This window comes from Pungitius pungitius, chromosome 2 (genome assembly GCF_949316345.1).
Source record: "Pungitius pungitius chromosome 2, fPunPun2.1, whole genome shotgun sequence".
Classification (NCBI taxonomy): Eukaryota; Metazoa; Chordata; class Actinopteri; order Perciformes; family Gasterosteidae; genus Pungitius; species Pungitius pungitius.
The window spans coordinates 6,527,254-6,669,308 of NC_084901.1; the positions used below are offsets into that span (position 1 = coordinate 6,527,254).

General features: G+C 44.1%; 9 protein-coding genes across 11 annotated transcripts in view; 4 read left to right on the forward strand and 5 right to left on the reverse strand.

Moving 5' to 3' along the window:
- Nucleotides 1–298: 298 nt before the first annotated feature.
- Nucleotides 299–6,444, reverse strand: sypl1 (synaptophysin-like 1). The gene is made up of 5 exons (XM_037460636.2): nt 6,108–6,444; nt 3,201–3,319; nt 2,903–3,107; nt 2,616–2,807; nt 299–2,439 (listed from the first exon to the last, which is right to left on the reverse strand). Exons 1-5 carry the CDS (start codon nt 6,177–6,179, stop codon nt 2,302–2,304), a joined length of 726 nt encoding a protein of 241 aa, XP_037316533.2. The 5' UTR covers nt 6,180–6,444; the 3' UTR covers nt 299–2,301.
- A 591-nt stretch (nt 6,445–7,035) lies between these two features.
- Nucleotides 7,036–19,887, reverse strand: nampt1 (nicotinamide phosphoribosyltransferase 1). Its single transcript, XM_037460635.2, has 11 exons — nt 19,763–19,887; nt 15,729–15,885; nt 14,254–14,357; nt 13,746–13,874; nt 11,498–11,656; nt 11,275–11,411; nt 9,953–10,178; nt 9,726–9,845; nt 9,483–9,623; nt 9,163–9,297; nt 7,036–8,990 (listed from the first exon to the last, which is right to left on the reverse strand). The coding sequence occupies exons 1-11, from the start codon at nt 19,814–19,816 to the stop codon at nt 8,892–8,894; spliced, it is 1,461 nt and encodes a 486-aa protein (XP_037316532.1). The 5' UTR covers nt 19,817–19,887; the 3' UTR covers nt 7,036–8,891.
- A 423-nt stretch (nt 19,888–20,310) lies between these two features.
- On the forward strand, nt 20,311–42,041 carry gsap (gamma-secretase activating protein). Of its 2 annotated transcripts, none has more exons than XM_037462315.2 (32): nt 20,311–21,269; nt 22,431–22,501; nt 23,297–23,353; nt 23,443–23,512; nt 23,723–23,770; nt 23,864–23,952; nt 24,383–24,452; nt 24,638–24,687; nt 24,982–25,125; nt 25,237–25,293; nt 25,408–25,454; nt 25,690–25,775; nt 26,487–26,564; nt 26,694–26,780; nt 27,029–27,121; nt 27,334–27,502; nt 27,710–27,800; nt 29,224–29,293; nt 30,960–31,039; nt 31,242–31,322; nt 31,660–31,782; nt 31,895–31,950; nt 32,784–32,815; nt 33,927–33,988; nt 35,257–35,352; nt 37,789–37,859; nt 38,155–38,249; nt 38,767–38,886; nt 39,816–39,877; nt 40,751–40,852; nt 41,454–41,550; nt 41,720–42,041. In XM_037462315.2, the coding sequence occupies exons 1-32, from the start codon at nt 21,182–21,184 to the stop codon at nt 41,818–41,820; spliced, it is 2,643 nt and encodes an 880-aa protein (XP_037318212.2). In that variant the 5' UTR covers nt 20,311–21,181; the 3' UTR covers nt 41,821–42,041. The 2 variants fall into 2 exon arrangements, with proteins under 2 accessions (XP_037318212.2, XP_037318215.2); XM_037462318.2 differs by having other exon boundaries at nt 20,312–21,269; nt 24,982–25,107.
- Nucleotides 42,042–43,837: 1,796 nt separating this feature from the next.
- Nucleotides 43,838–91,008, reverse strand: ccdc146 (coiled-coil domain containing 146). Its single transcript, XM_037460795.2, has 23 exons — nt 90,881–91,008; nt 90,194–90,369; nt 75,588–75,670; nt 74,804–75,019; nt 72,347–72,404; nt 70,697–70,779; nt 70,395–70,488; nt 70,211–70,278; nt 69,301–69,528; nt 69,079–69,168; nt 68,805–68,901; nt 67,491–67,583; nt 66,984–67,151; nt 66,308–66,396; nt 65,354–65,518; nt 64,969–65,044; nt 64,248–64,396; nt 63,898–64,126; nt 57,457–57,567; nt 57,147–57,284; nt 56,523–56,648; nt 46,276–46,398; nt 43,838–44,935 (listed from the first exon to the last, which is right to left on the reverse strand). Coding segments are annotated over exons 1-23 (2,862 nt in total). The 5' UTR covers nt 90,882–91,008; the 3' UTR covers nt 43,838–44,734.
- fgl2a (fibrinogen-like 2a) lies at nt 79,956–89,997 on the forward strand. 2 transcript variants are annotated; one of them, XM_037460796.2, is made up of 5 exons: nt 79,956–80,871; nt 81,660–81,864; nt 85,953–86,175; nt 87,733–87,903; nt 88,021–89,997. In XM_037460796.2, exons 1-5 carry the CDS (start codon nt 80,257–80,259, stop codon nt 88,334–88,336), a joined length of 1,530 nt encoding a protein of 509 aa, XP_037316693.2. In that variant the 5' UTR covers nt 79,956–80,256; the 3' UTR covers nt 88,337–89,997. The 2 variants fall into 2 exon arrangements, with proteins under 2 accessions (XP_037316693.2, XP_037316694.2); XM_037460797.2 differs by having other exon boundaries at nt 85,956–86,175.
- A 16,168-nt stretch (nt 91,009–107,176) lies between the features above and the next one.
- Nucleotides 107,177–125,189, forward strand: lrrc17 (leucine rich repeat containing 17). The gene is made up of 5 exons (XM_037462070.2): nt 107,177–107,473; nt 115,052–115,457; nt 116,146–116,629; nt 121,867–122,022; nt 124,659–125,189. The coding sequence occupies exons 2-5, from the start codon at nt 115,185–115,187 to the stop codon at nt 125,099–125,101; spliced, it is 1,356 nt and encodes a 451-aa protein (XP_037317967.2). The 5' UTR covers nt 107,177–107,473; nt 115,052–115,184; the 3' UTR covers nt 125,102–125,189.
- Nucleotides 125,190–125,774: 585 nt separating this feature from the next.
- On the reverse strand, nt 125,775–130,962 carry LOC119211282 (ras-related protein Rab-19-like). The gene is made up of 4 exons (XM_037462071.2): nt 130,089–130,962; nt 128,103–128,286; nt 127,372–127,475; nt 125,775–127,289 (listed from the first exon to the last, which is right to left on the reverse strand). The coding sequence occupies exons 1-4, from the start codon at nt 130,281–130,283 to the stop codon at nt 127,101–127,103; spliced, it is 672 nt and encodes a 223-aa protein (XP_037317968.2). The 5' UTR covers nt 130,284–130,962; the 3' UTR covers nt 125,775–127,100.
- Nucleotides 130,963–131,809: 847 nt separating this feature from the next.
- Nucleotides 131,810–136,941, forward strand: LOC119210801 (tetraspanin-8-like). Its single transcript, XM_037461170.2, has 9 exons — nt 131,810–132,089; nt 132,814–132,879; nt 133,292–133,405; nt 133,492–133,566; nt 133,684–133,782; nt 134,473–134,559; nt 134,974–135,033; nt 135,186–135,269; nt 135,524–136,941. Exons 1-9 carry the CDS (start codon nt 132,009–132,011, stop codon nt 135,626–135,628), a joined length of 771 nt encoding a protein of 256 aa, XP_037317067.1. The 5' UTR covers nt 131,810–132,008; the 3' UTR covers nt 135,629–136,941.
- Nucleotides 136,942–137,626: 685 nt separating this feature from the next.
- LOC119210800 (tetraspanin-8-like) overlaps nt 137,627–142,055 on the reverse strand; it is a 4,875-nt gene continuing 446 nt past the window's right edge. The window contains exons 2-9 of the mRNA XM_037461168.2: nt 141,563–141,628; nt 141,000–141,116; nt 140,795–140,869; nt 140,434–140,520; nt 140,234–140,326; nt 139,777–139,848; nt 139,156–139,239; nt 137,627–138,404 (exon numbers count right to left, since the gene is read on the reverse strand). Of these exons, the coding sequence (XP_037317065.2) occupies nt 138,270–138,404; nt 139,156–139,239; nt 139,777–139,848; nt 140,234–140,326; nt 140,434–140,520; nt 140,795–140,869; nt 141,000–141,116; nt 141,563–141,628 (729 nt within the window). The 3' untranslated portion in view covers nt 137,627–138,269. The remainder of the gene's footprint in view (nt 138,405–139,155; nt 139,240–139,776; nt 139,849–140,233; nt 140,327–140,433; nt 140,521–140,794; nt 140,870–140,999; nt 141,117–141,562; nt 141,629–142,055) is intronic.

A 142,055-nucleotide genomic window follows, 5' to 3' on the forward strand; every position in this document is an offset into this window, starting at 1 on the left:
TTTGCCCGCACAAAGTGATCCTTGAGGTCAGAGGACAAATCAGGAAACACAGAGCCTGGGATCTGATCTCTTATCAACTCAAACAAATGCACATGTTATTTTGCAAGATCTTTTAACCTGTACCTGTCAAATATCACACATGGGAGGAAAGGCAAAATGAAACTAATGTTTTTTTTTTGTCATCCATATGGAGGCGTGGTAGGAAAGTGACAAACACACCCACAGGCAAATGCATGTTTTGCATTGAACACACACACACACACACACACACAAACATGGAAAGAGATTCATGAAAGAAATCATTCATTTTTATTGAAAAAACAAGGTGTGCATATGACAGAGAACAAATGTCTCTCTTTGAAAACACGGTTGGCAGGTTAAAGTCATTGCAAACATTGACAAAGATACAGCGAGTTGGATGATGATTACAAGAGTGCAGAGGTGTCACCAGTACACCACACACATTCATTTCACTTGGTCTTTTGGCAGAGTCACGTAAATGAATCATCATCCCACTTTACATTTTTACTACATAAAAAAAGAAAATGAGAATTCCTTCAAATAATAATTAACGTGTACAGAAAATGAAAAGAAAGATTTAGAAAAAGTTGAATGGAGCTTTTTTAAACACAACACCAGCTCACAGCTAGGCGTCTCAATAATGATTTTAAAACTACACAGTTAAAAAAAATGTTTTTCTACAACAACAAAATAATTGATTGGAAAACGCATGAAGATACGGAATAAGATAAAACACGAGATCTTTGGCAGAGCCGTTTCAGTTTAACAGCGATGCAGAAAAAGGGAGTGTTTAAACAAGACGCCTCGAACATTGAAAGTATTTTTCTTTTAAAATATCAAGTAAAGGGTTTTAACCTTCATCTGGTACCAGAGATGCTACTAAATAAAATAAAAATCTTCAGACACACAGGAATTTAAGGATCACACACTCACGCTGCAACATTTTCCTCATCTAAATGAAGTGGGCAACACTCCCATGGTACCGCATAGCACCGCAGTAAACACTGTGCACGTTGTGATAAGAACACCGTCTCCTGGTGTTTAGGGTGGAGGGGCCACTTCACACCGTTTGTAAGGTTTAACATGTCTCACCTGTCTCCTTGTACGCATGGACTTAGTTTTCTAAAGGAAATCAGTGACTGGTGATGACATTAACGTGGAATCCCCTCATCAATGGGCCTCACAAAGTACTTTCATTTGTAAAATTCCTAAGTGTACGTTTGTCCAGACATTTCCATTCCTGCTAGCAACCACTGGAGGGCAAATGGCTGACTGGAAAGAATGAATGAATGAATGAATGAATGAATATTTGAGCGAAACATTTTGCAGATACTCAAGGCGCTTTAAATAATAATAAGAAAGGATATATGCATGAACAAAATAGGAAAGACGTCAACTCATTAAACACAGATGCAAATGTTTTCCCCAAATGCAATTTGCTGTGTGCCAATAAATGACAACGAATGCTGATGTGGTAATAGGAGATATTATGCTTCATATCGCACCACAGACCCGAACACGTTGGCATTATACTGTCTGCGAAAGATGTACAAGACATTTTTTATCACTACATTCTCATCACTAAACACTAGCAAACCGTAGCACTAACAAATGATAGCACTTAAATTGTACTCATAATGGCACTTTTCTATAACATGTTTTGAAACTGCTTATTTGATGAAAAATGTACTTTCTTGTTATTTGTTCTTCTGAGTTTGTATCTCTAAAATGCACTTATTGTACGTCGCTTTGGATAAAAGCGTCAGCTAAATGACATGTAATGTAATGTAAACCATAATGAATGAAGTCGTTGTCCAGCCGCCACACGCATCTTCCCGAATAGTTTGGTCATTGTTTGTGCAGGTATCTGCTTACTGAAGCGTGAGAAACCATCAAGCAGTTAGATTTCACCATTACATTGGTGTGATGGTATGTGAAACAGGTAAGAAATAACAAGTGAGCAAGGCTAATCTACTCATGAAAACTTAGCAGGAACATTGTCCCCAGCCTCCCACGTCTGCAGAGGAAATCCTTTTCTTTGCTTTCAGAACTGTTCAAGTAAAGCCAAGATTATGCAAGAAATTACCTTGGCATTTTGGGCTAAGAAAACGCACATATGATTAATTTTTATCAATTTCTATCAGTTTTTCAACCGGCCATCTATCAAAACATCCTTCATTTAGTCTCCCTCTTCGTCCCCTGTTTAAAGATGTATTTTTTGTGCATGTGTGATACCGTCTGCACACTACACACACTTGTGCATGTGCTCTACGCGGTGTGTTACATGGCTGCAGGGACCTGTTGCCTTCCAGCTGCGGCAGGCTGAGAGGAGGAGATCTTCTGGGAGTGCCAACGGGTTTCCTTATAAATGAACCAGCCGTTGCTCGCCCACACTAGCATGTTGAGGTAGCCGAACACCTAGAACAATGCAAGACAGAAAGAACAACGGCTATAGGTTAACATTATTGGACACATATGAGATACAGGTTCCTCATGAATAATCTGTGACTGTGGGAAATGATGTGTGATAGCACAAACCAAGTGGGAGCAAATACATATGAGATTTTCTATAGATTCGATACGTTCGCTCTCACCACGGAGATGTTGAGGGTCCTCATGCTGGCGAACTCCGTCACCTCGCAGGTGACGTTGCCCCCCTTGCAGAGGGCCAACGTGTTGCTGATGCCAAGGGTGTCCGTGGCGTCCTTCACGTTCTGCAGGCCCTTGGCCCAGGCCGACGAACACACCAGCCACAGGAAAACCAGGATCGCCGTGATCACAAAGTCCTGGAGACGGGGAACAGGTATCTCCGGCTTAAGAGTCGTTTTTTATGGGGGGGGGGTCGGAGTTTATGGGCAAAAGAAAGGGGGTCAATACTCACGAAAATGGGTCCAAAGTCGGAGTCCTTGTAGACGTGCATGTAGCCTAAATACACCAACACAGCAACCAAGCTGTACAGAAAGCAGACGACGGCGACGCCCACAAAGAACTCCACCGAGGAGGCGGAGTCTCCCACCAGGTGCGTCGTGGTGACGAGGTGGTTACAAACAGTGGCGTTGGTCTCGATGAGCGGGACCTGGCTTAACCTGGGCGAGACACGAGACCGAGGGGTAGAATCGGTCCTGGGCCTTTTATTTGATTGACCCTTTTTTTTTTTTTTTATGTGCGGTGGAACTCACCTAAATGGGTAGTGAAAGTTGGCATCGAGAGTCTCATTCGTGCCGTCGCCGCAGCCGAGAGATATGATGTTCTTCCCCGAGTATCCACCACAACTTCCGAAAGCAAATATGGCCGTGAGCTGTTTGGACGAGGGATGTTGGGGGGGGGGGGGGAAGAGATGTCAAAACTAGTAACTCATATTGACACATTGACTGGAAAATGAAAAACATAACCAATCATAATGTGATTGTGATCCTCCTGGCATGTATGTGGCAAAGCTGTTTGAAAGACAGAAAAATGCAACTTAAAACCTCATCAGCAGTAAAGAGCCAGGGGGAACGACAGATGGAATCCAACAAATAGATGAAGATAAAAAAAAACTTGCTACTAAACCATTTGTACAAGCTCCTTTCTCTCAGGTCATTTTGTTCTGGAATGAGTTTTTCTCTCGTGGAAATAGCTAAGCTGAACCATAAACCTGACCCTCACAAATTAAATAAAATGTGATTTACATGGCCGCACTAATGCTCCCATTCAGCTCTTGAATTCCTTCCTGAAGGGGCAGAAAGCATCCGATTCAGCGTGTAGCCCATGTGACACTAATGCTCTCCACACCAACACGTACTAAATTCTTTTAGTCAGGCTCCTTAGCTTAACCCTCAAACCGCAGCAGAAAGGATCACATTATTTAAGGGGGGGGGGGGGGGGGGTTGCGCCGCCGCCTCAGACTCTCGCTGACATCACTTCACTCAAGACGCCGTGGTCCTCAATTGTTGTGCTCAAAGTGATGTTCACGTTTTTCCTTTTTGCGCAAACAGCTGTGCAACCGGTACCGACATTAAATCAAAGAATGGGAAACCCTTAGACAAGACCTCAGTGTCCTCACAAACCTACAATTGTTTATACAGGCATTCATTTGAAAAGTGTAAGGCATTTTCTTTTGGTCACGCGGCAAACAGGAAGTGGATGATCATCCATTTGCATCTGGACATTGGGGGGCGTCGACCTGCATCCGTCTGCTCCTCCACCAGGACATGAATAAATCTCCCTTTTTAACTGAACTGAATTATGTGTCATCACACACGTGCACCGACAATAAAATGACCACAACGGACCACGTGAACCTTTGGCCGTTACCGTCACGCCGCGACGCCCACATGCACACCCACATGATCCACACACAGACCAAGACGCTCCTCGAGGCCCCCTATCCAGATGTTTCATCCAGATGTCGCCGTCGGGCCACTTCCTGTTTTTTGGGCTGCACACCACCATAAAAAAAAAAGCTCCTTCTCTTACATTCTTGTTTTCACAGAGTCTTCCCCTTATAAGTGGTGATGGAGCCTCAATGGTGAATGCACCATATCAACTATGAATGCAAAGAGTTCAGTCACAGGTCACTGCAACCGAGGAAAAGAAGACACATAGGAAAAGGAAAGAGTTTTTTTGTGGGAGGGACCCTTCAGCGGCAAAGAGAATAATATCCTCCCAAATCGGAAGTAGCTTGTTAAAAATAATCAGCAATGCTCTTCTTACGCAAAAGGTCATCAGCAGGTCAGTCTGAACAACAAAGAAAAAAAGCCTCTGAAGCGTGGGGGTTTCCTTTAGAAGCCAAAGTCGGGCAGAGAGATGTGACATATTCATCCTGGTTATTCAACATGTTGAGTGAACGGGGAAGTCTTGTTGCATCCGTGTCTCCAAAGCCTCCTTCCTGTTTGCTACGGCTCGGAAGATAACATCGAAGGAGGTACGGGTGTTTATGCCAAACCACTCTGGTGCCAAGTGAACTATTTCAAAAAGAAATCAGTATACACAAAGAGGATGACGGGGTGAATGGAAACAACCCTGTTTGATTGAAAGCAGCAGTGACGATGAACCCATCGGTCAGAGCTTTTTTTTAGTGTCTGTGTTTAATGTATATCCAAAATCCGCTTCCCTTGCACTGTTCTAGTGGTCATGGTATTTATTAATGAGAATTTGGTCGAGCAGGCGTCCCAGCCCTAAATGACAGAGATTTGAGTAGAGGTATAGAAGAAGATAAAATAGTTAGATGTTCCAAAATGACTGCACGGTTGGTTTCTCCATTATTTATTTATTATTTGAAGAACGTCAGAAAAGTAGATTTACAATTCCTGTGTTTTTTTTTTTTCTTCTCATGTTTTCAAACTCCTGCACCTTCTTAAAATGACGTGTGACTGCAGCGGGTGGGCTGGGACGCGCGCCGAACCGTCCCACCATTTAAAGGCGGGAAACATCTGTCCTCCTGACAGTTTACTACCCCCCCCCCCAAAAAAATACATGCTGGGCTCGGAGAAGGGTGGCATAAGGCTGATTACACAAAAACCACGCGGGGCAGATGGGTGTTCAAGACAAACAAAGACCAGCTGACCGTCACCACCACCCAGCACCGGGTTCCTCTGGAGACCACGAGGCGACGTTCACGTAGCGAACTGTTGCGCGTCTCTCCCAATGTGAGCGTCGGTGCACGAGCAGCCAACCGTGTGCACCGTGTCACTCTGTGGTCAATTATTGCTGAGATATACGCATGAATCCGTAAACCCACACCCACGCGCAACCAGCAGAACTATGGACATGAGCGCAACTCCCTTTGGCCCAGCTTCCTTCTACGAACCCACACGTTCTTTCTGTGAATCGTAACAGATCTTTTGTAAGATATGAAGTCATTCTTAAGGAAAGAGTATAAGGACGATATAGACATTAGCATGTGTATTCTAAGTTTGACTTAATCAAATTAAATCAAAGATAAATAACCGATCCGCCACCATTAATAAAAAAAAAACTGTTGCTTCATGGATTTTTCTCGCCGGGAAAAAAATCCCAAGACCTCCCTGTCTTCTGGGTCCGATCCACGCACACACCAACATGCGCGCGCGCACACCCGCATTCAGCAGATGCGTGAAACTTACCCACTCCACCAGTTTGATGAAGCCCAGGGGCTCCTTCAACGGCGACAAGTTCAGTCGAAATCCGGTCACCATGATTTGCGTCTCTGATCCAAAAAGCTGGTTTGCAAGTCGCCTCAAAACTGTGGACGTCGGTCCAACTGGGAGGGAAAAGGGGGAGTCGTTGGGTGGAATGACGTGGTTTTTACTGCCGACGCTGCAAAAGGAGGACCGGCCCAAGTTGTTTTGCGAAAGCGCTCAGCGAACGAATCACATTCTGCCAGTTGGGCGAGAGCAGCCTATCCAATAACGAAATAAAAGTTGCACACGTTTCTAGGGACTTTTAACAAAATTTTACAAGAAAAAAAAACAATGGTTTAGCTTTTTTTTAGAGGGGGGGGGCTTTGCCTAGGCTTCACTTAGTGATGCGAAAAAAACGCAGACAACGCAGCGCGTAAAGTGCGTAAAAGGTGCCACATTGTGCTCGGCTTTAGGGAGAAACCGTCGTGTATTTAGTCAAATCTCAAACTACCAATCAATCATTTCATGACCTTAGATACGCGCAGTGATACGTAAGATATGAAATACTGGGAAAGTAAAACTTAAGCTACAAGCCGAGTACCACACGACATCAGTGGAAGTGTCCCGCTGAGTTTTCATTGGATACATCCACCAGAATCTCCAGGTCGCCTCCTCCTCCTCCTCCTCCTCCTCCTCCTCGCTGAGTTTGCAGTTATGGGAACGGCCTATTTGGTGCTGACTAGGTCATATGACCCCCTTAGTAAAGCCACACACTCCCAAAATTCACTAACCAAGGAAAAAGGAAAACCAGCTTTATCCAAGGACAAAGAAACGCTAACATAAAAAACAGACATAAAGTGTTGTAGAGGCTTAATAATTCATTTATAATTACATTCCCAGAAAACTCATAATAAATCAACAGTTCCAAATGGACGAGGAGGCATCTTCTTTAATCAATGTATTGTTGACAATATAGCAAGTTATATTTGTTAAAATAGCAGTTGTGTTGAGAGAGAATTTGGGAAAACCAACATATACATACGTGTAAAACTACAACAACAGAAAGAACAGAAAAAATTATTCACAGTTTTTCATCCGTAACTAACGCGCGCACACATGCGCGCACACACACACACACAATAATATTATTAACTACTGTGGTCATCTTCCTAATGTGCCTCTCTGCTTCCATTCAAAGTAGTTCTTGTATGTACACGTGAGAAGGCAGTATGGCCACATTGTTGGTGAATAAAGATATTTACTGCAATGTTTCTGGCATTTTTCTCTCCTTTGTCATACAAAATAATATTACTCTGAGGAAAGAAGTATCAAAACAGCGAAATTAAGAGTTGTACTAGAATGCACCCACAAGTGGAAAAGGAAAGCATGGTGGTGCACACGTGCTGCTGATGAGCGGTTAGCTACTGGCCACTAAACACACACACCGACGCCTGTTGGTGATTTTGTCAATTTTTCGCAGGTGCGAGGTTAGGCGTGAAGGACACTTCACACAAAAATAATTTAGTTTCCAGCCTTAAACAGATTTGTTTCTCTGTGATGTCACCAGCTCTGCAACAGAAACATCTCTTAACTCCCGCTAAGAGGAGGAGGAGAACCCCCCCCCCGCACTCCGGCTGCTTTTTCATCACAACCTCCGTGTCTCCTTTCAGAATAATAGTCCCGAAATGTCAAAGGAAGTGTTCTTTATTCCCCCTATCAACAAGTAGATTTGCATAAAGGAAATGATCCTTTAAAAAAGGACAAAAATCTCAGCACACACACACACACACACACACACACACACACACACACACACACACACACACACACACACACACACACACACACACACACACACACACACACACACACACACACACACACAGACACAGACAGACAGACACACACACACACACTGATCCAAGCACCCATACAGCATGACCAACACGTAACACACATTTCAGGAACCACGCAAACTTTCGTAAACACGGTTAGATCATCATCATCCTCATTCCAGTGACAACAACGTTAAGCAATGTATTTCTTTTTCTTCTGTTTTACATCAACTCTTGGCCTTAAACATCAAAGACTGGTTTCCAGAGCATTCGCCACCGTGAAGACCAAACCAAAACTAGTGACCTCAGCTCTGGAAAGGTTAAAAATTAGCTATTCCCCCCCCCCCTTTTTCCTCATTCATTATGATAGATGTGAAATTTTGAGCACTTTGGCTGAATCCTGAATCATGTGAGCTGCCTTTGTGGTGCGATCGGACCTTCACGCCGTGAATGCTCCGTGTAGATGATCATTAATAGAACTTCAGAGATGCACCCATAATATTATATTTGGTGGGTACAAACGGTACAAAATATTCAGGGAGAACTTGATAGCGGCTTTGACCTCTAATTAAAAGCCAGAACATTGGGGGCTTGAGGGATTTGAATTTGGTCGCCCTCCGTAATTACAGTCCAAGTGGAAGTGAATGTTATCGGTGCATCGCTGCATACCATGCTATCATTTTCCTCCTTCACATAAGAGACAAAGCTAAGTAGATTCAGAAATGTAGGGCATTTTCCCTCTTTTTTCAAACATTTCTGTACACAAGTCACAGGGATTCTCATTTAATTTCAGGATCGTTTTTGGGAGAGGGAGGGGGGCGTTAAAATTGAGGATCTATTAGCAGTGCGAGCCACCCCCATTTTTGTGAGGTGTGCGACAGAAGCCAAAGGTGAAGGGGTTGACGGGAGCAGGGCCTGTTTTGGGGTGTGGGGCTTTGGGGGGTTTTTGCTTTCAGTAGTCGCTCTCTGTGAGCTGAGCATTGTCTCTGACTTCGTCAAATGTGTACGTCTTCACAATCTTCCCATTCTGAAAGACGGTGTGCAGCAGGTCCTGGAGGGGGGGGGGGGGGGGGGGGTAAAAGAAGGATTAGAAAAGGAAAGATGACAAGAGAAAGAAACAAAAGGCCAAACAAAAGAAGGAGGGGGGGGCAGAAAATGTAAATGTGTATTTATTTATTTTTAGTCAAGAATGGCCTGTGCGCTACTGCAGGCCTTGAACTCACCACGCCGTACTCCTCCAAGTCGCCTTTGCCCTCCTCCAGGGTGACAAAGTCTCCACTCGGCGTCCGGTGCAGGGACAGGCGACCTTTCTTTGACCTCTTGTTAGGGTCCGCCACTGGGTCCTTGAACACATTCACCTTTACCAGCCAAAAGAGAAACAAAATGGTTCAAAAAACATTCAAGGGACAACGACACTGAAACCACACACACGTGTATGTCACAAAGACACGCAACGTACGATCCTTTAAAAAACAAGAGGCAAAACCTTTCCATGAAAGTCAATGAAACACAATAACTACTTTTCCCACGCATCAGCACTCACCCCCAGGCCGTTTGTGACCACATAGCTACATTTGAAGGAGCAGTTGAGCAGGTCCCTGGTCAGCTTCTGCAGGAGAGCCCCTCCGGACCCAAAAGCAATGTTCTCAATGGACCACCTGTGCTGCTTCATGCCCTCCACGATCTGTGGGGACGCACACAATGTCATCAAGCAAGGAACGCAACTCCCCCCCCCCCCCCCCCCCCCCACGACCCCTTGGCATTAACAAGTAGAGCGTGCCCCTACCTCTTGCAGCGTGTTGATGTCGACTCCGTCTCCTTGTATGACCCGGATGTAAGGAGGCAGAACCTTATAGCCTTTGGAGTTCTCCAGCGGAGGGAACTTCTTACCCAGGATCTCCAAAACCTGATGGAAGTGACATAAGAGAGGAAGGAGACGTTAGCGCCCCGGCTTGTTTGCTTTGAGATTACGGTCGCAAAAAAAAAAAAAAAAAAAAAAGCCCATCTACGCACCTTCAGTACTGTATCCAGCGGGTTCCCCGAGTCGGGTCGGACGACCAGCGGGGCGTCTGCACTGCGCGACTCGATCAGAGACCGGAGGTCTTCTCCCCAGATCTTCTCGCAGGCGTTGTAGATGTCGTAGCTGTCACTGACGATGGACACTGGCACGTTGGGGAACTGCTTGATGATGTGCTCAAAGGCGTCTTTTTCATGGTCCTTCCCCCACGCCGTGATAGTGCTGCAGAGAGGAGAGGCGGGTTGAACCGTTTTCGTTGCCTAAGGTCGTTCCTCCAAAGGTAAAAATGCTCTTATAAAGCAGGGAGAATTAAGGACACACCAAGCTTTCTTCAGGGGCCAATACAGCAGACGCTCCACTAGAGGGCAGTTAAAAACTGTCCTTCGTTGCTACTTTAGATATTCATATAAAAAACACACTTTTCTTGTTTCTAAGTAGCTCTTAGGTTCTCTGAAAAGTTTTATTTCCTTAAAGTGCAGATCTCAACTATCTCTGAAACAAATATCTTTTTCTATTTGAAATGTACATTTCCATGCACATATTTGAAAAAAAACATATTTCTCTTCACAGTGTGCTCCTATTAAATGAAAAGGTCAACTAACAATTGAGTATAATCAGTTAAAATCCAATGGATTTAAACAAAACTTAAAGGTGACACACTTCTGCTCTCAAACACCGGGCATCAAAACACATCAAGTGAAATTTCACTCCTCCATCTGAGGTGAAACCTCCCCCCCCCCCAAACCAACTTTAGGAGGGAGGGGGGCATTACATAATGGTTACCACGTCAACCTTCACCACCATCCCAAAACGCACTGGTGCGAGGAAGAAGGGTTCGCCGGAGCGGCATTAACTACCCCGGTGGCAAGGAGGAGCGGAGTGTGTGCATGGCAGCGAAAGAGAGGATGTGTGTGCAGGATAAATGGATCACAGCCATAAAAAATAAAAACATCAAAGAGGCGAGCAGCATGTGTGTCAGGACAACGGCCAATCACAACCATCTCCTCCAGCCAATCACGGCCCCGTTGACAAAGCGAGATAGACGGAGCACATAATTAGTGTGAGTTGTATCAGGAGGCAGATCGGTACCAGTTTTAGAGACAACACACGGCGGCTCAAAAGTTTTCTAAATTGAAATTTAAATCATCTAGCGGGTGAAAAGGTTTGCTCTGAGACCCGGCTCTTAGCCATGTGAAAAAAAACAGGTGCGACTTTTACATTTTTTCATAGAGACTACACCTAGATAGGGGGGGAGTGGTGGTTAGGGGGGCGGAGCTTTAACAAGTGAACATGTATCGGTAGGCGCGCACGCATATACCTGTGCTCCGCGGCGGGCACCGAGAAGCCCGGCACGGGGTCCTTTGTGCCGTAGTACTTCTTGATGACTCCGATGCCGGCAACCGTGTCCGTGCCCTTGAAGTTGACCAGGTGGGCAGACGCCCCGATGCCCGCAGTCTGCAAACAGGAGGGCCAATGGGGGATGTTGTAGGACAAAAGGAGCAGCGATTTCATTGGCATTCCCATGGGACGCACGGGCATACCTCTTGTGAGGAGACGCCCCTGTAGCCGAAGTCGTGAAGCTTATATGATAGTCCCTCCAGGTTTCCGGCGGTCTCCATGAGGTACTTGGCGAGGATCTTCTTCTGCTCCCTGGAGTTGGTCGCCACAGTGATGGGGTACCAGATCTGAACGAGAATGGTCTGGTGGAGGGAAGAGGAGGAATTTGAGTCCCAAGATTGTCCCAGGTCACTTCCCATGGGCGCCCCCTTTTCAAATGCTTGCCCCAACAAGAATTTTAACGTGAACATTGAGCTGGAGTCAAACAAAAAAAGCAAAAGCCCCCGTCAAACTTCCCAGTTCTAAACCGCTATTCCTGCTTTCCTAGTGTTGACTTGGTATTAAAACCCCAAACCAAACGGTCTCAGATCAAAATGGCGGCTCATTCACACAAGAAAAATACGTTCCTCAATTACCAGCGTAAACACATTTTGATTTAAAAACAAGTGGCTTGTCTGGACTCCCCACCGCTTGCTAGTTGGGAGGTTTCATGAATACACACTTTCTACCACCATCAGAGTATAATGAGTGTGTGTGTGTGTGTGTGTGTGTGTGTGTGTGAGAGAAGGTGCCTAAGAGAGCGGAGCAGTGACACAATCAGGGTAGATTATGTCAAGTCAGCCCCGCCCTTCCTTAAAATAAAAAAAACGAAAGTATTGAGCTAATACTATTATGCAATTACATACAGCGACTTGCATAGATCTATGACTTTCTATGGAACGGTGTATGACATAAATGACACGTGTCAAATCGCAGAGCTAGCATGACAAACATTCACAGCGCCTGGAGGTAACTCTGTCTTTGTCTCCAGCTCCCTCACTCAGCTTCGACTGTTGATGATTTATTGTATGCAATGTTTGTCTTGTTATTTTTTTTATACTTGTAGCAACCTCATGTGACCTCAGACTAATCAGAAACTAAACCACATACATGGACTCGTGTGACCTCCTGAGCAACACGCACGGCTACGCCCACGTTCCTTTCCTTATATGCAGGATGACCGTCACATGAGGAATCTGTATACATTTAACATGATTTATTATACTAATAATTGAGCTATTATTGTATTTTGAGATGTTTTATAGGAACAAAGACGATTGCAACATTTCCATAAAACATCATGTGATCACAGGGCCTCTCTCACGGTAAAATGGTGCAGCAGTACAGTAAACACAACACTCCAGAGGAATGTCTGCACAAAACCAACACAAACATGTGCCAACATAACCTCTCAGTCAATGTCCCAAAACAAAATAGAGGGAGATAAGGAAGGAAAGACAGGACAGTGTGTGTGTGTGTGTGACCTTTGTACCTGTACTGCTGCCCATTCATCAGCTTATCTGTCGTTATAGCTATGGGCGTACATCAAGTTATAAAGCCAGAGGTTCATGGTCATTCTTAAAACATCCCTTTGAGCACTACGCCAAGAGCGTTTTCTATTCCAATCAATGGCTCCAAACAAAACAGAAGAGCGTTTCAGGTGGAGACGGCGGCTTGTGGGGGCGAGAGACAGACCGGAAGACATTGGTCACGGTAAATGAATTGGGTTCTGCCGAGTGACCGAGGACAGTCTGATAATGCAGCGCTAAGTGCAGGAGCTCTCCCTCACACGGCGCATTAGCTCAACGCAATAAACGCCGTGCGACGCCAGACTGCCTGCACGCCTCGAATCACGGTACTTTGTCCTCAGAAAATAACACACTGTTACGTGTGTGTGTGTGTTAAACATGACCTGATATGACACAGGTGTTCTGGGGCATCCCAGGTCATGATCAAGATCTAGGATCTTTCTAGACTCGGTGCTCTTGTCCTGCTCAGCTAACCTGCCGTGAACAGCACAACCCTGCGTAGCGATAAAGCAATACGCTGTGACAGAACCGTAACTTGGGGGGATTTAAAGAGTGATAAGAGGCGTCATTCAGAGTGCCGCCAAGATTGATAATTACTTTTGTAAAAGTAATCAAATAAAGCCAGCCAAAAAAAATCGTACAGATGTTCCCAACAGAGTTATTTTTAAAATTGAAATCCCACTAGCACATTCAAATCTAAAGCTTCACATGAGGGCAAATGGGTGAAACTTGAAACTCCTTAAAATCCGGAGCTGAGAATGACGTGAAATTTGAGTCCCTGTGATGAGCACCGGATGAATAAAACAGTTGTGTTGTGTGGGGAACCACAGGAATACACCTGCCCTCCAGCCTGAGCCCATGAGGATGAACAAAACAAACCTACCTCCACCCAGTTGGTGAGCCAGTAGCACTCAGGGTCCGTGCTCTCCACTGTGAACAGAACATTGCCTCGAGGAATCACACTCCCTTCCGGCACTGCCTTGATTTCAATGGGCAGGTGTCCATTGTATTTCTGGAAAAGCAAAAACACACACAGACACACACACTTAGAAATTTGACCTACAAAGGGCAGCGAGAATTTGCTAAAGGTTCATGGTTCAAATACAGAACACCTGGAGAGTGAGATCACCAGCATTAAATGGTGAACGATTTCCACTTGAGGAAACCCTCCCGTCAGTGGAGAGCGCTGTGCTCTCTCCAAGGTGCTGAACGACCACAACTTGTCATCGCTCAGATTCCAGGAATCCGGATCATGACAGCCATTGGTTTGTAGTTGCTGAATCTATTTTGATAAGTTTTTACGAGTTGACGCCGTTGTCTCCTCACGGGGGAAAACCCTTCAACCGAACAGCTATGCATGGAGGGGATAACATTTTTTTTCTCCAAAATACCTCCAAAATGTACGTCCAGCCCTTCTCGTTGAAGACATCATCCTGGAAGTGTTCTCTGTATACCTCCTTTGCCTCCTGGATCTTCTCTGGGGTCACCACCTTCCCTGGAGAGGAGAAAGGGAAAAAAAAACAATGTCACTAGTTCTTGTCAAAAAAGGTCAAATGCATGACCTCCTGTAAAGTCCTTACAGTTGTGGTGTGCTGATTATAGTCTTTGTGCCAAGCTAAGTTAAACTAGCTGGCTGCTGACTCCATCTTCAGATTCGAAGGTCAGATGTGAGAGCGATATCAATTTTCACATTTAACTTTTTCGCTCGCAAGCTAAATTAGCAAAATACAAAAATCTGGTCCGTTGGGTTTCCGCTGAAAACCTTTAATCCACTTCAGGGGGACGACCCAAACAGCGCTTACCTCTCCCGATAGTGAAGTTGAGTTGATTTTTATTACACTTATTATGGTAACTTCTTGCTTTCTCTAGGACCCTTCCATCATCCCAATAACAACTTACTATCTTGGTTTTTTTCCCCCATCGCACCTCTCGGAAAAAGATTTAAGCGCTCGCTGTGCGACCTATGGCGGTAACCCATGGTTTCATAAACTGGATGATCAGTGATGCGGCACTAATGGCCCGGGCTAATCATCGAGCGCTGACGGTCGGACAGCTGGTCTTTCTCCCTCGCACGGTGAGAGAGCAGCTGTGCTTTTGTCTTCTCGCTCCCTCTCTTTTTTTTTTGTCTTCCCTGCCACCCCCCCCTGAACCTGACCATGAAATCCTCTTAAGAAGACAGCAGGGAGATGCATAAATATGTCTTTTCCTCGCTTGCTTTTGAATTGTCCCTCTCTTCTTGACCTGCTGTTTTTGGTTTTATTTTTCTGCACAAGTCCAGTAAATGTGAAGCACACTGCAACCCTTTTCCCCCTCTTTTTTTTTCTGCCGCTGGACACAATAAAGAAAAGCACCTGCTCTACAGTGCAGTGAATCTCGAGCACTCTCCGGGCGTGCAGTTCAGCAGCTGACTCCTCCTCCCCCACACTACTCTGACCTTGTCCCGGAGTGGGGGGGGGGGGGGGGGGGGGGGGAGAAAAAAAACCCAGAAAAATGCTCCAACGTTGGGTTCAAAAATGCATCACAAAAAGCTTTCGGTATGTGCCCCGATGGCAAATTGGACAACAGTGGAGTTGTGCAGTGGGAAGCTCCCACAGATGCTGGTGAAAGCAGTTTGTGCACAGTCAACATCGATAAATGAAAGCGCCGGGTCGTGTGACCTTTATTAGATCAGTGAAATTGACAGGAAAACACATCTATATACAGGAAACAAACACAACGAATGGCGGCCTAATGGGGTGAAACCTGGAGTCTCTTACTGGTTTGTGTGTGGGGGCTCATACTGAAAAGGGGGAACGTTTTATTCCACTGTGCACACAATAAAAATAAGGGGCCTGGAGCAGCACCTTTAAAAAAAAAAAAAACTTACCCTTCAGGTATTTGTTGAGGATGTACTGGAGGCCGTAGAAGACTGTCTTGTCATATTTGACTTTTCTGCTCTTGGAGGGATCGGTCCTCCTCTCGCGGCACTCAAAGTACGAGTACACTTTACTCGTGTTGGGGGGGTATTGTTTGTAGTGCGTCACCTGCAGGGACAGAGCAAACACCAGATGGCCTTATATTTAAATAAATAAAAATCGGATTTAGAACAATATTGAGAACACAACAAATACACACACAGTATGTGAGATTTATCATGACCCTCTTGAAGAGGTCTACGGACTAAAAGTTGTAGCAGGAGGCCAATGCTTTCCTAAAACCCTGAAAACACACACCATGAACCAACTGGGTAACCAAAGAAAGCTGAGCATTTCCTAACAGCGCTTTGGAAGTTTCACAATGTAAAGCGTCAAATACCGGATGTGCACGAATCGAACCTTTTAAATAAACGCTAAAAGCAGATTGCCGAGCCTTGTTCCAAAATAGCTAGATAACGCAGAGTTTTATTGCACGCAGTTTTTATGGGAATCCAGAATGACACCCAGGGTCACAACGCAAAGATCACATGGCACTGCCAATGTGGCGATTATCTGTGATTAGAGCAAACATTCCAGTCCAACAAAAGACCCATCAGTCAATCCATTGTGTTGGACTAAGTAATACAGTGCTAGCATGTCACAATCGGGGCGAGAGTTTTTCGCCACACATACACGCTCTCCATTATTCCTTACTATGGAGAAAGTAACACTTTCTTTCAGCTTCTTATCCAGTGCGAGAGGCGTCTGGCCGTGTTTCTGACACACAATAAAGAAACGCAAGCATGCACAAAAAAAAAATACGCCAGAAACAAAAGGAGAGGTCAGCCGTCTTTCCCCAGAGCTTTTGAGGAGCAACTTCCACATATGACCAATGAAAAGCGGACGGGGCAAAGGCAAAGGCTAGCGCTCTCGCTGCCATTTTGTGATCCGATTTTGCTTTCAGAGATCTGCTTTCAACATGTTTCAAAACGTCTACTGCGCTTACAGGGACATATTGTTATGTAATAAGCCGCGTCTCACTGATGTCAATGGGAGGAACTAAGCGGTGCTTTCAGGGCATACAGTTGTCCTCCTTTTGACGACAACTTTGGGAAAGCCAAGTTTACTTTGGCGGCACGGAAAAAAAACCTGTAAGTAGAAGAGGCGTTATTTTCCCAGCTTGTGAAGAGGAGAACACACACAAACGCAGATGACCTACTCAGTTTCTTTGACCCGTCTGTGTCCTTTCCTCTGGGCTTTCAAGGACTCAAAATAGAGTCAAGACACACAACATGACACTGGGCCTGGTCACGTGTTTGTGTGTGTACACACACATTTACTGTTCCGCATGCCAACGTATACGCAGAACCGATTTTTACAGCCCCAACACATGTAGCGGTGTACACGCCAGCCAGAGTTATTTGTGTATCATGTAATGCTACTATTCACTTATTATGCAGTATTGTAGTATAATGACATGTGACACAAAGGAAACCTGCGGATTATTAATCATAGACTGTGTGGCCTCTGCGACTCTGGAGTTTTAATTAAGGAGATCTGGCTCATTTCAATGGGATGGTTTTGCAAACGGCCATTAAAGCTGCACAAATGGATGTCAATTATTAAATACATTTCTAAACGAGCTATGTGCAAACTGAGTTGTTCAGTGACAAAAACCTGTTAGGGTTCATGACCTAGCTCTGCAGCTCGATGCGTAGAGCCTCTCTGGTCATTTCCAGAGAAGAATGCTCTTTAAATTGGAAACACCTGCATCTGCTACGTAAGAGCTGCACCAATACGTTGACCGGTGTGAAAATAGAATCCTTGTTAGGGTATATTTTAAAGTCCAGCTGGAGTCAGTCCTATTGCACAACAATTATACTGAAACAAGCAAATTATTCCTCTTTTGCCCCTTCTGGATTCACTGCGGTGTCTTGAACATGAGAAGAATGAGACGTTTGGTAAAAAAACATCCCAATCAGACCACGAGAAAAGACGCTTCTCGGCTGAAGTGACGCCAACGAGCACAACATCCTGAAGCATGCAGCAGATGGTAGTGTGGAATTAAACCTAAAAGGGACCGTCCAGGCTCTTAAATGTCACAGGTCTAACCGTCACTGTAACCACCGAGCTCTATGAAACCCCCCCCCCCCCTTCCCTGAAGTGTGTTCATATCTTTGCAATGTGTGTGTGTGTTCGCTGCCAAACAACAGGGCAGCTTTCTCTTTTCAACGGACGAGAGACAAAAAGGCCGTTGAGGTGCAACTCGTTCTTGTGAACAAAGCGCGTGCCTCTGCAGAGACACTCGGCTTTGCTTTGCTGCCGATAGCTTTTTGTCCCTTGTGCACAAACAACGTACCTACGGTCAGCCTCGGGTACTCTGGGAGACTTTGGGTACTCTGGGAAAGCTGGCCCCCGAAGGGACTGACCGGGCTAGCATGTTTAGTTTGACTTCAGCCAGGTATAGAACACACAGGGAATTTGATCTGATTATTGAAGCTTTTGAAACGTTGTCCTTTTAAATTGCTTTTTAGATTGTGTCTGTGACACCTGTTAGTTGTTAAGTGCTTTTTTTTTGCCCTAAAGGCACGGCAACTTCTCTAGACTAATCAGCAACCTTGAAAATCTTTATTCAATGGAGATAAGCTTAGAATAAATTTTAGTAGTCATGAAAGTGAAACCAAAACAGGACATTTCCGAGAAATAATAAAAGGTGACAGTGTAAAATCATAAAATCAAGTCTAGGATACAATAAATACCACCCTGGGTAAAACCATTCTCCTACACTAAATCATTCATTGAATAAAGATTTAACATATCCTAATTGTTCTTAGAATAAAGCAAAAACTGTTTTCTAAGCGTTAGAACAAAGTAATCAAAAACCCATCTTTAAAGCATCTAACTGCGCAGACACCAGTAGTGATAAATGTGCAAAACATGATCGCGACGGACTATGACTTTTGTGTCTACCGATTACACCTTTTACTGTAATCGCTGGCTCATAAATGACAATGGCTTTGAAATAATAACGATCAACTTCGTGTACGTAGTGCACGGCGGCTCATCAGCTGCTCGCATTTCGTTACATCAGACTAGCAGCTCGATTCAAAAGTGCGTGCTTCCCTCACGCAGTTGATATTCAACCCGTCGGTTTCCACGTGCGTTTGTATTTCGGCCTCCTCTCACTGCCCTTTCGTGCCCGTCCTCTCTGCCCTTCTGTCCCATCAACACCGCCCCGGTGTCCGGCTCGCTTCGTCAGTTAGCGACAGGACTTTTGTACTTTTCACGCCACTCGCTGTTCTATTTTCCTCACAGTGCTTTAAAATAAAAACGTCTTAACAAACGCTGAGTTTCAACTAGCTAACGTTATCTCTCAGAAGGCGAATACGCGCTTTATTTAGATTAACGGTAGCGGTTAACGTTAGCTAGACTTTCGGGTTGGATTTACCAAATTTCTGGCATTGCCAGTTATGTGGCTATCAAAAAAACCAACAACACACAAGCTGGCTAAGGTTCCGCCCAGCGGGGCTCTTGACTGAGACATTGCCCACGGGCAGTTCACCCACCCCAGGACTCGCTAGCCAGTCGCTAACATTAGCGCTTTTTAATATATATATATATATATTTATATTAGCGCTCCTACTGAGCTAGCAAGCTAGCTTACTCGGCTAGCTTAATGTCGCGGTGAGCAGCGAAGCCCGCTAACTGTGCCCACAACACACCAGCGGGTATTCAATGTTAGATGTACCCCAGCTAAAGTTAGCTCAAACGGGAGGATGCGAGCGTTTTGAATTTGGTACCCTAACTCCGCTGAGCCGGCCCTCTCCTCCGGTTTCCTTCAGCCCATTCGGCCTGTTGGGGTCCGACGGACGGCCGCCCGGCCACAGAGAGCAGTGGGATGGCCTTGGGAGTGATGAAACCACCTTGACTTTATTCTTTTTTTTTTTTTCATCCGTCAGCCGCGGCTCTCCGCCACCGGCCTCCCTGCGAGTAAGGCCAACGTTACCTTGTACGAATCGGTCGCTAACAATATGTTGAAGTCGGCGTCTCTGTGCTCCATCTTTTCCCCCTCGGTCGGTCGTCAGTCGCAGCTGTCAATGGGTTGCGTGCGGTGCTGCCGGGGACTGTCGCTGTGATGGGGGCGGGGTGACTGGGGGGCGGGGGAGCAGGACTCATAGAAAGTGAAGGACGAGCTGAGGGAACCGGGCGGGGGAAGGGGCGGGCGTTTGTGTCGTCACAAAATATTCGGCATCCCTCGGTTTTATTCGGTTAAACTCGGTCAGCACTGCTAGTCCAGTTTAAACCAAAGGCGAAGGGAGACAGCCAAGAGTAAATATGATGTGTATTTTTATATCATCGTAAAAAAACGTACTCTTGAATAAACAAATCAGCCTTCAATATATGGTTATTATCCGAAAAATCATTCTTTTAAATGCCACAATTCCAACCAATAAGAGTATACATGTATGCATTTAGAAACATTATTTATTTCAACTTTCAAAGTGTGTACCACCAGATACGATTTTGTGGGAAAACGGAGAGCAGATAATGAGCCAAGAATCTAATAAATAAAGTAAACGCAGTTTGTGGCCTGCTAGGTCACATTTGGATATAAAGGACTTCTCCGGTAGCAGGTGTAAAGCATATTCAGTCTGTTTCGAGCACTGTGAGAAAGTAAAGCGAGAATTTGAGTGTTTCCTTCAATTTCCAGTCAGAAGTGTCGCATGAGCCTTTCTGATGTGCAGTTTTCAAACTCAACAGAAGAGAGCAGTGTTGGTCATCATTTACTGTGCAGTATCAGAGTTTAAATGTAATTGTCGAGGTAAAAATACACTACTTTGTATATATTTACTAAGATATAAATCGACACATCATTGGATAGAATTGCTGGCTGGACGAGCTTTTCACTCCTCTCACTTCCCGTACTTTTATTGCAAAGTTAGAACTGCAGGGCCTCCAGTGAATGACACCTAGCAGAAGCTATAACACCCGCATGCCTGATACCAACCACCGTGACACCGAGTCCGTCACTTATTTAGCGGGGCGGTGAGAGATGCCGCCCCGCTGGACCGACGGCCACTCTCCCGACCGTCTAGTTCTCGTAGAAAGGAGGGACTAACTGCGGAAACAACGTAACATTTCCGCATGTCGACTTACAACAGAGAGGGGGAAAAGCGAGTAACTCACGCCAGTGCGCGGCTCGTGCGCTGCGCTTCGCTCGGTTGCGCATGTGCCCCAAAACATGTAGTTTCGGTCACATGATGCCCGATCGGACGCCGTGTGCCAGCTGCGCCCGGTGCCCGCCTCTTCGCGAGGAAACAAACTCGGTCGCTCCGGAGAGTGTTTTTTATTTATTTTTTTAAATGTTTTACTAAAGCAGGGATTTTGAGCTGAAGGCTCAAGGAGCAGACGGGAGGTTGAAAACATGTTGAAACTAAAGCCAACGTTTGACCTGCAAAGGGACGTGGTGTCGGACATCTTCAGGAAGGAGGCGTCGGTGTGCAGGGTGCAAGGTGAGGCGTTCAGGTGTCCACGGTCAGCCGGCTGCTCTCTCACTGTCACACTGTGGTCTAATTATTGGAATGGTTGGGATGCTTTGACCCATGGGTGTCAGGGTGTCAGGGTTATACTTTTGTGTAAATAGTGTGACATTGCACCAAGTGCCATCCAATGTAAATATCTCGGTAACATATAGGTAATGTCACATAGCCTCAACAGTAAAAAAAACAAATCACTGTCACTAAGTAGTTAAATGTTATTACGTATATAACTATAACCAGTAGATGGCGCTGTTTACTTTCTGAATGTTTTGTATAGAAATCAAATAAATTCAGTTTAAGAGGTTCCATGATTCCATCACCTGATATCCTGTATGTAATTGGAGAAAGTTTAATATGAACATAATGGAATACAAATGTATTTATTTCCAGTGTATATCATTTCAGTTCCAGTTACTGGTTGACATGAATAAGAGATACATAAATAATTTGAAATACCTCACTGGTACTAATTCAATTTTACTGTAGGATTTATAAGAATTAATAGCCATACATGTATGACACTGTTACACAGCTACGCAGTTTGTACACACACAGCAAGTTATGCACACGACAGCGATGGTTATGCACCGTCACATCATATAAGCGTCACGTTATCACAACATTAATCAGAATCTGAATCTGAAGCCACTCATCGCCACGTATGTCACACATACAGAAATTTGTTCTGGTGATTGATGCAGTTTTACGAGACAAATAGAATAAAAATAAAATATGATGAAATAAAATATGATACAAATATACAAGCAAAAAAGAAAGAACAATATTAACAGATAAAAGAAGATAAGTACGTTGAAACAAATGATAAGTTAGACTACTGGGGGTGTAGTGTCCGGATCAGTGGGGGACTTGGTTTATGAGACCAACTGGTGAGGTGAAGAAGCTGTCTCTATGGCGTCAGGTCTTGGTCTTGATGGACCGCAGCCTCCTGCCATAGGGAAGGGGCACTTAATGTGTCTAATAATAAGTTATTATGCCGTGGATACACACTAAATAAGCCTTTAGCATAACGCAGGATGTTCACCATGAGAAGTGGCAGAGGTACTACAAGCTTGTTCGACCACACTACGACAGCATGAGACGTATGGGTTCATAATAATAATGCTGTGTTTGCAGAATATTCTGGAGCAGTGGACACTTGTATCCTAAACATTGAGAGAGATGGGGGCATCCTTTACTCGTGGAAGGTAGGTCCAGAGTCCAAGAGTTGGCACTGCATATAAATCCTTTTCCTATATTGAAAGTATTTGTCAAGTGAGAGTAAATCCTTATCAACTTTGCCTATGGACTTTTTTCTTTTCTCTTCTTTTCACTATAACTATACGTTTTATTTGTTTGGTGACATGTAAAACTACAAGTAGCTCATTGTATGGTTGGTATAACATCACATGCATGCTACAATTACTCTGCGTCTGCCCTCGCAGTCCTCTATTTAAGTCAAACTGAGTGAAATATTTAAATCCCAGGGGCTATTTTCTCCACCATTTACCATCAAATCAACACAACCAAATTAAAAGAATAAAACTATTCTTTTTTGCCGATCGCTCTGTAATTGTGTGTGTCATTTTGCCATAATTTAAAAAAACTTCTCTTTGCTGAATCATGTTTCCCTGCACAACATACATTTTTAATGGTAGACTACCCAATGACTATTAGGTTGAAGACAGCATGCAGCCTGCAAATAGCAAATAATCTTGTTTTTTTGGTGCAAGCTTCGTAACTGGGGTTTCAGAATAGACTTCTTCCTTTTAGATTTAACTTAATACTCTAAACCCCAAAAAGTGGTGCATCGCTGGTTTGAAGTGAAACATTTAGTGAAATTAGCAAGGTCAATCAAAGAAATGCTGAGGTCAAGCATGTCGCTCCACACAAATTAATGCGTAGAAGACACCATCGTGCAAAGTTCATCCGGTAGGGAAGGATTGGGATCATCCATCTCTGAGTTTGATATATTTAATGAGCTAACCGCTCTACTTTGATAGGGAGCGGCAGGTACCACCAGGATTGGGAGATATGACCGCAAGACCAAACAGAACAAGGTACGGCGTGTGTGTCCCACATTGCGCCTGCTTTAGTGCTTCACTGTGTGTATGTGCATTCCCACGTGGTTGTGTGTTCTCTCCAACAGCTCCTGTACACATTCGACAAGCAGGTGTGTGTCAGCAGCTGTTCCCTGAACAAGGAGGAGACGCTGTTAGGTAAAGCCTCTCTAATGAATTACCGGCATTATAAAACACATCCGTCTTCTTGACCCCAAATTATGGAATGAAGTGAGCGAACAAATTCTGGCCTAATTATCGGTTTCTTAAGAGCGGTTCTGTGTCTTTATAACATTAACATGATGTAAATTGAGAATATAGTTAAATGAAATCACAAGACGACTTGCTTGTGCTTCCTTCCCCATTCAGCGGTCAGCTTGGCACAAAACACCAGCGGAGATGAGCGCCTCCAACCAAGTAACATCCTTTTCTCTCTGGTTCAGACACACACAGTGACACCACCCACTCAGGTTGCCTTTGTAATCGTTCTTCAAATCGTTTCTGTCCTAGTGTCCAAGTGTCTGACTCTCCTGATTGAGATTCATCCCATCAACAACACTCAAGTCCTGAAGGCAGTAGACTGCAGGGTCAAAGTGCAGGTAGAGTTTGTTTTTCCTGTGTGTGTGTGTGTCTGTGTTTGTGTGATACAGTTTTTTTTTACGGCAGCCACGCGCTGATGTTGCAGTTTTGGGGCGTCTGCACTAACGGTGCACGAGTGCCACATTTCAACATTTTATTTTGCAAGCTTGCAGAAAGTCCACTGACCTGTGGTTTCCATTCTCTCCCCTTACTTTATCTCAGTTTAACTATGCTTTTTATTTTCATCAACAATGTAACATCACATGTGTATTGATCACCCGCAGCCGCAGACGTTACTGTGGGCCGCTCGTCGTATTGCTGCGCCACAAATGGTGCCGAAAAATGTTTTAGGAGCTGCGTGAAAATATGAAAATCAGCAAATAGACTTCTCCATCTGGTAACTGTTAACCACAAGATGCTGACTCATGTTTTCTGGGCCCGTCCCTATAGTTCCTCAGTTCAGAAATGGACGGGAGATCAGTGCTGGAGAGCCACCTGCTGCTGCTGACTGAGGACGGATGTGAGTCTGAGGGCCATTGTGCCAGTCTGCCAGTGTGTGTTATGATTCTTTAATCCTTTCGGGAACAGATCGGCAAATTCAGAGATGTGAACATAATTTGGCTTTTTACATTTGGCCGCGTTCCCCCGGTGAAAACACAACATTGGATATATTCGTGTTGATGCATTTGCTCTTGTGCTTTTCAGATGTGGATCTCTATCACGTTCTTCTGACTAAACAGGAGGGGTATAGAGTGGTATGTTGGATTCTACATTCTACCACATTGCTCTTTGCTTTTTTTTAATTTAACAGTTTAACTGTAAATTGCATTGAGTTTTTTTGTTTGTTTTTCTAGTTTAAATTCTGCACATATCTCATAATTGAAAAGGAAAAAGGTCAGAATGTATTTACATAAGCATTATAGTATATATATGTGGTCTTGACCTAATTCTCTAAAACTACACTGTGTCACGTGGCTGCCTGGGGGAGCTTTGCATCAAGAATTCAGTGGGCCCATAAAGCTGAATATCAATGCATCCGTGTGCACCAGGTGATGGCAAATCCAGAGCGGTTGTCCAAGACGACGGAGAGGATAGTGGAGGACTTCTGCTGGGCCCAGTGGGACGGACACACACAGAGGCTCTACTACGTCGCTCGTCATTTGACACACACACAGGCATGCGCAACTGCACTTGTGAGGACAGCGCGTTGAATTCATCTATGACGAGACCGTTACCCATAGCGCACAACCGATGGACTTTAGTCACTTGACTAACACGAGATCGGCATGATGTGTGTTTCACAGGACAAGTTCCTGATGCGATGTGTTCAGTTCTACCCCAACCATAACTGTGAAACTGTGGTACGTCCCCTCTATTTCTATTGATTTGATTGATTACTAGGCTTGCACACACGTTTTAACCATACGTTACCATCGTTACATACATTTGTCTTGCGTTTTCTTAAACTCCTACAGTTGGAACTCCCATTAGAGCTGCCTGCAACTTTTTTTCCTACAGTCAAGTAAGGCTACAACTACGAGTATACCGCACAGTATACATACAGTACAACTCCATCCTTTATTGTGTATTCCTTTGAATGGTATTGACATGTGCCTGCAGTCATAGACAGTAAAATGTATTCCTGTTCACATCATGTGTGGTTTGCTGTACACATTCTTAATTTGAGGTTGAAAAACACCCGAAATATTCAGATTCAGCTTACTAATTATGTGTGTGTGTACATGTGTGTCCAACAGGTTTGTAAATTTGGGTTTTGACCATTATCACACGGAGAGACCAGAGCAGAGGCCAGTTAGTATGAAAGTGTTTACAAACCGAATAGGTAATGCATCCACACACACACACACACACACACACACACACACACACACACACACACACACACACACACACACACACACACACACACACACACACACACACACACACACCCATACATCCCTTCATGAAGTGTGTGTCCTCACTCATTACTTCCTTGCTCTCAACAGTACATCAACTGTAGTTGCGTGACTAATTCTGTGTGCCTGTGTGTGTCTTTGTGAAAAGAAGAAAGTAAGTCTCCTTCCCCAACTCAGCCACTATTCTAAAATCTGCATCAAATAAATCACAATATAAGTGATGATACCCTGATCAAACAGTTGTTGGAAAGGTTTTGTTGCAAATTGAGATGCTGATCAATGACAATCAGGTTAATTTTTGTAGTTTGTTCAATTATTGCATCATAAGATATTATTATGTAGGATATTATTTAATAAATAAATAAATCAGATTTATATCTATTTATTCATCATATGTTTGATTGAATATTTCATGTTGGTATCAATCCCACATCCCTGTTCCTGTCCTCTTACTAATTGATATGCCTTTAAAAAATATCTATTAATATTAGGTATTGACATGTGAATCCATTTAACATCCAAATGTACCACAACTGATTGAATGCCTCCTTGATTAGCACAAATAATGACGTGGACCTCGTACATGATCCATTATTGACTGTGTGAACCACTGTGACCCTGCTGTTTGTTTCCAGGAAGTATGTGTGTGTGCTACTGCCAACCTCTGAAAGACAAACAGGAACTGATCTACACTGTGGTTTTAGTCCACAAAGGTCGGTATGTCGTCTAATGCCATCCGGGCACAGAATGTATAATACCTAATCCCTTATTACCGCCACCTCTCCTATGTTGTCGCTTTTGTCTCGAGCGCAACGGTGACGGGTTTTTCTCACTTCCTGCAGACTGCAGCAAGACGTTCAGAGTGTCTCTGGGGGGCGGCCAGCCGTCACACCGAGCCGCACAGCTCCATCCGCTCTTCATCCCGATAGGTCATTGCACACACACACACATACACACACAGATGTCAAACATTCCTCAGAACCGTTGTAAATCCCACTCGAGTGTGAGACCGTCGGAGGTTGACTGCCAAACACGCACTCCTTACCCTTTTGCATTCGAAAACCCCCCAAAAAAGAAATGAAATGTGTGTACCCTCGTGCACGTTAATGAAAGCTCTGTCGTGCGTGCAGGTGACCAATGCAACATAGTAGTGATGCTGCATTATTTATGTATGTAGGTTACCACATCCTGGTGTATCTGCAGGGCCATTTCCTCCATTGCATCAACACCAGGCAGCAGGAGATGCTCTGCCACTCCCTTTTCCTCTCAGGTAAAACAAATCCTGTCCTAGCTGAGTGATGGCTGTGCAGCAGTTTGTTTACCTCCTGTCTCGGCGACAGTACACGCTCCTATTTTGTCCCGAAATGTATTTTCTTTTATTTTTTTCTTCCTTTCAATAGAGCCTGTACAAACAGAGCTGTGATTGCTGTTTGTTCACAGAAATTGTCTTATTCTCCATCCGTCCCTTTCAACAACCTCAAGGTGTCGACGTGGATATGGGTCTGCAGTGTCAGTCAGCCAACATCACGGTGTTGCACGCGGAGGAGGAGTCCAGCGGCAGTCTGCTGGACTCGGGCAACGGGAGGATCTACGCTGCTGAGCTAAGCCCTTCCTTCCTGCTGCGGATGCTGCGGTCAGACACTCCCTCCAGGTGAGCACGATTGACATTTTATGGAAATTAAGGATTTAGGTATAGGTCTCCCCTTATATCTATATATTAACTCAACCTTTAAACAGCACATACGTCACAGTGCGGCTCCCGACTATCGGTCTGCGCCTCTGCCTCTGTGCCTCTGTGTTCGTATATGCTTATGTTGTATAAAAAATAAAATTTGCTGTATGTCACCCCCGTCCCAAGTTGCCCCAGCAGTAAGGCTGACCCTCAGCGCCTGGCCGCCCTCCACTGCCTGCTGGTTTACATGGGAAATGACCCAAGCCTGGAGCTGAAGGTACTACCAACGCGCCACAAATCTATTGACATTTGAAGCAAAGTTACAGAGTTTGTGTCAAAGTTAGCGTCACCGCACCAAATGAAGACGCAACACATCATCTGGACCCAAGGAACTCGATGGACTTTCATCCCGAATTGCATTGTTATACACCAAACACATAATGGATTTATCAGTAGAACGTAAAGTCATGTTTAATTAGCCACAAGCTCAATAATAACTCCTCGTTGAAGGGGAGGAGCAAATGCAAGAAAAGGGACAAAAAGAAAGGGTCAAAAATGTAATTCACCCTTTTACAATCTAAATGCTTATGTCACTAAAAGGTGCCTTCCATCGAGGAAAAGCAACAGCTGATCAAAAATGGAAAGATAAAGGTGTGCTTCTGTGTACATTCAATAGGTGTCAATCTTGAGTTGAAGGTAAACCGATGGAGGGAAGATGGCACAAGAAAGAGAAGACAGGAGGCTGTAACAACATACCATGTGTTAGGAGAGACAAGTGGACAGAGATCAGATACAGAAAGGGGCAGATTCGCGACTCAGACTTCATTAGTACGCCTAAATTAAGATTTTTCCAGCTTCTGTGAGTAAGTAAGTAGTAATACTTCTTTAAGAATACATTGGAATTGGACACCGCACATCATTTTTTGTATTCTCGGTTGACTTTGTTGATGAGGACAGAAGCACAAATGAAGGTGGAGACTTCTGTGGAAATGATGCTCTTCTGCTTCTACCCCCTTTGCTCCTTCTTTTCCTCTTCACCCAATTGTTATAGGGTATTGTTTTTCTGGAATCACACCGACTTTGGAAAATAGATTTCTTTTTTTCAAGCAGAGAAATGGGCAACATAAAATGAGTTTTTCACTCTGATGCACTATGGCTTATTTTCAGGGACATCATTCATTTTTAATGTGTTTTTCTTCTCTTATTTTGGGCATTTTCGCATTTATTTGATGGATGGAAGTGTAGGAATAGGGAGGGGGATATGGGGACATGGCATATGATCCATTTTCTGTTTTCATGTTCTGTAATGTAAACATCAGAATAGCCCTAATCCTAAAAATGAACTCTAACCATTAAGAGTCTACAGCGCTACTATCTGTTAACATAATCATGCTAACAATGACGATACAAACCTGCATTTAGAACTCTGAACCTTCAAAAGTGACTTTATAAAACGCAATATGCTTTTCTCATACTCTTTATATTACGACAGACGGTGTGAGATGGGTTTTTCTCACATTAAAGCATGTAAACACGTTCTATTTGAACCCCAAACTGCAATTATGAAACGTATCACGAGCCCCTTTAAAGCGAAGAGAACAAACTAAGAATTTTGAAAAGGTGAGCATGCTGTGCAGCTGTCGTGCTGCGCTCCCAACACATTGATACCTGTCTCCTTTGTGTTTGTATCCTGCCTCCAGATCATCGAATGGCTGTGCGACAACATGAGCGCCTTCGAATCCTTTGATCAGATCCAGGAGTTCATTCTAGGTCAGCTCCCCAGCTTCACTTCTTCATTTTGGAATCTTATCTGCTCTTTGGCCTTTTTACGTCTCCTTCGGCCCCCGTGGTGACTTCACTGCTTACATCCTGTCCACACAAAACAGAAATCTTTCATCAACGGGTTTTTGCCTCTTTAAACTCTTTTCTGGGCCTTTTTGCCAGGCGTCGAACTCTGGTCTGGAGTCTAAATGACTGTAGAGACCTGCAGCTCGCACAGACCGGTTTGAAAAAAGAATACGATCAAGTCCTGGAGACACAGCAAACACATATGAATGCCCCACGATGTCTGTCTTAAGTACACGCCAGTAATGTCGTAGTCAGGAAAAACAGTGATGAGCCAGAGAGTCGACATTCCCATTATCTGCCGCTCACATTCACATATTGCTTACTGAATCAGAAACAGAGGTCACCAGTTGATCATTTTATCCTTGTATTATGTTATGATATTCCTTCAGTACTATTCTGTAGTGTCTCTATCGGTACTTAGAAGATAATTGCTCACAGTGAGCTGAGAATACAGTACCAGTTAAAGTACCATCATACTATTAGGAGTCATTTCTAATAGCACCGGATGATTTCGCTCCATTGTTGTTATCTCCCAACAGTATAATTTCTTATCTCATCCATATCATATGAAAAAAAAGGTTCTAAATACATAGTTTGGTATTTTTTTAACATGATATCAGTGCAATAGTGTATGACAGTGGCTGCATGTCCCAGTGTTGCTGGTTTCTATGGAGTTTAGAAACAAAAAGGTCATGGGCAGTAATACGTACAATAATCCAGCAAAAGACAACATCATCAATATCTCTTGAGTGCAAAGGAGAGCAGACGCCACAGATCCAAATTCATCAATAAACAAGATTTAACTGTGTAAACAGAAATACCATCCTCACTGTCAACAATGTGACTGCAGTGTGAACAACATCAGCAGTATTGCCGGCTTATCCCATGCGCTAAAATTAGGTGAGCGGTTAACACAGCCATAAACTACCTCAATGACTCCGGCACCTCTGTTTAAACAAAGAAACACGGAAGATATATTTAGATTTTTACTCGGCCCTGTGTGCGTTGGTCAAAGATGCCGGGGTCAACAGAAAGCCAGAATAACGCACACCCCTTCTCTGAACCGAAGCGTAATCCATGCCGTTGCATGGTTTACAGTTTTAACTTTCTTTACAACTTTTACAGGTTTTACTCTGCATTTAATGTCAAACTAGATTCACTACAAAATTAAGCATAATTGAAGGTCAGTGGGCCTCTTCGAAGGGGTACTAGACACGAAACACTGCAAAAGTACAGGAGAGCGGCAAATGCAAAGCTCACTTCATGATCTTACCTCGCGTAGCGTGCAGCCGGAACTCCCATAATGCCCCCTGATGGGGGGGGGGACACCGGTGCCCGGTTTGCCTTGTTGTTATTTAAAGAATATCTTAGCGATATCAATAATCCAAAGCTTGTCAGCGTTTGAGCATTGAAGCGCTTCACTGCAGCGCGCTGCTGTTTAATACTTGGTGGATTAAATGCAGCGATCAAATTGAATACATTTCTGTTTATGTATGTCTATTGAAATAAAGTTTAGGATAAGAACTCATAGCATAACTGTGATGAATAGAATAAAAGTCTGACTGCGCTATCTCTCTCACACGAACAGCCTCTTTGTACAGAATAAGCTATGAGAAATCCCTCAGCCTGGACAAAGTCCTGCCTTACTCCTCCGTCCTTGACAAGAAGGTACCACAAACACACACCCACACTAATATGCTCGCATTTATCAATACAATTCAGCGTGCATAAAGAAAATAAACCACATATTGCACACATATGTGGATAGGAACGCCAAATCAGGACACAATAGCTAGTTCTATTTCTTTTTACTTTGAGTGGTACATGCACACACCATCTACCACTTAAAATCGTTCTTTTTGTGTTCCAGGAGATACCTGCGTGTCTGTTGGAGGTCCCTGGTGTGTTGTGCACCACTGAGCTGCATATTGAACCTGTGTTCAAAGGCAAGGTAACAACGTACATTTTTAAATAACACGTATTACATTCAAGTTTTTATTGAGCTTTCGAGAACCAGTTATTTAAAACGTGCCCTGTAGGTTGGGGGATTAAATGAAGATTACGTGTGTTTGCTACCAAAGATGTTATGCGCACATGGGTTGCACGTATGATGCAATGTTTGGAAAGGACTGCAGCTCACTACATTCAGACTTTTATATGTAAAACAGTGTCATTATACTGCAAGTTGTTCTCAATTGCTTTGCAGCAATGTCCTTGCTGTGTCACTGTGGTGTGTTTGATTGTGTGTGTGTCTGTGTGTGTGTGTGTGTGTGTGTGTATGTCTCCAGGCCAGAAGTCTCCAGGGTTTCTGGTCAGAGCTGCAGTGGAACACTGAGAGAACAAAATATCTGGATGCCGTTCCCAACCCCAGATACCGAACCTCAACCATACAAGCTGACTGGGAGAGACTGGTGAGCGTCAACAAAAGCCTCTCAAATGCATATCAATGAAAACAAATGAAAAGCACCATAGTGGAAGTCAAATTGATTGATGGTACACAGAATGCATACCTGCTTGTTTCAGAAGTCCGAGAGGAGACCCTCCAGTCTCAGGAATAACATGGAAGAGAACACAAAGAAGTAGGTCTGCCTTGCCGCCTTGTTCACTCTCACCAAAAATAGGCTTCATTTATTTAGTTGCCTCTCGAAGGAGTTCAGCTCAGAAGCATATTCAATCAGTTGCAGAATAAAACATAATACATTAAAAATGGGAAATAAGTTCGAAAGCACCTTTGGGTCGTTACTCTTAAATACATTAGTAAAACGCCTAAAAAATGATCGGATTTCTTTGATGTATTCTGTCTGCAGCCCTGATATCTTTTTATCTAAATCTTTGCAGCGCAGAGTGAATATAAATGTGCAGGTAGCATAATCCCAGTCGGTGTAAGAACAGCGTTCTGCGTCTGCCCATCATGTAAATGTCACAGCGTAATCACGTGAGCTCTCTGCTCTCTGCTCTCTGCTCTCTTTGAAAATGGACCACCCATAGATGTGTTTTATTTACGACCGACTCCTAAAACTTTAAGCATACGCGAAACCCTGTCCTCTGCCATATTTTAACAGGTTTCTCTCTGATAGTGAACAATATCCTTTCGTTTTGAACACTGTAGAAATAAGAATGGTCCCTTGGACAGCTTATGACCAAGGGACCAGATGATGGGCGTGTACCTGTATGCACCACTCAGGGAATATCACTCGGCCTTGTTTGTACCAGGGATCAAACCAAAAGCCTTTTTGGTTCATAATGAGCTTCTCTCCCTCGAAGCCAAGTGTCACCACCTGCACGAAACTGTGTCGTTTTTATATAAATTATGTTGCAGCAACAAAGCATTTCAGTGCCTCAGTAAGACTCTTATAATAACGCTAGCTTGAGGGATTCTTCTCACACAAGGCTTCTCTTTCTTATTTTGTAGAGTTCTATCAATGGTGGACACCTGGTGTCTTGGTAAGACGGCATGAGCACACACACATACACTCACAAAGAAATCTTTAGAAGAAAAAACAGGCACACAGACACACAGACACACACACACACACACACACACACTGCCGTGAGTAAGAATGGCATAAATAACAGTAAAGCCTTGGCTTATAGTGGAGCTTAAAACTGTTTGTTTGGGTTTGTGTGTTCTTCTGAGGTTGCATTCTTTGAGCCCACTGGAGAATTCAACTTAACAGAAGTGCCAGACTAATTTATTTTGGTGGGGGGGGGGGGGGGTGTTGATAAAAAAAAGGGAAGGTTGAGGGTAAGAAAGGGAGAAGTGGGAGAATTGAAGAATTGCTATAAATATTTAACAGTCTTTTCCTCCTTCACCTTCTCCCTTACAGACTGTCTGTCTGTCTCTGTCCCCTCGAGACTCAAGTGCAAATGTTTTGTGTCAGCCACAACACGCGGGACCCTCCCTCACCTCGGTGAACTCACGCACACGACGAGATGCACCAAATTTCTCAGCAATCTCATCCAGCGGCTGCCTGAGATTTCGTAGAGCCATGCTGCTGGCACCCAAAGGCCCAAAGGGACACTTCAATTGGCTATGATTTGTTCGAACACATTGACAAGAATATAAAAATGTAGTCGCTGGAACCAGCATATAGTTTAGCATTTTACTAGATAGATGACAACGATTATCCTTATCGTTCTCTTTTTTTTAACCTACCAATTCATTATTCAGCAATGCTTCACGTTTGATTAATGAGACCGCCTTGTAACGGGGGGGGGGGGGGGGGGGGGGGTCAGTTGGCCGATGAGTGTGGGTGTGTGTCCACTTGCGTGAATGTCACTCAGCTGCGCCCCGCAAGTGCCTTTTCTATTCGTGGGATGGTACTCTGAAAGTACCGAGACCCGAGCACCCCCCCCCTCCCCCCGTGTCTTTGGAGGCCGGTATAGAACCAAACGTAAAACCATCCAAAAGAATCCCATTAATGACCTCTTTCTTTATTAAGGCCGTTTCCGCACCCCGTTTCCTCAGTCGTGCGCGCATGCAGCATCAGAGGTTTCTTCAAACGTCTCTTTTATGTGCTCGCTCCCCGACTTTCGCCTCGTCTCTCTTCTCCAGATAGGAAGCTGGTGCCACTTTTCCAGGAGGAGGACCATCAACAGAGGGCGCTCATAGGCCTGGTGAGGGACAGAGGAGCCAAACACACACACACACAAACACACACACACACACACACACACTGCCTAAAGTATTTTTCAAGGGTTATGATGGGAAGGCTGAACAGTGAAGTCATTCACAGAGACAGGTGGATAACGGAATGTATTTCTTTGGGTTTGAGTTTAGTGAGGAGAGCTTCACTGGCCTGCACTGACCTCGGCCCGGTCCAAATCTTTGATTTGTGTGGGACACCGGCTGTGAGCGTTGCTCGGGATACCAAGAATCACTTTTGCAATGCCGCCTGGCAAATGTCATTGAGTGAAAGGACCCGTTATTGTATCAGTCACGACAAAAGAAGCAGATATTTAAAAACCAGAAAATCCATAACTCTTCTGAAGATAGACGACATCCTACCACTCAAAATCAAAAAGTACCAGCTGAATAGAAATTAATGAAACACCCATTGTTGCTTTGGAGATACCAAAAAAGTTGAATATTGGGCTGTGACTTTTTCCTCTCCGCTGACACTCACTGTAGTAGATGAAGCAAATGGGTGTGAAAAGTGCTTTGTTGTTAAATTCCTCCATAGATAAAACCCGTAAACCCGTATGTTGACATACAACAGTTCTCTAGCCCCTGGTGGTGAATTCTTCCTCTAACATGAGTTGATATACAGACCACTAAAGATCCATCGTAAAATGCTGACAGCCGATCCTTTCCCCCCATGCGCATCTTTTAAGGTGAAGCTCAGATAAACACTTAAAAAAAATTGCATCTTAAGGTCCCTCTCCTACGTTTTCTTTTTTCACTGTACACTGTGGACATTTTCATATTCTCCAGTTTTCCCTGTGCACAGCACAGATTTTAAAGAGCAGATAGCTCCAATTTAATGGAGTTCAGGCAAGACGCTGGCAGTCTCACAGCTATTCTTGGAATGACCCGGTCCTCCTGCCTTTCTCTCACAATTCCCTCCATCATCTTCCCCTTGCTGTGCCTCTTTCCTTCTCTTCCCTCTCTCCTTCTGTCTCTGCCTCCATGAAGGATGTCAAGTGTGTCGACTGTCTTTACAATCATCTCCACCTCTCACATCCACAGGTATCCTCTCCTCCCAGCTTCCCTCTTCTCTCTGTGGTTAAATCCATTTCTGGGCACTGTAGTTGAGGGGAAGAGTCAAGCTGAACTACATTTGACCTTTTTAAAAAAAAAAAACACACAAATGCAACATTTGCTTCAGGCTAAATACACACAATGAAAATAATCCCTGTGTTTTTTTTTTTAAACTTCACTGCAGATGGTTGACAAGCTCCGAGAGCATCTCAACAGACACCTGCCTCGCATCGGGAAGAAGAAGATCGACGAGCTGGTTGTCAACTATGTTGCCAAACTGGTCGGTACAACACATCTGTGCGTGCACGCACACACACACACACACACGCGCGCGTGTTTCAGGAGCCGCGCATACTCCCGTGAACCCTTTTTAAAAAAATATATATATTTAGCGGCACGCCGTTCTCCGACTTATGTTTATTTAATGTTCGCCCTTACTTTTCCAAGGCAAGGTTAAGTGCCACTCACATCGCAGAGCATCGCTCAGTGGGAAAGGCAGCGAGAGCGCTCTCCTTAAACGGTTTGACAGATGGACGTGTGCTCTCCGGATCACGGAGGGGTCGCCGGGAAGCCGTCGCGTCGCCGCTTTGGTCCCCTAAAATGAAACGGCCCTCTGCTCAAGACATGCACAGTTGTGCTCCCTCCATCCACACACACACACACACACACACACACACACACACACACACACACACACACACACTGCCCCTGAGCGGTTTACGTGTAACATCTCTACATATAAATATCACCACGGCCTTTGCGCGTGGCACGTGGGATCCGCGTAACCGGGTGGAAAGACATCGGCGCTCTCCGTCTCGGTACCCCGGTGGAGTTACTTGGTTCTGTAAAGTCAGTCTTTAGTATTCCTGGGAGGTAAATCCCTTCACAGCCAGCCGCCCGCCGAAAGCAGACATCGAGCATATATCAACACAACCGTATTAAATCAGGACAAGGGTAAGGCTGGAATTGAATCGAAAGCAGGAAGAATCACGTTTCCGGGACTTTGTGGAATTGCAAATGACAGAGAAGCAGAGACAAAACAAATCCCGCCTGCTCTCGGGCTGAATGGGGTCGGCGGTTCAGCTCCGCGCGACAGGCTTATGAGTTTTTACTCCAAATGAAAGGGATAGAAAAAGGCCCGTCTGTCACCCTCCCTGCGCCTTGCATCCTGGCAAACGGGGTTATTATTGAATTTATTCAGGGGAGCGAGAATGAAAGAAGTTCCTCGTCCAGGGAGCGGGGGTTTATTAAAACACACACAAAAAGACCCAGAAGAGACATCTCTCAGGGACGCTTTTGGTCGCCGGAGAGTCGGTGATGTGCTCACACGTCAGGCTGACTCATGCTTTAAAAACTCAGGGAGGCACACTTTTCAAGGAGGGCTGACCTCCCCTCCACAAATAAAGAACATCTACCCCACTTGTCGGGCCTGATGGAGACTAATGGCTGCGTTGACACAGGGGAGAAGTTGGGGGTGAAATAGATTACAGCTTTTAAGAGCAAGGGAACTCCTGCTATGATAGATTACTGCTCCGCAGCACATTATCGTCACAGTTATTTATTTCTTATCCCCGTTGCTATGGACAGCCGAGGTACATTCCTTTTCATAACATGGCCAACGTCAGTGCAAAGAACAACTCGCTAATAGCTGAATATGAATTGCTAATTAGGAATATATACATTTTTTTAAAAGGAATGAATTGCAATCCGCTGCAGTTTCACAATTATGCAGAAAAATAGTTACTATACCCAAGGTTATTCAACTTTTTTCATGAAGGGGAGCCACACTAAGTAAAGGCCGGGCCGCAGTTCATTAAGATAAATAGCTGATTCCAGATTTTATTCGTGGCTTTAAATCTCTTTTGTTTTCAACACAAAAACATCTCTGCTTCATATTTGTATCCCTTTTAATAATCTTCAGGGGCCTGGATTGCATTAGCAACGAGCACACAAGATGTTTGTTGGAGAAGAAAGAAATCACAGTTTTAAAAAGTGATATAAAGTGATTTAAAAGTGACTTTCTTCATCCCTGTTGGTAGGGACATCTCTAAATTCTAATTCTTAATCTGCAAAATTGATATTCCCAAGCGTGTGTGCAGATCATATGCAGAAGAATGAAGGATCTGTAAAAAAAGAAGATAAACAATACATTAAATCTGTGTAGGAGAAGTTAAAAAAAAGACAACAACAAGATCATTATGTTGGTCTTTCCATGTTGGCCATGTTGGGTACAGAGAGGTCACAAGAGGTCAGTGGAGGACATCGGGGGAAGGTTGCCCACCGGTGGCGAGGATGTGAGCGAGGCGGCTCGTCTTCCTGTTATTCTACAGGAGACAAGAGAAGGGTCGTGCGTGGATCAGAGGCGTGTGCGTTATGCGTGCGTAATGTGTGCGTGCGGCGGTGGGCGCTTTCCAAATAATTCGCGTGCATTTCAGATGATCCTCTGCACGCGGAAAGACGTGTTGCGAAACCCTGTGGGCGCGTGTTTGACGTCTGTTCACATCCCACTGCTCATTCTTTCAGTGGAAATCAATATGGGAAGTGGGAGAAAAGAGAAAAGGGAAGCGCGGAAACTGATCATCGAACGAAGTGTGCGTTTTCACATCAACAACAAAAAAGTGGCGTCAGAGCGGAAAAATGTCTTCAATCCAACCGAGCATCGCCTCCCTGGAGCACTAACATGTGTGTGTCTCTCTGTGTGTCTGTGTGTGCTTAGCTGGAGCTCATCAGACACATGCTGGAGTCAGTCTGGCTGAAGCACAAACTCGGCCCTCGTGTTTTGTGCCTGTGAGTAGCCCTCCTTCTTCAGAGTGTCTCTCCTTTAAAATGTGAGATTAATGTAAAGTATAAAGCACTGTGCGTGTATGTGTGTGTGTGTGTGTGTATTCACCTTCACGCATGTGTACTCCAGACTTTCCATCACTCCCCGCCATGTGTGTGTGTGTGTGTGTGTGTCCACGTGAGCCAACTGTCTGTTACTCCTCTTCACTTGTGCACGCACATTAAATAACCTTCTTGCCCAAATCTTTCCGTGTGTGTGCGTGTGTGTGTGTGTGTGCGCGTGTGTGTGCGCGGGTCCCAGCAAGCAGCGGGGCAGTCCAGCCGAGTGGTCGGTGCTTCACTTCATGTTTCGGATCCTGGAAGCCACGAGGGGTCTCTGCCTACCCCTCCCTCCAGGTACCATCCGCACGCGCGCGCACACACACACACACACACACACACACACACTTTTAGTAATCCAGTCCGTCTCTTCCTCCGGAATAACAAAGTGTGTTTGCACTGAGGAGAGAGAGACCCGCTCTCAGCGGCACTAATGTATCCAAAAATATGTTAAATCAGCACATGTGCAGAGCAGAGTGTGAATACAGCTTCAATAATTAGGGTTAACTTTTCTGTGTTTGCCGTACAAATCCACCCCCAATTACACACTTCTTTCTAGTTGCTCTCGAGGAGATGTCTGCAGGTTGGAATCTTTCAATAGAGAAAGAGGTCGTGAAGTGGTTACTTTTAGGGTTTCATCTGTAAACGTGTGTAAATTGGGTCTGAAGCCCATCTGAGTCCCTTATGGAGAAGAGAAAAAAAGCTGACGACAGCGCGGCCGAAGACTCGCTTTACTCTTTCACTTTGACTCCCAGAGTTTCCGCCTCCTTTCTCTTCCTCTGTCCCCCGCCATTGTCCCCGTGTGTCTCCCCAGGGTATCACACCCTGTTAGCCGTGTTCGCTGTGCGTTGCCTCCCTCATCACACCTTCCTGCAGTACATTGATCACGGCTTCCTGCAGCTCACTGAGACCTTTGTGTCTCGCCTCATGACAGGTACACACACACACACACACACACACGGCTACATTTTTTTTTTAAATCAAGTAAATTGAACCATCTCCCCAAGTATTGGATGGATTGCTGTTAAATTGTGTCCAGACATTAGTGTTCTTCTCACTGCCATCTGGTTAAGATTTCAACTCATCCCATTTGAAAAAAAAAACAAAAAAAAAACATGGTTTAAATATTTCATGACATGCCATGGCAATGAAAATATTTAATCTCAAATATACATCATGGAAGGTTTAATAAAGGTGGCATTAACAACCGACAGGAGAATAAACCCAACACATTTTTGTACTTCATCAATGCCAGCAGCAAGGCAATTTAAATCAAAGTTCACGCTGTTGAGCCATTTCCGGAAAAAACGGTGCACGGACCAACCAAAGGACATGGCCCAATACTTGGCCACAAATGCATTCGTCATCCGCCAGCCTTGAGAAGTCTGGCTTAGTCCGTTTAGGTGTGTGTCTTATGACACAGTGGATGAATGCTTCAGAGCACCGAGGAGCCATCCAGGAGCTGCCAAAAGCAGGTTGCTGGATGTCAGATGTCAGAAGCTCGCTGCTCTTTTTGAATGGATGGATCTCATTTTGCAACACAAAAACATGCATTCTGTGACACGTCTGAAAGCGCCCCTCTAAAAAAAAAAAAAGTGTTGCTGACTCAGAATCGTCATTCCTAGGGGATCATTTGCACAGCCTTGACGGCCAAAAACATTTTCTGTTTTGTATAGAAAAAGGAAATTTCCCTCTAATTCCTTTTTCATCCCTCCGGGATTTGATTTCAAAGAACTCTCGAGCATTTGATTTCGACAGAGAGAGAGAGAGAGAGAAGACGCGACGACGTCCTCCGCGAGCCGTGTCCTCAGAAGAGTAATTAGCACCGTGTCTCCTCTTCTCGTCCTCTCTCTTTGTGCTCAGACTTGGACAACAGTGATGCCAACGAGAGACTGAAGTTCAGCATACTCAAGAGACTCCCGGAGGTACTTCTGTGCGAGTGTGTGTCCAAACACTGCTGTTTGTTTTTATTTTATTTTTTTTAACAAAAGGGCCACGAGTCGTTCAGAGGACTCTGCCATCCGAATGATGATATGCTGAGTGTACAAACCGGGCTGAGATGTAGCAGTTTGTGGCCGGAGGGGATAGGACAACGCGCGAGGCACGAGCCTATTGTAATCCCATCTGTTAGTCGGGGGGTGGGGGGGGGGGGGGGGGGGTGGTTTTGATCCCCTTCTCCCCAAACGTCCCGTTGTGGTCCAATTAAGAGTTATTTTGGGGTTTTAGATCCCTCGAGCCCCCCTCAAGCCAGCACATGTGTAACCGGCTGGTGTGTGTGTGTGTGTGTGTGTGGGTGTGTTAAGGGATGGGAAGAGACTGTGTGCCCCCAACACTGGTGTTACTTCCCTGTGTTGCTGTTTGTACAGGGTATATTTCCTCTGTTATTTCTGTGTGTGTGTGTGTGTGTGTGTGTGTGTGTTTGCGTGCGCACTGTGGCCAGAGGAATGTGTTTTGTGTCTCTGTTCCGTTTCCTGCCCATCAGAACTTTGTTGGGTGAGTGTGGCAGCAGGTACACAGCAGGTGCACAGGAGGTGCAGGCAAACTCTAGGAAATTCATATCTCTCGGCTAAACCCACATCGCAACAGACCCGGCGTATTAACAATTACCTTTGCATGCGTTGCACAACCCTGAAAAAATAACATTAATCAGCAGCCGACTCCCCTTAATGGCATTGAGTTCTATGTGGCAAAATAGAAAAGGGACAGATGTTCACTTTCTCCCTAGGGAGTATATTTGTTTCCCCTGACAACATGAGCTACATGTTGTCAACATCTAGTGTGTGTGTGTGTGTGTGTAGCCCATGGAGCAGAGGATCTACCACATGTGGGACCATCCTGTCAGCTCTGCCTCCATCTCCAGAGATTATACCAGGACGCTGCTGGAGAAACACGACAACAAGGTAACACATCGCATAGCCGCACATGCTGCAGGGAGTGACGCACACGCTCTCTAATGAGCATGAGACACAAAGTACAGCGGAGGCTAGTAGGAAGGCCACTAGTTGTGCAGGTATTTGATCATAAACTACACCAATGGTTTGGATCCAGCTCCTCAAATGTTAGGTTTTTGACTGTTAGTTTGACAAGGAGAGCTCTTTGAAGTCGTCCCCCTTTGGGCTCTTGAAACTTGTAACATTATCACAAGTTTCTGACGAGGAATCCTTGCAGCCCTAAAAAATGTAAACTCCAGGAAGAAAAAAAAAGCGGTTATTAAGTCCTCTTTGGCGATCTTCGTCAAAACGCGTTCAAAGCAGTGACCCCGGCTGTGCAGCTAGCACATCATCCATCCGCCGCGGGACGCTATCGGCTAGTCGGCTAATTGTCGCGCGATGACAGATGAGAATTTAAAAGTTTAACTTGAGCCATCCCCTCTCGCCTTGCAGAGGATGAGGAAAACGAGTGAGTTGGGGGTCACTGGTTCGGGGATTATTTGCCTCGACCGTGTGCATCCTTGGAAACTGCAGAGCCGACAGTTGTGTTCTCTTTCGTCTTCCTCCTCAGGGATGTGCGTTCCCCAGCAGAGACAAGCCCGGCTTCACACCCGAGTTTCTGCCCCTCACCTACTTGGCAAAAATACTCTCTGATATCGAGAAACAAGGTAGTTGATGTGTGAGTTCTGGGGTGTGTGTGTGTATGTGTGTGTGTTTGGGTGTGGTGGTTTAGACAGATTGTGTGCGTTCATCTGCGTGCTTTGGAAAGAAGGAGGGATGTGTGTGTCCTATGAGAAGTTGAACCTCTCTCTAACTCCCCCTTTTTCTGTGTCGCAGCTCCGAACCCTTTCGAGGAGCAGGAGAACGTGGACGCCAAGTTCGTGGAGGAGACGGCTCTGAAGCAGACACTAATGCTGCTGGGCTTTGGAGAAAAATGAGGCGTGTGAAGGATGGACGGATGGATTGAGGGAGGAAAAAAAAAAAACACATGAGGGGGGAAAATGTGTTCCCGGGGAACCAGTCATCATTGTCTGTGCCTGGAGGATGAATAACGGATGGATGGATGGATGGATGATGGAGGGACGGAGGGCGAGAGGTGAAAGATGAATGGAGCGATTGAAAGGCAGAGCGCTCATAAACAAGCTCTCAGTGCAACGGGACAGGGAGGGAGGGAGGGGGGGGGGGGGGGTAGATGGATGGAGACGCCCCAGAGAAGGAAAGATGGAGACAGATAAGAAAAAAATGGTCCCCATGTTTTTTCCTCACAGACTGCATGAACGATGCCAAAACGTTATAAACACAATACGGTCTCCAGTTAGTGATTTCAAATGTATCGGAAAAAAATCCCCCCCGCAGGCGGCTTTTTAAATGAAATGTAGCAGCAGCAATTCTCTCTCCGCAACTTCTCTCATTTAGTTTATGAACACTGATGTCAAATACCGGAAACGGCGTGCATGAATCAAGCAGTCATTTTACCCTCCCGTGCGCCCTGAAATGCCGCTGCACCCCATCAACTTGATTGCACGCCGACAGAAGCCTTACAGACGGGGGGGGGGGGGGGAAGCTCGACGTGGTCAGTCACTTGCTGCTGTACATTCAAAGTGATATTAACGCTTGAGTTATTCGCCATCACCGCTGCTGAGAGGGGGATTAGTATCACCCAGTGGGAAGACGGCCCTCAAACGGGTATTTAGGAGTGAACTGGGTGTACAAATCAGGATGCTCTTCATGGGTGCACTGTGGCTTCATGTCAAAGGGAACATGACGCGTGTAGAGACTTCACTGATGCTGAAGTATCGGGTATCATTTAAAATGTTTTGATGGTAAGACACCTAACGTTCTCACTAAGAGTCCAATGGGATTTAAAGTGAGACTATTAAACCACTTAAAGTCAAAATAAGACTTTCCTGTGTAAATGAAAAGGTGAGTTCTACTTACGTCTGGTTTGACCTTCATCTTATTATGAAGGATGATCATTTTTTGATACTATGCTACATTTGGCTCTAATTAGAAGCATGGATAAAAAAGCAATATCCTTTCATGTAATCAGTCTACGAAATGCCTTTCCAATCAACAGTTGAGGCGCAATGATGAGACATTAATTATTCTCAATGTTGGCATCATCTCTAAATGCTAAATGCCAGAGATTATTTGCATCTTTCATTTGAGAACACTTTAAAAAAAAAAGGGATTTCAGATTCATCGGGTCTTATGTTTACACAAAAAAGGTTTGTAACAAAAATGGATTATAAATAAAGAGTGTATTTTCTTGAATTACTGCCATTCCTTTATAGATAATAGCGTACAACATAAGCAGGGCCTTGGCTTTCTCTGCTTCCACTGAATGTCCTTTGGACGAGACATTGTTTAAGCTCGGGATGAATTAGGAAAGGATCTCAACTCGCAGGCAAATACTCCGAAAGGCTCCGCTCAAGAGGAAATAAGCTCTTTCAGATTCTCAAGCATATTAAAGTGTTTTGGACATACTTAGGAAGTGACATCAGCCCAGGTCGTACACTCCAGGTCACATGCTCGGAAGAACACACCCGTCACAGGCTTGTCTTTGCAAAACCATCAGTGCCAAATTACACAATACTTTTTTTTTTCTTCTTCCATCTCCTGGGGAAATTCCCCCTGTTAGATGTGAATAAATCACTTCTTTCCCCTGTCTATTGCTTCCTCCGAACTGTGTTATGCTGTCGGTGTTATGTAGCCGGCTAATAAGGACAAACAGTTAGAGGCTGCGCTAATCTGACAGCTCTCAGCTCACACACACTCCCACACACACAAATCACACCACTGGGTGGACAGGCTCGCCTCCAAATCTGATAAACTACGTGTTGCTTATCTGCTTCTTCCTAGAATAGTGTTACCAAAGTCTGATGCAGCCACACATCCAAATTCAGATTAGTGAAAGCGTTTTTTTTTATTCCGCACCTGTTACAGGTCCTGGTTTTACAGATCATCGTGACAATCAATTCAAGGTCATTCACACAAATTTGTAATTTCCCTGAGCTTCTCTTTAACAGAAGAACAGAGGTTGTGATTGGTGGTGCAAACAGCGGTGGCCTACTTTCCCCTCGAGCCCAAATCTGCACATACAACAACTTCCAGTAAATCAGTAAATGTTTTAAAAGGCAAATGACTTTGTTTTTGTTCCCCAGTAACATTCTCTGAACTCCCCACCCCATTTAGAGCTCCACTTTATACAGATTTTTTCCCTCCGACTCGCGTTCCTCCTCATTTAAATTCTCCTCCCTGTTTGTAATTCTCTATGCTCTTTCGGTGCCTGGTCTACCTCTCTGTATTTACATTTATCATTTCAGGCATTGAGCAGCAACTCTTGGCCCCGGGCTTAAAAGCTTAAACCTGTTCAAATTCATTCATCAGCGGCAAGATTACAAGTGCGCAGGAGGAAACGGTGCCAAGACTGAAGAATGTGCAGAAATATCCCAGCCCACCTGTAAAAAATAATATTTAATAGAGAGCGAGATAAAGAGGACGAGTACAGAAGTAAATACCTACGCTCTTATTGAAGGGCATGATGAAATAACACATTCGTTACTTTCCAATGCACGAGTGTAAACAAGCTGTTGCCAGTAAATGACGTAAATCACAACCAGATGCCGTCCACAAGTATGCTCTCACATGCCCCCACAGCAGTGGTGTGCTGGATTCCGGGGACGCAAACAAGAAAAAAGAGAGGAAGAGGGAGCGGCCTCTAGAGGAGCAGATGGATCAATAAACGAGAGACGCAAATGAGCCAAATCTAAAGCCAAATATCTAGAGCCAAATATATTTGTCAGAAATGTCCAACATCCAAAGTTTCATGAGCGTGTGTGCATTCCTTGTCTATATGTCCAAGGGTTTGAGCGTTGGGTCGCGGAAGTGTCTCATGTAGGCTGCCGGTGGGGAGGGTCTGAAGGGGGCCTGCGCGCCGTAGGGTTTGGGCAGCGGCAGCGAGTCCGTCTGCGGGATGTACGCGTTCGGACGGGCCTCAGCCGTTGTGTACCTTCCATTAGGCAGCTGGTTCCACTTCTCTTCTTCAGCAAGCTGCGCGCACAAACACATATACACATTCACACAAACACACACACACACACACACACACACACACACACACACACACACGCACACACACACCAGAGGCTGTTTTAATATTTGATGAACAACATGACCGTGGATAAAAACTTAGAATTTCAGAATTTCAATCATGAAAAATTCATTTTTTCAAGATAATACAAAAGCAAAACAAGGGACAGTTAAGTACACAAGCCAAGAATCACAATGGCTTTTAGTCAGCTGCACATGATCATTTATCCTACTGACAGGTTGTGATGCTCAGATGACTTTGACACAAATCAAATGGAAAGCTGCTTTTTCCTCTTTCCTTTAATGAACAGGTACGGTAAACATCTGGCTATAATGTGGTTCTTAGCAACCATGCCGTTTACATACAATTTACATGATTACTTTTTTTGACACCAGTGTCTGGTCGAAATTGATTGGGAATCCAATATGGATGATGCATCAATTTGTAAACAGAGCAGCCTTCTGCCGAGAAAAACGAAATAATCTTCCGGTGTGCACATGTCCTCCACGACACTACGGTCCTCCTTTTGACTTTCACCCAACAACAGCATGCAAATGACTCGGCCTAAATCCAACTGAGACTTCAAAGAGATGGCGATTTTCTCATGCATATCGAGAGTTTATCTGCTGGCATGTGATCCAAGGGACTGCACACAAAACAAAAGAATAATGGCTTTGAATGCATAAAAAAAAAAGAAATAGCAGGGGAACTGGCGATAAATAAACCGGATTAAACATATTGTGCTCATCAGGTTAAAATCAAATGCATTTGCATCTCAAGAGGAACCTTGAAATGCATGACAAAGAAGATGTATTGCTTATGCGTTGTGCATGCGGAGTGGCGTGGTGTCTTTTCAGGCCATCACAAATGAAAACTGAACTAATTTCATCTGGGTGAGGAAAATACAAGTCGCCATAACAACAAACAACAACCGCTTCAGATAACCGATTCCTTGTTGGTGTGCCTTTCTTGCGCGGACCAAAATCTGTTTGTCTGCCGGTCTGCTCTTCCCGCCCTGTGTTTGTGCATGTGGAGAAAATGACCTTATATCTCGGATACGATAGATTAGGCCTGTGTGCGGAGAGAGTTTCTGCTCACGTCCCCCGGCCGTGCATGTCTGGGTACACGGAAGCCCCGATTATCCCCAAGAATCTTCATCGATCCCTCATTCACGTCGTGTCCCTGCTCCTCTTCTTCCTTCTTTTGTCATTTCATGTTCCTTTACATGCCCCTCAGTGCTCTGATCATTTCTTGACACGAGATCTATGTATGTGTGTGTGTGTGTGTGTGTCTTATTAACCTTCTCCCTCTCCTCTTTGTCCCTCTGTCTCCTCTTCTTGTCTCGGAGCATCCTCCTCCACTGCTCCTCTAACTCGGGGCACGGTGGCCGGCCCTGCTCCAGCTGCCGCTGGCACCTGTCCATCTGGGAACACACAGGGGCGGCGTGAGAGCCGTTCACTTTGTATTCCACTCACTCTGCACTCTCCTGGCTCAATTCAATTCTAACCACGGCGGGGGGGGGGGGGAGAAAAAAAACTGAAAACAAACAGATGGTGCCATTACTGTCAGAATTTGGACAAAGTTATGCCTTTGCATTTTCACCTTCTACTTGTGTCGGCGGCGCGCTGCAGGCATTCATCAGCTGGCGGGGTTCTTCAGGTGATCACTACTCTTGAAACATTTGCAAAGGCATCGGGGGGAAATAGACTCATCGTTATTTGAAATGGAAAACGGCGGGACTTTCTGTTCAAACAAGCGACACTATTTCAGAATGTATTGATGGCTTTCGCCTTCCCTCAGAGGCAGTGGGAGTGGGAGGTGTCGGTTTCAAAGTTGGCTTATTTTTGCTTCTCCGGTAATGATACTATATTTCACACAAACACATTTCATCTGAGAAGGAAACACCATTCGAAAGGTTGACTTACTTTTCTTTTCAACACAATATGAGTAAACAGCCAGGTAGGTGCATTGACACTGCTTGATGTTATGTGGCTCAAATGTAAACAAAATTCCCTTTTCTTTGTTGCCATGGATACAGGATTTTGTTCATGGGTAGCTGGTGCCAGCATTTTCTCTTTTTTATTGTAATAATATCCTTGTCATGAATTATTTTAGCCACGATAACAGCGTCAGATGAATATGTTAGTGTTACAGAAAATGCTCCTGCATGCATGTATGTGTTTATGTATGCAAGTAAATCTGTGTCATCGGGGGTTGAAATAAAAAGGTGATTGAATTTCTAGCAGTGAATATTTATGCATTGAAATAATGTATCTGAATGTTTTTCAACATTAAAATAGTGCAAAAAATTCAACCTAAAAAAATCACTGTTAAAATATTCAGCCGCAAACGAAATCAAGGTTACAATATTCAGCCCAAAAAATTCAGCCGTGAGACACCAACATCCGGCACAATAAGGTAGAGCAATCGATTCTAGATTCAAGATCAGGAGAGTGCGTCAAGCAAAAGGAGAGAGCAGCCAATACACCTTCGGCTTCGGATTGTAGCCATGTCCAAAAATAACAGGGCTTTAACTCTTCTTTATGCCATCAGTGTGGCAACGTATGAAGAAATACATAAAATAACATATAATGTTCACCCTGAACCAAATTGTTTGCTTGCCACTGACGATATACAACTTTATTACAAGTAAACAAATCAGCAGAACATCCTACAGGCTTGGTTGGCACAGTGTTTCCAAAATAAATTGGCCATGTATTGGACATGTTTCCATCTTCGTTGAGTGTAGAGATCATCACAGTCAAATAGTCCAGGTGGTAATGCAGGTTTGCCTTTTAGCAGCAAGAGATGGTTTGGCGTCAAGGCTTCCAAATCGTTAAGATCATTAGATGCTCTTGTGATTGGTTGACTGTTGATTATTGCCTCAATTTCACAAAGTACAGTCTGAACACTTTCCTCGTCCAGAACGTGTTCCTTGACTGTCGAATTTATTTGTATATTGTCACGGTATACATGTCGACTGTTCATGTCACGTATGTTGTTGTCTCAAGTCCAGGTCCTTGTTTGTGCTTTGTCGGTTTTGTTTTTGCCTCCTTCCGGTCCTTTTTTGGTTGGAGGGATTTTGATTTTGAGTTTTTGTCTATTAAAGTCCTTTTATTTTTCAACAATTCCCACGCCCCCAGCCCCGGCTCCAGGACCCACCACCCCAGCCCCGGATTCAAGACCCCTGGCCGCAAGACCCACGCCCCCGGCTCCAAGACTCACGACCCCGAACCCGGCTCCAAGACCCACGACCCCGAACCCGGCTCCAAGACCCACGACCCCGAACCCGGCTCCAAGACCCACGACCCCGAACCCGGCTCCAAGACCCACGCCCCCGGCCCCAAGACCCATGCCCCCGGCTCCAAGACCCCCGTTCCCAGTCCCGATCGGGGGCGTGGGTCTTGGAGCCGGGTTCGGGGTCGTGGGTCTTGGAGCCGCTTGTTTGAACTTTGTCGGTTTTGTTTTTGCCTCACGGTCACGGTATACATGTCGACTGTTCATGTCACGTATGTTGTTGTCTCAAGTCCAGGTCCTTGTTTGTGCTTTGTCGGTTTTGTTTTTGCCTCCTTCCGGTCCTTTTTTGGTTGGAGGGATTTTGATTTTGAGTTTTTGTCTATTAAAGTCCTTTTATTTTTCAACAATTCCCACGCCCCCAGCCCCGGCTCCAAGACCCACCACCCCAGCCCCGGATTCAAGACCCCTGGCCGCAAGACCCACGCCCCCGGCTCCAAGACTCACGACCCCGAACCCGGCTCCAAGACCCACGACCCCGAACCCGGCTCCAAGACCCACGACCCCGAACCCGGCTCCAAGACCCACGACCCCGAACCCGGCTCCAAGACCCACGCCCCCGGCCCCAAGACCCATGCCCCCGGCTCCAAGACCCCCGTTCCCAGTCCCGATCGGGGGCGTGGGTCTTGGAGCCGGGTTCGGGGTCGTGGGTCTTGGAGCCGCTTGTTTGAACTTTGTCGGTTTTGTTTTTGCCTCACGGTCACGGTATACATGTCGACTGTTCATGTCACGTATGTTGTTGTCTCAAGTCCAGGTCCTTGTTTGTGCTTTGTCGGTTTTGTTTTTGCCTCCTTCCGGTCCTTTTTTGGTTGGAGGGATTTTGATTTTGAGTTTTTGTCTATTAAAGTCCTTTTATTTTTCAACAATACCCACGCCCCCAGCCCCGGATTCAAGACCCCTGGCCGCAAGACCCACGCCCCCGGCTCCAAGACTCACGACCCCGAACCCGGCTCCAAGACCCACGACCCCGAACCCGGCTCCAAGACCCACGACCCCGAACCCGGCTCCAAGACCCACGACCCCGAACCCGGCTCCAAGACCCACGCCCCCGGCCCCAAGACCCATGCCCCCCGCTCCAAGACCCCCGTTCCCAGTCCCGATCGTGACCCCTCCCTCCCGCCCTCTTGGGACTGCCTGGAAGTCGGTCCTTGAAGGGTGGGTGGGGTAAGGGGTTGGGCCGGCGCCGGAGCCGCAGAGGCCGGCGCCCCTCGCAACCCCCCCTTGAGCCGGGGTCGTGGGTCTTGGAGCCGGGTTCGGGGTCGTGGGTCTTGGAGCCGCTTGTTTGAACTTTGTCGGTTTTGTTTTTGCCTCCTTCCGTCTTTTTTGGATGGAGTGATTTTGATTTAAAGTTTTTTTTACTATTAAAGTCCTTTTATCTTTGCATACTCCGCGTCTGAGTCGGGGGCGTGGGTCTTGAGCCGGGTTCGGGGTCGTGGGTCTTGGAGCCGGGTTCGGGGTCGTGGGTCTTGGAGCCGCTTGTTTGAACTTTGTCGGTTCTATTTTTGCCTCCTTCCGGTCCTTTTTTTGTTGGAGGGATTTTGATTTCGAGTTTTTGTCTATTAAAGTGCTTTTATTTTTCAACAATACCCACGCCCCCAGCCCCGGCTCCAAGACCCACCAACCCAGCCCCGGATCCAAGACCCCTGGCCGCAAGACCCACGCCCCCGGCTCCAAGATTCACGACCCCGAACCCGGCTCCAAGACCCACAACCCACGACGGGGGGACGCCGGGATCGGGGGCGTGGGTCTTGAGCCGGGTTCGGGGTCGTGGGTCTTGGAGCCGGGTTCGTGGGTCTTGGAGCCGCTTGTTTGAACTTTGTCGGTTTTGTTTTCGCCTCCTTCCGGTCCTTTTTTGGTTGGAGGGATTTTGATTTCGAGTTTTTGTCTATTAAAGTGCTTTTATTTTTCAACAATACCCACGCCCCCAGCCCCGGCTCCAAGACCCACCACCCCAGCCCCGGATTCAAGACCCCTGGCCGCAAGACCCACACCCCCGGCTCCAAGACTCACGACCCCGAACCCGGCTCCAAGACCCACGACCCCGAACCCGGCTCCAAGACCCACGCCCCCGGCCCCAAGACCCATGCCCCCGGCTCCAAGACCCCCGTTCCCAGTCCCGATCGGGGGCGTGGGTCTTGGAGCCGGGTTCGGGGTCGTGGGTCTTGGAGCCGCTTGTTTGAACTTTGTCGGTTTTGTTTTTGCCTCACGGTCACGGTATACATGTCGACTGTTCATGTCACGTATGTTGTTGTCTCAAGTCCAGGTCCTTGTTTGTGCTTTGTCGGTTTTGTTTTTGCCTCCTTCCGGTCCTTTTTTGGTTGGAGGGATTTTGATTTTGAGTTTTTGTCTATTAAAGTCCTTTTATTTTTTAACAATACCCACGCCCCCAGCCCCGGATTCAAGACCCCTGGCCGCAAGACCCACGCCCCCGGCTCCAAGACTCACGACCCCGAACCCGGCTCCAAGACCCACGACCCCGAACCCGGCTCCAAGACCCACGACCCCGAACCCGGCTCCAAGATCCACGACCCCGAACCCGGCTCCAAGACCCACGCCCCCGGCCCCAAGACCCATGCCCCCGGCTCCAAGACCCCCGTTCCCAGTCCCGATCGGGGGCGTGGGTCTTGGAGCCGGGTTCGGGGTCGTGGGTCTTGGAGCCGCTTGTTTGAACTTTGTCGGTTTTGTTTTCACCTCCTTCCGGTCCTTTTTTGGTTGGAGGGATTTTGATTTCGAGTTTTTGTCTATTAAAGTGCTTTTATTTTTCAACAATACCCACGCCCCCAGCCCCGGCTCCAAGACCCACCACCCCAGCCCCGGATCCAAGACCCCTGGCCGCAAGACCCACGCCCCCGGCTCCAAGACTCACGCCCCCGAACCCGGCTCCAAGACCCACAACCCCAAACCCGGCTCCAAGACCCACGACCCCGAAACCGGCTCCTAGACCCACGCCCCCGAACCCGGCTCCAAGATCCACGACCCCGAACCCGGCTCCAAGACCCACGCCCCCGGCCCCAAGACCCATGCCCCCGGCTCCAAGACCCCCGTTCCCATTCCCGATCGGGGGCGTGGGTCTTGGAGCCGGGTTCGGGGTCGTGGGTCTTGGAGCCGCTTGTTTGAACTTTGTCGGTTTTGTTTTTGCCTCCTTCCGGTCCTTTTTTGGTTGGAGGGATTTTGATTTTGAGTTTTTGTCTATTAAAGTGCTTTTATTTTTCAACAATACCCACGCCCCCAGCCCCGGCTCCAAGACCCCCGGCTCCAAGACTCACGACCCCGAACCCGGCACCAAGACCCACGACCCCGAACCCGGCTCCAAGACCCACGACCCCGAACCCGGCTCCAAGACCCACGACCCCGAACCCGGCTCCAAGACCCACGCCCCCGAACCCGGCTCCAAGACCGATGCCCCCGGCCCCAAGACCCATGCCCCCGGCTCCAAGACCCCCGTTCCCAGTCCCGATCGTGACCCCGCCCTCTTGGGACCGCCTGGAAGTCGGTCCTTGAAGGGTGGGTGGGCTAAGGGGTTGGGCCGGAGCCGCAGAGGCCGGCGCCCCCTCGCCACGACGCCGGAGCGGCAGAGCCCGGCGCCCCACACCACGACGTCGGAGCCGCAGAGCCCGACGCCGGAGCCACAGAGCCCGGGGGCAGAGCGAAGGAGCCTGGCGCCCCTCCCCACGACGGCCCTTGCCACGACGCCACAGAGGCCGGCGCCCCTCGTCACGACGCCGGAGCCGCAGAGCCCGGCGCCCCTTGCCACGACGCCGGAGCCGCAAAGCCCGGCGCCCCGCGCCACAAATATGTTATTTGTATGTATGTATATATATGTATATATATATGTTATTTGTATGTATGTATGTATGTATATATATATATATATATATGTTATTTGTATGTGTATATATATATATGTTATTTGTATGTGTATATATATATATATGTTATTTGTATGTGTATATATATATATGTTATTTGTATGTGTATATATATATATATGTTATTTGTATGTGTATATATATATATATGTTATTTGTATGTGTATATATATATATATGTTATTTGTATGTGTATATATATATATATATGTTATTTGTATGTGTATATATATATATATGTTATTTGTATGTGTATATATATATATATGTTATTTGTATGTGTATATATATATATATGTTATTTGTATGTGTATATATATATGTTATTTGTATGTATATATATATATATGTTATTTGTATGTATGTATATATATATATGTTATTTGTATGTGTATATATATATATGTTATTTGTATGTATGTATATATATATGTTATTTGTATATATATATATATATATATGTTATTTGTATGTGTATATATATATGTTATTTGTATGTGTATATATATATGTTATTTGTATGTGTATATATATATGTTATTTGTATGTATATATATATATATATATATATGTTATTTGTATGTATATATATATGTTATTTGTATGTATGTATATATATATATATATGTTATTTGTATGTATATGTTATTTGTATATACATTGTCTCAATAATACGAGACAAATATAGAAAATAAAAAATAAAATAAAAATGTTAACTTATTTAGTTGTACAAGTTAAGCATCTCCAGATCTTATTTAGAATTGAAGGTTTCTTATTCTCATTCTTCACCCATGGCAGTGTTTCAGGCAAAGTGACTTCGACCTCTTTCTTCACCATGAAGGGCTTCTCGGTGGAGGAAGGAGATTGTTTCTTATCTCGTGGTGTTTTCTTGGGCAGAGTGACCTCGACCTTTTTCTTCACCATGAAGAGCTTCTCGGTGGAGGAAGGAGATTGTTTCTGTGGCTTTGTTTCGGGCCGAGTTTCCCCGGCCTCCTTTGCCACCCAGCACGGTCTCTGGGTTGAGGAAAGAGATATATCCCTAACTGTTTTCCTCTGTGCCGGTGTCTCGTGCAGAGTGGACCTGCCCCGCGGAGGTACGCTTTGGTCAACTGAGCTCTTCACATATACTTTTGAATACTCATCAACCGTCTTTGAAATAAAATCCTGAACCCGGAGTTTCACGTCTACGTTCACTTCGGCCTCAGTTAGCCCGGCCTGCTTTGCCACCCTGCAGGGTCTCGAGAAAGGAGATATCTTCTTATATTCCTTTTCTGGGACAGACTCGAATGAAGGGACGCTTTCGTCAACTGAGCTCTCCACATATACTTTTGTATACTCATCAACCTTCCTTGCAATATAATCCAGAATCCTGAGTTTCACCTCTGCGTCCAATTCGGGCTGAGTTACCCCGGCTTCTGTTGCCACCCGCCAGGGACTCAGGGTTGAGGAAGGAGATATATTCCTAACTGGGCTGGAAATACATGTGGGGGCTTCGAAAAGACTTGCTGGCGCGAATGGATGGACGCTTTGGTCAACTGAGCTCTTCCCGTGTTCTTTTGGATACATATTGACCTTCTTTGTAATATAATCCATAATCCTGAGTTTCACCTCTGTGTTCAATTGTGATTGACTTACTTCCACCGTGCATCTAAAGTCTTGAACCAGATCAGCATCTGACTGCAGACCGACGATTGGGGGAAGAATTTGTTTTCCTCGAGATTTTCTCCCCCGAGGTTGAACAGAATGAAAAGGTGACTTCATTATGGAGTCATCCCTTGATTCTTGTGGACATGAAGTCCTGGGCTGGTCGGATGGCAGATCGTCTATTGGATCTTTGTCATTGTCCAGTCCGGCACCTCCCTCTGCGAACATTATCCGTCGGTTGTAGTAATGCCGCAAATATATCCTAAGATTTTCTTCAACGGTGGGCAAGGTGTCGTCATCTGGTCTTGAGGCTTTTTCTTCCGTCCACGCTGCAATTTTCTGGTTCAGTTCATTGATACCATTAATCGCCCTTTCCAAAGCTTCGGAAATTAGCTCTTGGACTTCCTCTTCACTGATGTTGTATTGTGTCAGAATATCCATTTTAACTCAATGCCTGGTTCAATTTCACAGTTAATTCCACTCGCAATGTGTGTGAACCGCAGTTCTGTATGTAAGACCAAAAGCCAGACGACTCTGGGATATTCTCAACAACAAACTGACGTCACCTGCCCATCTCGTGACCAACTTCAAAGCACGAATTAACGTTACTAAGCAACAAAAAACGCGTGAGCACACGTGACAGGTGACGTGTTAACAATTCAACTCGGAGCAATTCAAAACAATGATGTCACTCATCACGTGACCAACTTCAACCCCCAACAGACACGGGCGACGTACGGCGCCCGTACGGCGGTTATTAAAGTGTCACGATGACGTCATTCACGGACCCAGACCGCTCGGTCACTGTGGCCGCGGTGGTTCTTGAGCAGCGATACGGACCGTGACGACTATTTTACGCTCGCTGGATGCTCCGTTTTCTGGCGACGGAAGCCAGCGTTTGGAGACACGCGCACATCAACCAGTTCACACGCGATGAATCGATCCAACCTTCGTCTGGATTTGCAGTTGTGTTTTTATAGCTTCTTTTAAATGGATCCACGTTGCAGTCTATCAAAAGAATCGAGAATGACTCCGTTTAGCTGAATAAGTCATATTTTATCTGTCGAGCTCACTGCTACTGATTTGTAAATAAGTTGTGAGCTTCTCTGTCCCAATCTAAAATATAATGATATATTGTTTTCTTTTGTAGAAAAGGGACTGGCATACAATAAAGGGAAAATGTAAGTATCTGTACCCAATGCTTGCGTGTCTTTTGTCTTAAGCCAACATTTCCATCAGCCGCTTTGACTTTCATTAGCTGGTGGAGTAGGGACCTCTATACAGAGTCTCCATTTATATTCAGCGTACATATGCTTAACAGCATTTCCTCTGGGTAAATGATGCCTTCCCTTTTAGTACATTCCAATGCAATTGGTCCACTTGGTCTCGCTGTTAGATCTGATGCTCGTTTGTTGGACGGCTACAGATGAGGAAGTGCGACAGATGACGGAGCTCGGAGTCATCGAGCCTTCCGGGTCCAGGTGGTGATGGTACCAAAACCAGACGGCACCCTTCGGTTCTGCGACGACTTCAGACGCCTGAACGAGGTCTCCGCGTTCGTCTTGGACCGGCTGGAGAGCGCCCGCTTCATCTCAACTCTGGACCTCACAAAGCCGTCAAGTGGGCAGTCCTGGAGGTCCGGTACTACCTACTGCGAAGAAGTTTCACCCTAGTCACGTTAACTAAATGGCGTCACGCATCTTTTAGCTAACGTTAAATTTTAACTGTAGCCGCAAGGAATCATGTTTCATGATACTATATTTCACACAAACACATTTCATCTGAGAAGAAAACACCATTCGAAAGGTTGACTTACTTTTCTTTTCAACACAATATGAGTAAACACGTAGGTAGGTGCATTGACTCGTTCGCAATTCTACTGCTTGAAGTTATGTGGCTCGAATGTAAACAAAATTCCCCTTTCTCTGTTGCCATGGATACAGGATTTTGTTCATGGGTAGCTGGTGCCAGAATTTTCTATTTTTTATTGTAAAAATATCCTTTATTATTATTTTATTTATATCATTATTTTAGCCACGATAACAGCGTCAGATGAATCTATTAGTGTTACAGAAAATGCTCCTGCATGCATGTATGTGTTTATGTATGTTATTTGTATATATTATATATATATATATATATATATATATATATATATATATATATATATATATATTATATATATATTTGTATATATATATATTTAATATATATTTGTTTGTCTCATATATACATTGTCTCAATAATACGAGACAAATATATAAAATAAAAAATAAAATAAAAATGTTAACTTATTTACTTGAACAAGTTAAGCATCTCCAGATCCTTTTTAGATTTGAAGGTTTCTTAACATTTTTCACCCTGGGCAGTGTTTCAGGCAAAGTGACCTCGACCTCTTTCTTCACCATGAAGAGCTTCTCGGTGGAGGAAGGAGATTGTTTCTCATCTCGTGGTGTTTTTTTTATTATTCTTGCATTGTTTCTTTTTCTTTCCATGACATTTCATTTCCATTAACCCCATGGGATTTTCTCCATGAAAAGCATCAGTGAATATTGTTTTGCCTCTGTGTTTGCCTCCCTATTTCTTTTACAGTGCTAAAAGCAAAAATAACAGGTTCTATGATGGCAAAGGGGAGAAATGTGAGGAATATCAATGGATAGAGACGAGAACAATAAGAAAGACAGTGGGTGGCCGATCCCACTGATGTTGTTGCAAGGCTTGAGCCCCCCCCCCCCCTTACCTGGAGCTCTTTCTCTTTGATCTCTTGTTGGAGAGACAGAGCAACAGCTTGAGTCACTGAAAGCTGTGCGGTGACAGCCATGGTGCGTTGGTTGATGTCCATTATGTGACTTCGGAGTTCGTTTAACTGAAGGAACACAACACACACACACACACACTACTTTCAACATGCGTTTTGACTCAGAATTAATGATCTGATACAGATAAGCTACAAGTTATGAAGCTTATTTTTCAAAATATCCAATCTGCCTTGAGGCAAAGTCATGATGCGGTGCATAAATATGCCAAATTCCTCTTCATTCAGGTCCTGTTTACATTTCCCAAGTTATTACAACCTCGTTGAACCTCGTTCCTGAGGCTATTTATATGTCTAAACACAGACAGCAAATGAGAGAGAACGAGAGACAGAGCTGGAGGGATGTGTAATGTTCGGTGAACTCCCTAATGCCCGCTCTGCGTGCTCCTCACATGCTTCTCACACAATGTTCCTGAGAGAGACACGGAGGGAGGTCCAAAAAAAAAAAAAAAAAGCTGTGGGGAAACAGGTGAACGGCATAACAAGCATCCTGGCCCGAGTGCGTTAATCTGAGCATTTGTATTCCGCTCCCCCCCTGTGGTCGTCTACCTTCTTTGCCAGCCAGAGTCGGTCCTGGTGGCAGCTCTCGGCCTGCTCGCTGAGTGGCTTGGAGAGCCGGGTCACCTGCTCCACGAGGAGTTCTTTCTCCAGCGACTGCCTCTCGCTCTCCGCTAGATTCGCCTCCAGCTAAATACACATGGGACACCGTGATTGCGGCCTTTTATATTGCATCATCATGTGCGCTTTGTCTTTGAGAAGTTGCTATAGAAATAAAGTCGGAAATATGACAATAATTCATTTAATCGATACAAGCATGCCATGTGAAAACATGTTTAAAACACCTTGGAATGTCGCATACCTGCTCAATCTTCTCGACCAGTTCTGCTGTTGACGGGTCTTTGCCTTTCAGTTCTTTGTAGTCAACAGTTTTATTCAGACCTGCAAGCGTCCTGTCCCTGGCTTCTGACAACTGAGAGACGAAACAAGACTTTAATTTGGACACCATCAGCAAAACTGTAGTCGTCATTTCGACCTCCATTGCTTTCTAGTAATGCAAATAACACAATAATCACCCGCGATTTAACACTTCAGGCAAATGAGTATGAAAAAACATGAAAAACGACTACATCTACAGTTAGAAATCAAGACAAAAGCTGACTAAGCAATTAGGATGTTGCATTGGGGATTCCAAAAATGACATATTTCAGCTCAACATATTGCATGTATGGGAGCTACATCCTAACTACGTAAGAAGTCACTGTGTGAGAAAAGACACAGAGATCTAAAACACCAATGGATAACTCTACGGAACTGTCGACATTATGAAATATTCTGACATCCCTCAACTGAGACTGCAGAAACAGAAGGGTAGTTTACGCTAGAAAACGAAAAAGTAATATGGTGGAAAGACAAAAGGCAGGTCGGAGGGCGAGAGATGCCATCAAATGCATTCTGAAACAGCTGCATCTAGTGGGTGAGGAGCTCAGACTGTCAATGTAGTAACGAATAAGGACACAGGTGGCCCCCTAAACTGTGCACGGGAAGCAGATGAATTATAACGTAGTTGCAGAAACAGGAACGTTTAAGAAAACACGGCCCCCTGGCAGCAAATCAATCTACTCAATATAAAAACATACCGTATGAAGTTGAGATGATCAAGGATAGATGACAGGGACCATTAAAAGGATGTCAGCAGAAAAAATAGAAATTTAGAGAAAGAAAAACACACATCAGATGACTGAAGAGAGAGGGAGAGGAGGGAGAGAAGACATTATAAAATATGAATAGCAGCCCGCAGAGAAAAAGACAAAGATAAGCGAAGTGGAAGAGAGCGCTCAGGCCGCAGAGGGCAAAGTGAGGAAACGAGGAGCAAACACTGCGTGGAAACATGTCGAACGCGGGGGTCTGACCTGCCGCGACCTGGCTTATGAAACAGCGGCCTTTGTCCACTCAACCGTGCGGCGTGGGTACGTGCACACTCATGTGCATGTCTATGCGCGTTCATCCGATGGGAGAAATTGTGTGTGAGACTTGAAAGACGGATGGAACAAAGTGATGATTCCAGTTCCCCCCCCCCCCCCCCTTACCCCCCACACCCCACACCCACACCCCCCTCCTCCCCTTTGTGGAAGAGATTAATGGAGCCCCCGCAAGCAGACAGTGAGTCTGATTAAAACAGACTCCAGCAGCTCAGTGCTTTCTCAACGTCACATGACCCAAGTTTTAATGCATTAGTATGACTGTCATGTGATGAACTGAGGCGTTTGTCAGGCTAAAGTTGCAGATGCTCAGAGAGGCGGACGGAATTGACAGAAACCATCTGAGTGGAGATGAGAGCGGCAGCAGATGTACTGGCGCAGCCACTGATAACGGGATAGAGGAAGATAAAGTGAAGAGGAGCCGAGCAAAGGCAGCATGGCGTTCAGAGTGACGAAAGGAGGGAGAGATCGGATGCGAAAGCAGAGGAGAAAGATGGAATCAGAGGGACACGGGAGATGCAGAGACCAGCAGGGGCCGGGCATATCTGCAGTTTTTCACAGAGAATATAACTTTGCAACAATAACAATAAGACATTGTGCAGGGTGCAAGGAGTCGAGTACATGAGGTGGATTAGAACTGAATGACCATAGTAACACAGTGTACTGTATCGGGAATGCTTCGCACTTTGTGTGTGCAGCTTTATAATGCAGCTTGCAGTATTTTACATATTTATTTGTTAAAAGACGTTTTGGGAAGTTTGGGGAAACAGTGCAGGAGCTTCAAACCTGATATTCCCTCAACAAAATTAAGTAATATTACAAGCTGTTTTGGAACTTGCTTTTAAATAACATTCCTGCTTCAATATTAATGAAAAACAAATCTTTATTTTTCACTTATTTTTCTCTGGATTTGGTCATCCTGCAAACCGTTATGAAGAGTGAACATTTACTTGTAAAGAAACCCCGTTGAATTTGAGATGTTTTTATTTTATTCTATGCTTTAAATCCAGATGACCTTTTCAACCTGTATTAGAATCTACAATACGTGTGTGAGCGGTACGACTGATCCCAACATCACACGCAAGCCATTTAAACAGTGGTAGGATGGATGGGATACAGCCTGTCAATGTGACCCTCCTTCTTCTCCCCTCATCTCTTTTTTCCTTTGGTTTTTGCCCTTGCACGTAACATTTTCATACCCGACCTCCTCCCTCTGTTGCGCCGATATTTGTCTTTCTCTTTGCATTCATCCGTCTCTGTGTCAGCGCCTCGGTTCTGCCCGCTCGCCTCGCTGTTTTCCTCATCCGACTGTCACAAATAATTGCCGCTTTCTTGGCTTATGAATGCTGTAAAGCATTCTACGCGCATGCGACAGCAGCCACGCAGAATACAATTTGCATGCAATTTCCATAATTCACGCTCAGTAAGTGGTTTAGCATGATGGCTTAAAAAGCCACATAATTGATGGTACACTGCATGCTGAACAGTATAATAACATAGATGAATAATGACCTTATTTACATACCACTTCCAAAAATTAGGTTACAAAGTTCCTTGCAATTAAAAGAGAGAAAAAAATAAATAAAAGGGACAGATCAACAAAGCAGAAAGGTCAGTAATGTAAAACATTAAAATCATAATAAGGTTACGAAAGGTTAATTGGCAGAACATGCGAGCAGATGAGCTGAAGCTTTCATAATCCCCGAAATGAGGAATACATTAAAATTAATTTGTGCCTTTTTACTTGACCGAGTCACAAATATTCAACGGCAGGTCACAAAACATCAGAAGCAGACATATTGTTAGTTAACCTGTATTGTCAAACTAAAGCAATGTTGCCCTGAAGGACAAACAAGTCAGCTGTTGTTTTTCGAGCCGGAGTGTATATATATATATGCACCGGGCGTATTCTGGGGGCTTAGTGGTGTAAGAAAACTCATTCACAACCTTGCAAAAAACATGCATTAAAACATACAAACAAGCTTCACGATCAATAAAAGCATCCCATCGATCTGAGCAGACGCCGCAGAAACACCTTGTCAGATCAGGCAGCCGTGATGAAAAATAGATATTAAAAGTCGAGGGGTGTAAACGATCTTGTGGTAAAGAAGATATCTGTAGAATGATACCGACTGACTCAATTCCTCAGGCAAATCGCTGCAAAGTCTTGAAGATCTCTGACAACAAAAGCCCCAACTCCCCCACCCCCCACCCCCCCTCTGCGACGCAGGAATAAATAAAGGCACGGCTCCTGCCTGCAGAAGACCTTAGGCTGCGTCACCATCGTAAGACACCAAGAGAAGAGATGACCAGGGGTCAGAGGGCATCCCCTGAGGTGACTGCACAGGATCTGGAGCAGTAGCCCTAACAGTGGCCATTAGCGCACGACGGTGGTGGGAAAGTTCACCTCTGAAAAAGCCAGATGCAGAAAATGGCCTGAGAGATCGGCACAGAGGATCCGCAGGTCCAATTTACTGTTCGGTCCAACGAAAACATGTTGTTGAAAGGCCGCTCTCATCGAAATCTGGGATACATCCCAACTTGTCTTGAGACACGCCCGAGTACGCTCGAGGGTATTCGAGCGAGCCGCGTGAGGAGAAGCCCGATCAAAGTGACTTACCGAATCACTTTCAGGGGGTTGCGGAGCGCAGTTGCTTCAAACTACTCAACGGGAACGACAGTCTAGTAGAACAGTCTTTCCGGGCCTTTTTCATTTCGCTGCCCTGCTCGCCTTCTCTGCCTTCCCTCTAACAGCACACGCATCAAGACACGATTCCCGGCGGGGTTTTTCCCACTCTAATGAGTTCAAGACGGCATTTCGACAAAGATTTAAGAGAGGGACAGACGCGACGCCGTGACTCACTGCCACGGGGACAGTGCAGTGTGGCATCGGCCCATTAGGAATCCTGCTCCATTACCGAGTGTGCGTGCGTGTGTGTGTGCCCCATAAAAACCTCATTGTTGGGGATATCATGTGACTCTGTGACACCAACGCATGGGTGGTCGTTAGGGCGCCGTCGAACTGTATTCAGATGCCGCTGGGAGGGTGCCATCGCAATTGCTCAGAACACTGCATCCAGGATCCGTGCGTGCGTGCGTGCACGGCCCACGTGGACGCACCTGGGCGCGTGGGTGCACCTGGGCGCGTGGGTGCACCTGGGCGCGCGTTCTAGATGTCGACGTGCCAGCGACCCGTGAACAAGTAGCAGATTCTGAATCCATCCTCCAACCTCAGAGGCTTTCATTGGCTCCGAGGAATTTTAATTGCTGCAAAGTAAACAGAGTATATTGAACTTCAATAGTGTCACAGATGGCCCCATCTGTCTATGTCAAAATCCCCCCCCCATCAAAAAAAGGGAGCGGGGGAGGGTCCGTCTGAAATGAGCAGATAAACTGGTCACAGATGAATACGAATATGCAGTATAAATATATAACAAAATCGAACAGCAAGGCAGTTGCATGGAAATTGAATTTACGAAAGGAATGAATTCAAAAGTAGGATGAATCTATTCCCAGAGCCTCCTCAAATAGCAGAGACTTCGGCAGCTGCATGTGGGAGAACAGTGATTTAGAAAAGGAAAAACCTCATAGTGGCGCTAGAGGTAAAATCTGGAGAAAATCACCCTGGGCTGCATGGTTTATCTTCTGGGGATCACAAATTTACTCAACCGAAACCAAATTGATAGAGTGACACTCCTGGTCGCGCAGCTGGCACAGGACAGACAGAAAGAATGTTGTGGATTTACGGGCAGGAAGGGACTTTCTAGCCGAGTGACACAGCGGATGCCTCGGGGCAGCAGGAACGGAACGACGGCCCGGGAAAAATGGAAAGGACCAGAAAAGAGAGAAAAAACAGGGACGCAACTGACGCGGCAGAAGGAGCAAACAGATGGAGGAGAGCAGCCCATGATGAAGCACTGCGTTCATCTAAAAAGAGCACAAGACTCCGAACCAGCCACTCACATCCACAGCAGCAACACACAAGGGAAACTCAGCGTGTGTGTGTGTGTGTGCCTCTCTCTCTCTCATTTTCCTCCTTCTATGAGTCCGTCACTCTTGATATCGCAAAGTTTGATTTGTGTTATTTATTCATGTGTGTCTCAGGCTATAAAAACCCGTGCAGTGTTTGCTTGTTTGGGTCTTGTCCCTCTCGGTTTAAGGCCTTCGTCTCCTTTCCGCGTCTCTGTCCGCAGCGCTTATTGAGCAGGAGTATTACTGCCTTTTTTTGTTCTTACTTCTGACAACGGCTCACCTGAACTAAATGGAGTTGGAGGACCGGCTCCTGAAAGCGAGGCGGTGGATCGACCTCTTTTGATGAGCGCTCAAAGAGGTAGTAACGGTGCGCAGACCGAAAATACCATTGAATCTGACAAATGGTGCATTTTCTCTGTCAAGAGGTGTGTGCGTGCGCACCGTGGCTTTGTGAGGAGCTCTCTCCTTGGAGAGAGGAAGTCAAACGGATCTGGAATATGCTCACTGCAACCAGTGAAGTCGAATAGGGACAATGATTTTAAATCATTATTTTAAAGAAAGACAGGCAAAGGAAGCCCTCCGACAAAGCGGATATTTACAAGAGCCTTTCAAAAGTCTCATTATAAGGAGAAGCGCTCCAAAACAGAGATCTGCTCATTAGTGGTGCTTTTAGTGTCAATCTGCTGGTGTCTGCGTGTTCCAAGTATGGTCTCGGTTGGTTTCTTGACCAGCTGTTCATTTTTGGAGTTCCCCAAAACTCCACATGAAGTTGAGCAACAACCTGCAACACACTAGACACATGCAACTCACTTAATTACACAATCGTATTCTTCCAGAGAACCTACGACGACTCCTGCTGACATCCCATAAATGTCTCACATTGTTGTTTTTTTACAAGGTCACACACACACACACCCCCAGACATGCAGCTGCAGAAAATCGTCTTGTCTTCTCAGCGCAACTTTGATCATCTGATCGCGCCAGGAGGAAATAATTGCCTGACTGCCTTCAAAATAGGATTTTGAAACCACTGAGCTCGGGCCACATCACGATGTAGTCAAGCTGTGATTGGGCACCGGGGGGGGGGGGGGGGGGGGGGGGGGGGCGGACAGGCTAACACTCGAGGCAAAGCTCGCCACGGACAGATGGATGCAGGAGCGAACGCGCTGTAGACGCGCTGGAGGCGTCCTATGAAATATGTGAAACGGACCTCACGCTCGGGATACAAAAAAAGCAGCAACAAAAGTAACTACATCTTCATTTGTTGTAGGCGGGGACTGAGAGGAGACACAGGCAAAAGGGAGAGTAGGCGTGGTTTTTTTTTCGAGGGTGTGTGGGAGTTGCCCCACCTCGGTGCGGAGCGCGGCGATCTCGGCCGCCAACTGGTTCGCGACGGGCACCTCCTTCTTCTTCAGGTCTATCCGTCTCTTCTCCTCGTTGATCTCCAACCGCAGGTCTCTCATCTCCTTTTCCAGGCCCTCCAGGGTCGCGTTTCCCTCGGCGACGGCGGCCTCCTGGAGGTTCACCTTCTCGTAGTAGTTCAATAAGACGTCGTCGTGCTCCAGGAGCTGGAGGCCACTGCACAAACACACGCACACATACACACACACACACACAAACACACATTGCATGACGTGTGTGGTTTGGACCTTTGGTCAAATTCAGGCCACGTAATGTCGGCTCCAAATCATAGACATACAGGAAGTTGCGGCGCTGTATGGCCGTTTCTTGGTTCTTGTTCATTTCCAGAAGTGCCTGCTCTTTGAGGTTGGTTGTTTGCGTGAGTTTCATCAGCTCCAGCTGGTTGTCTTCGTACTCCTGAGCGACCTGCCTCTGCTTCCAGGCAACCTGGAAGACGGTAAAAAAAATAATCTAAAATTTGTGTGATAAACGCTTTTGGAGCCAGCTCTTGTTGATTTAGGACACGTCTCAACTCAAAAAATGATGCTCAAACAAATATAAAAAAACACCTCTTATATGCTTCTTTGTGGGTGGAATTTCTTTTTTGGACAGACAGCATTAGGAAATTCATTAAAGGGCGTGTTTTTGCTTTTCATTGCAAAGGAACGCATCCACATGACATTAAATAAACTTTACCAGACGACTGCATAAATCTTCCCAAACTATAAAGTGTGCACGGCTTACTGTTTAACAGTCTCATGAAACCCACAGATTAACACCAGGGAAACCGGATGTGGGGTCTGCCTCCTCACCATCTCTAGAAGGGATCCTAAATCTTGTTCAAGACAACGGAGTCGAGCTCCCTCAGAAAATAGTCAACAGCTCTGTGTCTGAATATCTGAATACTGCCAAATTAGGGAAACTGGCTTGAGGCAAAGAAGAACCACACTGTGTTTTGACTGGTCTCATCTTTCATTGTGTGTGTGTGTGTGTGTGTGTGTGTGTGTGTGCGTTTGGACCTTGGAGATGTCATTGTGCAGTCTGTCCCTTATTTTGGAGCTGTTAGAGATCTTCATGCGGACCTTTGTGAGGGATCTGGAATGGACACACGCAAGTGCACATACACACACACACACACACAAAGAAGAGAAAATGAGAGAAATTAGTGCGCAGAGTAAAAAGGGATGCAGATATAGCTTCAGTGATGATTACCAACAAATGCACCAGTGGAGAAAAAGACCAGCAATGCGGTCCTACCAAACTGCTCCTCATGCATTTTTGGAAAGATTATTGCAAATTTGTTGCACTGCAAATAAGAGTATTTCATCATGGATTCCTTTGCCCTCTTTTCCAAATTTTACAAGACCGGCACGGACCCTCCCTCTACAAAACCTGTGTACACACCGGCCCTTGCTGATGACCACGGTACGTTGGATCTCGGCCTCATTTTCCAGCACTTTGATCTGCTCCGTCAGCTCTGTGGTCGTCTGTGAGGCGCTCTGCTTCAGGCCGACGTACTTCTTCTTCTCGGCCGCGATCATGTCGCACAGCTTGCGGCGCTGCACAACTCTGAAGGGAGAAAACTCTTGATTAGCCATGTACCAAGCTCTAGCCGGGGTACAGCGGCTGCCCGTTGCTCCCGACGTCAGGGGGGGGGGGTTGTCCACGTGGGAGAAAAAAAAACGTGAGTTCCACGATGATCGTGGCGCCGTCTTGATATCACTTAACTTTGATCTCTCATCAAAAACGATCAGCGTAGTGAAGTACGGCAGAACGTCTCACAACATTGAAGAACATTCATGTTTGCTATTGGTGCAGGACATGAGAGTTGAGAGCTGTGAGGGGAATTACAGAGAAGGGAAGCCCAATATTCTATAATCTGATTTTGCTGGAGCGGGTGTATTCTTCAGGGCGGATCCATATGCGACTGTGAACTAATTGAACGTTGAGAGGGTCGGCTCTTGCACTTGGGAGGTGCCAAATGCATTAGACTGTGCCCCGAACACTAAAGTGTGACCAATTAGTAAGTCGGGCTTTTTCTACCCTGACAGCATGTGCAGATGTCTGAATTAATCGTGGTCCCAGCTGTTGCAGAGATCAGAGGAGCCAAAGAAATAACCAGGGATTCAATCATCAAGCACGTCAATATGCTTTAGGAATTCAACGGGCAAACGCCATGGAGATGTGGCCGCTTACAGGTGCTAGTTGACCCCGGATTATGAGACATGCGCCACCTCTCGCAGGAGTAAGACACGTAACAAATTTGCTGCTTTTTAGGTCATGTTGCATCACAGTGGTTCGGCATCTCTTCTGGTCTCACAAGGAAATAGAAATGGAAGAGAGGAACAACAGGGACACCTGCGCTGCAGCATGGTGTTCAGCTTGTCGTGATCCGTGACGATGCGGGCTCTCTCTCGCAGCTCCTGCTGGATGCGCTGGTTCAGCTGCTGTGGGCGGAGTCACACGGGTAAAAGCACTGAATCGTCACTTCTGCGCGGGCCCGAGTTTACGGGCGTCCTCACAAACGTCGACCTTCAAAATCAAATTGTTCGGTTTAGCGGCTTTTCTTCGGACATTTGGAAGACAGCGTACCGCTCTGGAAGAGATTTGCGGTTGCATGACTCCGTGTTGGAGGTAGTCATTGTCATTACTTACTGTTCAGGTAGATAAATACTGCAGTGATGAGATGTTAGAAGAGCAGATCGTTCTGGTTTCAGCAGACACGAAGAACTGTGCACCAAAAGTAATTTCTAACCAAAAGATCTCTGCCTTCGACTCAATTTTGCAGAACTTAGATTGCTTGGTGTCTCTCTTTTCAAATCGTTCTGAAATGATCACATAGTGACAGTAATATTGTAATGGCAGAAGAGACATTTGCTCTCTTTGAAACGGGGTTTGACATTTTTGGTCACATTCATTCTTGATAGATTAATCCTATTTTTAGTTTCCCTTTCATGTGTTTGACACTTGGGGGTCTGCTAAAGGTATTCAAAAAGGCACAAATGATGACATGAACAAAATATTTGTGTTGCACCTCAGCTCGAAGCATTTCCCGGTGCTTCTGGCCCCTCTCGTCCACTTTGATCCGGGTCAAACATCTGAGGTTATGGAGTTCTTCTCGGAGGCGGTTTGACTCGCTGAGCAGTCCCTGGATCATCCCACACTGCTGCACCTTCTGGCTCTCCTCCTCAGCCACAGATAGCTGGTGGAGACCATCATTCAACACTGATATCAGCTGATGAATCCAACAATTTGACTACTGTTGAGAGGCTACTGACCGCAGAATTGGACAGCAAAGGTTATTAAAACTTTCTGCGGAAAGTTGGAACTATTCCCTAAGGCGATCATTATAGTTTTTCCTAACTATGTGACATAGGAAAAGATAAAATTGCAATAAGATATATAACTCAATAGAATCCACACTTTTAACACAACCTTTTCAATCTACAATGATGGGTTTGTTAGAGGGCCACTGCAGTAATTGCATTATATTTTACAGCTGCTAATGATAAAGTGTCCACGTCCATGTGCGTCGTCCCACCTCGTTTCGAAAGCGGGCTTTGAGAGCATCCACCTCTTTCTGAAGCGCCATCCTCTGCTGAACACTGGCCTCTTGTTTGGGAACAGCATCTAACTGGAAATTTAAGTCAGAATCAAAAGTCTGTTTCAAATTGTCAGTGTGCAAACCGATCCGAGTGTACATCAGATCATGGATCTTTGTGAAAAGATATAAAATTGTATCATCATCCGCTGGTCTGGTTGTATAATAGTCCATTAGCCCTTGCACAGTGAAGAAGAAAGTACAACGAGGGCCCAGTGTAAAATTATAAAAATATAAATCAAATTCAGCCAGTGCATAATTTATCCCACATTAAACATTGGCCGCAACATAATTAATACCATACATCAGAGTTTCTGTGAGACCTTTTTGATAGCCGTTGGATCCAGTGACACTCAACGAATTAAAAATGTATGTGCTTGGGCTCCTCTCTGCATCACCAGGCCTCCTGTGGCGCTACAACGCTAGATATTTGAAATCTGTTAGTTCCTAGAAGAGGAAGAATCAGACTAAATAAGGGGGTTCAAAGCTGGGGTAGGCAGTATATTTCTGGCATTGTTGGGGAAATGAATTCCACAATTCAAAATAATGCAATATTTAAGAATTTTGTAATCCAGAGGGGGCTTCTCGGCTTTGGGAAATCTATCCTATCACAGGCAATTTCAGAGAGAGGGTCTTGCTATTGGCTGTCCTACATATAGATGCGCTTTGGTGAAAGCCTAATTCAACAGAAGACTATCCGATAGTGATGATTTGCTATTGCTGCCCATATGGCCACTCCAAAAGGTAAGACACAGCTTTGTTTGGTATATCACAGCCATCAATCACACACCTGTCTGAGACAAATATTTTTAATCAAACACTGTCGAATCCTCATCTAAATCACAGACAAGTGCTTCGTTGTTCGTGTGATGGTTGGTATCGATTGGCAAATTAAAAGGTTAATGAATGAATGCTCTGTTTATTGAATCTCTCCAATGCATAAACTACCTGACGTGTTACTGTGATTTCCTTTCATATTATTACTGCTCGTAATATTTGCTGATGCATTTCCCATGACTCACTCTCCCCTTATTCGCTCTTCTTTCTCTTTAAAAACTGTGTGCATCAGTAAAATAACAGGAAGTTCCATGAAATAAAAAAAAAGACATTTACTAAAATGTTCCCCCACCTGCGTTTCAGCCCTTTTTTTATAGCCAATTTTCCAGACTAATTGCCAATAAAACATAATGCTTCAAACCATCAACAGTGTGCGCGCACTCTATATTCATGGAAAAGTAACACTCCACAGGTCACCTTTGCATGTAACTCAATGTAGATGGACTGCGTTTGCTCCAGCTGCTCAGAGGCCGTGGTCAACGCGTGCTCCATCCTCGTCAGCGCTTTCGACTGCCTGGTGACACACAAGCACATTTCAAATGTGTATCATTTACGCCGTCACTCGAGAGCATACCCACACGGGACACTAAAACCACCGGTTGTTGGACCGAATGTCAAATAGATATGAGGGACACACATTCACTGCGTTTCTTTAGGTGCACAGGGGGAAAACCTCAACGTCCCTTTGTACCTCTGCTTCTCCTTGAGCTGCACCGATTGGCTGTGGTGAAGGTAGATCCCGTCGTACGCGAGGCTCTGCAACTTCATTTCCAGTATTCCCCTTGGTGGTGATTAAAATAAATAAATAAAAAACACCTCGCATGACCTCACGCGAAGAACACACATCCAAAGCCTCTCTTTAGCTCCCTTCTGAAGCTCTGGCCATGCTGTCTGTGTGTGTGTACGTTTGTACCTGCTCCCCATGAATTCAGCCTCTTCCTCCCTGCTGAGCTCCAGCTCTTTGAGCCGCTGCCTGCGCTCCCTCTGACAGGCATCTCCTCGGGCCCTGAGAACGTCCAGCTCCCCACTCAGCGCCTCCTTCTTGAGCATCAGAGAGCGGTTTCGCTCGTCCACCTCCTTCACTTGCTGCTCCGTTTCCGATCTCTCCACATCAAGGGCTTCCATCTTCTTCATTGCAGATCTAATGCGTTTCCCAGGAGAGAAAGGTTGGACATTTGAAACACACATATTGCTCTTTACTTTCAGTGAAAGAGTGCACATCTTGTGAAAAATAACTGTGTGTGTGTGTATCCCCCCATCTTTTACATACAACCCCAAGAGCCCCTCAGCTTTGTGAATTTCAAATCACAAGTCACAGCTCGCATGGCTCATAGAGGCAGTTCCACGGCATCCCTTGCAAGCCAAATATGAATTTGAAATTAACATAAAAGAGACTGCAGTGTTCCAGTGGAAGCATTCTCTGGTGATGAAGGGGCTTTCGAATGCAGCTGCACTGGAACAACAACAAAAAAATCAATGATGTTTGATACATATGTTTGTCACGTTATTTTATTTATGGTTTTATTTTATTGATCTTACGGGGAAGTGATGCATCTTGCAGATAAATAAAAAAGTCAGTTGCATAGCAAGCCCAAACAAACGTTTACACTGAGTAAAAATAATTGCCCCGTCCATGTGGCTCAAGAGGAAGGAGGTAGATTGTAGAAGGATTTGGGCCAACGGACATAGAGTGACTTAATTTTCTAAATAGGTCTCTGCTGTTTATTCTATCCAGTGTTGTCTGATTGCAGCACCCTCATTGGCTCATTTGTATTCCTGTTGTTTAAAAGGTATGAAGAATTTTAAGGGGTTCATGTCCTTACTGCTTCTCTGAGCGGCTCCTTTCCTTCTCCTTTAAAACTTGGATGCTGATGAGTCCGGCTTTCTCAGCCTTGTTAGTGACCCACAAACACAAATGGAGGGAAGCAAAATATACATTATTTTATTGAGAAGTACGTTATCTCCACTAACACACACACACACACACACATAGTATCAAACACAGACCTCTTTGAGCTTTATGATCTCCATCTTGTCTGTGAGCTCTTTCTGTTCTTTCAATATCTGCGTTTCATGGGCTTCCACATCTTCTGTCAGACTTCTGTGCACGGCATGAGGGCAAGATACACACAAAAATAATCCTAGTTATCTGAAGAATCTTGATTAACACCGCTTTAAAAAAAAGTTTCAGCAGCTGCGTGTTAAGGATAATATGAGCACACTGATTAAGACTTAAAAGACAGACCCACAAAAAGACAACCCTGTGAAGAGTTAAGAGTAAATGTACACCCGTATCAACCTGCAAATACCTGACTTCCAGTCGCCTCTGGTAAACCTCTTGCTTCAGATCCTCGTACGTGTCCTGCAGGGTCTTTGTTCTGCTCTCCAGCTCCTGGAGGACGCACCAGCAGTATGAACATCGGATCACATATCAAACGTTTACGGCCAACGATGGCGCTTTAAAATTGAGCTCACGGAAAATACCTTTGTCACTTCTAACAGCTTTTTATCGTCAGTTCTGTTACTGGTTCTCCATTGATGCCCACAAGCAGGAGCATGAATGCAAAAGCTGTTTTTGTAGGCAACCTCCACTTTAAAACTAGTGCAAACAATTAAAAATGTATGTGAGAATTCTGTAAAGAATATTTTATTAATAATGTGTGTGATTGTGTCATAATTAACATCCCACTCAATGATGTTGGGCTTATTTTACATTCTATTACAACGGGATATTTTTTCTTCTCAAACACTTTAATTAATTTCCCGGACTGTCTTGGCAAAAGAAAGTCAGCAGCTTGTGGTATTTAAATAAACAGAAGGAGAGGGTGCATTTCAATGCACACTCCTGACGTTGTACATTTTGAGGATTGCTCATGGGTTCTGGTGCCGTGTGCATCCTCAGTGGTGATGCAATGCTTTTGGCCGGTCAATACTACCACTTTTTTAGTTTGAGCAGTCGAAATGCTGCAACTCTTTACTGCAATGTTAGCTCCCGACAGAGTAGAAAATCAGCTTGTGGAGCCTCTTTTTAGAGGCCCAATTTCAATGCCACTCTTACCGCAAACCCTCATACAAGTACACATGGGCATGTGAGTCTTCTTTTTCTTATTTGGTCCCCCGAAGGTTACCCAAAGACAATGCAGTTGTTACACACTGGGGAAACCAAATTAATATGCATTGTGTTTGCTTTGTTATTGGGATCAGTATTTAAACAGTAGTTGCATGCCATTGTAATCCCCACAACCATTCAAAACCAAGCTCATTAAAGCTGCGGAATTGATTCATTGAGCCGTGAGCTTAGGGTTTTAGGTTTTTGTTTCTATTTAATACACATATTTTGACGTATCGATTTTAAACCTTCTTTTGCCATCAGCTGCAGAGGAATCCTCACTTTCATTAGGTTTGATGATCATGTAATTGTGAATTCAATGCTACTTGGGACTGGCCTGAAGTGTCTCACGTTGTTGCTCTTCGTGATGTTTTAATGCTGGTGATTAAACAACTTTAGCTTAAATACAATATGCAGATAATCGTTTTTATTATAAGAGATTATTATTATGACGTTGCACTCACACTTTGTGATAGCAGCAACTGTACAAACACCAGCCTAATTTTGGCTCGGACATCTGTACATTTTTCTGTGTCATTTTGCGTTTGTGGATGATTATCAGCCATTATAAAGTTCATTTGTCAATTCTCAATCAATAAAAGTCGAAATCCTCAAGTATTAAAGCTTCTACAACAAGTAGGCCGACATTTTGTCGGATGGGAAGATTCTAAATGACTATATTTCAGCTTCAAATGGCTCCAAAAAAGCTGATGGGAAGTCCCCACATTGAGGGATTAAGCCTCGATGGAGGCTTAAAGCAAAGCTCTTATCTTTCCTCTCTGAAGAACGTCGTTGCAGCAGTAATCCGCTCCTCTGAAACCACACCTGGATGGCGCAGCGATGAACTTACAGCAGGTTTCAGCTGAATCTCATTCTCTTTCTCCAGATACTGCTTCTCTAACCAGAGACTGCATAGGGGTGGGGGGGGGGGTTGGGTAAGGGGAGGTAGAGAGGAAGTACATTGGTAACCAAAGTGAGTTATTAAGAGAAACAAAGGTTTCGGTTCCTGATTAAACAGAAACAGGCGTGCAAAGACAGGAACAGGTATTTGACTTTCTTCGGAGAAATGCACGGGTTTGTAGTTTCCAGATGTTTCCGATGTTTTGCAATTCTCTGAATTAAAAGAGAAATGTAAAAATGAAACAGAAACCAGTTTGGGTGAGATGCAATGGAACTATTATTGAGTTAATTAAACAAAACAAATAAAAACATCACGCCTTGCACACCCATAATGAAAAAAAAGGAGCAACCGTATGTACAAGTTTTCTGGTACATACATCCAAAAGACCATGCATCAAGTAGCTCACATAATATAAAAGAGCATATAAACACATAGTTTCTATGAATTTTTCATCACCCTGTGGCAAACGCTCTTTTGAGTAGTTGATTAAGGTTTGTATGAAATCATTTTGAGTGCGCTCCGTCATTGTGCAGCATAAGGTGTACAGCAAAGCAAATGATATTAATCTTCCTGACAAGCTGATATATTGGCTATAAACTGACATGGAGGGAAAGCAGCGTGCATGCTAAACTATGTGACTGGAAAAAAAGGCAGAATTTCTGCGTGTCTCTCTGGCCGAAGATGAAGGCCGATAACATTTCAAAACGGCACATGTGCTCTGTGAGCATCTGCCTGTCATGTGCAGAGCGCTGGCCATTTGGACAACAGGAGGAGAGGAGGGAGGAGGAGGAGGGGGGGTAGGAAGAAAAGAAAAGTCAGGAAGGAGGTTGGAAGGGAGGGGATGAAAGACGGGGCGGAAAGAAACGAAGAAGAAGCAGAAACGATGAGGGCACAAGAGATCTCCACCACCAAATACTGTTACAAATATTAGGAGCTTCTAATCCTGTCTATTACAGCATCCTCTGAGAATGTAAGTGGTTTTTATTTAATATTTCAATTACCCCCGGGCCTTCGACTCCGTGATGAAAAACCCCCGTATGCCACGGATCACATCTTTGCATTACAGTGGTGAGTATATATATATTTATGTGCTGGGGGTGGTTTAATATAGGCCGAGGCAATCCGGGCTCCAAAGCTATGAAGAGAAGATCAGACATTAGACCCGATTAAAAAGGCGTCAGGCTGTTGAGTGCAAATGGAGCGTTTGGAATATTAGTGCTGAATTCACTTATTTTTCCCTTTCTCCCTCGGACTTTCTAGGACACTTCTGTGAGCTAATTACTTACTGACACTGTTTTCCGTGCTCAAATCTTGGTCACTGTATCTCGGGTGCTCATACTGCCAGGAACATCTACACACCCTTCAATGCTGCACTCAAACCAATATTTCAAGTCGCTTCATTGCCGACCTTTTGACGGACATTTCAACTGCTGCAATCTAGTCCGAATACTTTCATTTTAAAACGAGTAAACCGACATAAAACCTGGCTACCCACAGGGCGCAGACACTTTCAGCTGCCTTTATCATTTACATTGCAACGGAAATTTTGACCACGCCACATGCAACCTGCAACGAGGGGGGGGGGGTCAAAAAGTCGACATGGCTCGGCCTCCAAGGATCAGAAGTATAAAGGTTTGGGAGCCGTCATCCGTGTTACCAGGTTGCCTGGCGATGTTCCAGTGACCTCCCTCAAAAAGCACAGTTTGTGTACAGAAACACAGTGGAGAGAATCCTGGAGCCCAGTGTGTTATTTTCCATCGGCGCGTGCGTGACCCTTTGGACCCGCCGATAGTGGTGTTGAGTGAGTCAGAGGAAGGAAAAGAGAAAAAAGCTGCCCGCAGAAAATTGGCTGCGGTGAGAAAAGAGACTCGTGGGAGCGAGGGGGGGGAAAAGTTTAGAGGAGGGGAACAGAAACAAAAAAACGCAACCAGTGCGGAGAAAAGAGCAAGGACTCAAAATTTCACCCCCGACCTGCTCTTTTGTGTCATGAACCTCGAGCAGGCAACTGTAACTCAAACATTTGTAAAAAAAAAAAAAAGTAATTGCAATAAAATACTGATGCACATACCCCCCACACCCCCCTCAAACACATAACCAATATTATTTACTCTGTTTCGCCTTCACCTCCCTGGTGAAGATGAATCAAACCTCAGTGTTTGGCTTCAAGTTGCTTACAGTGTGTGTCTGATTCCTAGGAATGGATTGTCTGTTACTGGAAAGAAACTTGTTTTCACCACACCGGTTTCACTTCCTCTGATTCTTGTGCGTGCGACCAATTGGCTAAGTTTGTAATAGATGTTTTTCTTGAATCGAATGCCCTTCTTCATCCATAGAGTTGACATTCGATTGAATTCAACTTGCAGCATGAGTGATTGCGGTAATAATGTGCATATTATTTACATTCACCATTTCATTCGGTGCCGTGTCTTGTACCCTCTGTCCTCAGAAGCTTTCAGTTGGTTGTATGCCTGGAGGAGTTGTTGCCTCAGTTCATTGACCTCGCTTTCAGGATCCGCAGAGGTGCCCTCCTCCTCCGTTCTCACCACCTCAGCTCGCAGCCCTTCCAGCTCAGCACGACACCTCTTTGCCTCTCCCCAAAGGTGGATCTCAGAATCCTGGGTGCTACGAGATGAAAATTAAAATACTTTTTTTTAGTAGGGTGCAGTACACAGATACTTGCGCCTTACTGCATTCTAACAATACAAAAAAAGCCCCATAAAATGTTAGGTTGGCGATGTCATGAAAAAGATTTTGTCTGGAATTTTCAGGGAAAACAAACCAATTGAAAATGATTAAATCCATATTGGTTCAATGGCATATTAGGGTTCCATTAGGGATTTGATTGACACAGCCTATTACAGTGTACGGTGGTGAATAATACTGCATCAGTTACATCCTTGCGTTCACCTCTTGGCTCACATTAGAAGTTGTGACCCCAATCAAAATGTCTCTTTAGAAGCCAGTGGCTTGTCACAGACGCTTTCTCATCCGTATACGAGTGCAGCACAACCAGATCTGATAATGCAGCCTCCTTCAAGGACACTTCAGTTGGACGGGACTTCTCTACCGTGCTGCATTCTCTGCTTCTTTGCATTCATGACGCACCTCGAAAATACAACGCACACACACACACACACACACACACACACAAGCGTGTCAAAGAAGGGTGTGTTTTAACGTGAAATCCTACCTCTTCAGAGTGTCACAAAGGAGCAGGCAGCTGGACTTCAGTTTGGCTGCTCTGGTCGGGCTGATTTTGCCTAAAGACAACAGCTGAGCAGTGCAAAAAAAACAGAGATATTACTGTAACTGGTTGTAAAGAGGATCTTTCAGGTAGTGTGCAATATGATTGAGTTTATTAGGATTGAAAGTGTCAACAACAAATGTGTGCCCAAAAAAGCCCAGCTACAGCCAGACATTGCAGCAGTCCTAAAAAAAATGTGGCTTCATCCTATTTGGCAAAAGAAATGTTCCTGCCTGGGTCGGCCAGCTCAGGTTGCACCATTTCAAAGTCCCAGAGCTGCCTTTATAAAAGATAAGATATCAATAGAATGTCGCATTCTTTTTTTCTGCACAGAATATTATACAGGACAATATTGCTTTGAATCAGACAATTCGGACCAGTAAGCGCTTTTATTTTTTTATTATTATTTATAGGTACAAAATGAAGTTCCAGAAGTTGGAAACTAAATTAGGAGTTTCAAATTTCATAACGGTACAAATCTTTTTCACAAACATTGCTTTTTTTGTGTTGTAATAGGCTCAGACTTCAGGTACGTCGTAATAAAAGAAGCTCTTTCATATCTGCCTGGACTCGGCAACGCAAAGTGTGATCGAGCACAACAAAGCCCAACTCCCCGACGCCTGTAAAGAGGATTGGACCCGAGCTGAGCTGAATAAACCTTAATCATCCCAGCCGATATCCCACTATCAGACCACCGGATCACCATCCGAATGAAAAAACGAGCCCCAGACTCCCTGCAATCTCACGAAAGGAGAAGAAAAATCTTTGAGAAGGGCCCATTCGCAGCGATAAGTGACTACAGTTAAGATTACAGATCCCAATTGACCCGTATTGTTTTGAAAAAGTTTAATCGAAAAAGTCAAACAGCTGTGGAACCATGCTAAAAGGAAAACAAAAAAACACCACCAAGAGAAAGGCATCCGGTCGACAGCGCTATTAAAAAAAAAAAAAAAGAAAAAAAAGGGGAGAGTGATCAGAAAGAATGTCTCTCCGTGGCAACGTGGATTCGTGTGTGTAAACAGTGAGAGAAACAGTGTTGTTGCCTCTTATCTGCAGAGCCAGATAGAGTAGAGTGGGGAGAAATGAGGGATGGCCTCATCTGTATCAAAGGGCTGCAGAACCGGGGAATATCTCAGGTCAGACTGTGTAGCAGGTAATCTAACGGCAGTAAACACACACACACACACACACACACACTGATAACTCTCCCGGACTTCAAACAATAGGGACAGCCGATGACGTTTTCAGATTAAATTATTTTGCTCATCTGGCTATTGTCAAATGTTCTAGCAAGTGGCCGAGCACGTTCCAAGGGGCTGAAAGGACGGAGATACGAGTGTAATGTAGATTAGGGCTCTTGTTAATATGATTTACTCTGATGTTTTTTTCCAGTCACTTTGCATTAACAGTCACCTAAGGTCACGCCACTACGAGTAAAACACCCAACTGGCATTACACAATCTGTGTTTGAAACATTTGAAGTGTCTTGAAATGGTAAGTAGTTCATCTGTTCCGGATTAGGTTTAACTGCAAACTTGTCGTGTACTCTAATTTTAGGTCTTGGAAAAAAAAAGAAAAAGAAGAAAAAATGGAAAAAGAATGTTTTCCGGGAAGTGAAAAATGATCTCATCGCTGTGAGAAAAAAAATAATTCCACACTCAATTTGAGGCTGAACAACACATGAGATATGTTTGTGATTTCATGCAACGTGGAGGACACGCACACCGGGGATGTGAGAGACACGCTGGCCGGGCACTGGGCATTTATCAGAGAGAGAAGCAGCCTGAAGCGGTTTCAGGCTGCCTCTCTAACTACGGTGCCAAGTCTTATCGTGAGCAGCACAGCGTAGTGGATTCTTTTCCCCTTTGTGGGGTGGCTCGCATGAGGCTCACATGTGGCAGACCATCTTTGAAGGTGCGATGGAGATTATCCCTGGAACATAAGAGATATTTATACAGGCACACGTGGAATGCACATACGCCTGGTACCCCCCCCACCACCACCACCACTACCCCCTCAAGCATGTGATCTGTACTGCAGAGGAGCAAAATAAACCTTCCAGTAATACCAGCGCGTGGGGGGGGGGGGGGGGGGCTGCAGGTAGGTTGAAGTGTATAAGAAAAACAACCTGTGGGCTTTGATACACCGCGCCCTCGGGGGGTGGGGGGTGGGGGGGGTTCACTATGCTGGTGGAGAGGTCCATCATCCCTCTCTCTCTCTCTCTCTGTGTGTGTGGGTGCCGCTCTACCTCCGTGTCCTTGTGTTGGCTCGCTGAACTGAAATTGAGTGTACAGCTCGATTGAATCACTTGGTTCGACAAAGTTTTGCGCTGTAATGTCTCCCTTTTCTGGCGAGTCCCCCCCCTCACCCCCCCGACGGGGGCCGAGAGCCACTTACGTGGATGAAATCAATTATCCGAAACGGTGTCACTTCTCTTGAAATATAACTTGGGCGTGACACGTTCAAAGATCCAGCTCCACAAATCACCTAAAACACTGCAACACCAGTCACGTCCCAAACAAATGATCCGTGCCACGTTAGGACTGTAACTATAGCTCTTTAAAAAGGATGCAAGAGTGTAAATGTCACTCTGTGAGGGTCGAAAATGATAATAATCATCTATTTACTATGCATAACACAACATAAACTATTTGAATAGCTCAGTCCTCAATTAATTTTAAATGGCCCATGAAATTGCCCTTAGGGTAAAAATAATGAAGAATAAATTCATACAGATGTTGTGGCCAAGTATTGCAAAAAACATGATATCCACTCTCCGTCTCTCTCAATCTCGCCCTCAACTGATATTAAAAAAACCAGATCATCTCATTTCAAGGAGGTTCCCCAAACAAGAAGTTTAGGATGTTACTGTTAAAATGCGGGCTCCTGCAATGTCCTATTTCCCTTAATTAGAAACAAACGCAAAAATGAAAGTTATTCATTCCAGTAGAACAAAAGGAATAAATCCAGCAGTCTCGATTAATGAAATCAACTTACAAATGCGAGGCGAGCAGAGACATTTGGGGTTTAAAAAAAGAGGCTGATTTGCATCTAATTACAAGGGCATGTTGCAGGTGTACCTTTCTGCTTTTAGCTTGAAATCACTTTTATATCATATTGGAGAGAGGCTGTCTAGATTCAGTCAGAGTTTTCCTCACTCAAGAAGGGAAAGTATTGAATCAGGAATTCACTTAATAACAAAAAAAGACATGTAATGTGATGTAGGGATTCTTTTCTTTTAAGACACAATGTGTTTAACTGAGCATATATGGAATTTATTCGATTTTATGTTGATTGGGATTCAAACTGAAGTCTATGTTGACACTTTTGCTTAATTTGAATCATGAGCTTTGTAAATAGGCGGCAATCTCTTCGGGTCTCCAAAGTGAAGGCAATGCTGGAGTGCTTTAAACTTACATTGTTTTTATTGGTAATGAAGAGGCAACTCCAAACTATTTCTCACTTGATTTATCACCTCACTGTTATTGTTTATGTTCATTTCAATACGGAATGAGGTTCATTTAGTAAATTATAGCCCTGTTCAGAGTGAAATTGATGATAGGCATTAGGGCGTGTTCCCTTTGTGATTGACAAGTTACCACCATAGTATTGTCCAGTCCGGAAGTGGTCCGTGTTTTCGTTTTAGACTGCTGTGGGTTCGTTTTGGAGTAATTGCGACTTTTCTCGGCTCCCACCGTCCCCTAGCCTTAAGCTTTCGTGTCCATTTTGGCCCAAAAATACCAATGGTCCAAAAGCAAGATGGCGACCTTCAAAACTCAAGGCTTTGAAATCAAGTCTGAAAACCGGCTCTATTCTGTAATTCTCTGTAAAAGACATTGTAACCAGAAATTGAACTAAACCCTCTTCATTGTTGCCATTGGCTCCCCATGGATTGGACAGTATTTTACCCACATAACTCTGAGCCTAGATCGGACAATTTTAACAAGGCTTCCGAATCTAAACTGGGTCAGTAGACAAGAAGTTTAAAAGTTTGTGCTGCGGACACACAAAGTCACAACAGCAACGTGAGCATCACCCTGAGAATCGGTCGAGTGGATAGTTCCTGTGCACTGAGTCATGTTCGCTCTTCAGGGAAACGGGCCAGAGCGGCCCCATGCACCGACTGCAGGCAAGTACCTTCCCTCTCTCTCTCTCTCTCCTTCTCTCTCTCTCCCCCACTTGACAATGCTGTTGATACTTTGTTCTGCATTACGCAATAGTACCGCCCCTCCCATCCTCTGGAACTCAGCTCTCTCTCTATCTCCCTCTCTCTCTCCCCCCCTCTCTCTCTCTCTCTCTCTCTCTCTCTCTACCTCATTCGTCCTGATATTAATGACACAGCTATCCGAGGCAGCGGCAGTTCCCCTGCACTCTCCCTCCCGCAGGCTGCGCTCATACACTCTTCGACCAATAGGACACGGGACATACACTCACACACTCCTATACTTAGTCTGGAGCCGCAGGCACAGAGACACACACACACACACACACACAGCTACACACACTCGGAGTTCACATCGGAAGCGGTCGCAGACTCTTTTATTTTACACACACGTTTATTTCTCCTTGAACAATCTCGCCAAGGGGAGAAAAAAAAAAAAGAGAAGGAAACAAAATGAGGACAGATGTGCTCGGCGTTTGTGCAAGCCTCCTGCTCGCGGCCGCCCTGGTGCCTCGCGCCAGCCGGGCAGCCGACTTCGCCATCAACTCACACCAGCGATGGGACACCAGAGGACCCTATTCTTCAGAAGCCGGGACTCCCACCTCCTCCTGCCCCATTAAGCTCCGACCCTCGGGCCAGTGCGGGAGCTCCGGGGCCAGTCCGGAGGAGGCGGACGACTGCCCGTACCAGCTCACCTTGCCTCCCCTCACCATCCAGCTGCCCAAGCAGTTCAGGCTCCTGGAGAAGACCATGAAGGAGCTGCAGAGCCTGAAGGAGGTCGTGAACAAGCTTAAAAGCGGGTGCCAGGAGTGCCGCGGGGCACGGGGCAGCGGAGCGCTTGGACATCATCAAGCCGACCAGGGACCACGGATGCAGGTCCCCGTTCTGAGGGATGCTGAGGAAGAAGTGAGACAGGACCTGACAGGACAGGAGGCGCAAGGTGGGTCCAGCCAAGAGGAGAGGGGAGATGGGATGGTCCCTGGAGCTACTGTGGACGTTGCCGGAGTGGGGCATGCTTCTATTTTGGGGAAAATTACACCGAGCCCGAGCAGTATGCAGGAGATGCAGGTAAGAGGCGCAGTTTAGTCTCACAGAAAAAGAGATACTTTGTGCCACTTTTTAAAAGGAAAATGCAGCACTTCACTGTGGAAGCTTTTGTTCTTTGCAAATACACTTTTATTTAAATGCATACATGAAACCTGATGATTTATGGACAGTATGCATGTTCATCATGAATTGTCCGTGACTAAGGTCAATACAGTTTTAGTGCATCTTTCATCAAAAATGATCCAAAATTTACATGAACAATAGTTAAACCATTATTCAAATGGTCTAAAATCAGTACATTTTGTACCATAACGACAGCATTTAGAGGTCTGTACAAACGATAGGGGCACTGCACCAATTTTGGTTTTTCCATCAAAGCCATGTGATCTCACATCAAGCCAGTACCATTATCAGCACTGTGGAGATTTTAAATCAACAAACTCAGCCGGTGTGTTTTATAAACACCGTAGGAACAAAGTCGCCTAAATTCACCCAGTGGAAAACGAACCCAGCTATAATGTAAACAGGCCAGATGATGTTAATGTAGACCTGTAAAGTCCTTAATGGCACCGATCCACCGGGGACAATTCCTGGGACTCTAAACAAGGTGTCAGCGTCAGACACCAGCCAAACAGCCGCAAAGTTTGTTGACTCTACCTTTCACTTTTGGCACACGGGCGACCGCCGCGCCTCTACTCGAAAATTCAAAATTGGCCGGTAAGACAATGAAGAGGGGCTGGTGACTTGAGTCGTCCACCTGCTCGGTATTCTGTGCACAGAAACAATTGCCTTCCTCTGGCCCTTCCCAGGTGAAGCTGAATAGGATGTCAGCCAGCCTGCGCAACGCCAGGAACCAGATCTCGGCTGTGCAGGGGCGTCTCGAGGGGCTCAATCTGCTCAACATGGACAACGTGCAGGCTATGGTGGACAGGCGGGTGGAGAACATCAGTGGAGTGGTCAACAAACTCAGCTCCACGTGCACTTCCCAGTGTGCAGTGCAGAACACCCCACAGTGTAAGCCTGCTCTCATTGACATTTCTATGATAGCGTTCACTCTCATATTTATTTGCTATGTTGACTCACGCCGTTCTTGGTCTCCTGGTACCAACCCTGCAGCTGAAAGGCCTCTCCAGCTCCTCAGCTATTTACTATACATGTATTCTCTTTTGACTTGAACCCCATCACGTGTTTTCTCTTGGGTTATCTTTTGCTATTTTTCTATTTTTCCTGGTGTGAGCAAAGAACACAGACGATGTTTTGGTAGTGTAGCTGCACCAGACACGTCCATCAGTTTGAGGTTGAAGTGAGGTGAATTTCCTGCCGTAGGATCTATCCAATCGTGCCCAAGTGGACCCGGCTCTGGGTGGTGACCTTCACCCGCTGAGGCCTTGCTTTCCTGGGATACAGGAAATTAAATCTGCCAGGCTGACGATGACATTGACAACGACACAGCGGTTTGCTGCAAAATGCTCTCGCCATTTACCGATATGGACAAAAAAACAAAAAAATCACACTTTGCTAAGTGAGAGTCTGCAAAAGCCACTACATCACTATTACACAGCCTCATTCAGCTAAGTGCAACCATAACAAAAATGACCACAGGAAATTAGCCTGAGGTTGAGCGAAGCAAGATTACGACTAGGGTCAAAGAGAGAATTCAGATTACCTCTTATATAACATATTGAAGTGCCTTGACATTCAGCTACTATCTATATGCAGACACTCTGATAGGGAGGGGGGGGAGAGAAAGAGAAAGATACTTGGCGCCTACGCTGCTACATGGTGCGAACATTTAAAAAAAAAAAAAAAAAAAAGTTTCAAGATTCAGTTTCAGTTTTGTAATGAGGAGAATCAAGAGATTCATGTGAGTAAAATGTCCTGATGGAGAATATGTGCAAATCCGCCGAGCACATCAAACATCCCACTTTACATTGATGTAAAAGCTTCTTTTTTTCAAATGCAGCCATAATATAATATATAATCCACTATTACATGAGTGAATGTGAAACCATATTGAGGCTTTTATGTGGAAAACAGAAGTGAGCTTATTCCTAAATAGATTAGCTGCGACAGTGGTGTGAAGGGAATCCCGGCTTTCTCCCCCCCCCCCCCCCTAAACTTCCCAATGTCTCCTTCAAACCTGTCCTCTCTCCCACACCTATCCTCAGTTTATCCACTTGGCATCTCTCCTTCCTCCCGACTCATCTTCACTTCCTCTCTTGCCATAACTTTCCACGTCTCCCCCTCTCTCTTTATTTAATCCCCTTTACCGGTGGTGCCCCCCCCCGCCCCGACTCTCCCCGTACCTCTTGCGTCTCCTGGAGGTCATGCTCTTGAGTGCTCAGCCCTGCAAGAAAACCCCCCCCAGCTAGCTCTCCTTATCTCTTGACAACACCACAAGAAATAATGTGGGCGGCCTTCCTGTCATTAGTCATGGACGGCACGCGGGGTCAGTAACACTTGTCTTCGTACTTCAATCCTTCATGTTAGATTGAAGTTAGGAAATCGTGACTAATGGTGTCTGAAGTTCATCCAAAAAAAAAAAAAAAAGCGAACATGAGACAGCTGTCGAGAAAGTGGAGAAAATGTCTGGCATAAAAAAAAAGAAGTTTTGTCAATTGTGAAACCTTAAATCGTAAAAAAGCAACACCAGATACTTGATGGATAAATGCCTGTACTATCGGTGCTACGAACACGGACCGTCATAGTTGATTGCTGAAGCAACTCACGGTTTCCAGCCAAGTTGAAGATCAATCATCGCGGCCCTGCCAGAGATGTGCACACGTGTACCACATTTTAAATTCTGTTTTCGCCCCAAAGTAAGCAAACCCAAAAAAAGGTGATAACGTCGTCTTAAGATTATATCAAGATAATATTTCCAGGGAATAATGTGCGAGACTGTACTGAGCCTCGGCAAGCAAAAGTTAATAACCCCTCACACGGGCACAGGGATTAATACATCAGCCTCACTGGTACATCAGCCTCACTGGTAGGGCTCATTAGGCTGCGCACAGTTCAAACATTTACACTCAGCGGGTTTAGAAAAAGGCATCCGAGGGTGCAAAGAAAATCACATTTTTCGAACTTTTTCATCCCAAACTTGAAAAATACAACGGCTAAAAAAAAGAAAGGAAAGAGCTAATACGATGTAAAAATGCAATTTCTAATCCGAGACTAAGGGTTTGTTTGTCACGATACTTTTATCACCCACTGCTCACTGCTGGGAGCATTCATTGCTCCCCCACTTTGCTCTCCTTTTCACTCCTGTAAGACGTACCGAGGCCTTGAGGTGACTGGATGGCAATTCATGTTTCTGTTCAGCTACATTAACTCAATTACAAACAAAAGGATGGAGGCCCGGTCCGCTGACTGCAACGTGATGACACGCGACTTTCTCAAAAAAGGAAAGGAGGGGTTTCTTTTGGATGATCTTTTTTTTTTTTTTCTTCTCCTCTTCTGTCAAAACAGACAGTCGTCTATTTAAGCCGCTATCGTGGGGAGAGATTATACTATCACATTGGATACACATTTCCCTCCAGTACGGGTGCTAATCTCGGGGACGACTACCGGTTGTCACAGAGCATGATTCCTTGACAACAGAGCTGTCCCTCTCCCATGCCAATCATTTACCGGTGTGCAGTCAGCCAAAATCAGTCACGCAATGCCTATGCCGCAGTTTCTGGACGTTGGTAAGCAAGCGAGAGAGCAGTCAGAAAGCATGGGTTAAGCGGTTGTTTAGGGCAGGCAGGAGGCCTCAAGGAAGTCAAATGAGACGGCTCTTGTGTGCGCAGGAATTCCGGCGGCCCTAAAAAACAAATGAGGACATATAAGGCGGCCGGGCAGGAGGTTGAAGTGAAGGAGACCACAGTCTCTTCGAGTGGCGGAGACATTTACGAGACGGCGCTCTGAGCCGCTTACGCGACAGTGCTCTCCGTGTGGAGTGATGTGTCCTCTGCAGCCATTTTACACACACACGCGCACACACTTGTTTTAATAGGAGCCCTTAGAAGATGGCCGCAAAAGTCATAGCAACCAAAAAGCGGAACTGTCTGTGCCCTTATTTGGTGCAACGTGTGCGCAGACACCTTCTCCTCACAGAGCACCATCGAGTCTCGAGCCTCCCCCTTCCTGTGCTTCAAGAAACCTGACGTCTGGCCCTCTAATCGGTTTGGTTCCCCACTGCCTTTCGGTCTTATAATCTACCAAGGCACTGAATTGATTTAACAGTATGACAAAACTGTATCGGCAAAAGGTCTGCGTGACACAAACTCAGCGGGTGGGGGTCCACATGCTGCCTGCCCGATGTCAGGATGATTTAGACTCCAAGGGCCGAGCGGAGGGGGGTACGTGGGGAGGGGGGTACGGCCCCTCTAATCCAGTTATACACTTTCCCACGTTTTTTGACAAGTCTGTTCCTTTCACTTCCCAAATGCTAACTGACGGGAGTCTTTGGACCTCGGCTTTTTGGATGGGGTCAGCGGCCCCGCGGAGCGACGCAGGGGTACAGGAGCAAGAGCATGAAAGATAAATGGCCAGGAATAAAAATATGGGGGCACGGGTCTTATAAAGCAACCGGCCTGTGGTGCAGCGCAGGGGAAGGTCGCTGACTTTTCTCCTCCAACAGTGGCCCGCAGTCTTTCATTTACCTGCTTGGATATTGGAGTCGTGCTGGTGATTTCCAGAAAGGTGAACGTCATGTGGAGAAGCAGAGGATGGGTTAGAGTGCTCGGTTCACTGATAGATTGTACTCCGCTGGGCTTGACGACCCGTTGAACAGTTTGATCCGCACGTGAACCTTTGGGGAATGATTTGGTGACACGTTGGTCGGAGAACATCCTGAACCGTTTTGTGTTTCAATGCACTGCCCCGGAAATGTGTGCAGGGATGGGAACTTGGTCAAAGCTAGATTTCCGGATAATTTATCACGTTTCCCTTTGTTCAGTCTTCGTAAGCCTCGGGGGCTTTTTTTTTTCTAGCCCTGCCTTGGTTGGGCGGAGAAAAAATGCCAGAGCTTAAAAGACCGTTTATTATCATCCGGTACCATCCCATTGAAGCGTCCTTTTTCTTTCTTCTACCCCTCTGCTTTCCCCTTTATCTCCCAGCAGTCATCTTAGCCCCTCGGGATTGTTCGGACTACAATGTGCTCGAGGCGAGGAAGAACGGTGTGTATCGAGTGACCCCCGATCCCCGCAACGGCACGTTTGAGGTCTTCTGTGACATGGAGTCTTTTGGAGGCGGATGGACCGTCATTCAGCGACGCCTTGATGGGTCGGTCAGCTTCAACCGCACCTGGGCAGAGTATAAGAAAGGCTTCGGGAACCTAAGGTAACTGCTTTTGGGTCAGGTCTAAGCTAAGATGGGGAAAAAAGTCTTGATAGAAACTTGAGTTCTGTAAATTCTCCGATGTTGCTCTGGAGCTTAGAAAATGCTATATTCAACTTGTACTTAATCTTTGTCACAAAACAGTGGAGGTGGTTGTGGGAATTTCGCTGTAACAACCTTAAGTTTTTGTATGGATGACAGGGGCTAACATACCACATACAGTGGTAGTTAAGATGGTGGATAGAGATGCAGTTCAAATATGACCAAAAAAAGTTATGTTATGTATATAATATTGCAGGATAGTCAGGCTAGATCCACTGGTCCACTAAAGGAAATGTGATGGTAATATTTCTGTTTGTATGGAAGTGACAAAATCACCCTTCTACACATTATTTAAAAAAAGAAACCCCCAGCTAATCACAATCTCTCAAAAATCACTTTACACTCACATAGCTACTAGAAATTACCACAAAGGTCTCACAGCACACTCTCTCCCACTCGGGCTGAAACTGCTGTTTTATCAACTTCTCAGACTCACCTAAACGGACCCTACCATCTGCCCATGTGGTCATGGGGGTGAATAAGACTTATACACATATTAACGATAAATATAAATCATTCCTTGAATATTCCACTCTTAATGGAGACAAGCAGAATAACTATTTAGGACCCACGCACAATCATCGCTGTGCTGACTTTTACATAATGTAGTTTGTTACTAAATAGTTTCACCCGTCGTCCCACACACATTAAGAAGGCCCAGTCAGTACTCAACTATGAACACCTGCTCCCCCCATTACTCAAGGGTCACCACCTGTTTTCACTATGACTGATTATCAGGTGTTTAACAAGCAAATGAATATACCACTTTAGAGCTTCATACAGTGAATACATTTAAATATTTGGTTGGACAAAAGAAGATGTTAATGTTGGAAAATGGGTTGCAGAGAAAATAGAGGGACGCAGCTGAATATTTTTTTAGTTACATTTAAAATTCCATTGAATTGCTTTTATACAGCCGAAAATCCCAAATTAGCTTCTGAGGACATTACAATATGAACATTCTCCGTCCAGGATCCCTCCCATCGGCACAGGGAACACCCAAGCACCAAAAAAATGGGCAGGGCAGAGGAGCGAACCCTCTCCCAGGAAGGCCAGCAGTGCAATAGAGGTCATTTGTGCAGTAGAACAATGTAAAAAAAAAAAAGAAGATTAACAATGCAACGCAGTGCCTCCATTAAAACAGGATTAACATTTCAGCAAATGTCCTCTATTCCACCCTTTACTCCTGTAGGAATCAAACAACAGTTACCTCTTGTTAACCGTGCCTACAGATGGAGCATAACCTCCCACTGAAAAAGTAATGAATCCTCTCATCCTCCTTTTACTGACACACTACTCTCCCCTTGCATCTCCCCCCTCCCGCTCTGGAGATAAATGAATGCATACGGGGTAATTGGAACCTCTTCATCATCAAGCACACAGGCATGTGAGCGTGATAATAATCTCTCATTTTACTTTGTCCGATCTCCTTCCACACCCCCCCCCCCCCCGCTGCAGAAGTGAGTTCTGGCTGGGCAACGACCACATCCACTTGATGACCAAATCCAAAGACATGGTCCTTCGCATCGAGCTGGAGGACTTTGAGGGTGTCCGGGAGTACGCCAAGTACGACCAGTTCTATGTGGCCAACGAATTCCTCCGCTACCGGCTGTCTGTCAGCGGATACGGGTACGGTATCCCCCCCCCCCCCCCCCCCCACACCACCCCGGGTGTGTGCCCACGCATTCATAACCAGGAACGAATTGAGTATAAAAACACATCTAAATACGCGTCTGTCATTTTTAGCGGCACAGCTGGGAACGCCATAAGCTTCAACAAGCACTTCAACCACGACCAGAAGTTCTTCTCCACGCCCGACCGCGACAACGACATGTACCCCTCCGGAAACTGCGGCGCCTACTACAGCTCCGGCTGGTGGTTCGATGCCTGCATGTCCGCCAACCTCAACGGGAAGTACTACCACAAGAGGTACAAGGGAGTGCGGAACGGCATCTTCTGGGGAACGTGGCACAACATGTCGACGGAGTACTACCCCACTAACTACCGGCAGGCCTTCAAAACCGTCAAGATGATGATGCGGCCCAAGAACTATGCTCCTTAAGGTGTGGGGGGGACAGGTAAATGTGAACACAGCCAGGTGGACAAACACAAACAAATACGGTCAAAACTCATCCACGTGAGCATAGGCGAGCATTTTGCACACACATATTAGCAGACACAACGAAAAAACTAAACGGCACGTCCTTCAGACCACATGAGTGCAGTGGCAAACAAGATAATTGAGAAGAAAAAAAAATGTAACTGTGCTATTACTTTTCCCCACTGCAGTGAGTGTGGCCTTCAAAGTGGTGGATTAAAATGATGATAGTAAAGGACAATGGACTATGAATAACGATGGCCAAATAAAATAAAAATAAAAGACACACACACACACACACACACATTGCAGTGCAAAGGCCAGCCTCCTGCAGGAGCTATAATGTTATACGGAGGGTTAACATGAATGATTTTTCACCGTTTCTCTGGCATTTCTCCACTTTGCGTCCTGCTGCCTCCTGCTATAAGCCCAGACACAGCACAGCACACTGTAGTAGTAAAAACTAATGAGCTGCCACTTTTGCCGCTCTAAACGGTTTCATAATTAACAGCAGCCACTCAAGTGAGGGGTGTGAGGGCCGCGGATACAGTTTGGAGTTGCTCAGAAATTCATTGGGTAACAACCTCATGCTGGGATTAGTGCTGTCAAACTGCTAAAAAAAAAAAAAAAAAAAAACTATAGGAAGTCACATTCTAGAAACTTTGGGCAGGCAGCAGTGCACCAGTAATGATGTCTGTGTCGTTTGTTTGATTACACTGGGGAGATTTTGCTAATGTACTGTCATCCTATACAATACAAAACATCCCACTATGAACACGCCGCCTGATATACATTTCCATCGGATCATTTCCTCGTGCATTCTGCATCATTTGTGCTCTAGTGAATCCTTTTTGCAAGCAGCCCGGGAGCAGAAACCTTCCAATTGTATTTCCACCTTTTATCTCCATGTGCGCTGAGCTGCTGCACGTTTCACCATCTGTACCATACTGCCGCCTAACGTTAAAAAACTGTATAGCACCATTTAATTCATTATATACACACACCGTGAATGGGAAGGATGCAGGACATGTTTCGCTTTAAGGACGTGTACAGTATTTATTGTATTTTGTGAGGTATGATATCTTTTATATAACACATAGATCATACAGTACAAGGTCTAATTTGTTGACATCCGAGCAACAATAAAGTGTGCATCATTGTGACCATTTACAGTAATTATGTGTGTATTTGGAGCTTTGTGTGTGTAAAATATTGATCTTTTCTATCATTCATATTAAACCGTCATGCAAAAAGATATGCACTTTTTTATAAAAAAATAAATAGAGTTCTAACTACATTGCTGTGTATAATGCGTTGTTTGGTGAAACCGTAACGATGTCTGCCCAACATTATGCAAGATTCCTGATGAACGTATGCACATTTAGCTTGAGTATTCATGAGATCCCAGAGGAGTGGGCTATTTGACGCCTGTAAAAATTGAGGGATGAGGTGGTGCACACCCGTAACAAATGGGTTAATTAGGCGCTGATAAAACAATTCAACTCAAAGATGGCTTCATTTCAACTTCACGCAAGATAAATGACCAAACCGCAGGCTTGTGACTTTAATGTCTCTTCACTTTATGTGACTGCCAAGTTAATAAAAACATACTATGCTCATCCACATGATGATTTCCAGTTCCATTTGTTGACTTTTGTTTAATCACGAATCTATGTGAGAGTGAGTGATATCCTACACATCACTTTAGCTGGACAAAATGTGGTTTTGTTGATTCATTTATACTGTTGCTGCCACTACTGAATGTAGTTCCGAAATGCCATTCACAAGAAACATGAGCTTTATTCGTGAGATACATCTTACCTCATCTATGTACTGGAAAGAAGGGGTGGCGGTAACATCTGTACTAGCAGAGGGTTTCTCCTCTGGAGATGCAACATCAGGAGGGTGGCCCTCCATTCCCCTCTCCTCATCCCCCTGTTCTTCAACCTCTACTTCTCTGGGATTCCTGGCATCCTGCTGCTCCTCGAATAGACTCACTAATGCAAAACATTAAAAAAAAGGATATAGTCCATCAACCAAACTTCCATCCATGCCCACATTTAGAGAGTTGGATGATCGGAGGGAAGATGGACAGAGCAATGTAATTTAGTATGGATATTAAAGACACATCAGCAATAGGCCATGCATCATGGGATTTTTGCAATATCTATACTCTCAATGCAACTCCCTCAGAGGTGAGTAAGGCTACTTCCAAAAATATTAACATCACATGGGAATTTGATGGAAAAGATGCAGTCGCAAACCGGAAAGGCTGGCCAAGGCACACATTTAAAGTTAACTTTGAGGAATTGAAGTATTTTTTGTTGGATAAACGACACAGAAAAACGTATAATAAAGGCATGATGATACCGTACATACACAGTAAACAGATTCATATAAACTGTACGCGCTATTTTACGACTTTTAGTTGCGAGCGACGGCAGTTTGTCGGTTTTCGTCTGCAAAACAGAAGAAATAGTCAATTAAAAGTTCGTGTAGAAGTCTTACTTTTGAATGTCTCCAATCCTCGCACACGTCTTCACGTCTCTGTCCTTTATTTAGTCTTATAAAACGTCAAACCATCCTAACGTATGAATGAGGTTGCAGCGCCGAGTTAAAGTTGGCGAAACTCTGTCGCTGATTTATTTCCGGTTGAATGGTTTGTTGTCCTCACCATAGCAACTAAATCCTAAATCCCTAATTTCGTCCGCTAAAGTCCATTATTTCTGCATTGCTTATTTATGAATAAGATATATGTAGGAGTCATCCACAAAGTGACCCACTTTATAATACACTCGTAAATTTAAAATTGTAAAACTCCCAAACTATCCGACTTTTATGTTTTATACTTACAGTGACTGTCCAGCAGGTGGCGTAAAATAGCAATTAACTGTGATCTTCAACTGCGCATCATCGCAGCATCCGTGGTCAGCAGACTGTGAACACGTTGAAGGGAAGGACTCAAGGGAAGTTGGATTAAACTGAGGGGACGGCGATGACGCAATACTACTGCTCTCCTGTCCGCTTTTTTTTTTCTTCCCACAGTGCACTCTGGCAGTTGGCGACCCGTGACTCACTCAATGCAACAGCTGCAGCAATGCATGTGTGCACGACCCCAACATGTGCACTGTGAACACAATATGGGTGAAAGCAAAAAGCTCCTTCTCCTTAATATTATGGTGAGCCTTGAATCTTTGATGGTGATAAATTATCGGAGACTGTGATTCCTACTAAAACCTTGGGTTTTACGTCCCTGCTTTTCAAGGGCGTTTTTTAGCATTACTTATTCATTTATTTAATACAAAAGTTCACAAAACGAGGCTTACCATTTGGTACAGAGTTGTCTTTCAATACTGTGGGGGTGAGTCGATCATTGTGTGCAGGAAAATGAACATGATTGCAATTTATTTTGACAAACTATAGATGCACTTTGGTTATTCATTATGGAACCTTTTGTTTTTTATATGAGGATCCATCTCCTTCTTTTCCATTTTAAGCCAGTATACATGGCATGAAGGACGGTGCTTTTCGTCTCGTAGAATAATTGCTTCGGAAAATCCGACAGCCTTTACTTTTACCTACTAATTTTGTAGACCTAATATATTACAAAGTTTTACCAATATTCCTTGTTATTGCCAATCAAATCAACCAGGCCTTTTATTTGAATTTCCTTGGCAGAGCTTTCCAAAATGAACACTGAATTCCCTCCGAAAATCAGAATATTCTTGTGTGGGACGCTTTTGGCTAAATAAAGAGAAATGCCAAGTGTTATAGCTATATGGGGTACGAAAATGTATGGGCCATCACAAGAAGGACCCCAACAGTTATTGATCAGTCATTGATATACTTAAACTGTACATATGTATAGTCCTTAAATACGTATTTTCCAGTTTTGCTTTAATTCTTCGCCTCAATAAAAACAGCTGACTGTGTGTTTTATAAAACCCTGCTCCACCATGTCAACCAAAAGTGCTGACTTCAGCTTCATGGGTACACACAAGTTTCCTCTAGTGAGGTTTAACAATCAACAGCAGATGTTGATGATGCATGTTGAGACAGTCACCGGGGGGCATTTGGCAGGGTTGAAGCGGCATGCTGTATATCGAAAAGATAGCGAGGTGGGTGGAGGTCAATGTAGTGGCACGACTTTAAAGAGCTCAGTTTGGTAATCGCGCCCCGTTCATGAAGAATACCACAAGGTGATCTCTTTACCTTTCTTCCAGCTCCACCATCATTCATGAGGAAATGCCTGCTAAACATATGACATTACCACAGCCTCAGCATCGGCTTACTGCTACATTGGCATGTTTCACAACGAACTAAGATGGTGAACATTATGCCTGCTAAACATCGGCCTGTCATTTTATTGTCCTAACTGTGTGTCCTACACGTGACGTGATAGTTGGCTTAATAGCAGGAACCAGGCCTTTGTTTATTGCTTTATTGTAGTCATCAGTTGTGTTTTGTTTCCAACATCCAGCACCTCCAGGTTCCTCTTGTTTGATGTGCGGTTGGTTGTGGGGCTGTTGCCATTTTACATTTCTTAATTCCCTTCCTCAATGTGCCCCACCCCCCCTCTTCCCCCCCTCACACACACACACACACACACACAACCAGCAGAGTTTTTTTTTTCCATGCATAAAATCTGCTGTTACAACGTCTTTTGTCAAAGACTTTGTCCTTCAGAAAAGGCATCTGGAAGGAGTTTATTTACAGATTTTTTTAGTCTCTTACAACCTGGAAACTAGCTTTTTTATTGAAGCCCGGTTTGAATCTTTTGTGCACTTCTATAATAGTATGTATAGGAAAAAGCTTCCCCTTATCATTTCAAGGCACAATGGCAAACCAGAGATTAAAACGGTATGTAATGTTATGATTACTGTCATTTCACCGGAGGGATGGAAACACGAAACGTCACACAACCCCCCCGCTGTTGGATCAGACTGCCGCTGAGTTGACATCCTGCATAAATATTTGGCACCATCAAATCAGAATTTAGTGCAAAACCTAAAACCTAAATCACTGAGAACTTGAGAAGCGCTCTTGGCAAAGTGTGAGTGTGATGTCATTCTTCAGGGCCTCTGAGGGGAATCCATGGCATTGTTCTTCAGTGTGTCAGTGGGCAGACCGGAGACATCCGACCCGTTCCAGCTTGGACCCCTCTGACTCACCACTGTCTCAGGTTCTCCTGGACAAAAAAAAAAGACAATCTCTGTTTTCAGTATCCTTTTTTTAAGAATTATGAACCAAAGCCATGTGTGAACACAGCAACATCGCTGCCCGTTTTCTAAACAATATCTCAACTCATCCTGATCTTTGAAGAGAAAGATTAATCTTAATTACGCAATGAATACACTGTGTTGTGTTCTAATGTGCTCTTCAATTCTTCAATGCTTTGTCCTAAAGATATCTCTGCATTTTTGACCATTTTGCGTCATATCACGTCACTCTTAACTATTGCCTCATTGTTTTTCCACACCTAATAATCATGAACACTATAACACATGATACTTAATTTGTTTTGATAGGGTGGTTTTCCTGTCAGCCCTACTGGAGCAACACCTGGCCGAGTCTGTTCCTTCGGAAGGCCTGATACTAATGGAAGTACACAACTCGTGGCGTGAAAGTCAGCTGCGGTTCAGCCCGTACACGCAGCGGGCTGGTGTCCAATAAAGTGCCAACTTCTGCACGTACATGCTTGTACTGTATAAGCTGCGAGGAAGTGGGGGCTTACTTCTGTTTTTTGAGCTACAATCAGTTTTTACGAGGCACTTTCAGTTAAAGGGACACTTTAACGATACACTTTACAGAACTAGATTCTTCCTATGAGCTTGAATGCTTTTTTTCACATCAGTACTATTGTTCCTTTTCAGTCTGCAAAATGGAAACTAATGTGGGTTGATCGTGACCTTTGACACTAGAAAATGTTACAGTCAGAGTACATAAATCCAACTTCCCCGAGAAGACCCTCAAGTAAAAGATAATACTAGATGAAAATATGAGTAGATCCACTGAATCATTGTCTTTGTTCACATTGATGATCTTGTATTCTACGTTTGAATAAAGTGGCAAAGAGAGAGACCACCGTCGCTAACACTAAAACCAGAGAAATACATACTGTTATCAGATGGAATGACTCAGCTAAAACCCCTCTCGTATCTTTAAGGTCTGACAGGTCGTGGTAAAGCTTGTGCAGAAAGTTAATTGATTCCAGGTATGTGACCCTGCAGGACCCTTGAGGTGGAATTAATCAAAGGACACCCTACAAATGTCAAAGGGGGATTAGAGTCAAACTACCACCACCTACTTGTTTCCACTGAGGAAAAAGATAGAGTCCCGTGTATATTTTACTGCGCTCCACAAACCTGTACACATTTCACAGTGAAGGATTCAGGGGTCGAATTAGAGTACCTCAAATGGGTCCCGCGGGTCACCGTGAGGATATTTTAAGTGGTGAATTGAAATAAACACAGCGGGTCAGGTTGTCTTACTGCGATGCACCGCGGCAAAAGCAAATCTCTCTGTTACAAGGGATGAGTCACTCTTACTTGATTCCCACTGCCGTGCACTCCAGTTACATAAACATCTTTGTGTTTGGTTTAAGCTTAATGTTGGTCCAGGCGGCACCACGGCTATATTTTTGCAGCTGTGGCAAGAGCTGTTTTCCTTCTCAATCTTTCTCCCTTCAAAGAGGACCTACTTCCGGGGCGACAGTTCTGTATTCCTTCAAACTAGCGTCCCGCCAGGCTAATGCTGGTCCAAACACAGACGGATTATATATGGAACGTAGGGCACAGACATGCAAAATGTCCCATAGCCTCACAGGAGCAAGACACAATATTTTAGTCGTTTGTTGTGTGTCTCTTTCTTGTCGTTGTGCATTGTTTTTGCGCGTGTGTGTTTCTTATTAGTTGGTGTTGTGCCTCTTTGGGGTGGTTTGGCCCCTTTTCGCAGATGTGTTGTTTTTCTCTGCAGTTGTTTTGTGTCTCTTTGGGATCATTTCTGGTCCCATTGTGGTTATCACGGGTTACACTGAACCAAAAAAACAACAATAGAACGTTTTCGAGAACGGGACATATCTTTTTACTTCTTTTTACAATATATTTTAAGACATAAAAGAAAAACAAATACCATGTCAGAGGAGATTTAATCAGCTGCAAATATCTGTAGCTGACCTATCCTCGAGGTTAATAACCTATTTAATGGGTAACTCTGGAATGAAATGGAGGAAAGAAAGAAAAGCTCTATGATGTGTGCCTGTGTCTATGTAGTTGATTTCTTTGAGACTTGCTCATAGAGGGATGGAAACAATTAACTCCATCTGTTCACCAGATCTAGAGGATAGCCTCTCATTTACATACATTTGTGTGTACGTGTGTCTGTGTTTGTGTGTGAATGTTCCCCACAGGTCCACGGAGAACTCCTTCAGGGCCTCCTGGCTTCCGTCCCTTTCATCCCAGCCACAGTCCACATCCTTGGAAACGCAGCCCTCCTTGGTTAAGATGGAACATTTACTAATTTCTAATGTCGTCTTTTTCTAGGAAATGCTCCATCTTTTTTTTTTTTTATCTGACGTTTCTCACTTTTACTTTTTCTTCTGTGGCTTTTCAACAGTACTTGTTTTGTCACCATGAATCACTATCTTTCCCCTTCATTTGCAAACACACAAAAAAGCCCAGACCCACACACAGCACGGCCAACTCATCACCTGACACCACTATAATAAATAACAACAACATCTTGCAGGGGGGTAGCATACATTTCACTTTGCAGGAGGAGCTATATTAGGCTGAAAACAAAACCCATATTGGCTGAGGTTTCCTATTGGAAAACTGGGGTTTGTGTCTTCATCCCACCGACCACAAAGTCATACAATTATACCTCTTTTTAAATGAAATCATACGGTACATTAAGAGTTTTTTCAGTAGAGCGGTATCAAAGAGCACCCGGGCCTGTACTACATCAATAACTGAACTAAAGAATAAATAAAACAAAGATAACTTGGGCCACTTTGGGTGAGCAGGAAGAACTTCTAAACACTCTATAGACAACACGCTCGCATCTTCCTACAGGTTCTGTGCAGAGTTGAAGCTGAAACCAAAAATGTTTGGGTTGGAAAAGCCAAAACAACAAGCTCAAAGACGCTATAAAACTTTAAAGATCTTTACAATATGTACAGACCACAGACAGGCTACAATTTTCCATGGGTTTTGGAGACATCAGAGTTGGAGACGGCCGAGTTCATTTTTATTTCATAATATGCTAGATCCACACTTTTGTGTGTGTTTTCCCCCCTCTGTGGTCAGGTCTGTAGTATGGACTGTCTTCTTTTTAGTCCTAAGAAAGGAGCACACACCCCAAAACCAAAATTACAGAGTGGAGAGCTCAGATTGAGGAGGAGGGCGCCAGGGGGAGGCTTTACAAAGATGCAAACGTCTTCCAATCTTTAAAAGACAATTATGCTCCTTTAAACATCTTAGGGTTCCTAAGAAAAAATAGATCTGTGTGTCCAGATGTTTTTATTCAGAGTTCAGGGGTTTGCTGAAAAGGGGATATGACTCATTTGGTCTCTCTTTGTCACAACAAAACCCTTCCCCCCCCCCCCCCCCCCCCTCCCTCCTCAGCTGCACCAGTCCCCACAATCTCGAATCCTCCCGTCTCTACAATTAGTGGCCGGGTCTTTAAACCTCGGCATAGTGACACAAAGTGATAAAAGTGAAACCATAACAGAGGCAATGACCCCAATGACGCAAACCAGTGAGCATTAATGGAAAATGAGCAAGTCGACAATTCAACACACACACGCTCGGTTGGTGAGTGAAGGTGAGGAAGGCCGAGCAGATGCCGCGGATGGCGCTGAAGATACGCACCTCCGTGGTCAGCTTCAGGCCCTCGCTGTGACCTCTGAACCCTCATTCAGCCGCGTGGGACCGCGTTTGAGAATGTGTGGGATGGCTGTGCAGTTCAGCATGCACGCGTTCAGGCAGAAGGTCTTTGGGTAACATCATGTTTAAACATCATTATTTGTATTTACTGAAACAGGCAGTTACCGCAGTAAATGTAACCATGTAGTCAGCTGTAATTATACCTAAAAACAAAAATTCCACGCAGCTCTCTCGCCAAATTTTGCTGTCAGCACAAATTAGCATTGAACATATTTGTCGTATGTCTCCATGAACAATCTCGTTTCACTGCTTCAGTGTAACAGATGGAATCGTTTATATCGCTAACTATATTGTTGTTTGTGGCCAGACGTTGAGACATTGTAAAATGTTACTGTCTGCACAAGTCTGCGTTGGTGCATTTCTGCGTGTTGGTAAACTTAATTGAACATAGTGAGACTCGCCACACCGCCTCAAACACTAAATTGTGGCATCCTAACAGGATTTTTTGATCAAGGATTATTTTCATTTTCTTTTACTTCTATAAGGTTTTTACATATAAATTCTTTACTCAAGGATGCTTAATGACCAAGGGAAGTTTCCTTCACTTCCATCCTTTCTGTGGTTCTCTTTGTATTGCTTTCCGTCGACACGCGTGGAAACTCCTGTATGGACATCATGGCAACCTTTTGACCAATCAGCGGCTCTCCTGTGGTGTCCTTGCTGGACCACACGATGGCAAGAATCCAAAGAGCTCTTTCCTGTCTCCCTGCTGCTTTGGCTTGCCACCAGCTGAGCACAGAGAGGCTTGTAGCTCCACTAAATTCAGTGTTGGAGGACTTTTTTCAACCTGAGCAAACAAGAGGTATTGGAGACAAAATGCCCAAAGGAGGTGCAGAACGACAGAGGACAGAAAAAAAAGAGGAATGTTCCTTGAAAGACAGAACAGTCGGGCAAGCTGAAGCTGGCGCCTCTTCAGGGTTGCCAGCACAAACACACACACACACAAACACACACACACACACAGACACACACACCTACAGACACACAATCACACAAAGCTCACTCTAAAGTACACCGTAAATCACAAGGACAGAGATTTGAGAACAGCACATTTGTTTGCCTTACTATGGAATTATATAAACCAGCATAGATAAGGGTACAGTGTGTGTGTGTGAGCGGGCATGTCCCTATTTGTCTGGAAGATGACTTTTTAAATATTCATTTATGTCTTGGGTCTTAAGAAATGGAAATGATTTTCAGGGAAGTGCTTATAATATAAAAATATTGGTAACTTGGTGGATGAACATCAGTTCCCAAAGAACACAGCTTCTTGTGTGCATCGTTTTTGGGATTTGAAGCCGCTGCACCTCTACTGGAGGTCCACCATAACCAATGAGAGACCAAGGCTTCGCATCATGAAGTGTTTGTTCACCACTTTGCCAGAGAGCCCTTAAATAAACCCTTGCTGTAATTTGAAATCCCAGAGAGGAAATTACAGACTGCTCGGCAGAGGCCTTCTAGCACAGTATAGCTGTTACTGTTTGTTGAGTCTTTTAAACGCAGGTTTCAGCAAAAGAATGGACTGTAACTTGATTTACTGAAAAACTTGACTTTTTTTTACAATTGAATGCACTATTTCCATGTCAGTTCCTGCATTTTTAGAGGTTGATAATGTGATACCACAGCTATTAGCCAACGCTTTCATTGTTTCTATAAAAATGGGATTTACTTATTCTACCAGAGAAGTTATTCCATATTGCTCGGCTTTATGGGGTCATCTGAGCCGCGTGTGATGTTGCTCATGTGAGTCGGTCGAGTTAACGTCAACCAGGCTCTACTTTACCCAACTAAGAGGTTTTGCTGTCTCGAGACCCAAGTTTATTTACTGCAGTGATGACTGATTTGTGGAGTGTAAAATACCAAATGAACACACAGAACATTAATATTGGATTATTACATTTAATAGAAAATACGGTCAGTGTTCACTCGCAATGGTTTCAATGAATCATTCCAATAGCGTCCACGCACGACAACTGAAGTTATATTAAGACATGGTTCTAACTTAAACCATGTTTAGGGAGTTGTTGTCTGCCAAGCTGCTTGTTCCTCCATCACTGAGAGAAAATCGCTGTCCTGGCTCCGAAATGGTGGAACGAGCTCGCTGATGACATCAGGACGGCAGAGAGCCTTCACATCTTCCGGCGGAAATTAAAGACTCGCCTCTTTAGACTATATCGTGACTAAAATCAACAAACTGTAGGACTTAGATTGTACTTATAATGGCTCTTATCTATAGCAAGTTGTAAATCAGCTTATTTATTGAAATTGCACTTTGTTTTTTTTGTTCTTTTGAATTTGTATCCTTATGGCTGAAATACACTTATTGTAAGTGGCTTTGGATAAAAGTGTCAGCTAAATGACATGTCATGTAATGCATGTGCTACTACGCGCCAGCATCTGATACAAACAGCTTGTGACATTAGTAAACGGCCCTCAGAGTGGCACCTTGTCAGAGCGTTGTGACACAGCAACTCTGTTCAGCAGCTGAGGTTTACGATGCTGTCGTCCACTTAAAGCTCACATTGCAGCTCGAGAGAGAAAGTCAGAACTTCTATAAAAGATCCTATTAAAGTAGCATGCAGTAAAGTAGATGTGTATTTAACATCTGTTTAACCGTTCTGCATATCTACACCTACACAGACACACACACACAAGTGATTCAGCTGTGTTTTTTTAAATGTCCAAAACTCGGGCGACCAACAGATTGCAATATTAGAAATGGATTTCATCTTGCAATAAATGTTTAAAGGAGAGGATACCTCACTATCATAAAGGCGGCTGTTGCTGGTGCGCAGTGAGGACTCAGACGCAGGGTCTTCAAGAAAGTGCTCTTTAATCCAAAAACTGAGACGTGCACCAACGACATGCAGACTCACATAGACACTAACAATGACACTACAGGGGACAACAGGCACACAGGGCTTAAATACACTAGGGGGGGTGCAGGTGATTGGACACAGGTGGAAAAAATCAGGCAATCACAGGACAAGGCAGGAAGTGAAGCTAACCCAGGGACACAAGAGACATGAAAACTACAAAATAAAACAGGAAGCAGAACTCACTACATAAGCAAGTGACACTTTGTTGTATCAATGTATAACACATATCACTCCACTAGAGTAGACTACAAATATAGCTGCAGTGGGGTTACACCAAAACTTCAGGTCAAAGTGACCCTCTTTCATGCTGTATAATGTGTATAATGTCCAGCACATCTTATTTGTCTTGTTGCAAACATTAGACAAGGGTTATTTCAGAATTTCAGAGTCCAAACTGTATTGACATGAATGAAATCATGTGGATGTGGGAAACATCGTCCTTTTCTGCGAGATTAAATACTCGCCCCCAATTCAGTTTCTCCTTGTGACCGGGTCAAAGGTTGTAGCTGCAGGGACTTTAGTAAAACTTCTCCTGGTCCACTACTTTATACATCAGACACAGCTGTGTAAACAGGCTCTATGTTTTGAGGAAAGGACGCTTACCGTGTTATCATTTCAAAGCTAAAAATAGTTCCATGGCCTTAGCATGGACGACAAAAAAACACTGCTCGTCCAGAAATCAAGCACTAAAAATGACATTCATTGTGGTCTCCCAGGTGAGTGACGTGCCACAAAGTATTAGCCAGGTAAAGAGGGATGCAGAGAGAGCCGGGTTTGGTCTGTGTTTAGCCTCAGTGTTGTTTGTACGGGATCTGCCATTATGACACCAGCTTGTACCGATTTGACGTACTCTTTAATTTCAATCCAACCAACTTGTTGGGGCGACAAAGATGTATCAAAGCTTGAGGCAAGCCGCGTGGCTTTGAGGAGAGAAAATTGAAAATTTTGCAAAACTAAAGCAGATACTGTACCTGTCTGTTCTGGATGAAAAATAATTGACAAATAATTGACAAGGGTATCTAAACAAGCGTTTTTGTGCACTGGCATGTAAAACCTACAATAGAAAGAACAAAAATAAAAAATATAAATCATGGACCTGGTATTGAAACCTGAGGATTTCTCACAACAACAACAACAACATTTTGCAGATTTAGTGTCATACTTTTACACTGAAATTATTATTTAGTTCTGGCTTCAAAGTGAGGAGTCTCATCATCTAAAGTATTGGTAGTTAATTTGATTTATTTAACCTACAAAGATGATTATATACTTCATCTGTACAAGTGCGATGGGTTTCAACTATCAGTGGAATAAAACAAGTCATCTTTAGATATCTGAGCTCTTCAGACGTTGATGGTGAGCCAAGAAACTCTGTGAAAGAAGCATTTTTCATCTGCTTGTATCTTTACCATGACCGCGATGAGCGCTCAAACATAACTCCAAATAATAAATCACGAGCCATTCATGTCTTCCGCACATTTACTTTCCCACACAACCAAAGCAAAATAAAAGAAAATATGCAACAAAACTGCTTAGGTTTGGTAAAAAAAAAAAAAAAAAAAAAGGTTTTGTTGAAAATCAAGTGAAACAGAAATCAAGCCAAATTGAGGTAATTGTAAAAATCGAAAGTTTTGCGTGAGACAACTCATAGCCAGAGAACAGATCTCATCATCAGCAGTTTATCAGCAGCCAAGCAAATCTTGCTTAATTCCCTTGGTCTTTGCAACACATGCAAACTGAAAGTAACGAACAAAGACATACATGAAAAAAAAAGAGGTATTGATAACAATCCACCGCTGATTTCCTCCACATACAAACACCGACTTCTACAGAACACACGATCGATCTGCAGGGGGCAAAAGTTTGCTCAATCAAAGATATTCTGCTTCAAACAAACTGCCAAGATGTTGGTTTCACAGTACAGGATGACCTCATGTGAGTTTTCTCTTTATGCAGCAATGGAAGAAAGTAGTACGTTCAAAAAAAGACATTGTGGTTTACGCCTTAAGACAGAGCTGCAGAAACAACCGGAATGTTTGACTTCGTGTATGGAACCAAAGAAATCAAATCAACTGGAAAATGTAAATTTGGGGTATTTGTCCAAAATGACAGGTGAGGCCCCTGAATGTTACACATGTTTAGTGGATGATGCTTTACAATCCAATAAACAAATCTACAATTCTACAAATACATTTTTTTGTCTCCCTGCAGAGATTATTCAGTTTTGGTTTTATTTTGACATGATAAGGAAGGGTGTGAGGGAAGATGTGTGTTAAAAATTGATAATTAAAAACTCACCTGCTAATTTATGTTTATGATTATTAAATAAAGTAACAGCGAATACAGTGTTTCCTTATAGGTGACACGTTTTGAAAGAATTCAGTCGTACTTTCAGACTTATAGTGCCAACTGATCACCTGATCATTCAGATGGTTCCACGCCTCTTTTATGCTACAAACTCTGGGAGCTCTCATGAAGCAAAAGCTTCTTCATATCATGAGCTCTACACAAAGTCCCAATAGGAGCCCAGACTTTCTATCCAAATGAGTTTACCACGAATACATCTCGAACACGGTGCTTCGTTGGACTAACGTTTACTTGGCAGGGGAAATTTCCGGTGTTTGATAAGTTGTCTTTGTGACCTCGCCCTCCACTCCCCTCAGGGAGAGCAGCTATGTAGCCTTGGAGCTAATATTACATTCATTTAGGGGGTTGTCTGGTCTGCTAAAGGTTGCGCGTGCATGTGTTTGGTCCGTTTTGAATGACAGAATACCCATAATTGTCAAAAAATAAGTTAAATAAGTGCACAGTCACGACTTTGTATTCATTGAATCCTCTCCAGCCCAAATACCCCCTGAAGTTGTAACAATTAATATGATCTTGTTCTCGTTCAGGAGAATTTCATCACTTTGTTTCCTCGGGGAGAAGAATGATCGTACTCAAAACAGATGTGCACATCTGACAGATAAGCACATCCCAAGTCTCGTTGTCTTCTCCCAGTAGGGATAAGAGCAGTATGCTAATACCTGTTAAATCTTATCCAGGCATTGGGGGCAAGAAAGAGCACGACGATAAAATGGTTGACTTGTACAGCCATTATTTACCGTCAGTTGTACATGAAAGAGATGTCCTCTTTCATTTTTCATGGTGAAGCAATGTTTTTTTTGAAGAAGGTAGACAGAATTCAGTCCACTGGGATTTATTTATTAGTCACAGTCTTGGAGGAGATAATACAAATGTATTCAAACATCCAGCCCTCTGTTTGCCTGGATGGGTCATTCCTTGGCACAGCCTTTTTGTTAGTCATTACAGTACAATGAATTAGGTTGACATGTTCCAGTCCTTTTTGACACCTATTTAGACGTATTGATGTCTATTTATTGTTTCTACATCTAGCGCCTGTTAGTCTTTGTAGTTCACTGTGGTGAGGTTTTATGATCCAACGTGACACCCAGAAGCAGAGATTAACAGACATCCAAATTTATCATGTGATGCATCAGTGATCCTGCAAAAATACAACGATGATGTCATTCATTGTGTTGTAATTTCTTGCTTTTCTTGCATCTGTTAGTTCTCCATCCACAAACAAATTCCAGATGTTTCAAGAGGCTTTTTGTTTTTCACTATTCTGCGTAACAGGGCGCTCATCATAAACTTTGATTCCACTCCTCCTATACGTGGCGTCTAGCCGTTCTTCTGGCTCGGTGAAGAAAGAGAGAAAAGAAGTAAATAAATCTCCAGATGGAGTAAGAGGAGAGGGAGAAAAGCCCACACAGAGCAGGAAGAATGAAAGAGATGAACACTGAGAAAAGATATAGTCCAAAAAGACATTACTTCCTCATCCAAAGCCGAGCGTGGACTCATTCAGTGCTGCACACTTTTAATGGGAGGCACTCAGTGATTAAATACGATTAACGTTTGTGGCCACGGGCGTATGGGATCATCCAGATTTTCTAAACAGTCGCATCCGCAAAACTCCTTTTAGTTTGCAAATGCTTTCCTCCAATGCCTTTTCCTTGTGTGATGGATTGCGCCAGGTGCATGGGACATTGACTGGGAACCGTTCTCCTGTTCGTCTGCCCAAACAATTTTCTCTTCATAAAAAATCGAAGAAAGGCATAAAGACAAAAACAAAGAAGAAGCTAAGATAACTGCACAGTTGATGGATAAAACATTTACGCCCCAGGTAGGTTTCCTGCAGCTGGTACAATGAAAACTTCTCATCTCCACCAAGAACGGAACAGAGTTCTGTAACATTTGCCTTCTTTAACCTTGTTGGAGTCTGCTTACGGACCATTGGACCTCGCCTCTTGATCATTGCAAGTCTAATTATCACTCTTCTCGTTCCTTTGGCTCTCCATCGGCTCCTGAGGAAATTATCGGACTCTTGAGCAGCTAAATGCGCCGCTGTGTTCATCCGTCTTTAACCTCGTCTGTCGGCTGTAAACTACTGCAGGAAGCTCACAATTTGCACACCGGAGACTGATTGAATGAAGAAGTGTGCAACTTTTTCCCCACTCTTTAGAGAGTTGATCTTTTAGCCTTGGGGGCAGCATAGCAGCGCAGCCACCGTTCACAACATGTGGCTGGAAATGCAGCTTCAGCGCCATGATGGGGGCAGTCTCTCATGTTCGCCTGGCGTCACCGGGCTTGAAAGCACACACAATCAGAATGAAATACGACGACATTTAGATAGATGTCCTACCTCCCAAGAAGCCGCGATATACTTGAATGGACGTTTGCATTCATTTCTATGGAGCAAATGGTACCGACTTGAACAGCGCCTAAGATTGTGTAAGCTCTATTTTTTTTTAAATGATATCTAGCACAGACAGTATTTTTTTAAAACACAACAAAGGCCTTGCAGGGAGTACCCTTCCCAACAAAATTAGCAATGATCACGCTCTGCGCTTTCATTATAGATTTATTTTGACATTTATAGAGTACACAAAGGCTATAAACATGTCTCAAGTTCAAAAGTCAACCTGGCTCTTTAAAGAATGTGTTTGAAGCATTTTAACAAGGCCGCTCGTCCTTCATCTCCTCACTGGCACAACAGCTGGCCGTGGCAGACGAACATCCCCCCCCCCTGGACGTTTTGCGGAGGGGATTATCGTCCGCCGCTAAACACACGCCGCTTGACTGGTTTACAGCCGCGCAGGTTTCCATCCCAGCTTCTTTTTACTTACTTAAAACAGTTGTTCTGTTGCAAGTGCTCTCCAGCTATTTGAAGTGTTTAAGTGTTCAAGTGGCAGTAAACAAAGCCGGTGCAGAATGGTGGTCCTAATATGGAGCTGTTTCTCTCGGTGTTGTTGAAGAGAAGAAAAGGGGGGGGGGAGAAGGACAAGAGCAAGCGGCAGTGTGTTGATGAGCAGGGATCACTGTCCCGTGGCTCCATGAAATGGCACAGAATGCCACCTACTAGTGGTTGAAGCTATTTGTGTGGGAGCTGCTTTGTGTCAGAGCGGCCAACTGGTTCATGTTAGCAGCAAGCGGTAGAGAGTGACGGTATGATGGGGATCTGCGATGCTACACAAGTAAATATACAGACGTACCGCAGTGCAAAACAATAACAGAGTGTTAACGTCAAACAAGACACCAGAAGCTCAGTCAGGACTTATCACAGTCACGTGTCAAACTAATCAAACGACACAATTGTTTGGTCATAAAGCAAGGGGAGGATTCGCAGCCACTGCAGAAAGTGTGGTGCTGGAGAAAAAAAAAAAGTCAAGGAGGGGTCACCAAATACTCTTTTTTTGTTACATTTCATTCCGGACCTCGTAGTTCACGGGCTAAAAAGGGAGTATTGGCTGGTTCCAACCTACTGTAGCACTTCTGTAAAGAGGTGCAGTCCAGATGATTGGTGGCACATTTCTAGGAAACGAATGCTGTCTGCAAGTTGACGGAGGCTATGGAACAAAGCTGCTACTATTTACAGGGGCAAGACTGAGGGGGCGTGACACCTCACCCAATGAGGCGGGGGAGTGCTTTGCCACCCAGCTGGCCCAAGCCCCCGTTTCTCTTCCTCTCTCAATCTCTCTTTAATCTAAAGCGCCAAAGCCTCAACACAAAAGTTGTCTAAATATCGTATTGTCGGCCGAATCAACCCGAACTTGGCGTGCAAATAACATTCATCATACTACATGTTTGTCTTTTGCTTGCTTTGTGGGCTCTTTGTCATTTAAACGCCACTTTTCACTTGTCGTTCATAGGCCAGGTTGGGAAATGGCTCTCTAAATGTCAGTCATCACTATGTTGTTTACCTTAATGACCTTAATGGTTGTGTTCAGGCAAGTCGTGGGTTTAGTAGGTTTTAGTAAATTATACTCTGCCATTTTATGCAACGCCACCAGTTGAGAGTATCGTGGTTACGCAGATGCGTTTACATTGCATTTAGGACGGACAACATGGCCTACAAATGAAGCAAGATGTAAGATTGACGTTGCACCAATACTACCGATAATTGATTCAATTGATCAGCTGTACACCTCACAGGGATCATTCTTTGTGTTAGTTAACGTTTGCTCAGTTTTCTTGAGCCATGATTTCTTTACGTCCTATTTTTATTTTGAATTTGTGATGATTGGACCTGAGTTAGAATCTGTATCTGCTTTCTTTCTCTGACAGTAGAGCGATCTTCTGCCAATTCATCATCCCTTTTCAGGGCCAAATAAGACATCTCTACAATCTGCATTTGCTCTTAGTTGATGTTTTCTAATGTTACCATTTGATTTACTCCAATTGCTGTCTGGAGAGCAGTGTTGAATGTCTCTCTCTCTCTCGGCCCATAAGGCCGGCAAGCAGCACATCCTGGAGGAGGTCCATTGTTTAAACCGAGGGGGACCGGTGCAGGGTTACAGCCCTCCTACACGTGGACATGAGTGTGTGTATGTGTGTGTAATGCTAAACCAGACACAGACATGTGGCTCCTTTGAGAACCAGCGTTACCTCGCTCGCGGTCCGACTCTCACATCGCTTCTCTCTCTGCTCACATTCTGAGCGTTATCCCGCTGAGTGGGTGAAAAGCAAGTGAGGCAGTAGTCAATCACTCGGCACAGCAGCCATAGAGAGAGAGAGAGAGAGAGGGGGAGAGAGAGATTGGAGGAGCAGCCAGTTGCTCGTCCCTCACTCCAGGCTCTAACTTTAAAGGCAGCCATGCAGATTCCCTTGGCTTAGACGCAGCGCTCATGACAGGATTAGGAGCCGGGGACGCGGGATTAACCGGAGATCTGCAGGTCCTAGTGGATGAGGTTGAGCCAGATTCTCTCACTGCACAGGTAGGACCAACACCTTCAAATTGAAACGAAATGCATTCGCTCCGTCCATCTTCATGACAATACCACCAAATCCCCAATATCCCCCCAACACAATAAAATGAATGACTTGTTTTGGCAAGTATTGCTTGGCACTGCAGTTTAGTTTCCGCTGACAAAATTCCCAGAAGGTTCAGAAAAAGATCACAGTTTATTGTGTCAAAACGTCTGCCTCTTTTCTGATGGTTTTAAATGGGTTTGGAGTGAGGTCACCTTGTCTTTTCTATTTACAACTTCCTCATGTTGAACGCTTACTCGAGTCATTTGAAGCATCCAAACACGTTGTTCAGTGTCAACAGTGCATTCCACAATTAATACATTTGTGAAGATATGAATGGACTATCTATCCAAAAAGCAACAAGTTATTAAATGCATCCCTCTGTAGTTACATATTTAGCCAGCTCCAAATGTGAGTTTGGAGTAGTAGACGTCGGGTAGAGTTTATAGAGGGTCAAAGCACCCTCATGTTGTTAAATTTAAAACAACATGCAATGGCTAATTTTAGATATGTCCGTGCTGCTTTTGCTATGTAAGTGACTTAAAATCCGTCTGCCATGATCAGCCGTTATGGCGCCTCTGTAACTCAACATACAAGAGACAGGCATCACTTCTAGCCAAAGTGATGGGTTAAGTTCCCCACTTGGACTCTCTTTGTACTGTGAGTAACTCTGGACAGTCATGAGCACATTATGACTTTTTGCTCAAACATAGACAGCACTTCATCCGGTTGCACATGATTTCAAGACTTTGCTAGAGCTGTCATTCAGGAGATTTGTCAGTCAGCTTCTTTCGTACAGATTTCCCAAATTAGAGGGTGTAAGATTACCAGAGTCAGACAGAGTAAGCAAATAGAGCTTGTGGAGCGTTCCAAGTTTGTGGAGCGCAGAGAGGAGCAGCGTGGGGTTTTTTTTTCCCTGGAATCGTGCATCAAGAAAAAAGGGGAACAGAAAATGCTTGACTTGCAAGTTCACGCTGATTCCAAAGAACTTTACAGAAATTTCTGCTGTTTCCGCTTGCCGCGGTTAAGTTTAAGTTCAATTGTAGAGAGAGGAGAGAGAGTGGGAGTGTTTGCTGTGCATGTTGCATACGTCTGGATTAAAAGTGCATGTGTGTCTGGCACCAAAACAACATAATGGGCTGTTTCTTTTTTTTAACTCTTTCTTACTAATGAAGCAGATGCAAGATTTTTGTTTAGAAAATATTACAAAACTGAAAAAACACTTTTACAGAACAGAAAAATGTATGTTGTAAATTGGGCTCACAATTGATAAGCTTGAAACATTTCGGCTCTTCTGCACACATACCGGAGCCGAGTGTTTAGTAGTTAGGTTCAGAACAGCCAAGAAAAAGGGGGGAGACCCCTCTGATGTCTGCATAACATCTGCTGTAAGCTGGCCGGTTGTCACATACAAACACACACACACACACGCACGCACACACACACACACACACACACACACAGACATGGCATGGACTCAGAAGCGCATGTGCATGGGTGTTGACCTCTTTGATGGGTTCCAGTTTTCTATTATTATGCTTTCGGCTTCCAGCGAAAAGGAAAAATCTGGTTTCTGGAACACACACAAAGGCGCAAATTTAGCCAACCACGAGCTTCTCCCTCCGAGTCTAGAAACTACCTCTATCCCTGTGTGAGCGAAGCAAAGCGCACGATTTCTTTTTCTTCCCCCCCCCCCCTCTTTGCCCTTCCTCCCCTTTCTGCAGAAATGAACGTGCCTGTTTTGAATTAGTCCCAGAGGGGTGTGTGAGGATACTCTCTGTTGCTTGCGCTCGCTCCTTTACGCCCGTCGCTCTCTCAACCTCGGCTTGTTGTTAGACCCCCCCCCCCCCAACCCCCAACCCACCCATCATCTTTTCTTTACAATCGCTACCCTGTCATTCTCTCCTCATGTTCCTTTCTTGGTTTAAAGCTGGATGCGGTGTCTGGTGGCATATTAACGAGCCACAGACGTTGGGGCACACTTGCACCCCAAATAAAGGGGATTTAGCCCGGAGGAAAGTAAGGTCATCTTGCCGCGAAGTCGGTAAGACACGCTCAGTTGGAAGTTCTCCTCGTTGCTTCGTCACTGCTTCTTCCTGTAATTAACTGCCTGAGAGACTTTCTGTGTGCCCCTTTGTTTACCTGGATTTTTTACATTTTTCTGTCAGTGGCCAAGGCGAGAAGGCTTTCCCGCTTGCTTTTTCTCTTAAACAAAGTGGCCCCTTGTGCTTCCAAACAATTTCCTCTCGAGGTCGAAACCATTTCCATCCCCCCGGTTGCCAGTCAAGAGTGATTTGAGCATGGAGAGCCCCCCCAGGCCACTGTGCTTGTGGGTGAGAGGGGTTTTGAAATGTCTGGTTGAGGTTGAACTGTCCTTTTCAAATGCGTCAACGAGGAGTTACTGGATTCTCTTGGTTACTGGATTCTGGCCACTTAGGGGCAACAGAGCAAGCTTGTCCTGTGATATCACCCTATGAAGTTGATTTTAGTTTTGTAAGCAAATTATTTCTCATTAAGACTTCCAGGCTTTTTTTGGGACCCTTGAGTTCCTGATCAGCGGGTGATGGCGGTGCATGGAGTAGTGTGATCTGCTGGGAGCCTGCAAGGTTGGCGGTTCGAATCCCGGCTGCTCCATGTGCCATGTTGAAGTGTCCCTGAGCAAGACACCCAACCCTTATTTGCTCCCTGGGCAAAATGTACACATGGGTTATAATGCAATGTAAGTCCTTTTCGATAAAAGCGTCAGCTAACTGACATGTAACGTAATGATCACTTAAGTGAATCCGACAGTCACTCTCTATTTTGCTCTGTCTTAGTGTCCATGATCTCCCGAGAGAACCATTTGCTCCATAGCTGCTAAATGCCATTCATTTGTTCACCAGCGTAAACAGTGTCTGTCTGACATTTACCTGCGGGGCATGTAACGTCCAGACATTTTATTGGCGCTATCCTTTATTGTGTGTCCCTATGGTGTTGGGTTAAAGATACAGATGTTCACCAGCCGCTTAGGATTCATGTCTTTCATCTGGAGTCAACACATTTAACATAATTAACATTGCGGCTAAGAACAAGGACAACAGAGCTAAACAAATAAAAGGTAAAGAATAAAGGGTATATAACAAACATATGTATATATATATATATATATATATATATATATATATATATATAGATACTGTCCTGTATATTTGTGTCTATTTTTTGACACACAAATGTAATCTCAGGAATACTTTTTTGCTGTTGGCTTCAGCTCGTTAGAGTTAAGTTTGTGTGTTCTTGGGTTAAAAGAAGCGCAGCGATGGGAAAACTGAAAAATCCCTCTGTTTTCCCTTTGGCATAATATTTTATGACCTATGGAATTTCAGCTTCTGATTTTGATCTGATGTTTAAGACTTCACTTCGGTCTTTCACTTTCTCCTTTCTGCCGTTGTGGTTTTCCTACATCTGTATTTCTCTTAAGGTCAGGGAGTGTCTCCTCTCTCAGTATGTGGGTTGTGATGGTTTTAGAGGCCAACATGTCTGTGTTTCCTCCGGTCTGCTGAGGTTACCCGTCTGAGCCAAGAGACAGACGCCATCGTTAGTCTACTTCATGTTATTGTGTCTCTTAGTGGACATTTGCATTGATATACTGGTTAATTGTCTGTGGTTTGCTTTCCCTGCTTCACTCTTATTAGCACGTAACAAGCTTTAGCTTTGGTAACCTCCTGTCTCCATGGCTAATGCGTCCAGAGAAGTCAAGCCAAACCACCTGCTTCAGTTATACTTCCCACTTCACAAGACATGTCTACAATGTACGCGGTGGGCTTCTTTCATATCCTGAACTTTAAGCCTTTGGAGGAGATGCTCCCACAAGATTGTCCAAAGAGAGCAAGAATCTGAAGAATGAGAAAAGGAGTCTGGCTTCAGATGAAGACCCTCTAAAGCTGGTACAGCAGGGAGTCACACGATGTTCAGCTTGAGTCCAGCTCACACAACGCTACACTCCCCGCACACGGTGCCCCAAAACAAATTCCACACATAGGAACACTACGGACTTCAGCTTATATTCAGGGGTTTTGTTTTGATTGAGAGCACTCTTGTGCTGGGTACTTTTGATCCGTTACTTGTCTAAAAGACTGTTGCATAAATTGTTTTGGTTTTAAGAGCCATTACGCAGATTTGCCTCTAATCCCCAGGTAATGATTATTCCATCTCAGACACAATGATGCAGTGTTTGTTTAGTCCACGTTGGTCACTTAAGCCCTATCATAACGGATTACATAATCACACTCTTACTGTTAAAAGTAAATCTATCTGATGATTTACTGGCAGCCCTGTTTGATTGTGGTCTCCCTGGGAAATCCACCTCATTTAGTTGGAATGTGAAAGTATCACAAATTGAACCAACAAAGTGGAATAAGACATAAAATCTCCAATAATCATCATCCATCTATATACAAACCAATCGAAATGCTGTTAACAACCTTGATTCCAGTACTCACTAAAGAAAATAGACTGATAAAACTGTCAGTCGAGTGAAACACTAAATAAAGCTCTGAAGGCTGGACTATGAATGATGAGGTAACTCATTGTTTCATCTTGTCGTGTAAGACTTAATGAGGCCCCCTGCCGTGGGTCTGACGTGTCAGAACAGTGCTGTCCGTGGTGCTGAAGCAGCAGACGCATTTTTAATTGCGAATTTTTCCTTGAGTAGTGCCCATCTGTTCTTTTGGGTCTTGGATCGATGATAATCTGACCGAAAGAGTTGCTCATGGCGCAGTTTAGCTCTTTAACCCCTAGGGGAATTTTTCCAGTTTCCAAAATGGCAAACACATTGCTACTACATTCCACGTCCAGACAAACTTTATTCTACTTTTATAAGTTGTGGCAATGGCAAAAAAACAGTCCACTAGTATTCAGAGCAATATCCTTGGAGAAGTGAATGAAACCCTAAGGGCCAATCAGTTTTTCTTTGGGTTGGAGGCGACTGTCCAAACGGAGCTGTGGTTGGAAATAATACTTGACTTGAAGGGCTAATTATAGGCTGGTATGGGCTAGAGGTGAACCACAGGGATGGGTGATGCCTGAGGTTGTGATAGTCCCAACTGGTATGTGTCATGAACATTACGGGCTGACCTGGCCATCGCTCTAAGGGGCGGACCTTTCCTGGTGAACAGCTGTGCATGTGGAAAATACCTCCAAGTACCGGCACTGGTCCCGACAGTTTGGAGATGGTGCATCGATTACAATATCAAAGAATAGAGAAAGTGATGAAATGCTTTTTTTGATGTGCAGTAAAGTTTAACTCGTTCCTCAGCTTGCTTTAAAAGTCAAACTGCCTTCTTTCTTTTTTTTTTGATACCAGTAGACATTTCCCTGCAGCCGTGTGTGTAGCTGCTGAGCAGAACCGATAGATATTACAGGTGTGCTGTTCCGGGCTGCAGGCATCACAATAACTCTACATGAGAAGACCAAATGACTCCACCTTGAAGCGGTTATGCAGAGACAGAGCGAGACGACGTGTCTGGGTCCGCTTAAGAACCCTCTCCATGCTTCCCACGTTAGTCCAGTTTAGTCTGGTGTGGTGTTTGGACTGGCACAAAGTCCGGCCTTGTGCTGAAACATGTCTCTCATCAGCCTCCACAATCACAGGCAAAATAATAAGCATGTTGCCCCTTCGGAGAACAGACGCTCGTCATGGTGGTGGGAAAAAAAGTTTTTGCAGTACTATTTTGATCATGATCATTGCTGCTGATTGGAGGAGCCTGTGCTGGGAGAGCGGCGCATCTGGTGCACGGCGACAATAACACCTGACAGCAACGGAGAGAGAAACAGTTCTCACACAGGTGTTAGTAAAGATACGCTTGTCTCATAGAGTAACCCCTTGGAGAGATGAGAGATCTTGACTGAACTTTTACTTCAGCTTCACATAAATCTATGAGGGCATGCCTAAACAATAAATAAATAAATAAAAATAAAGGGACCCAATCGGACAGCTAGTGGCTGAAAATAACCTATTTGATTCCTTTTGGGCTAGCAGTAACAGCTCGGCAGAAGTATATTATAGCATGGGACAGCTGTAGGGAAGGAAATCAAACTCTGGTGTTCGCTTCATTTGAGGCGATTTACAGTCGGGACAGCTGCAGAGGGTTGGAAAGTGCCTCCCCTGGTTCACTCCCAGCTGTTTCTATCTGTAAGTCGCCAACATGCCCAGCCTGTTATTCATAATGGAAAGACACCATCTGCATTGACAGGCTTGTTCCACTGTGTGAGAGACACTGGGGGGCTGTGGTTTGGTACAGTTGGACTGAATCAGCCTGCACATGAGTCTGTGTGTGTGTGTGTGTGTGTGTTTAAGGTCTCTTGGCAGACCTGTGGTCTTTGCCTTTATGCCACCGATCAATGACTTAAGGGATCCATGACTCACTTCTTTACTTTTTCTTTTACCAGAAAATGCACACAAACACACAAAAGACAAAAAGCAGACATACACATTCACATAGTAGCCGGCAGCCAGTGGTTTTGTGCCTAAAATAAATACTTTTTACCTAAAGTCCAGTTTGCAAATATGCGGTTGATGATAGTTTCACAGTCAGGCTGCGAGGAACAGAGATTTAACCATTGGGGCAACAGAAAGTGGTTTTAAAGGGACAGTTTGGGAAATGCCCTTATTTCCTTTTCTTAGGGAGGGTTTGTTGGGATGATTGAAATGAGACAATAAGCACTATATAAGTTGGTTAAATAAAAAATAAATTCCAGCTGGCAGCTTGTTTTTTCTTAGCATTAAAACTGCAGACTTGAAACAGCTGGCCTGGTTCAGCTGAAATATGCCTCCCAGCACCTATAATTAACACGTATCTATTACAGCGTGTTTAATGTGGGGGAGAATGTGGCAGACTACTCCCTAGCTAGGACGCGCTGTTATGTAGAAACCGAAGCCTCTGGGTTTCACTCACTGTTTGCAGTCATTATGCTCAGCCAAGATAAGGGTATTTTTGGCCTGAATACAATCCAACTTCACAAGATTTCAAACGAGTTCTTAAAACAACTTTCTGTCATAATTTTAATCACTGTCTTCTCTCCGTAAGACCTTACAACAGAAAGAGAGAGAGGGATAGAAGAGATGGACACGAGACTAAAGGTATAAAGAAAGAGCATTCGGGGTGGGTTTAGCTGAGAGTAGAACTAATTCATGGTGGGTCCCCAAAAGAAAACTGCATTTTACTGCAACCACATTTTAACCTGCAACATGTTAACGTAACAAATGTGTCTCTCTTACATGTCCTCTGCTTTAACCCTACAAACCTTCCCTATGTATCCACGCTAGCAAGTTGCTCCGCTGTGAGAAAACATTGTGTTGATAAGCAACTGTCCCACAGAATTTTGTGCCAAGCCACACTTCTCGTTTGTTTGTATCTGTAATCTCGGTTGGTAAAGGACATTCAAAAGAGAAATATCCAGAAACTATAACCAGACAGCTATTCATTGAATAAATCTGCACTTTACTTGGGGTCACGGTTCTCATCTCATCTATCTATATATTGTTTTCCTCTTCCCACACACAGCTGTGACCCCCGCCCCCCACACCCCCTGCCGCCCCCCACCCCTGCCACGCCACACCAGTCTTCCGACAACAGTGGTCCGAATTTGACGTGATCACCGAGAGGCCTCCCCGTGCCTCTCTCCTCCACTCCCACGATGCGTGTCCTTGCCACCGTCCTCCTGTTGCTGCTCCTCAGGCCAGCCGAGCCCCGGAGGGGCCCGCGGTCGGGGGCTGCGCGGAGCGGCGCCGGGGGGCGCGTACGGGGCAGGGGCAGGGCCCAAGTGAGTAGACGTCAAACTCAGGAGTGCAAGGAGTACATGGAGGCAGGCGAGAAGTACCTGGACTGTCAGGACAGGCAGTTCACCACCGTGATGCAAGACTGGCCCAAAGATATTCACCACCTGCTGTTGGCAAGAAATAAGATTCAGGTTTGTGCAGCCTATTAAAGAGTCACTACATAAATGGACTGTAGCTGGGGATTATGAGAGTCTGGCAGAGTTTGCATCGCTATTTTGTGCATTACAGTCTCAAGCGTCTCACTGTGACCCTAAACCCTGCCCATTTTATTGAGAGCACGAGCATATGTGTACCATGTATTTGGCGCCGGATGAAAAACGGTCTTTTCTGATCCGTATTTGTGTAGATGTTTGCATATCTGAGTGAGCGCACAGAATGTGTGTCACAGGTGTTGAGGGGAGTGAAACTCAAAGCTTTGCCATAAAGTCATAAACAAAGATGAACAACTTCGCCCTTACAGATTCCTATTAACAGATTTAATTATTTTAATGTTGGCATGTTAAATGAGTAAATAGTGAGAGAGAAAAGGAACAAAGTGGATTTTAGTTCAGTTTTAGCTAGATGTTTGCTTAGTATTATAAAACATTTAAATGTATTGTAAGTTCAATTTCATTATCAAAGCTATATCTTGCAAATTTTATTTAAAACAAATCGCTTAAGGATTGTCTTATGGTGATATTAAATAATACCTGCAGTTCAGATACATGAAGCTTTTATCTCACGTGAGGGGAATAGCTGGAGAACCTGCACAATTTTCAAATTTTTTGAGTTTCACCTGTATACACAAAGCACACCAACAGTTTACGTCTCTCCCACTAGGTTTTGAGGGACAACATGTTCTCCCAGTTCACCCAGCTGAAGAGCCTGGACCTCCAGCAGAACCATATCTCCATGGTGGAGGACGGGGCGTTCACTGGCCTCTCCCGGCTCACCACCCTGCTGCTCCAGCACAACCACCTGAAGACAGCCACCGAGGAGGTTCTGCTCCCTCTGACCCGCCTCACCTACCTCCGTCTCTATGACAACCCCTGGATCTGCCAATGCTCATTAGAAAACCTGATCAGCACCCTGCAGGTGCCGAGCAACCGCAACCTCGGCAATTTCGCCAAATGTGCGGAGCCCCATTCGCTGAGGGGCCAGAAGCTGAGGAAGCTGAACGTGACCTTGCTGTGCGCGGACCCAAACAAGGAGGACGGGGATGGCAAGCAGGTGCCGCGACCAATCAGTAAAGTGAAGCCGGAAGCCACGTCCATGTGCCACACCTACCTGTTCCCCAAACCTCTGCTGGACTGCAGCAACAAAAGTAAGATAGAAATTGAAATAAGAGAACCATGTTTACAGAAAAGGGTTATTTGAAACAAACTGAGTGTGAGGAGTGTGGACCTACTCGAAGCTTCTCTACCTATTTGATAGTTGGCATGTGTAATGAATAATGAATCACTTTACTGGCAAATATGTCAAACGCAGATTGCCCTGTCAGAGTCTCAAGAAGGAATTTGACGTCTAGTGTTGTGGTTACGATCTGTCTGAGCAAGCAGAGAAAGCGTCTGTTTGATCAGGTTTGCCACCGAAGGCGTCCCAACTTGATTGGGAGCCGGCTGGCAAGAGTCTGTTCTGTCAAACTAAAATCGTTCACTTTTAAGCGAGGACCTCAATTTCCCATTTAGGTCTGACTCGGTTGGGCCAACATGCTGGCATTGTGCGATTGTGCTGCATTGTTTGGCCTTTTGAAGGGCCGCAGGGTGGAGCGTTTGTGTTCGGTCCTCGTTCAACGCTGTCCCTTGTGTTCCAATTTCAATCATGCATTCATTAACTTTCCACAGATTTGTGTTCACCGAGGCGTTTCAAGAAGCAGTGATTACCACCAGCGTGGCACCCTGTTCGTGTGGCCACTTGTAACGCTGAGTCAGCACCGAGTCTAGAAAGCTGCAGGCGGGAATCGTTGCACATACACGAAGGAGAGATGGAGCGCAGGGGAGGCAAAGGTTCTTTCAGCTCTTCCAGTTTTCACATCTGGTTCTGACTGTGTGTAAAAATGCCGCAATGAGGCTGAAATCATACGACGCTGTAACTTGTCCAGCGCTCCATAAAAAGTGGGTCAGTGTTGCTTTTCATAGACAGTCTGGAGGCACGGATCACAAATTCTGAGTTTTTGTTTTGTTACTTTTATACGAGCTCTTGCTGCATTGATCTGATTATCTCCCTTTTATCTGTATCGTCTTCTTCTTCCTCCATCCGAATGGCATCGACTGTCAACACACGGAACTGAAAGATCGTTTCATACCAAGTGAACTCCCTGATCTTAATGTACAATTAAGCGTATTTATAAATGGAAAGCCTATGCTCCTCGCAGAAAGACATATTTCACAGAACACGGAGGGAAAAAAAACACACACAATACAGCGCCTGTTATGTGTCAACGCTCGAGGAAGGGTTTTTACATGTTTCACTTTTCTTCAACAGTAAAACCTTTGAATTCATTATCTGAAACACTGAAAGTTTCTGTTTTTCCCAAAAGCCTTACTCTCTGATCCGTCTCTTCAGATCCTTTCTTCTTCTCATGTGCTTGATAATAACCCTTTACATCCTGTGCCCCACAATGTAAGGGATGTGCAATGTGTGAATGTTGCTTAATACACTACAGCTGTTGTGCATGACATTCAATACATGGTCTCTGTGCTGTTGATTTGCAGGGTCACACATAAAGTGTACGTTTTACTGTGAGCTGATGCAAGTTGAGGTTTGGAATCTCTTCATTTTATTGTTTTTTATAGCTCTGCCATCCAGCAGCGTTTTCTAAACCTAACAACAGGTAGAGGTGATTCATCACAGATGGCACTTTCTGCTTCAAAGAGATTTCTTTTCCAACTACCATTGAATCAGGGACTCCTCTACTTGAATTAAAGGTGCCCTCTGGAGTTTTTCTTTCCAAACAAACATCCTATCTTCAGGTCAGGCCTAAATGCACTGTGTTAGTGCTTCAAAACCTACAAGAAAAAGCCTTAACATCTGCTGATGATGATGTGGGCTTGTTTTGTCCACCATGCAACTTTCCATTGAATGGCTTTATAATGAAATTAGCTGCTGTTAGACTATAACCTACATGAGGAATTAGGAAAAAGTACAAATGGTCAGAAAAATTTGCGTTCCTGGTTTTGGAGCAAACATAATTGTCTTATTTCGGACTTGGAAAGTATGTTAGGAGCAATAATTAGAAAATCCAGAAGCAGGGTGGAAACTTATTCTCAACTTTCTGTTGCCCTGCCAACAACAAACAAATGTTTTTTTCCCTCGTTGATCTCTTTCTCCCGGTCTCCCGCACACTGTTTGGAAGGAGGTGAACCACAGTGGATTTCAGGCTCCAGGCACCGTCTGTCAAAGCTCCACAAAGCGGTTAGTTATTATGGGAGTTCTGTAGAACGTTTCTCAAAGATGAGACGTGGAGCTGAGTGTCCTCTGTGGTAATATCAGTATTAGCAAGAAAGTATATGCCAGATGAGTCTATTTTATATCCACATGTTTGGCTGATTCCAGGTTATTTATTTTGAATATAAATACATCTCATGATGTTGCTCAGAAACCTACACGGGGGTATGGCTTGTTTTGGCCAGGTTCTAGACTGTGCTCATGAGGCCGTTTGGATAGGCTACAATTCAGTGACTCATATATATATATATATATATATATATATATATATATATATATATATATATATATATATATATATATATATGGTGCCTGGGCTTGCTATCAGTCCCACAAACACCTACAGTACGTGCACAATATTAGGTCAGGCTCTGCCTGGACCTCTTGGATCACAGACAGCAGGCAGCTAGTCAGCAGAAAAAAATGAATCCACCAAGGTGTCATTGGGCTGTGAGGCAGAAAGCATGACTTTTTGCTGCAGACTGTGCACGGCGCCAAGGCACTTTCGTACAATAGTTGGAAGGTCCTGTCGACACTGGGAACTGGACAGCTTTTAGGAAACTGACTTGATGCTTCCTGGAGAAAAATAAGACCCCCTGAGGTGAAACGGTCATTGTAAAAACACACAGAAATTCCACTGAAAACTATTTTTATGGTATATACCGGTATCTCAGATTTTCATTATTTTGTTTTTCTCAGTGAACTATGGTTATGGTGACATGGGGGCAAAAAAGTAGCAATTACTTGTATTTAATCCTGGACAAACAAGTTCTGGATTTATTAATACGGATTAAGGTCAGACTCATACAGTTCACACTAGTTTGTAACTCTTTTTACAAAGTTATAACTTCTTCTGCAGCCAAACCTGTTGGATACATTTGTTAAAATGAACAGTCTAATATGGAAGCTTTTTTGCTTTGTCTCTGTGCCTTAAGCATTGAGGCAATAAACATTTGGGGTGGTTGTTGTAACAATGATATCTTATAAATGTAAGTTGTCTGTACGTTTGAGAAAACACTTTCTCTCTCCTTACACAATATCAAAATGGTCAAATACCAGACAAACTTATGTTAAATGCACCTTTTGTGTTAAATTATGTTAACGGAAAATATTCCAACACAATTATAATCCTGCTTCAATAGTTATGTAACTAACAAAAAGTGCAACAGAACAACACAACGTTCTCCACATTCTTCTTGATTATTAGCTGTTACATGTCATTTAGCTGACGCTTTTATCCAAAGCGACTTTTAATAAGTGCATTTCAACCATATGGATATAAACCCAGAAGAATAACAAACAAGAAAGTGAAATTTCATCAAATAAGCCGATATACAATTGGCTTTAGAGCCATTGTAAGTACTCAGTTAACCCCAGATTATAACATAGTCAGCACTGTGAAACACAATGTGCCTCACTATTAATGTTCTGCACTTCTACTAAATCTTGGAAATAGTTTACTTAATAAATAGTGCTAAAAATTTACTGCAATACTTAATCCCTGTGTTCTACGTTCAACATAACTAACAATGGCAGCTTAGGATGTTTTGGTAAATTAAATAATGTTAAATCTGTCACTTTAACATACACCAGATGAATAAACTGACAATCCATCATGTAGATGGCATTTAATAGCCAATTGTCCAATCTAAATTCATAGCAGAGGTACTATCAGACGCATCATGCATGCGGGTAGTAGCAAAGCACAAAGGCAAGAGGGACAGATGTCCACATGTGCCCTGAAATGATGACATCATCCAGTCCAAAACCTAGTTATGAGTCAATGACTTTCATTTTTCCTGACATGTCTTCTCTCCATCTCTGTGTGTGTAATTCATTCTGCAGTCTGCAGAGGGACAGTAGGAAACAGCTCCTCCATTAAAAATCACCAAACACAGAAGGTCCACAGCTGTATCCCTATTGGACAGAGAGGGTCCGTTTTGGCATTCACGGTGGAAGTCAGATTTTTCACAATGGGGCTTGAGAATTTGATTCCAAATGCCAGCTTTATTACTTTTTCTAATCTGAAAATACTGCTTGAACAGAATTGCAGGTATGTACACCTGAGGCAAGATGGGATTCTATTCAGACTTTAAAGAAGGATACCTTGTCGAAGTCTGTTCTTGCATCTGTAAATGTCCCTGCCTGCAGCACACTCAACTCATCACAGAACAATTATAATTTCATCTTCCCAGGGCATTGGCTAAATCTGTGCTCATGCTGTATAAAGTGTGTCCTTTGTGTTGGATGTGCAATACTATTTTCTCAGTCAGTTATGATTCATGGCGCAATACGTTGGCTGATAAATTGCAACATCTGTGGCGGTTAAGCGTGTGCATGCAACATCTGCTTTTTAAAATGGCCACTAAGCATTTTTCCAGAGAATTAGACAATCTGTTTGGATAAATATATGCAGGAAACTAGTCCAAATGCATAATTATTAACCAAACACATATTGTACACAATCTTGTTTTTTCATACCTTCAAAATAAAAGCCATTTAAAATGATTATTTGTTAGTCAGTATCCGGTGCCTCACCATAATCAGGTACCCTCTCGTCTGCAACGACTTTGCAAACAGCTTTAACATTAATCAATCTTTATTTCTTCATTTTAATCATACAAATGCCAACTACTCAGTTTGAAACAGAATTGCATCATGATTGTGAACGGGGAATCTTTAACCCAACATTCGGGGGACATGTGTTATGGTGTAGGATTCAAAACTCCAGCAAGATCCGTTATCGGAATGGGAATGTGTGGGAATCACTGTTTCCTACATTAGAGTTCTCAACAACACTCTGACCGGTGGGAAATGTGTGTGTGAGGCTGGGTCACGCTGGAAGAGAGTGGAAACAGGCATGAAATATTGCTCTACATTTTCACACTCCATTTTGAAATGGTTAAATGTTGCACAGAAAACCCAAGCAACATCTTTAAAATGAATAATGATACAGACAGATTTCCAGCTCTGCTGTGGGGGTTAGCTTTGCTCTCTGTATGCTGAGTTCATTGGCTTCAGTCCTGTAAACCAAGCAACAGGAATACAGGACTTCATCTTTATCGTTGCAGCCCTCGTCACGGTTGCTGATATGACATTTCATTTGTTTTTCAGATTTGGACAACATCCCGTTTGAACTGCCCTCCGACATAGTGAAGATGGATCTGTCGAGAAACACCATCAAACATCTCAGGCCCAAACAGTTCCTGCTGTCCAAGGACCTCAAGCAACTCAACCTTAGCAACAACAACCTGCACCATTTAGACACAGGTAAAACAACTGCAACACACACACACACACACCTGAACACTTTTGTGCATTATCCTTCAGCCTAATTTACTTATTGTCTGGAATCTGTTCATTAAAGCCATGAAACAAGGAAAGGTGTGTGAAAGCTGCATTAGCATTTAACACATACCGATGACCCCAACCGTGGGATAAACCTCAAAGTTACCGGGCGGGTGATTAGCACCACAGATAATCCAGAGAAATCTGACACACAGAAGAAATAGAAGAACCATCATAATCTAATACTTCCTTAGAAAATTAGAGCATGCTTTGACATCTTAATACCTCTAAGTATTCAAATAGAACAATTCTCAACGTTTTGTTACTGGTGTTAACCGATGAAGACAGTGACGAAACAATACTGATAGAAATGACAAAAATATCCAAACTGCATTCAAATAAACGTATGACTTTCAGTGCGAAATAGAGAACAAGGAAAGGTTGAAGAAAATGGAATTGGGAAACACAAGATAATAAAGTTAATGGTTAATTTTTACTGATGTAAAATATCTGCTCTGAATAGTAATTCTGCCCCATTTATTATTACTATTATAACTGGCACAAAAAAAGGGCAGACTCATTACTCTCTAAGGGCTAATATTGTCTGAGTTTATGTCTTCCTGAGCGGAAGGGAACTCCTCTATTAAACCTTGTAGTTTTCTTCATTAGCCTGTAACACATGTCAACAATCTACTGCAGCTCGCTCCAGTGTGTCCGAGGCTGCATTCAAAACAGGGGGGAAAAAACAGGTTATGTATTTGTGATCGTGACATGTGGTAACAGTCTTTCTCCTTCTAAGCAACTTCATATTTGGAGAAGAATAAAATATTTGGAATTCATTACAAGAGGTTGTTCATCATGCCTCATCATTCATGATTCTCGCTGACTCTGACACACATGGAGACGCACCGTCGCTTCCTTGTTAGTTTTGGCCGATGTGTCTGCCAGATTGTTGTGGTTTTTCCTCGCAGTCCTAAACCCCCTCCAAAGAGACAAACAATGGGTTCAACAGGGCCAGGAGAGTACGCTGTATTTGAAGGTTCATTTAGTGCGCTTTCCTATAATCGGTAACACTTGACATTTTTGGAAATTGTCGGCGCCCTGCCCGTCTGGAACTCCAAAAGTCCAACCAAGACTGCATTATTAAAAAAGTAAAGTCTAAAAACTGTTTAAGCCTTTGTCGAAGATCCTGCTTGCCTCCATTTCCTTTGTTTTTCTATAACTGACGCAACAACGTAACTGCAAACAATTATGTAACTGCTGGACTTACCCAACAGTGATTTGTGTAGGTACGCTTACCAGAGACGTTGAAATTGTTGTTATTTGTTTGGGAAAGTTGTTGCCCACATCAGCCGGACCAACCCGAGGGGGAAATTAAAGGTATATTTTTTTCCTCATGGCTGGTGCTACTAGCGATCCTCATGGGGGTCTTACTAAAGCGGGTGGAAAAATACTCATGAACTCAACATATTTTTTTTTACACAGAATGCTTTGGCACAGTTTCCTGCACAAGAACAAACCAGGAAATTAGACCACACTGGGATTTCTGTGGCCACCGCGGTTCAAAAAGCAATTAACAGTAGCCCATTTGGGAGAGTCGTGAGTCCTATGAGAGAGAGATAAGACATGGGAAGGGAAGGTTTGGTAATCCCTCCTCTTTACTCTCACATAGGTCTATCTTGTTGTGTCATCTTCGTGGTTGAAGGACGAGATCACGCAAACAGGAACTAATCTGTTACAGTGTTGGAAAATGGATTTAATGAAGATTATCGTCCCCAGCGTCTGTCCTTCATGTCTCTGTCTCGGTGCTGTCTTTATCCTGATATATCCGATACTTTATTTGTTCCACACATCCTCCTCTTTTTCTTGCTCCTCCCGTTTTCCTCCCCTGCTCTCTTCCGCTCAATTAAGATCAAAGCTATAAGCCCAGGGCCAGTGGACAGCATAATAACAGTGTCCATGGCCCCAATTTGACAGGCTGACAACAATATCTGGAACCTTCTTCCGACGCCAACAGTCTCATTAACTCAGGTTTCGCCCGGCAATTCTTCATCTAAAAAGTTTGAATCGTGTTCATTTTTTAATTTTAATTGGACAGCAGCAATGTTTTTAATGGCTTCTGGTACAGTACACATAAAAATGAAACGTATCGTCCTAAATGTATTCAATAGCAAATTCTAAAAGCAGCCCTCATCTGTATTCTTTTATTCACGGTGCTTTGAAACAAGATTGGGTGCATTTCTGCTGCTTCTCATTGCTCCTCAAAATAGCTTCGGTGGAGCCGGGTGGATTGTAGCCAACATCGCTGACAGCAAGTCACGACAGAACTGCTGGCAGAGCGAGCAGTGTTTTCCCGAGGGGGAACCAGAAGGTGGAAGCCAAGCTGGACTCCTCTAAAGTGGAGCATTCAGCAGCTTAGGAGTGCGATTTTCCCTTTCCGGGCTGAAAAAGAGGGTGAATGTTGGGCTTACATTTGCAAGCTGCCCACAACGTGAACAGTAATGTTGCACCGTGTCTTCAGGATGTGTCTAGAGAGCCAGATTGACCTTTTCAGCATCCAGGGAGCGGTCTGAGATGATGCCAACTTATTTTGTGCCAAACTTTCTCTACTTTCCCAGCTGCATTTGCGGGCCTTCTCCACCTCCAGGAGCTCGACCTGTCCAACAACAGCCTCCATTACTTTGAGTACGGTGTACTGGAGGACCTTTACTTCCTGCAGAAGCTCACGCTGGCGAACAACCCCTGGATCTGTGACTACAACATCCACTACCTGATCCACTGGCTCAAGCACCACCAGGGCGTCTCCTACACCGGCCTGATCTGCTCCGAGCCCAAGGAGTTCAGGGGCTGGCGCGTGGAGGACTACGTCAAGACCTACAACGGGGACTGTCCCATGGACAAACAAACTGGGGGGATGGATACGGAACAGGAAGGACAAGTGGGGACGGAGAACAACGCACAGGAAGAGATGGGGGAGACGGGTGAGATGCAGGGTGACGGTCTGCCTTTGCCCCTGAGGGAGAGGAAGCGGAAAATGTTTGAGATCATCAGGCTGAGTTAGAGTGTTGGTGCGTCACACTGGTGTGGGTTCAGTATGGAGGGAAGAAGAGTGTTGGGTTAACATATATATGTACATATATATATATATATATATATATATATATATATATATATATATGTGTGTGTGTGTGTGTGTGTGGAGAGAGGCTTACTGGTGGATGAATAAAGGTAGACTCCCTGAAAGTAAAATTTTGATGTTTAGCTGAACAATGTGACCAGTAACATTCTGCAATGAAACGTCTTTTTGAAAAACAATATAAAAATCAAACAGATTTTGATTCATATTGCTATTTTTTACCTCATAAAAAAAGGTTTAGGAGCTTTTGTTTTTGCAGAGCATCCCCCAGCCCAGTCTGTATCAGATCTAATAACCTTCACAAAGACGTACCTTTGGATTTCCTACACAAGGAACTGCAAGTGTTTCCTCTTCTTTCCTGTTACAGTCATTTTATTATTGAGTTCAGGATATACTATTTTTTTTCCTTTCATAAAAAGCATTTTTTCTGCTAATAATGTACAACGATGTCTACCTGTTTTCTGGAAATAAAATTGGGTTATTGTTTTTTTTCATACAGACATGACGGATGTGTAAAGTGTAAATAGATGAACCAAACTTGTTGCCCTGTCATCAGTTAACAACCAAATAAGACAAGATGCTATTGTATTGTGTCATTCAGTTTCTCTGTGTTTTAATTTGTTCATGTGACTTTCCAGATACACTTCAGTTGTTCGGCTGGCCTGATACCTGACTAATAAGGACGATGAACACCTTCTGCATTTAGCATGCAAATCAAATATTCCCTGAAAGTCCCCCACACGAAATATAGTTCAGCATTCAGAAGGTTTAACATGCTAAACAGGAAGGGAATTTGGATGCTTTTTTTTAATAAACTCTTATCATCCTCATTCCTGGTTATGTCATGCTTTAGGCCCCCAAGACCATTTTAAACCGGAATAATGCATACCTTGCTGCGCTAAAACACATGCCACAATTTATCTCCAATACTTAACTGAAAACATACAGTCAAATTATTTTATAGCCATATAATGACCATTTAATTTCATTGCTCGTCCGATTTGGGGACAAGGACAAGGACATCAATAAGGCAAGTCCACTGTGTAAGAACATAATCAGTTCAGGTCCTGCACAGTAACCACCAAAATTTAGCCTTTAAGTTGATCTGAAAAGATTTGTGTGTATGTTTCTTAGAACAGTCACAAACGTTTTAAATCACCCGACCTGCAGCTACGGCTCATGTACAACAGCACAGCGCCCTCTAGTGTTCACAATTCTATGGTCAACAGGAGGTTTTCAGGAAGAAATCCAGAGTCTACTATATACAGTCAGGACAATGTCAGACATTATTTTGTCTTCAAAAGGCACATTCGCAGTACTTTTGGCTTGCAGCTGGTTGGCCACGAAGTTGACATCCGGGGGCACGGCAGCAGAGGATCACAGCGCCGCGTAGAAGCACCGCAGGAGGTCCCGTGGGTGAGAAGGACGGTAACAACAGTGTTACTCAGAGTGTTAAGGATAACTTGGCTGGGCCCGGCATGAGCTGCTCGACTCTTTTCTGGTGTCTAACCACCGTAATAAAAAGGTCTCAGATTTTTCATTCGGGCGTTTAATTAATTTCGCGAGTGCCAACTTAAAAAACAGTAACAGTAAAACAGCAAGCGAAAGATATTCACCAGGAATAGTTCAAATAAAAGAGATTGGTCCCCAATACTAACAGGCTCTGGTTGTGTCCTTGTAGCACCAGCTAACATGACTTTTGGGTGTGTTGAGCTGTAAAAGCTTACTGAATTACACTGAATTGATTTTTTAATACTTTCCTAAAGTCGGAATCTTCCTCATTGGGAAGAATCACACTGCCTTGCGTGCCACATTCACCACTCATTCATTTTTAGATCTTTACTCGTTCCTCTTCCTCAAACATTTATCATCAAATGTGTCTTTCAACTTCTTCTTCCCCTTTCCTGTTTGTCCTAATTTGGAATCAACAACAGGTGTTCTTCTCTGGCGGAGTGTAGGCAGCTCCTAAGCCATCGATGGGCCGAGAGTCGGAGCGCAGGAGAACTCGAGGTGTGTCGCTGCTTATTGAGTCCTCTCGCTGGACACTCAGGCCGTTACGAGACAGCAGCTCTCTGGCCATCATGATGAAGGCTTCCTCCACGTTCTGACTCTCCTTGACACGGGGGAGGAAATAGACAACTTTAGATTTCCGGCCAACTGCGTTGTGTTTTTAAACGCAGAGGCGCACTCGTTACCTTTGCTGATGTTTCCAGAGCAGCGAGTATGTCTCTGTCCTTTGCCAGATTGCAGGCTTCCTCAAACAGAACCTGACGCTCCTGCTCCAGGTCACATTTGTTACCTACATGGAGACAGTCAGGGAGCTTAGAGATGCAAATACAATACCGCGAGATCATCTCGAACAAACCCAATTGATGGCATCGCCAAATGTGTGTTAATCGGATTATCAGTGCACCTGATGTAAATGGTGGGATCTTCAGTACTGCTGCAAACGTATAACCAGCTACGTGTATGAAGTCATTTACTTGTAATGTAACTGATCCAGTGATTTGAAAGCTTACATTTTACACACCATGCAATCAATTGATTTGCCCTCAAGTCAAAAACCTTGACCTCACGACCAATAAAGTGCACGCTGCTCTTTGCTGCAGATTCATGTGAATTTAGGGTCATACGTAGGGCAAAGTCCGTAATGTGATGCTCGATACATTTGAAGTATGCAAAGTGGAAAGGTAATTGCTAAAAACATTGAGGTCTGTTTGTTTGCTCATGTTCCACAAGGTGAATTCTTTGCATGAACAAATTGTGTTTTTATAGTTTCTGCACTTATTTTACATACCACACCTCTCTGACACTCTCTCATTGAATTGTATTTTTCAAATCTTTTTCTTAGATTCTCTCAACCCAACCGTCAGACAGACACTATTAGTGCACCCCCTCGCGTCAACAGGCCCGATTTCCCACTCACCTATGAGAACCAGCACCACGTTGTTCGCTCCATAGAGATCCACCTCTTTGATCCAATGAGCCACCGAGTCAAAGGTCGTGTGTCGCGTGATGTCATAGGCGATGATGGCGCCGTGGGCGCTGCGGTAGTAGCTCTGGGTGATCGTGCGAAACCGCTCCTGGCCGGCCGTGTCCCACACCTGCATCTGTCACACAAACACAGTCAAGAGCGGGGAGTGAGCTGCGTGGATCCAATACACATGAATGGATGCGTGGCAATGAAAATGAAAAAAACAATGAAAATAGAGCAAGACTGTTTACTGACACACACACACACCGCACACAGGTAATGGTTTGTCCCTCAGCACAATATTCCCGGAGCGTTTGAGGCACTTAGTAACGGCTATCGTGGCAACCAATGGCTCAGTTTGTTTTTTGGTGCGTTTGGTTAGAACTAACAGTGTGCGTCTGGACAACCTCAAAAACATCAAAGCATCATTTATTTCAAGTTTCATTGATCAAATAAAATAGACAAACAGGAGCTGTCATTCTTCTTGCGGTGACCGTACATTTTTTTTGAAAACTTTGCACGTTGCTGAACATTGTGATTTAAAGTATTTTTACGGAATTTTCCTGAATTAAAGCTCCTTCATTTCTTTTCTCATGGTAGTAATGAACCTAGATCCACCCTGCAGGTATTGAACCGTCACCCTCCATCAAGCCACCACTGCTCCAACCTGTTGAGTGGAGATGATGATTTCGGATTCTTGACTCACCAAACTGCTTTGTCTATAGAACAAAAGATGGGTGGCGTGCGTGGGTGTGTGTTTTAAAGTCCCAGCCTGTTCCTTCCCCACTGGCCAAGGTCAACTCTACAGTCAAACTGAATGAGGTGAACCGAAACAGAAAAACAAGGGCAGTACATTTGATCTAACCTCGACTTTATCTCATCATTCTCGATAGAATGAGAGTCTGCACATAGTTAGTCAGTGATGTTCTTTACCGCTTATCCTTAGAGGGCCGCGGCTAACACTGGGAAACAATAAATGGGTGGCAAAGGCCCGCAGAGAGAGACAACCCATTGCTCACATCACATCCAGACACCGATTCTGAGTCGATTTAGAGTCGGGCTAATCCCTAACCCCCAGAGCAGGCCTTTGGACAATGGGGTGAAGTTGGCGCACTCCGAGAGGACGCATGCAGACACTCAGAAGAAGCATGCAAACTACACGCAGAAAGGCTGCTGGGTGGCGTCGAACCCAGGACCTACTCAATGGTCCAGACTGAGAAACAATTTGCACATGAATGTGAACAGGCGGGTTGTCACGGCGAGACTCTTTCAGGTAACTGACTTTTGATACGTGCGGAAACAATCACTATGTTTCGAAATCATTTAGTTTCTCTTCAATCTTGTATGTTAATGAGGGCACAGTAAAACCCTTCCTGGTTGGTTTCTGTCCACGCTTAAGCTGCAGCAGAGAAACCTGAAAGACAGGTTTCATGCGAGCAGATGGGCCGACTGGTCCAAGTGACACTGAACCCAAAGGACACGTATCATTCATCCCGTTCATCCTGCAGTTTTGAATTTTAAAACATACTTTTACATTTGACATATTTCACATTACTGTTAATACTTCTTTGGAGTACAACAGTGATTGAATTGGGACCTGGACACAGGTAAACCACACAGAATGAATGGACGGAGTGACCAAATCAAATGTTGTTCTTCTACCATTACTATCTTTAAGATTTTTGAATACCTCCTAAGGCCTGAAGCTAGACTGATTCAATTCACCTCATCTTAAAACTTGCATTTTATACTTTTTTAATGCCAAACCTAGTATTTAATTTGCATTCACATGCCCAATTTGGACTGCAGCTAAAAGCTTTGGGGACTAATGAAACGACTGGTTGCTCAGATTTGAGGTTCTATGATCACCACACACACACACACACACACAGACCCATGCATTTATATCCCTCAACACACACCACATAGAGTTCTAACCTTAACTTTTTTCCCCTCGATGTCCACGGTCCGTACGGTGAAATCCACTCCGATGGTGTTCTGCTGTCTCTCTGAGAAAATCCCCGACTTGAAATTCTGAACCAAGCAGGTCTTTCCTACGTTAGAGTCTCCGATCAGGATGATCTTGAACAGGAAATCAAAGGAGTCATTGTGCTCGGGTCCTGGGGTCTGCATGGTGGATGTGATGCTCTCCCCTTGTGCTGTGGATCACTTGGAATGCGTGGACTTAGAGGTCAATAGATGCTGGGTTGTGTTTAATCTTTGAACAAAGGCACACTTTCCCGTTTCTTCTTTCAGTCGAAGCAGCTGTTGATCATGTAAAATGCCGCTATTCAAAGTTTATACCGTGGCAGACATTCATTTAATCGTTTGCAAGGCCTACACATTGCAAGGGACTGTGCAGCAACTGTTTTCAGAGATTAAAAAGGAGACGGTTTCTTAAAAATTCTGCATTCTCAATTTCCTGTGCTGCAATCCAGTTCAATCTGCCTGTCCCTTATCATGCTCCCTTTTAGTAGGACAAAACGGCCTCCGTCTGTGCTGCTCCTTTTAGCTGCTCCTCAGGTGTTGACCCACTTTTTGGCCTTAGGCAAGAGAAAGTATGAGTAAACACGCCATCCTTTAGGTCCACCTGCGCAGGTTCTGGTTAGCCGTCCTTCTAAGGAAAAAGGAAAGCAAAATACACTTGCCAAAAGATACTTGTCTGTAATCCAGGTTCCCGTCCAATCCACCTGCTCTTCAATCACACAGTGGTCTCTTTTTACTCCACGGGCTTCCTTGCCTCTCTCTGTCATCAGGTTTTACTGGTTTTACTGACTTATACTCGCTCTCCCTTTTGCTCTCACTCTCTCGCTTCCTCTTTATAGCACCTGTGGAAACAATAGAAACCCGCCCTACCTGTTCTAGGGAAGTAGCTCAGCCCCGTTGAGGCTGTGGGAGCCTGGGAAATGCAGTCATTTGGCCAGAAGAAGTCAGTCACACTAAAGAGTGCAAGCACATTTGGGGATTTTGTGAGAATTTGAACAATTCTTAGCCAAATGAAGGAGTTACTTTGCCTCCATCCCTGCTTTTGCTGTGGAGGAATGGGCCAAACAATGGGTGAATTATGACTTGTGGCATACATTAAATGCAAAGTGTTTGGTGTGAATATGAAAAAAAATAAGTAAGAGTTTGTGATGTATTTTAAGCTGAATGTCCCCTCTATGACAGATATTCAATATGACCTAAAGAGGAAGGCTTCAGGAGGAGCCTTTTGGACACATGAAAGAATCTACATCGGTTTAAGAAATTTTCGCCTGTGTAAGCGATGGGTGAATATTTGGGCCTCCCAATGTCGGGAGCAGCATTAAATGGTAAATAAGGTCAATTAAAAGACTGCATAAAGAATAGCTTATGAGCTGGATATAGTCAGAGAGGTCAAATCCTTTGTTATTGTGTTATTTAAATGTGTTAGTTTTAGCAAACTAGTAGGGAAGCTTAGATTTTGCAGTTACTGAGTTGTTGGTATGTATTTAATTCTCAGGGATGAGGAACAACATTTTAAACAGTATAATCCATTTATAAACAAATAGATTGTGCTTTATAATTTTCCGAGGCTACTAAAGGGGGGTACTTCAGCTGCTCAGTCATTTTACGGCGCTGCTCACATTGTTCACACACACATTGCACCTCCAATGAATTCCTTCAATCGTGACCGAACATCATCCGCGTGCGCTAATCCCCACGATACGGATATTTCCCACTGCCCGTGAAAGCAGCACAGACCCCTCACCCAGTGCATCACAGAGTGACGTCCTGTGCGGATAGATACATGCCCTCACAGTTCTAATCATACGTCTACAGCCTTAATATTTTCTTCATGTGAAAGGGCGCCTAAGAGGCTGGGAGAGAAGCAGCAACATGCATCGGAGTGCAGTTGTCGTGGTGGCGGATAAAATGAGCCTGAAGAGGCCGTTTATTTTTGCCAACGCTGTGCATATGGTAAGTAACCTACAATTCATCGCTCTTGAATGCAATTGTAGCCCCGAAGGCCTATCACATTTTTTTGTTGTCCTGTATAAATATGTGTTTTTCTTGCCGTTATTTTTTTTTGGAGGAAAATCATCATTAAGCCGAATGACAATATGCTAGTGCTGAAGGTCCGTCTCTCATGCAAACATGCTGCAGCTAATCCCCTCCATCAAAATATCATGGCCATTCCTGCGTTGCGTTTTATGTAACATGTAATACATGTTTCATCTGGTTACATACAAAGCAGATTATAGCCTGTAGTACAAAGAAGCCATAGTGGTGGTTGGAATTTGTATTAGCAAAGGATAACCATCTCCATCATAATCAATCTCACATGCACTTATCCCCAGGAGCATTATTTATCATGTCTATATAATGCTACTGTTTACAGTCAGTTTACATTTCTAAACTGTGGGTTTGGACTCATGTGTGCCGTATGTGTCTGCATTTAGCTGTAACATTCCTGTCTTATTGTCTTAGAATAATCCTGGATATCTGGGCCACTGACTAAGCATTCGTCCGTAGTGAACTATAACAGATATTAAAACAATCCGTGCAGATTGAATACAAAGTTAGAAGCAGGCATTAAAAATACTGAGACATGTATTCGCTTCATTTTCTGTAACGCCGTATAGACTCTCCATGTCTTCTTCACTTGCAAACTTAAAACATGTTTGTTCTCTTTTCTCCAAAGGCACTGTGCTTCTTCATGTTGACGATGACAGTAGCTTGGCATAGAGACCTGATACAAACTGGCAAAGTAAGACTAATTTCAGAGGTTTCTCTTAGAGTGTGCAAATCAATTCAGAGAGATAAACAACTCTTGTTAGGCCTTATAAGGAAAACAAGAGTTGCTGGGACATCCAAGGGCAAGATGAGGACTATTAATGCACTGGTTCACGTGCTCTTTCGATCAATAATGCCTGAACACACCACAGCACACATCTTTTCCAGAGCTAAGTTTGAGCTGTCATGCTGGCAGGCATCACACAGTTGAGGTTGTCCTTGTGCAAGACACTAAATTATCTTCAGATGCTGCAGCTGACCCTGACCCTTTGACTTCTTTTGTAGCCATGCCGTCTTAGAAATACATCTGCGACAACGAAATAGTATGAATAACAACACGGTCGAGCCAGTCAACGCATGCCCTCTGATGCCATTTCTCCCCTCAGCTGGTGTCCAACGTGTCCGTGGTGATAATGTACGTCGTAGAGATCGGCTGCCTGCTGCTCTCGGTGCTCGGTGTGGTCGGAGCCTGTACGGGGAAGAGATGGTGTTTGATTCTGGTAAAAAACTGCTTTTTACCCGTTTGCATATATTGAGAAACGGTGTTCTGCAAATGATGTTTTCTCTTTTACCGTGGTTTGTTCAGTATGCAACTGGGATGGCGGCAGCAAGTCAAACAATAATTGTGAGAACAGCACTGAGCTACCAAGGTGTTTATGAGGTATAGTGCTTGAGTGCCCTGTTTTTACGTTATCTTTACAACATTTGATGCAATCCTATGGTATTGAAGGGCGACTTTAACTTGGTTACAGTACATCTGGATTTCTCCCTCTTTCAGAAACGCGTGGCCCGCGAGGAGTCAAAGCTGCTGTCCATGATGCCGCTTGGTGGAACCAGCAAAGCCAACAGGACCCTGCTGTATAGTATTCAACAAGAAGTAAGGAGCTATTATTCCAATTGTTATTTTAGGTTGAGGTTTTTCTTTTTTTACATCAATCCAATCCAAATCCAAATAATACATTCTGGTGATCAATTAAATATTAAACATGTTTGTTAATCACAGAAATGAATGCTTGTAAAGTATGTAGTTTTCTTTTACATGCTCTGTTTCGTAGTTCCCATCATTTTTTCATGTTTTAAGAAACTGACACCATTAAAAGTAGAACCCATTAGCTTTTAGCCGTCCTTGTTGGCAGTGAACCCAGAGATGTACAGAATACTTCAAGTAATTCGAACCAGATGAGACATTGACCTGAAATCTTGATTATTTCTTTTATCACGTGGATTTATGGACGGCATGGACATTGCAGATGTTGTGGTCCTCTTAAAGTGCAAGTTAGGGTCACACATTTTGTAAAAATATGCTCTAACATTAGTGTTACAATGGTTTATGACTCTAAGAACGCTATCGCCGTCCTCTCCGCGAATCCCGCGAGCTTAGTGGTCATTTCGGGGCATTTTCTTGGCCCGTTCTCCACTCTGAATAGCGTAGAGGCCTTTGCTTACCTGGTTTTGGGGATGAGAGGAATATTAGGGTCTGCAGACTAGTATTTGTGCTTGTTAATGCATTTAATGCTGGTTTCATTTACGTCTTGCTTGGCCTGTGTCTGTGTGTTTTTGCCTCCAGTTTGAGTGCTGTGGTCTTATTGAAGGCTATAAAGACTGGGGCTCTTCCATCCCTGCCTCCTGTAACTGTCACTATCCAGGGAAATGTGTGAGTCTCCCTTTATATATAAGCAACTTGTGATCAGTGAAGATGACTCAAGTGACTTATTTGCTCAAATAAGACACTTAAGTAACATTTTTTTACACATAGATACACAGTACCTGGAAATGTTATATATATATCATATATATACATATATGCACATACACACACAAGTGAAGCAGTCATCTAACAGGGTTTTATACTATTATCTAGTAAACTAACTGTTCAGTGGATTAAAGCTGAACCCGACATATTTTAATACATTTCCGTAGTACAGCTGCAGATAACAGCAACAGCATTAAGGAATTAACGCTTTATTCTCATTAAACAGTATAAATCCATGGCAAAAGGATCTGAATTCTTTGCCAGTAAGCTTATTTTTGTCCTATTATGTAATGGGATTTTGTCCTCCTCCTCCAGATTCGACTACGAGGCAGCGCCACACTGGGGGCTCCAAAGAACCAGTACGTTTATCAAGAGGTAAAAATGTATTTTCATTCCAAATTTATTTTAAATTTCCAACATTTTTAACAGAAAAAATCAGCAGGATACCCACATGAGTAATTTGCTACATACAAATGTGACTAAATGCGCCATTGCCTTCACAGTCTAACCTGCACTTCTATCCACAGCCTTGCCTACCAATCTATGTTTCTGAACTGAAGCTCGCATTTTCATTGGGGATGGCTGTGCAATTTGGGAGCGGAGTATTTTGGGTGAGTGTTTCTTTTTCACAAATGTATATTTTATAGGAACTCACTCACTAGTAATGCAAAAAAAGATTGTTGAATTATTGCTTAAATGTAATGAATGATAGATCATTGTTATTATACACATACAAATAAGTACTTCCTGTCACCATGCAGGCATATTGCATAAAAGTTCTGGTGTTTAGGCCAGCAGGAAAATGATTTGGTAGCCTTGGCTGAGCACAAAAGACTGCTTGTAACTCCTCTGCTTCCCTTCGCAGTTGGTTCTACTCGTGATGAGCATCAAGCTGATGGGTCAGATAAAAAGAAAACAGGAGTTTATGGCTCTTCTCCAATCAAACAGATATGTACCTGGCGCCTTCTAGTCACTTAGTATGTTTTGATACACACTACACAATTTATTTCAAGCATACCATATTTTGAATTTGCACATGTAAACATATTATAATATCGCAGCGGATTTGTGCTATAGCAAAATATGTTTTTATTTTTGTTAATGCATGTAAATGATATTGAAAAGTAATCTACATGCGGAGAGATCGTTTTACATGACTGTTTGCCTCGCTGCTGTAAAACGTTGCAAACTGTCTTGTAAGATGTGCTGAATATCAACATAATCAGCACATTTTCAGATGCATTTGTTGGAAATGAATATCTTACCAAGCATTTATCAGCCATCTGTTTTCATTGAGTAGCTGGAGCCAATTCTGTCATTTACAGTAGGTGTTTTGTTTATCTGGATTACATTCAGATATTATTTATCTCCATTTCCTTCATACCTGCATACACCACTTAGTATTTGAAAAGACACATATTAATCAAATTGCGTCTATTGTACCTCAATTACTCAATTAATGTGTTACATTTGTCAACTGGACCAACTTCTTTCAAAGACATATTTCAATATTCATACTCACTTTGTAAGCATTAGAGCTACCAATAATCTTTGAACAAGCATTAATATTAATAACCCTTATGAGGCACCTTTCTCGAACAGTGTTTACAAAGTGCTTTAATTGAAATATAATCAATCATTTATTATACAGCAATGTATTTTCTTGGGTAAATAATCAGGTTGGACAACGGAATGAGCCACAGCTCTCATTAGGACAACAGAATGTCTTGATGCCTCGTTAATGCACAATGTATATTTGCAACTTCATCACTCCATTCAGTTGTTCTTATAGCACATTTAGTCGGTAAATGAAGCCCACGATGAGGAGAAGGATTCCTGTTTGGTTGCACATTCAGTAGACGTCCAGTAAATCCTCAAATGCTTCCAAAATTGTGAATTTCAAGGTTTGGAGACGTTTTGGCAAAGCCACTGCAGACAGGTTGTGAGAGACTGAGCGCGTCACCGATATTCTCGCAGAGACTGCAATGTCCCAACTGAAGCCACTCTCACCGAAGAAGCCTTTACGCCACATCACTCCTAATATGACTTGCTGCATGAGCTGCCTGCGGTTGAAATGTCTCCTTGACCAATATATTGTCACAATGAGTTTCATCTGAAACAGCGGATCCAATGTCTACCTGTGCACTTTAACCATTAATGCCTAATATACAGTATCTTGCTAAATAGGGTATTTTTATTTCTGTCATACACAATTTGTTTTTCATTTATGGAATGAACCTATGTAATATTTTGTAAATAGCAGGAATAAAATGTGTGACTCTTGTTCCCTTTTAGTTTTTACTTAGAAATAGTCTATTGAAGCTGAAATAATTACATTTGCCCAAGTACTATAAAATGTTTTGGAACATGTAATCGAGTATCTTCATTTTATGCTTTATGACACATCCATCCATCTCAGAGGGAAATGCTGTACTTTTGTCTTGCTGACGTATTTTGACGTTGAACTTTCCCCCCCCTTCCATCACTGTTCGCTTTATGGAAGAGATCATATATTGAGAGCAGGGATGTAAGCGTAGGTTGGATGCAGTTCACTTTTATTTAGCCCCTATCATCAATCACAGGATGTCATCAATGTAAGGCACAGTTGACATCAAATTGTGAACTAAGAGGACAAGAATTAGCTTCTGAACTTTCAGCATCCTTTGTTATGGGGATAGAAGGAGGCCTTTGTCGAAGAAGACGAGGCACGTTTGTACAAAATTGGCACCCAGAACCGGTCAGATAGAGCCGAAACATCAAATACAGTTCATTACTTGCAGCTTCCCTGTAGTCTCTAGCTCCACTGAGCCCAAACTGAAAGTATCTCAGCCTGCAAATGCTCTACGATGCAATTCCCATGTGTAGACGGAATGGAAAGTGGCGGCGTGGGGTGATCCGGATCTTGAAAAGAAGAACAGATGCACTGAGGTGGCAAAGAACAAAGACACAAAGCGCTGGCACTTTCGGATAGAGTCATCTAGTTTATTGTGGACAAAAACAAGTGTTTAATCCAAAAAGTATCTTTCTTTGTTTCTTTCACACCAATATCTACTAATTATATAAAACTGTAGTATAGATCTGCTTCAGTAGCATCCCTCATCCAAATGTGACAAAAGATTTTAAAATATGTTTATATGAAGTTTGGTTGAATACAGAAGATTACAGAAAGCTACATAACCATAAAGAACAATTACTTATTAAAGTTAAAGCTGTAATACATTCAAAATGTAAATATTCCTGTTTGTACTTTGGTTAAAAACACCTGTATTTTATCCTTTGCATGCAAATAGTTTTTCCTAAATTCAATATCTTACAACAAGTCATTCGGTTGCGGTGCAAGTTCTTGCAAACAAATGTGCTAAAAGACGATTTTACACCTCTCTTGTATAGCAGAAGGGTGTAGGCTCACAGACTTAATATCAGCCTTAAGTATGTATGTGTGCTTATAAAACCAAGCGTGTGGGCCATTTCTGAAAATTCTCACAGCGCAACGTTTTAGCGCTGTGAGAACATGCACTGCATCTTCAGGGATGACAAAAGAGAACAAAGTCATTTAGTAATTAATATTGGCAAACATCATGAAACACGTTGCGCCGTTGTACCAATGCCAATCAGGTGTGCTCCACAATGTCCGTCAGAGGAGAGTAGTTGCCTGCTTTGGCCTGTTGGCTGTAGACGACCACCGGGACGTCCTCCTTCTTGCTCATCTGACACAGGAGGAAGATTCCCAAAACCACCGACAACACCTGAAGGACACAGGAACAACGATGCTTAGCGTTGTTATGGACTAAAGTTTTAGAAAGAGACTGAGCGGGGCGGGAGAGACAAAGCAAACTTATTGACGACATGTTGATGGGTCACAAGTAAGAAAGGACGTGTGCAAATGATCAAAGTAACAATACTATTGTTAAACCTTCACTTTTATGTGGCAGGGTTATGTGATTTTTGTTTTTGAAATAATGAAATTTTACCCCAGATCTATTTTATTTGCTTTCCTTTCCTTTTGCTATCCTTTCAAGTTTCATATGAAACATTCACAAATGACACCTGTACCAATATATGTTTGAGTGAGTTATACCAATTAAACAATGATTTATTATTCCAAGATATTGGTGGGGATTTTTTTTCTCCAAGATGTTAAGGAGATGATCTATTGAAAATTGTTGTTCCCAAGTCAGTTATGAGGAAACCGAAGAAAAAAAAACTCCTCCACAGCTACTCAATAGACATTGAGTTGAGGTTGTTTGTGTGTTACGGTTTGTGAGATCAATATTGAACTTTGAACCTCCCTCAAATCATATTTTGTCAACAGGCGACTTATGGTTAATGAAGGCTTTAAAGCTTTGGACAAAACGGCAAAACGGAGGCTTTGAATTAGGAATAAATGTCATGAAAACCATTACACACCTTGCACAGAGAGCTGTAGAAGTACTGGTGGATAAACAAAGAACTATGGATAGTGAAGCTAGACAATTATGGCAGACGAACAATACATACCCACAATAATATGACTCCCAGGATTATGCCCATTGTTGTATTTAAGAGCATCAACACATGATCAACTATGTACGTAAGGCACCCCTGAAACAGACGAGCACAACAAACAATGTTACTTTACAAGAGAGCATTGCTTCATTTAAAGGCCAGAAAATTCTAGAAACGGGATATCATAAGAGGGAGGCAATAGGATGATGAAATCCTTATCTATTGCATAGTAGTCACAGTTGAAGCAGAGTGCTGCCACACTTAAACCAAGAGTAATATTATATAAATAGCCTGTCCCAACGTCAGTCACTCCCACCTGAATGCTGTGCGGTTGGTAGCTCTACAATTTTGTTTTGTTCCTTAAATAAATCATTTAAAAAAGTCCCAAATGCATAAAATGATCCAGTCTCTATGTGGGTATGAACACACGGTTTGGGTGGTGGTGGTGGTGCAGCTGGCTGCGATGCAAGGACCGAGGGATCACATGGTACAGTACATTCACGTAGTATAAAAAGCTTTAAAAAAGCTTTTTCTTGCATTGTACTTGTAATGCAGATTCCCCAGCCACGATCATTTCTACAGGGAGACCAACCTGTGAGGGAAGAAAACGAACAATTGGATTGTTCCCATTACCTGCTCATAAATCAGAACAGGCCGCCCATCGACCTTGAGCTCATAGATGCTGCTGTTTATGGGAGCCGCCACCTGGAAGATGGAGACATGAATCAAGGATCACCGGCTATTACAACTCACCCAGAGGCAAAGCAAGTCTACCCGTGTGTCACGTCCGTGTGTCACGTCGCAACAACAACGCGATTCTCAGCGCTGCGAGACAAAGCGCACGAAGACACAAGCAACCAAAAGGGGGGGGGGGGGGTGAATCAGAATTCAAGAGTGTAATAGATGACACGGCAATTCTAAGGTGTTTGGATCAATGCCCTCTGACCCACAAGCGTCGGCGTCATAGTTACCTCGGAGGAACCTTTACACGAGTAACAATCCCAAACGTTATTATTTAAGTGTTACCAATTAATACAATTTATCAATGGGTCTTGATACATAAGAGTTTGGTGTACAAGTGAAGTCTCACGCATGGATTAGTGGACTGCTCCGTGCACAGGCATGATTCTGGGATGTTGTAGCCCCATTCCACGTAGCCCTGATCCAGGCCGCAGCACTGCAGCTGTTAAGAGGGAAGGATGGAGGATTACTTGGATGTATGAAATTGAAAGTAAAGTTGAGACAAAACAAGCTTGCATACAACTCACACATGCGCACGAATTTACTTACTTCAGTCTGTAAAAACTCAAAGTTACTGATATTATCATTACTCAGTGGCAGCATTTGTAGGTAAGTCTTCTTTAGATTCTCAGCGTCCTGCATAACAAACAGTCATATAACGAAAAAAGAAATATGGAGGATATTGAAAATGTTAGATATATTTTTCGAAGGCACATTTGTTATACAACCAAAAAAACAGACATTTTTTGTTAAGATTTTCTAAAAAAAACGTTTCAAAGTATTTTTAGTGTATATTAAACTAGAAAGCTAAGCAGCCATTACTAGGCTGCCCTGTCGAGCTCTATAAACAGTATGTACCGATTATAGGTCTAAAAGATGACAAAACATGTCAGAGTCAACTTTGTAATACCTGTGACCGCCGAGCCAGTCCGCCGATGTCAGCTGCAATAAGAACCAGACTGCCAAGTATCATTCCCACTACAAACTACGACACACACATGAACAGACATGAGCCATCCGATTCTTGGAAAACATTGAGGAAATTCATACTTGCTTATTATTACCACATCTATTGGTGTTATAAAGTATGTTTTTTTTTTTTTTACTCTACATACCACTATGAGTGCCCACTTCTTCTTTTTGCAAGCACCATACACACCAACGACGGCCAGGATCAGTGTAATGATGGATATGCCATACGTGGAATAGATGCCGGAGATCATTGTCTCTATCTGTGGAGAGATAAGCACTGTGAGCAAAGGGGGGAAATGAAGGGTCCAATAAGTTGTTGCCATTAGCTACTGGGATGAATCTCGCTAAATTCAACACAGATTGCAACTAAATCAGTTACTGTAAATGTCAAGGTGAGTTTAGGTAAACATCCCCACACAGCTGGATGATTGCGGCACCATTTCGCTGGAGTTTGGATTTCAATATTTACATGAAGTTCCAACACTATTTACTTGAAGAACATCCGAGTAGAGCACAATCTCCACTTTCATTTATGTGTATACAGTTCAGATTCACTGAGGACACCGACGTTCCAATGTATTTCTGTACAGTGGAAAATACTCAGTACAAAGACGTTGTTTGCAAAAAGGGTCGACAGTTTTGATGTGGAGAATACATTTGGCTTCGCAAAACCACGGATGAGTTGTATGAAAACTGTGATGAATACCTCGTCATGACTGTGCAGGTGTCCATGGCTAAACAGAGTGGCTGCCAGCACCAGGCCACTCAGTATCTGCAACAGCAGGAACACACTCTATTATACTCAGTTACCTCAATGCAAGCTCATTGCTGTGGTTTTGGATGGACATGAAACGCATCCCTATTTATCTACTGCAGGGTACAGGTGATCTTCAAGTCATGGTCCAGCCCAAACATGTGTACTGTTAAGTTTCCAATGCCTTCAAACAACTCCAAAGCATTAAAGCAGCATGTTGCTCACAACTTTTTGTTTTAGGTTTTTAATAATTTCATGGGCCCTCTCAGATTTGTTTTATAATCCAATATCTTGTGTGGTATGTGTGGTACAAAACAAATGAATCAATATTACTAAAAGTAAAACTAAAATATTCAAAAAGTGCAATTGTATGTCCCGGCTCCCTTTTTCAAAAGAATAATGTAATGTAGTTTGGATTAGTCCATGAAACAACTTTAGCCGCAGT

Excerpts from the sequence above, each read along its gene's own strand:
- sypl1 (XM_037460636.2), bottom strand. The coding sequence starts at position 6,179 with ATGGTGACCGGATTTCGACTGAACTTGTCGCCGTTGAAGGAGCCCCTG. Across the intron at positions 3,320-6,107 it reads TCATCAAACTGGTGGAGTGG|CTCACGGCCATATTTGCTTT; the intron begins GTAAGTTTCACG and ends TCGTCCAAACAG. Across the intron at positions 2,808-2,902 it reads CCGACTTTGGACCCATTTTC|GACTTTGTGATCACGGCGAT; the intron begins GTGAGTATTGAC and ends CCCCGTCTCCAG.
- nampt1 (XM_037460635.2), bottom strand. The coding sequence starts at position 19,816 with ATGGAGCACAGAGACGCCGACTTCAACATATTGTTAGCGACCGATTCG. Across the intron at positions 15,886-19,762 it reads TAGCGACCGATTCGTACAAG|GTGACGCACTACAAACAATA; the intron begins GTAACGTTGGCC and ends CTGTCCCTGCAG. Across the intron at positions 11,412-11,497 it reads GGGGCGTCTCCTCACAAGAG|ACTGCGGGCATCGGGGCGTC; the intron begins GTATGCCCGTGC and ends TCCTGTTTGCAG.
- gsap (XM_037462315.2), top strand. The coding sequence starts at position 21,182 with ATGTTGAAACTAAAGCCAACGTTTGACCTGCAAAGGGACGTGGTGTCG. Across the intron at positions 23,354-23,442 it reads GCAAGACCAAACAGAACAAG|CTCCTGTACACATTCGACAA; the intron begins GTACGGCGTGTG and ends TCTCTCCAACAG. Across the intron at positions 38,887-39,815 it reads TGTGTCTCGCCTCATGACAG|ACTTGGACAACAGTGATGCC; the intron begins GTACACACACAC and ends CTTTGTGCTCAG.
- fgl2a (XM_037460796.2), top strand. The coding sequence starts at position 80,257 with ATGAGGACAGATGTGCTCGGCGTTTGTGCAAGCCTCCTGCTCGCGGCC. Across the intron at positions 81,865-85,952 it reads AGTGCAGAACACCCCACAGT|CAGTCATCTTAGCCCCTCGG; the intron begins GTAAGCCTGCTC and ends TTTATCTCCCAG. Across the intron at positions 87,904-88,020 it reads CTGTCTGTCAGCGGATACGG|CGGCACAGCTGGGAACGCCA; the intron begins GTACGGTATCCC and ends TGTCATTTTTAG.
- ccdc146 (XM_037460795.2), bottom strand. Across the intron at positions 57,285-57,456 it reads TGGTCGAGAAGATTGAGCAG|CTGGAGGCGAATCTAGCGGA; the intron begins GTATGCGACATT and ends ATGTGTATTTAG. Across the intron at positions 44,936-46,275 it reads ACAAAGAGGAGAGGGAGAAG|CTTGCTGAAGAAGAGAAGTG; the intron begins GTTAATAAGACA and ends TTGTGCGCGCAG.
- lrrc17 (XM_037462070.2), top strand. The coding sequence starts at position 115,185 with ATGCGTGTCCTTGCCACCGTCCTCCTGTTGCTGCTCCTCAGGCCAGCC. Across the intron at positions 116,630-121,866 it reads GCTGGACTGCAGCAACAAAA|ATTTGGACAACATCCCGTTT; the intron begins GTAAGATAGAAA and ends TTTGTTTTTCAG. Across the intron at positions 122,023-124,658 it reads CCTGCACCATTTAGACACAG|CTGCATTTGCGGGCCTTCTC; the intron begins GTAAAACAACTG and ends CTACTTTCCCAG.
- LOC119211282 (XM_037462071.2), bottom strand. The coding sequence starts at position 130,283 with ATGCAGACCCCAGGACCCGAGCACAATGACTCCTTTGATTTCCTGTTC. Across the intron at positions 128,287-130,088 it reads TCGAGGGGAAAAAAGTTAAG|ATGCAGGTGTGGGACACGGC; the intron begins GTTAGAACTCTA and ends TTTGTGTGACAG. Across the intron at positions 127,290-127,371 it reads CTCTGGAAACATCAGCAAAG|GAGAGTCAGAACGTGGAGGA; the intron begins GTAACGAGTGCG and ends CCCCGTGTCAAG.
- LOC119210801 (XM_037461170.2), top strand. The coding sequence starts at position 132,009 with ATGCATCGGAGTGCAGTTGTCGTGGTGGCGGATAAAATGAGCCTGAAG. Across the intron at positions 132,880-133,291 it reads ACCTGATACAAACTGGCAAA|CTGGTGTCCAACGTGTCCGT; the intron begins GTAAGACTAATT and ends TTCTCCCCTCAG. Across the intron at positions 133,567-133,683 it reads GCTACCAAGGTGTTTATGAG|AAACGCGTGGCCCGCGAGGA; the intron begins GTATAGTGCTTG and ends TCCCTCTTTCAG.